The 144179-nt window shown below is 40.4% G+C and overlaps 2 protein-coding genes across 7 annotated transcripts; both read right to left on the reverse strand.

Moving 5' to 3' along the window:
* Nucleotides 1-1869: 1869 nt before the first annotated feature.
* Nucleotides 1870-35662, reverse strand: mtnr1aa (melatonin receptor 1A a). The gene is made up of 2 exons (XM_038713033.1): nt 35191-35662; nt 1870-3367 (listed from the first exon to the last, which is right to left on the reverse strand). Exons 1-2 carry the CDS (start codon nt 35372-35374, stop codon nt 2499-2501), a joined length of 1053 nt encoding a protein of 350 aa, XP_038568961.1. The 5' UTR covers nt 35375-35662; the 3' UTR covers nt 1870-2498.
* Nucleotides 35663-44807: 9145 nt separating this feature from the next.
* Nucleotides 44808-121265, reverse strand: fat1a (FAT atypical cadherin 1a). 6 transcript variants are annotated; one of them, XM_038713039.1, is made up of 30 exons: nt 119365-119518; nt 114602-117891; nt 102351-102665; nt 90723-90784; nt 84753-85082; nt 83513-83729; nt 81443-81582; nt 73867-74142; nt 73381-73591; nt 68679-72752; nt 67918-68114; nt 67644-67797; nt 66104-66337; nt 62503-62889; nt 61157-61371; nt 59176-59313; nt 58836-58979; nt 57088-57285; nt 55770-56366; nt 54469-54691; nt 54234-54365; nt 53930-54087; nt 52649-53117; nt 51772-51925; nt 51317-51427; nt 50550-51187; nt 49369-49503; nt 47966-48025; nt 47506-47541; nt 44808-46397 (listed from the first exon to the last, which is right to left on the reverse strand). In XM_038713039.1, the coding sequence occupies exons 2-30, from the start codon at nt 117861-117863 to the stop codon at nt 45727-45729; spliced, it is 13938 nt and encodes a 4645-aa protein (XP_038568967.1). In that variant the 5' UTR covers nt 117864-117891; nt 119365-119518; the 3' UTR covers nt 44808-45726. The 6 variants fall into 6 exon arrangements, with proteins under 6 accessions (XP_038568967.1, XP_038568963.1, XP_038568962.1 ...); XM_038713035.1 differs by lacking the exons at nt 47966-48025; nt 119365-119518 and adding an exon at nt 121074-121265; XM_038713034.1 differs by lacking the exon at nt 47966-48025.
* Nucleotides 121266-144179: the final 22914 nt, after the last annotated feature.

Here is a 144179-nt window from a genome sequence, read left to right on the forward strand (position 1 = left end):
AAGGTGTTTTCATTAAATGTAACAGGATAAATGACAACAAGGGAACCCGACTAAATTGTTGGTTTTTTTCAACATTTTACTCATTAAGAATAAAACCCATTCATAAGTAATGAAACAGCACTTGAGGCTTTATAATGTTTAGATTTTTATTTGGTAGTTTGACCCTTTTTTTCCTTAATAGCTAGTAAAAATAGAATAATCTAACAGGCCAGTTTTAAGATTTCTGCAAGATCGCACAAAAGTGATTAAAAGTCTTTAATAAAAATATTGAATTCTTCTACATATTATGGAAACTTTTATTCTTTATTTAGATTTATAGGCCAGTTTTATTTGAAGGACACAAAATGGCAAGTTTTCCTGTAGCAACCCAGAGATATGGGTGAAAAGTAAAGCGTTTTACCTGAACTGGCTGTTTGTTAGTTTTTTTCTCTAGATTTTCAACAACTCTGTCTCTGTACTAGTACTCATATTTCCTGCTTCGTTAAACACAAGTTTAGTGAGGCAGTGGACCGAGATCTCAATAATTGTTTTGGGGAGTACATTGTTATAATGATATGGTGATAATTCAGAATTACTGAATGACCCACAGACCCACCATCAATATCAGATTTTATTTTGCATATCAACAATTCCTGATATCCATGCACACACTATAATGAGCTCACAAGTTGGCAGAGATACAGAGCGAGAGAGAGAGAGAGAGCGAGATAGAAAAAGAGAGAGTTAAATATTATACAGTATCTCACAAAGGTGAGTACACCCCTTGCATTTTTGTAAATATTTGATTATATCTTGTCATGTAACAACACTGAAGAAATTACACTTTGCTAAAATGTAAAGTAATGAGTGTTCAGCTTGTATAACAGTGTAAATTTGTTGTCCCCTCAAAATAACACATCACACAACCATTAATGGATAAACCACTGGCAACATAGGTGAGTACACCCCTAAGTGAAAATGTCCAAACTGGGCCCAAAGTGTCAATATTTTGTGTGGCCACCATTATTTTCCAGCACTGCCTTAACCCTTTTGGGCGTGGAGTTCACTAGAGATTCACAGGTTGCCACTGGAGTCCTCTTCAACTCCTCCATAAGGACATCACAGAGCTGGTGGATGTTAGAGACCTTGCGCTCCTCCACCTTCCGTTTGAGAATGCCCCACAGACAGGGTTTAGATCTGGAGACATGCTTGGCCAGTCCATCACCTGTACCCTCAGCTTCTTTAGCAAGGCAGTGGTCGTCCCCTCAATGAACTGTAGCTCCCCAGTGCCGGCAGCACTCATGCAGCCCAAGACCATGACACTCCCAACACCATGCTTGACTGTAGGCAAGACACACTTATCTTTGTACTGCTCAACTGGTTGCTGCCAAACACACTTGACACCATCTGAACCAAATAAGTTTATCTTGGTCTCATCAGACCACAGGACATGGTTCCAGTAATTCATGTCCTAAGTCTGCTTGTCTTCAGCAAATGGTTTGCAGGCTTTCTTGTGCATCATCTTTAGAAGAGGCTTACTTCTGGGATGCCATGCAGACAATGTGATGCATTATGCAGCGCATGGTCTGAGCACTGACAGGCTGACCCCCCACCCTTTCAACCTCTGCAGCAATGGCAGCAGGGTAAGAGTGCTAACACCATATTTAACACACCTGTTCCCCATTCACATCTGAGACCTTGAAACACTAACAAGGCACATGACACTGGGGAGGAAAAAAGGCTAATTGGGCCCAACTTGGACATTTTCACTTAGGGGTGTAGTCACTTTCATTGCCAGTGGTTTAGAATGGCTGTGTGATATGTTATTTTGAGGGGACAACACATTTACACTGTTAACAAGCTGTACACTCACTACTTTACATTGTAGCAAAGTGTCATTTCTTAATTGTTGTCACATGAAAAGATATCAAATATTTACAATAATGTGAGGGGTGTACTCCCTTTTGTGAGATACAGTATACTCCACCTAATGTATTGCAGAGGATAATAAGACAGCAGCAATCCATATTGCTTGCACTGAATTAGTGTTACAGTGACAAAAAAGAGGCTATTAAAATTGGTTAACTTCATTTATAAATGTCTAGTTATATTTTCAACCAACTTTTGTAGAAATGTTTTATTGGCCTGATACAATTTTGTCTTCATTTATCTGGAACCTGATATATCTTACTATATATCTACATATTTCATACAAAATAAATACTTATATAATGCATGATACATTTAGTATATCATCACTGTAAACATGAAAACAGAACAGACATCATATATACTGTACTACAGGTACTGCAGAGTCAAACAAAAGTGCTTGATAATAGACAAAGATAATATGCACCCCTGTTGTTACTGTGATTGTTCAGAGGTCGGCTAGCACCATATGAAGCTTTTTTATATTTATTTTTGGTATTTTTCTAACTCAGCTTTTTGTCTTGTTCTTTTTAACTTGCAGTTGCAGCATATCCATTAATTTCCCCTCTGTAGTCCTCTGAAATTCTGGTTCAGACAGAGTCCACCTTGACCTGGTTATTGTTGGTCATGAGTGGTGACGGTTTACTCTTGAGCCTCTCCCCTGCATCGTTGGAGCTGTCCTGGAAGAAGATGCGTGCCGTGCACACTGACACTACAATGCGCTTGTACTCTCGGCGGAAGTTCTGGTTCAGCACACCATACACAATGGCATTAAGGCAGCTGTTGAAGTAGGCCATGAAGTAGCTGGCCACAAATAACCACTCAGGGATGAGGGGAACCACTACCTCTGGTTTGATTGCTACAGCCAGACCAATGAAGTTGAGTGGCGCCCAGCAAACAGCAAAGAGCACAAACACCACAAACATGGTGACAAAGTTTCTAACGTCGTGTGGCGTTAGTTTAGGCCGATTGTCTGGCTTGACCCGTCTCCTCACCTGTATGACCAGTATCCAAATGCGTAGGTAGCAGTAGGTGACAATCATGATGGGTAAAATAAAGTGAAAGAAAACTACAGCGATAGTGTACGCTGAGCTGGCTGACTGTTCAAAGGTGCAGGAGTAAACTCGTGGGTCATACTGAAGTGAACCCACGAACAGGTTGGGCACGATGGCCACCACAGTCAGCACCCAGATTAACATCACATAGCATACAGAGTTTTTGTCACTGTACAGTTTATCATACTTTAGGCTGTGGCAGATATAACAGTATCGATTGATGGCGATGCCTGTGATGTTAAAGATGGAGCCAATGACGCTGACGCCCATGAGGAAGCCGCTGATCTGGCAGTGGACGTAACCCAGGTTCCAGCCATTGTGGAAGATGGAGGTGAGGACCAGAGGGTATGGGTAGATGGCCACCACAAGGTCTGCCACTGCCAGGCTCACCACAAAGATGTTCCCTACAGACAAAACACACACCCACAGGAGAGACAAGGCAGGACACATGAGTCAGTGACAACAGAAGCAGAGCAGATTGGTCATACAAATGAACGAGATAAAGAGAGCGTAAGCGATTGTGCTGAGATTGTGCCAAATTATCCATTCAGAAACAATTTGTAATTTTGCTTGTTTTAGCACATTTGTTTTTCCCGATCTTTCTGCCAGAAATTTCTTTCTGTATGGAGAAAGAAATGTCAACTTACCGAGGACATAGCAGAAAAACATGATCATAGAAAAAAATGTTTTATACTGCAATGACATTTAAAAGAGAAGTAAAATCTGCCTGACAGGGAGGACAATCCATTTTAAAATCCAAATACCTATAGTATGCTTTGGAAAATAGCTGGCAGTAATTTAAGTATACATGATTTGTAAATATGCTAAAACATGCTTAAACACCAGCACAATCCTTTAGAGACATCCATTTGTTTTGTAGCTATTTCGTTACGTAAGCCACGGGGAAAGGGCCTCAAGGCTAGATGCTGAGAGGGAATGCATCTGCACATTTTGTATTGTTTGTGTGTATGTGCATTTATGCGCTTGTGTGAACACATTTGGTTTCCCCTGATGATTTGGCATGTGTAAACTTCAACTTGCATTCAATTGTCAGCTTTTAATTTTGGGGAATAATGAAAAGGAGTCCCCTGTCACAAAATAATGCATTTCTAACTGCCAGCAAGGACTCCACATTGTGCATCTCAGGCACACATGATCTACATGCCGAGTGATAATCAAGAGCACACAAGTGTATTCTTTGTCTCCAAACTGATAGGAAAGTTAGGCATGGCTTGTTGGAGAACAGGGTGTTGCATGCAGAGAGGCAACCTCTTTCAAGAGAAATACATGACATGCATTTGAGAGGGTCAAATATCCTATTACACTTTGCGTCTCCAGTTTTCCTTAATTGCGCAGACCTAGCATTATTTACTGTTTAGTGGCCTGTTACGAGGATGGTGGAAGATCCTAACATCTAGCCACACTGCATTATCACAGCTGTCACTTATTTATTAGTGGAATGTGTTGTATGTATTATGTAAGCACCATATTACGAGGCCTAATGACAGGTCCAGATCCAGTTTTGCCTATGTGACAACACCCTGTCACAGATTATAAGATGCATTTACTGCATGTCAGATGGGAACTAAGCACATTGTATAACTCCACAATCACTGCAGTGCAAGAGGCAATTTCATTTCCGACCTGACGTTTGGCCTGTCAGTATCAGACACACTCCCCCACCTGCAGGCAGACCTGTCAATCTCACCTGAGCATTAGAAGCTCACTACTGATGTGGTGGGTTATCTCCCGTAGAACATACCAACCATTCTACTGCTAGGGATCACATGGGGCTATTAATTGCATTTTTTCTTTTTAAATCTGTCATTCATCTGCCCTCTATAGGGAATTAGGTGCACCTGCTGTTGTCAAGATCCCATGGCTGCTAGAAAGCTTTACTGAGTCTGTGTGTGAGTGCGCTCAAGCATCTATCTTTGTGAGGACCTTGAGAATGAGGACACTTTTTTGAAAGAACATTTTCCAAAACGTGCAGTCCCAGGGCCTATATGAGCATACATTGTAGAGTTATCTTGAACTCATGTGCGTACATGTAGATCTGTGTGTGTGTGTTTGTGTGTGTGTTGTTGGCATTAAAGCACAAAGCTTCAATTTAGAATTAGGTTGGAGAACTGGAGGCAGTAAAACAAGTTTGTTATCACCACATAACGTTGTTTTGATTAACATGAATGTTAACAACCAGTTACCTATTTACACATCTAGCTGTTGTAAGTCCAATATTCACTTTCCTTTTAGCTATGTGTTTGGTCTCCACCAACTTGAAAGGGAAATATCTGGCAATTTGGCAACTAAATTGTCCACCGTGTTTACTAGCTAATCACTAACTCTTTAAGTGCTGGGCAGGTAGCTTAAGATATATATATATTTTTTTTTTTTTTTTTTCTGAAAACCGCTCCCTGCTGTGACTGAAAACAATGTTGCTGAGAGTAGTAGTGAGAGTGAAACAAAACAATTGGGGGTGTAGTGATTATAGTTAAGGTTAGACTAGGGCTCCAAGTGACAAAAACAATTGAATATGTGTGTATGTGTGTGTGTGTGTGTGTGTGTGTGTGCAGAAATGAGGGCTGGCTGCAGTTAGTCAAGCTCTCTGCATACTGCCAAATGAGAACATGTTTTCCATGTTCAAAGAAGGTGTTGAGATGACGTGCAAACAGACATATTTAAGGGACTACCTTTCCCCCATTGGCATATCTTTACTGTAACAATCCTGTTATAGTTTATGTTTTAAACTCAAGTCACTCAGTATTAACAACCTTGACCTTGACAAGGCCATGTCGTGGCAGGCCCACAGGCAGCTGGCTCTTTTGCCTGTTGGACTCACTCACTCACTGTCTCTGTCACTGTGACTAGTTCTGTGATTGACGCGTCACTCTGAGTTTTCATTTGGCTTCAGGAGAGATATGGCCTGCCGCTGTGTCCCTTTTCCATTTCTGCAATCCCACATTTTCAACCAATTTCTGTTAGGATTTAGGTACAAGCGAAGCCTATCTGAGCATTTTTGCCAGTGTAGCACACAATGAATTTTGACACACATTGGCAAACTGAAAAGACATATAGTGCATTTAGACAGAATCTAGCAATTATCACAACAAAATGTTTTTAGGATTGTTTTCAGACATACTGACAATAACTTTCATGTATCACATCCAAATTAGTTTTAAAAGCCCAAGTCAATAATTTCAAAAAATTATTTTGGTAGTAATGATACTGCTGAGTCTGTATCCGCCTGGAGCATCTGAATTAGGATTTGGTCCCATTTTTCAGAGCACAGTTACTCCAGTTCAGTCAAGCTGAAAGTCAAGTGTCTGTGAGCAGCTATACTGAGGTCTTCCCACAGATTTTCCAAAGGGATTTAAGGCCTGGCTTTTACTGGGTCATACCAGGACTGTCACTTTCTTGTCCTGAAGCCACTGCAGTGACATGGAAGGGATTTGATACGGAGCTCAGCGTAAGTGCAGTCATGGGAGACTATTTTATTCTTAAATATTTCACTCCTACTCATTCATTTCATCCAATCAAGCTAGGCTCCACCCTTTGCCTCTTTTTTCAAAATCAAATCAGGTAAAATTCAAGAGGCCAGTCCCTATTGGTTCAAATCATCCAATCTAATAAGCTGAATACTAACCACTCATTAAATCTACACAGAAGCCACTCACTGATCCGTGTGTATTTTATTTACGCCAATCAGCTGCTCCTGCACTTCCATCTCAAAATGCTGACCTCCTCCACAGATAAAAAATAAACAGTAACACTGGCCAAGCCACGTGACTGACCAATTAAACAGTTACCCCCCATAATTGGGCTTCAGCCCCCGAATTAAGTCTAAGCCAAGAACTGATCTGTTTAATCAGTGAGGCTTTGGATTCATAAACATAGTCTCTCCTGAGTGAATTGGCTGTATATCCCTCCTGTTGGAAGAAAAACGGTCACAATAACATATGCCTTACACATTTGGATGCATTTAGTCTTCCTCCAACCTCACAAGTTCCCTGTCCCTCTATACTGAAAAGAGTGTCCACAGCATGAGAGTGCCACCTTCATGCATTACAGCAGGGACGCTGTTAGACTGTTGGTAGGCTGTCTGTTTCCTCCAGATTGCTCTGGATTACAGTTGAAGAGTTACATTTGTCATCATATCAGACCAATGTTTTGCTCTCGGAGTCATGCTGTTTTTCCAGCAGTGATGTCTTTCACTACTCTGATGTGTCGCCTGGCAAGTGCTGCTCTGACGGTTGTCATTCAAAATGTGCTATCTCAGGAAACTCCGTAGTTCTGTCAATGGTCCTTGGATTCTTTGTCACCTCTCTGACTCAGGCCCTCACTGCACAGTTGTTCTTTTAGCAAAACTGCGTGCTGTGAACTACAGAAAATTTTAGCTGTTAGATGTTTTAACATATAAATGCTAATTTTATTGTTGAACACAGTCTGTTATCCTGAAATCTTAACACATGAGTCTCTTTTGATCTAATTTCAATAGAATTTATGCAAAAAGATTGTTAAATTAAGAACATTTAAGTAATTTTACACATTCCACTTTCCTACATAAAATAATCCAATTCAGAACCTGTATTACAACCCAGGATGAAATGAAATGAAATCTCATGCTCAACAAATCATCTCTTCGTACTGTATATGTTTGTGTTTGAGGTCCCTTTTTCCCTCCAAAGCTGTGTAAAAATTTATATTTCCCAACTAATAATTTCAAACCCCAGCAAATCACTTTGAAACTTACACTTTAAAGGTCCCAAAATATGCAAAAAACACTTTTTCATGTGTCCCCGGTGTGTCTAAAAACCCCCAAACTATCTCTTTCTCCTGCTCAGTCTTTCAGTAAATGTGTGATCAAGCACGCTGTTTGAATTTGGCTTCCTACTTGATATCATGGAGGGATCTGCGAAACATAGGACCTCCTCCAGTCCTTCAGAGATGACGGCCCCGCCCACTGAACACATACTGAATACACCACTCTCAGCCCTACCATCCAACACCAAGAGGGTCATTCCATTGCTGAGCTAGAGCTGGAAGTTGTTCAATATGTCTAGCAAAAAGTGCTTTTACGGTTATGAAGGAAACATTTTCTGGTTTTCCCTCTCATGTCTTTCGGCGGCTCTGCCTCAACTCTGCGATTTACTGTTACAGGTTGATGATGAATATTAAACATGACTTTATTAAAATGGAATAGGTATTCAGTTTGATTTCAGATTTTGAGCAGGTGGTATACAGTGTAACATATGTGCCTTCGCCATATGATGTGCATGTGCTAAAGGTTAGAAGCAGGTGGCACAAATCTGATTATGTCAGCCTAAACACACTGTGGCCTTATGTCCACACAGCACCAATGAACAACAGTCGATATTTCATTACACATGGTCAAGTCTAATTGCTGTTAGAGCGTGAATGCGCAGAAAAGCACGCAACAGGTCTTAAGTCCTCCGCTCTTGGCAGATCATACTGCAGAATGTTCATTTTAATGATATGTTAATGTGTGACAAAATAGCCCAGGAATATAAATACATTTCAATATGTCAAGTAATTTTGTGAATTCTGATTATAACGAAGCTACATGTATAGTCAAATGCATATGTCATGTTATACAGTCCATTTCAATTATAAACATCCGGCTTTATTTTCATGACAGTCCAAAGACTATGGCAGGGTGGCTATGGCTAAGGAGGCAGAGCAGGTTGCCCACTAATCAGAATATTAGTGTTTCGATCCCCAGCTCCTCCAGTCTAATATTCTAATTTTCAATATTCTTATATTTGAAATGTAGTGTAAAAGCCAGTGAGTGGTCGCAAGTCTAGAATGGCACTATACAAGTACATTGTATAATACTGTCCATTTACTATTACAGAAATAGTTTGATACCTGATTAATTTTTATCACAACCTCAGTCGCAGGTCAAAATGTATAACCTGTTATTTTCCTGGTTAATGCTCTCCTTTCTTATTCTGGTCCCATCCGCTCCCCCTTCCTCTTTTATTATGCTAATTTTCATTGTAGCCCACAGCAGAGTCAGCAATTGAGCATGATAGTTTTTATGTGGATTACTGTGTTGTAAAACAAAAATGTTCAATATTACATCCCAAAACCCTGGCACACAGATCAACCAAAGAAATATTAAAGACAATAAACTAAAATGTAAAACATACTCAACCTTTGAATCTAAAAATATGTCCCCACAAATGTTACATATTTGCTTCTTGCCACTCTGAAACACATCTTTTCTGTTTATCTCCATATGGTGAGATTTTTTCAATATGCATCACTGTGACTGACACACGCTGTTTAAATGGTATGACACAAAGAATGTGACTGACTGAGAGGATAATAATGGCTTACATTACCCATCCGACTTATATTCCACCTAGTTGGAACACCTTTGTTTTTGGAAACACATTCGGTGACCTTGCCACCATGACCCAGTACTTTGTAATAATCTTTATTTATATATTTATACAAAATATAAATTTGTGTTGGTCTTTGCTATTAAAACAGAACCCTAACGGATTTGCCTTTCTGCACATTTTCTTTGCTTCTAAGAAATCATTCTTCTTGTGAATTTCTTCATTACTGAGCTGCTTACTGCTCATACATGATTCAGCGATCAGTAACTGTGCCAACAAATTTGAAAGTCTTGAGTCCTTGATGAATAAGCCGATATGTGTTTTTTGAGAGTGTCTGTGACTGTGTGTTGTGGGCATTTAGTGAGGTCTTGTGGAATTCACTCAAAATATCTCCCAGCTACCGCTATGACAGGGAAGGGGGGAAAAAATCGGATTATCATGGCACTCCGTCCAGCAGAACTAGGGTGGCAGCTCCTGGGTGTGCACACAGAAATGTGACAAAATGCACACACAAAAAAAACTGTGATGTTGGAACTTTGCTTGAACTGCTTTAATAATAATCCAAAGAGAAAGAGAAACAGAGAAAGGGAGACAAAGGGAAGGAAGAAAAAACGGAAAGAGTGAGAGAAAGCGGCAGCCCTGTGAAGAAACAGAGTGATTGTGTCCCTGGGTTACTATTGGATTTGGGGATATGTTTTTGAATGAAGCCAGTAACAGGCGTGTAGCATGGGACTGCAGTTTTAATCTCGTCACTTCTCCTACTGAAGCTTTCAAAAACATACCAAACGTACAGTACAGTGAAAGACAAAACGTCAATAGCCTTCTCGGTTCTTGTACAGAGAATCTGTTTGCAGCTTCTGACAGAATAATGAAAAAGGACGCACTTTTGACGTGGATTTAGGTAGAAGTGTTTTATTCCTACCCTGGTGTGACAAAGGAAAGAAGGGATTTACAAACTGACCTCAAGTGCCCTCACTGCTAGGGACCAAAAACAGCAGAGTGGAGGCAGCATTATGCACTGCCAACTTGATTCTAGCTCGCATCAAGCACCATGGCTGTTTTAATAAAGCAGCCTGGCGCAAGTAGCCCGGAGATTATGTAAATGTCAGAATCAAGTTTTAATAACACACAAACAGCGGCAGTAAATAAAATGCTTATGACCAAGACAACACAATGCATTTTCTGTGGGCTCTGTTTTAATTCACGGATATTTTCTGACTCAAGAATGAGAATGTTTATCACTGTGTGCTTCCGTGTAATTCCTTTATCAGAGGGTAGGCGATTCCTTTGAGTTACTTTGACTTTTGCACACAACGTTCTCCAGCACACATTGTGAAACACTAGCGCACTCTCTTTCTCTGTGGGTGCACTGGGACGCAGCTTGAGTAACATTTTAACGTCGTCTCAGATACAGTGAAGTATACCACCTAACTGGCCCACCTCATTAAACCTAAAAAACCCTAAATAACCAGTCTCAATCTCAAATTGCTGGGCCTCTTTCTTACAGCCACCACTGCAATTTTGAGGATCATGTGTTGTGAAAATACCTGTCCGCCACACTTACTTTCTCCGGTCAGGGAGCAGAGATGACAAAACACCACGGGTGGTGTCACACTGGATGTCAGCCAGGCCCCCACAGCTGGTGGCCTGACACAGCCTGACAGGTCCAGTCACGTCTTCCAGATAAAGCCCCCTAGACACGTTGTCCAATGTCATGTTGTCAATCTGATTACACAGTCTTCATGTGTCATGAACTAGTGGCAAAACAGGATATAAAAAAATAACCTGTTTGTCAGTCCAGGAATGAAAATTAATTATATGTGCAACCCAAATATCTGTGAAACACCAGTATTGTTAGCTTTAGTCACAGAAGTACAATCATTTATCTTTCCATCACACTGATTTTGATGAACATCAGGCTACTGTGTGGGGAATACTGTACTTTTAGATCCCCTGAGGAGCTGTGGGTTGGGTGAACCATGTGGCCACAGCTCTTGTAGCTGCTGGTGCTACTAAGATTTACAGTACTCCAGCTGCTCCCCAGTGAGGCACACTCAGTGTGGCTTTGCTACAGCATCTGTTATAGAGAAAAACTAAACACCATTTGTATGAGTTCTATGCAAGGTAAGATATTCTGTCTTCTTTCTACCATCCAAGATTACAGACAAAGGACATAAAGTAGGGCAATGCCTGCAGGTGAGTAGCTGTTTGCTGTAAAATGCAGCTGCCTTTCAGTAACAGTAGCTTGTCACTCAAGTGAGGCTGCAGAAGAATAATTATAACAACATTAATTTGACAAGGCAGTTAAGGATTAGGCTAAAGGTGTTTTAATTAATTCTAACAAATTAACTGTTTTAAGGTCTAATTTGTTCAGACTTGAATTTTTTGAAAACCTATCATCCCTACTGGTGTTAGCTGACCATGCTGCAGTTGATCCTTATTTGTTTTTTTATTTTAGGCCGACTTATTATCTTTACACAAAAAAACCCAACACAATTTACAGTGTCACTTTTGTGTTTTGTGAAACCTAGCTTTGAAAGCATGTTTTCTTCACAAATCCCCAAAGAGCACTATTTCTCAAAACCAAATTCTAAAAGCATCACTGTTGCAAAATGGACCTTTAAACATAAAAACATACAAATGTGCACACACCATAACAACCACCACAAAAAAGGCTAGCAGTTGTGTGTGAATTAAGTTTGTTTCTTGTGTAAAAAATCCATTCAAACATACAAAGACCAAAATGGAAGTACAGCACGTTTTAACACAATGCAGACAAATTATCTACTCTGTTCTTACCCCACCTGCTCTACATGTACTCACAAAAAAGTACCATTTCACTCTCCCTCATTCTGTTCAACAGGTGATTCCAGTCTGAGTAGTAGAGTAGCTGTCTGAAAAGCAGAGCAGTGCAGAGCGTGCCAGGTGGCTGATGAGTTGACCCAGATAGGGGGAGATAGTCTTAAAGTTCAACCAGGACACACGGAATAGATTTGAGTACAGTGTTATGATGACCAATGCTTCTCTCTCTCTTTCTGGTCTCTCTCACGTCCACACAGCTCTGGAGACAGAGGGCTACTGTATACATGAACAGAAGTACTGTCTGCAGATGGTCACATGGAGGGTGTTGATTCTTCTCCTAGTTGGGAGTATTACATGGAGCCACATTTGATAGCCGAAATGATAAACTGAAGTCTGACACACTTTTGCTACAAACATCTGATCTGGTGCTTATGGCCATTGAGAGTGCTGTTCACAGGTTAGCACCTTTTAGAAAGGGAACAGCAATAAATGATGTAATTAATTATAATTAACAGCTTGTAACTAAAAGCTGTGACAAAGCTGAACAAATGTTATGTCAGTTAAGGTGTCAGTAACATTGTGTTACCGTAGTGGCAGTTAACAGCAAAGACGCTGACTGGGGTAGCCTTAAAGCAACATTATGTGAGGGTTTTTTATCTGTGATTTGGCACCCTTACCGTTTCAGTGGAATTCACCGCTGTCATAAATAAGGACAATTGTACATGTGCATTTGTCATGATTACATTACGATCAAAAACTAGCAGGTCGCCAACTTTGCTAATGCAGCCAAACATCAAACAAGACATAACAGTATTACTTACTAGTCCCACACAAAGGCCAGCATCTGTCCTTTAGATATGTTAGCTCAACTAGTAAAAACCAATCTGATATTTATCTCTTGTCTGGCAGCTTGCTCATCACTCTCTGTTCTTCTCTTCCTCACTTCCTCCGATGTCTTCTTCTGTCTCTTCGCAGCCTCTCCATGATATCCATATTGAGAATACCAAGCTATATGCATGTAATACCAACTGGGTGCGACCATATTTGGACGAGACGGTGGAGTTAACAGCCATGTGTGGAGCTAGCTAGCTTGCTTAGTTAGGTGCATCTGTAATTCATGTTAACTGTCATTTTAACAGGGCTGACAATTTTGTCTAGCGAACAACAGTCTTAAAACTAAATGTACTCATCAGAGAAAGTAAACAACCAACTCCTAATAAGCTTTTTCAGTGCCGCTGGTTAAATTTACACAGTGCCGTGGGTACGAGTCACTCTAGCTTGATTGACAGGTCGCCACAGGTTACAACTTTTCAATCATAGATAATCATGCCCTGAAGCATACTCTGCTTTGTTGTCTATTTTCCTCTAAATGGGACCATAATTTACTAAATAAACATGTTGTATTGAAGAAGACATGAAACTAGCAATTAAGACTATAAACTCATTAGGAAAGTGTTTACTTTAATAATAAATCAGGTGAGACATAGGGTCCAGAACCAGACTTCTTTTTGCAACCAGAAGACTCACTGGCTGTTCAATTGAATGCAGGTTTAAGGGACTTCCACCTTCGCCTCAGTTCTCTGACCAGTAGCTTCCCGCTTGGAAAATCTTACATTGTTCATTTTATACTTTTTTTATATGTTTTTCTTATAGCTTACTTACTGAAGAGTCAACTTGGTGCCATAAAACAAAAGATAAATACACAGCATAATGTTGCTTTAAGGCCCGTCGTACCAGAAAGTGATACAGCAAAATTCATCAGCATATTTTGATGAAACAGATGGTGCTAGAGTCTGCAGTAGCTGGTTAGCTAACTGCTAAGAGGCTAGCAAGGGAACATGCTAGCATGCTAGTGACCTCAGAGGTCAGCATTATTAGACCACTTGCTAAGTCAACAGCGCAAATCGGAGTGTTAAAGTGGACCAAAATTTAATTTGACGCAAAAAATGTGGGCTGATTTGGCTGATTTCTTTAAACTAATATACTGTAAAACTTGAAACTTGAACTGAATAATAGCCCGGGCTTTTATTTACTAAAATCACTGAATTGACCCTGCCTTCATTTGTGACAGGCGTCCATATGGGACAGGCCTTTAATTCTTTTTGCACAAAACTGAAACTACTATGAAACAGTTTATTTATTTCAGACAGAGTAATAGTTATGTAAAAATTATCAAATAATATCAAATACACGTCATTCTTTGATCTAGCTCCGACAGACGGCTGATGCGCTTTTATTTTGAAGGCAGGAGAATCTAACTGATCTAAGGATGTTCAGCATGTCCATACTGACACATTGATCATACGTTTAAACATTAATATTTGTATTAACAATCTAAGCAGCTTAGAAGCAGCTAAAGCGGGCGACCCTGCGGGGTTTAAGAGGTTTTATACATCCAAAGAACTTCTATAAAAAACAGACCAGGCGTTTAATTAAGGCAGGCGTTTATTTGTCAAAATGTGTTCCCACACCAGGCCTGTAAAGGAGGTAGGCGGCTATTTGGGACTCGGCTATTAATTAAAGTTTAACGGTAGTTCCCAATATATTTGGGAGTATGCTTTAACAAAGTGTTTTACTGCCACTGTAATCAACCATAGACATACATGTGTCCATCACACTGTGATAAACCAGCACTAACACAAAAGTTATTAGCCTATACAATTTTATTCCAGTACAAGGAGACTAAAATCAATATTCAAATGATCAAATTGTGACTGAAATTAATAAATGTTTTGTCAAAAGAGGAAAGTGTAAAAAATCAAGTGCCAAATTTAACAATGACAAACAAGCACTCACATTTCAAAGAGTCATCACACACACACACACACACACACACACACACACACAATTACAGGGTGGTTTGGATTCCCATTTGCAATTACCAAGCAGCCTGATCCTGTCAGAAGATTGGATTCATCCCATTTATGTCATTTAGGTCCCTGGGATGTAAGTATTTAATGAGGAGTTACTGCCACTCATTATGAAATGAGCACACTAATCATGCTTCAAGGTTACTGAGGTTATTTTACAGTACAAATCCAAGCTAAGCTACAGTGAAATCCAGAATGTTTCTGGTTAAAAAATGTAATTTTAAGAAAGAGAACATTATTTACACATACATTACATGTACTTGTAGATTTTAAATGGTTTAATCTTAATTTAAATGCAGTACATGTCTTTTAGTCTAGTGCTCACAGAAATTATGAATGAAATGAAAGTTTCAGTAGAATCCGTGTATAACCGTTCTTTGATTATTTTGTTTCAAAACTGAATCGGAAAAAAAAACGAATCAGAAAAAACACATTTTTTCCATTTTAAAACCAAAACGCAAAAAGAGATTTTGATATATGATGTGTCCAATTAGTGTAGGTTTGTGTGTTACACTTGATAAACCTGCAGCAGACTTGGAGGTGCTTGTTTAAATGTAATTTAGATGAGCTTGAACATCAACATAGGTGAGTTTTTAGTTAGAAAAACAGGAGGCTCACCGTTCAGTTTGTAACTCACTAGCAACTGGGACAGGAACAGAAACGCCTCAGAAGTTGCCTAAGAATCCTCTGATTTTTTAAGATTTCTTCAATGTCAAATTTTTTCTGTGATAGTTGTCAGTACATCCAGTGGTACAAAATGTGAACAAATATGAACTGTTATTAGTTAAATCGGTGAGCTGTATATTAACGAATCATACACAGATTCAAAGGTTTGGTTAATTTTCATTCGGCCTCTCTACACTTTTTTGACCTGACCTTTATTTTCTTCGTGAGATGGAAGAATTTAGAAAGTTGCGCGGCGCTGCAGAGCCTCCAGCTGCAGTAACTCATGGATTAGGCTATGCGTAAAATTAGGAGCATTGGACTTCATCCAGCAAGAGGGAACGACCACTGGCAACACAACCCATAGTAGGTCTACCGGTTAGGGAGCGGGGTGCTGGACTGTACAGGGCAAGGGAGAGGAGGTCACGGGAGCGATCTGGTGCACTGCAGAGGGTCTGTGATCATTCCCTCTGGTTGGATGAAGCCCGACGCAGACCACAGCTGTTGCAAACAACAGGCGTACGTGTACAGCAGCCAGTTCACTTCATGTATAAAAAGTTTGGGATACAACACCGGTCATAGATGGAACAAAAGGCAGCTGCTTTGTTTTTCCGTTTTGTTTTTAAAACAGAAAAACAAAAACAGATGTTTTTGTTTATCTGTTTTAAAACAGAAACAAACATTGTTTTTTCTGATTTGTTTTTGAAACGAAATAACCAAAGAATGAACCATTTGTGGCTTGAGTAGCTACCAAATCAATACATACCACTAGTTGGGAAATGGTTTGAGTCATTTTATCTAAGGCCAATTTTTGCACTGCATGTTGAAGTGAAAGAATGTCATCTTTCAGTTATGTTTTGCGCTTTTGAGAGGACATGAAAGGAAACATTTTGGTTAATTTGAAATAAAACGAAGATGAAACTATAAGCAGCAGGGGAGGCTCCAGTAATTGCTTTCTGAATTGGGGAAAAATGGTTGCCACGATTAAATTAACTACTGGTAAGAGACCGTAAGTGAAGCTGCAATGACATCAAAGGCCAAATGTTTGTACAGCTTATGAACACCCATCAACCTCCCTGACCTACACACCCTTATTATTCACTGTGCTGTCTGAACCTCACATTACTTCCTGAACTGACAGTGAACTTGGCCACATAATGGAAAACACTACTGCGGGGTAGCTGGCCACATACAGTGCTGGTGAATGACCTCAACATATATCTTGTATATTAGAGTAATATTATACAATATATCACCATATATCCCATGATAATTTAAATGTAATTTAAATACAGTACTAGACTTTGCAAAATACTTATGAGTTCATGTTATTTTCAGTTAACTATTAATATACATTGCAGTGATTGTGGAGGCAGTCTCATACATGGTGGAAGTTCAGAGCTTGTCACACTATACAGCTGATGCCGAGTGTGTGTGTGTGTGTGTGTGTGTGTTGCTGTGCTGTTCGCTCCACTTTCTCTCAACAGCTGCTGTACAATTTCAGGATCTTGTTTTGGGTGAAATGTTTGCAGCTTGGTATTAGAAACCATGAATCCTGTGTTTTCACCGGTACCTCAAAGCCATCTGTCACCACAGCTTGGATGGGCACCATGTTTCTATATACAGTAGTTGACGTGTGATGACCTGTCAGGGTGGCTCTACGTTTATCACCATAACCTGCATTTTCCTTTAGCTCTATGGAGTGTTTTAATGTCTTTCAGCTAATTGTTTTGGTTCCTTGAGCTAGCAACTTTTCTGTTTTGGTTCACTCTCACACTTCCCATCAATCCCATTTTCAACAGCAGTACGCTAGAGAAAGTTAGTGACTAGCTGGTAACATAGTAAAACATTTGGCAGTTAAAGAGCCAGACAGTTCCTCAAGAGCTGATGGAGATCAAAACAGAGTTTTAAGGAGAGTGAATATTAGACTACCAACCATCAGGTGGACACAAACAACACTCTATATGAATGACCACAATGAATTAATGCTAATGTTGCTTCATGTCTCCTGGGTTTTGAATTGGAGGTTCACCACAACAACCTCAAAAGGTGATAATACGTCCATAGGTGCTGACTTTTGCCGACTTGACAGTCTAACGTGAGCTGCAGGTGACTGCAGGGGCGGGGAATAAAAACGGTGCCGTCAAGTCGGACACATTCTACCTGCGTGAGCTTACTGTGAGCTGAGATGCAGCCGCCTTGCTCCCGCAAAGGTTTTAATGTCATGTGACATGGTGACGTTTTGCAGCGCCGGTGAAAGTCGGACACAATTTCTAACCAGCATGCCTTATTTTAAGTCCAGCATGCATCACGTTAAGTCAGCGCAGGGCAGCGCTGCATGAAGTCATACGCACCTAATGTTGTGATCACACAGCTTTTACTATCTGCCCCCTAGTGGCCAAAAAGACAACACAGGTAGTGACATCTGCATTTACAGTAGTAGTACTAGAGCTACTTGTGTGAGAGCCAGAGTTCATTCTCAAACATTCCTCGTGCTCGCTGACAACCTCTATAATCACCTCAAAGCGAAACATTTTAAGGTGATTAAAGAGGTTACTACAACAGCTGCCTTGCACAGCCTGTAGATACTTTTATTCTGATCAACATCCAACTTTTTATACATGAAGTGAACAATTTCTTTCAAGTTCACAGTGCAATTTAAGTGACAATAAAATATCCATGGTAAATATCTCTGCTGTCATCAGAATTATATGCATGAGACATTTTGTATGTTTTGATATATTGTTGCTTTTCCCATGGAAGATTGAGGTCAGACCACAGCTTTTGCATCTGTTGAGCTTTATTATACATGATTCATTTGTGCAGCAGTTATTTCCAACATCCTGTCTGACCTCAATTGACCTGAAAGAGCTCACTGTAATCTCCTTATACCATAGTTGGGATTCTTATTGCATTTTTTGAATGCCATCTTTTTACTGTGTTTTCAGACTTGCATATCATAAATCTGAGGGCTTTGAACAGATGAGCCGTACTTTATTGCTGTGGTTAACGGCTTATCTTACCAATTTGTTCTGAGTGTCACTCTGAGCATAAGCTTTGGACACAGTCTCTAATTTCCTATTTACTGCATGTAACAGCTCTGCTTCAGTCACATAGAGAGCCACCAGAACGTCACTAATCCACTAGGATTTTTTGCATTGCTATGTTTTCCACATTCATGTGTCCCTCAACCTCGCATCACGCTGTGCAGCCATTTCCATCTTAATTATGATGACAAGATCAAAAGTTCACTTAAACATGTGTGTGTGTGTGTGTGTGTGTGTGTAGTCACACAATCATATGCACATAGAAACTGTATCTGCGTGTGGAAAGAACCTTCATGAGCAGACAGTAAATACACAGAAAAATAAGCATAATGTCTAAACACACAGAGCAGCTGGAAGACAGACCTCAATCACCCACACTTGTCATACTCTCTCTTCCAGTCTGTGACTACTCTCAAATAGACATAATCTTCTGTAACAATGATATCACCAAGCTGGTGGTAGAAAGGAGGACACAAACACAACCAAAGCTATCAGGAGACCTCAGGCATAATACAATATTTGTATTAGATTCTTTGTTTTTCAGGCATGGAACAAATGGACCCTGGTGCATCTGACTTTTTCTCTGTGTTTGTTGTTGTCTGCAGGGGGAGCTAAAGCTAAAGGATTTGGGGAAATAAATAAGCAAACCAAATTCAGCGTTCAGCTGATATATATCATCAGTTATATAACAATTTTTTCAATAAAACAAATAATTGCTTTGTTTGTACAGCATCTGGACATATAATAAATACCCCCCAGAAGTTCCCAGAGACCAAAAGTGATATCTCCAAATGACACTTGTTTGCGCTACCCCTAAGTGGCCAAAAAATCAATTCCTGCAAGTTAAGCAATAGATGAAATACATATTTAAAAAGCCTGTCACATACAGAAATTAACACATACATTCACCACTGAGGGATATGTGTGTATGCAAGGCAACAAACACATACAAGTCCCTAAATGTCTAACCTCAACCGTTCACCAAAATTAACCTAAATCCACTTCTTATTCTTATTATATTAGTCTAACCTCGACTGGGAAGAAGTGAGGGTCGGTCAAAATGACCTCATTTTGCAAAAATGTCCTCAATCTGAATCTGAAATTGGTTCCAACAGACACACACACACACACACACACACACACACACACGCCTAAAATTGCAGCGCAGGGCAATCATTTGGACTCTTGACAGGATGATTTAGCTTATGTGGAATTAATGGACACAGATGATGAATGGATGATCAATTACTCATTTTGGATCTGATGATAGTGTATTTGAGCCTCTGCACAGAACGTTGACAGCATCTGCTGCCTCCCTTTCTGAAATCTTATTGAATTACAAAATAAGGGGTGGACATATTCTAATATTCTGCATTCACAATAATTTGATGCACAGCTCTCTTTTCACCCTCAGAAGGAAAGATGTCCACATCCTCTGGCAACATCATCACAATCTCCCTGAAAGCATTATGCCAACTATGCATCTCTCCATAACAGTTCATGGCCAAATCTGTTCTGATGTAAGCCTTTGATGTAACCGAAGTCTCCACTTACATCAAATCAAGGTTATGTTAAAAAATTGGTCATCAAATTTTTTAACATAACCTTGACCCCAAAACTGGGGATCACTTTATGTTGTTGTGAAAACACCAACTTAACAGCTTGCCTCACACTCCACTCACTATTCCAGTCATAATTATGATGATCTCGTAGTATGGTTGCCAGTTTGATTTGACCAACTTGCTTTATGAAGCTACTGGGCAGCATCTGTCTGATCAGTATTTACTGGTTCATATCTACCAATGACTTCTCAATTAATCATATAAGTCATTAATCAAGAGGAAATGCCAAACATTTGAGATGACTGACTGTCTCAAATATGTAATAATGTATATATTTCTATATATAAAAATCTCTGGGTTTGGAAGAAAATAAGATTTTTTTTTGGCCAAACAGTTAGTTGATTATTGAGAAGATAAGATACCTTCTGTATGTGGACAGTTTAATCAGGAATCATATTAATTAATAGACCTACTTGCATGCATTGAAATTTATTCACAAAAATAAGGTAAAACAGGAGGACAAATTATATTTAAATTGATGCTGTTTTCAATGTGTCAGTCGAGCAAATACGAGTGAATAGTTTCATGTATTGTTATCACATGTTCATTTCCTTATCGAGCCAAATGCTGTGCGCCAGTGTGTGGATGTGATGTGCTGCTTGTAAAAACACATTATGGAAAAATAACACTATTTTATTGTAATTTACAAGTCACAGGCTATTTCTTTTAACTCATCGCCAGCCTTGTTTAGTGAGTGGAGTGTTTGTGTAGCCTAAATACATGTTCAAACACAGGTGGAATGCATTTGGTTTACTCTCTTTTCAAACGGGGGGGATCCAAATTAGTACCTGGGTCATCCCGTCTTGCGTGTGTGTGTCCCCCTCCGGTCAGTGACGTCACTATTCAAGAGGGATGCCCCTTTCTGCAGATCGGTTATAAAGGGGTGGAGCTCCGGTGCCCCCTTTCCTCCAGTGCACAAGTGTTGCATGAAAGTGCATTTTTTACCCACCAAAAAACATGCTTCAGCTTCACTAAAAGGAACATGAGTGTCACACTGAGTTAAATCTCGTTTTGTAGCTTCTCTGTCAGAATTTGCCTCCTTTTCTTCATGCAGTCAGTATGTATTAATATTAATGAGGGGCGTTTCACTAACCATTTATAGTCAACTATGGGCGTTTGAATTGTCGGACATGGAGCTCCCTCACATGCGCCACATTTCAAGTTGATTGTGATTTATAAAGGGTACTTGCTTACAAGTGTGCGTACGCATGGTTTTATATGTCTGAGTATTTTTTGGCTTTTGGGTGGACGTACACTTTTAGTGAGGTTTCTACGCATAGTTTTATAAATGAGATCCCTGGTCTTGTTCAGTGCAGAGCTGCCAATTGCTTATACAAACTGAAGAGACAGGTGTCATCCTGAAGTTTCTTGAAGGTCTTCAGCCTAATCTTATTCACTTTGTACAACAAAAACATTAATACGTGTTAAAATAACTCCAAAAAATATTTATGCGAGCGCCCTTTTGGGGCTGAATTTCAGTCCCAGTACACTCATGCTTATAGGCCTACTACAGAGACTGGTCATGGCACCCCACCCTGGTCCATGCTTCACAATATCCATCATTATCTTCTAACGTGATACAAGAACGCGTCTCTTTCTGTGTGTTTCTCTGCAGATGTAGCCTAAATAGTGAACTCTGCTTATTCTTCACTCTGGTGAATAACTTCAACACACCTAAGACGTGTTTTAGTGTGTGTGTGTGTGTGTGTGTGTGTAGCTGTGACACAAGGTTACTGTCTGTGCTGCTGTGCACGCACGGGATACACGGTGCAGCGCAGTGTGTTTGTAACGTTCAATGTGACCAGCAGAAAATTGGATATTTGACACTGCTCGGCCTTGGTCACTGGTCATTGCTGATTAAGCTGAAAACCAACCTATTTCAGTCCCCAGTGGATCAATCAGTGCGCTCTAGCTGTAGAAGGTGACTTACTATCAAACAAGCTATTATACAAGCTACATGGTGGGCTCATTAATCTGTTATCATAATTTTTTGTCATGATTAATTTATTAATGACTCAGCATCTGTATTAAAGACTAAATAATCAGTTCATTCGATGTTTAAAGTGAATAAAACAGCCCTGCCAGCATACTTAACATTACTGCAGTTCCCCACCGGACTCCTGTTAGATAAAGAATGAAAGCAGGCCGTGGACCAAACCACTGTGAGGCAAGGGAGCGGGGACTCAAAATGTTTCTGAACTTAAAATGCACTTTTATTGCCCTGTTTGCGTGTTTGCGTTTGTATTGTTGCATTACTTACACACGCCCGTGCAATTTCCGCCTATGATAACGTGCCTTCATTGTGCACTACTATAAATAAAAACACCATTCTCTCATTAGAGCTCAGAGCATATATAGAGGGTGACACTGTGACGATAAGATGTGCCATCTGCATAGTGTTGTTGGTGGAGATTAGGTGCATATCCCTGTACATTTGTGTTATACTATTCTATGTCATCTTATTTGTGATTTATTGTCACCGACTATTTTGCTGTGACCACTTAACTTCCGTTCAACTTGCCATATCTAGTCAGTGAATAGCAACCTCAGCAAAACAAAAATAATCTGGGATTGAATCACACATAGTGCCTCTAGTTAAAATGGGATTTTATAAGATATTAGGTCGACTGTGGCAGCAGAGTCAGCAAAGAGCGGTTTAATAAATGTCACCAAGCAGCAATGATATTCTCCTCATATCAACACTTTTATCACAGTGCAATATTTTCCATTAAACACATCACATATCTTCATAATATTACATGCCACGTGAATTAATTCTCATATTCTCACATTCACTGAGCACTGAGGAGCATGAACATCTAACTTCCTACTGCATAATTCCCTATTGCTTTTGGACGGCACCCAAAGAACGCTGGAATGAACCCAAGTGAATGTGTCTGAAAGTGCGACAAAATACACTCATTTAGACAATAATCACTGGGAGCATGTTTATGGGTCATTAAACGGAAGCGTACTGTGATGAGAAAATCTCACACACTAAGCTCATGCTCATTAAAAGGGACACATAGGACTCAACTAATTACTTAACAAACATGACAGGCCACGTAGAATGTGTCATAATCTTCCTCTTGACAATTACTGCACACCTCTGCACTGCTAAGTTTGACTTGTGTTATCAGAAAAAGGCTGTTGAAACAGCATTTTAACATCACTGTTTACTTTTAAGTGCAGTAGTCACTGACACTCATGTACATCCACAATAAGGGTGCTTAAGGACACAAGTCTTTACAAAGGAGTCAGTTATATAAAGTGGATATTGAGTTAAATGATCTTAAGTGATCCAAAACAGACACAAAGAGAAGCTAGATTGCACTCTGGTTGCATAATAAAGATCTAATAATGGAATTTCATTGGTGATTAGACTGAATTAAATGGATGAGTAACTGTTTTCAACACAAGCAGTTAATGATAGAATTAGCAGTCGGCTAACAATAAATCATTACATAACCATAGGGATTGCATATGTGGAGTACTGAGCAGAGAGACATGCACTTCTTAGCACCTCTCCAGAGCATGACCAATATATCGGTATACTATTGCCCAGTTTTAGCTTGTCCCCATGTACAGTGCAATTATGCAACCGATTGCAATTTTCTTGGCCAATTCCATATTCCGATTTTCTTTCTTCATAACTATAATTGACAGCATAAACAAACATTTTTGTAACTTTCTGTAATGGAAACTTCTTTCTTTCTTTCTTTGGATCCCTATTAGCACCAGCATAAGCACTGACTATTCTTCCTGGTGTCCATAATAAAACTATTAAATAACTTTGATTTTGTCTGAAACTACATCAAGTTCACCAACTTACTCAAACATATCTGAAAATAAAAACTGGCTCCAGGTTAGGCTACTACACGGAGATTATTTTGTGCAGATAAAATCCAACTGAAAATTAGTTGCAGTATGACATGGCTCATTGTTTCCCACAGAATGACAGAATGTGGTGTAACTGTGGTGGGGCAAGTGACACCTTTCACATTACCCACAGTCATTTGATCCATTAGTAATATACAAATATTGATTAGAGCAGCTTTCACAACTCAATTAACCATACCCTCACAAAAAATAAATATATATCGGCCAAAAGGTCAAACCTCAAACCTCTATATGTGAATTAGCCTCACAAATCCAGTAACAGTCGGGTTGTACAATGTTAAGTTTACTTCATTTCAAAAGGCAAGCTTAAGCAATTACAAAATGAAAATGAGAAGAAATTCTTCAGTGATGTAATAAGTTTCTAATGTGAAAACATAGCATTATAGAATAGCATTTAAAATAGCATTTTCTTTTAAGATAAAGCAAATTTCAAAAAAAAGATTTTGCTGAAGATTGCTTAAGCCTCTACTCTTGTACATACATCTTGTACTTTCTGTGGACTGATTAATGAGTCCCATTCTGATAAGCATAAACACCGCTCCACAGTGAAATGAACAGAAAACATTTCTTGCTTCTGGTTGTTACATAACACAAAAGCTCACAGTAGGAAATTCAGGATGAATCTTGTCTTGTGCAGACTGAAGGAACAAATATGTGTCACCATGAATCTCTTAGGAAACATAGAATTTAGTGGTCAGACAAAACTTTCTCTTACAATTTAAACATCCTATTTTCTTACAGAGCTTGCACATGTTCCCCAAATCCTGACACATTTGCTCCAGAATTAGGAGTAAACATCAAACAAAAGACCTGTTTTCCTGTTTTAGACATGAATTTGTTGGAACCTTGTTACTAATTCAAGACAGCATGCACCTCTCTAACCTCAGAATTATTATTAGAATACTAGGGTCTCGCTTCTTTGCTTTGTAGTTACTAAAATTGTTTTTATAATGGTGTAGTGATCTGGAGGATGTAGGCTGAACAGTGCTGTGTCTGATAAGGCTGAATTGGGCAGTGTTCACAGGGCTAAAACAAATGGCATTTATGTGTCTGCTAGTATAATCATCATTACATGCCATTCAACTGAATCCTCCCTTTGGCACATACGAGAGTGATGAAGACTTTTGATTGAGCTGTTTGCTTGTTAGTCCACTAGGCGAACCGTGCTCTGTTTTTAGACCCATTAATGATAAAATAACAAAAAGGACAGTGATATTGAGAAGATAAGGAGGTAATTTTATGTGTTTGTCCTTTTTTCAAAATTCTATCTGAGGAGATTTGACTGACCCTGCATATTTCTCCTTTTTTTTCATCAGTGCCTTGCTTTAACAGTCATACAATCTGACGCACTCACAGCTGGAAGCGGCGGAGTCCAACCACAGTCTTCCACTGTTGGCCAATGAGTAGCAACGGTGGACTAAGTGCTTCATTCAAGGGCACCTCTAACATTTTTGCTTCCCTGTTCTGATTCTCTCAACTGGGATTGAAACTGGCACCCTTCTCATCACCAGCCAGCATCTCCGACCTCTGAGCTCCTGCCGCCTCGTATATGTGTGTGTGATCAACTAGTTGCTGCTCTACAGTAAGCACTCTACAGTATGCATGTGATATGCATAGTTCCCCTTGGATGAGCATTAGGTTTTACTTGATCTCACTGCCTTAAGCTTCCCGTGTGCGTCATCCCAAACTCCTATCAAGCAGAAAGAAATTTTCACTGTATAATATTGTAAATGATTAAAAATAGCACAGGGAAGCATGAAATGAGGAAGGGAGGGTAGCTGGAGTGGAAGGGATAGGATCTTAAATGGCTACAAATATGCTTTCTTGTATGTATAAGTATTTATAGAGTCATTATGTCTCTATTCTGAAGTTAAAACACACTCCTGTGTGTGTGTGCGTGTGTGTGTGTGTGTGAGAGAGAGACTGAGGGAGACAGAATGAGAGCAAGAGAAAGAAAACACGCACAGGGGGTTGCGACGGAGAATAGCAGATGCCAGACGCCTGTTCTTGTTAAATTCAGCCATGTCAGGCTGGTCATTGTTTAACACTTAAAAAATAAAATTCAAAATAACAAGCTTTATTCATTTTGCCCCCTTGGCCATTATATAATATGGAATCCACTGGATTCACGTGATAATCACCTTATTGCCGGACTGCCTTGATGCAAAGCGCTATTGGCAGAATTCCTCTACAGGTATGCGGTCTGACAACTTCACGTCTTTAGAGAACGGTGGGGGTGTTGGTTCAGAGTGATGCAAACAGACAGGGTGTCATGGAATATGAAACCTGGAAGGTCACATTTAAGTGAAAAGGAAAAAAAATATCGAGTGTGCGTGTGTGAGGGTGAGTAAGCTTGGGCGGAGTATAAAGAAGGTGGGAGACTGAGATGAGGCGCAAAACTTGTGAAACGCTATGCAGAATGTAAACCAGAAAAAGAAAGAATCAGAAAGGTTTGGTTTCTCAGAGGAGAAACCTGGAAAAACACAGACTACATTCTTATTATCCATTACATGCAGATCATATATACAGAATGGATTACTGCAGGCGGGCTTTGAGTGTACAGATAATCCTGCAAATATTAGAAAATCATGAAATCGTCTAGTAGCTGAGGCACCTTTAAAAGAGTAGACTAAGTCAAATGTGTTCTTGCTGGGTCAATTTTTCTTTCTCAGATGACCCTGGAAAGAGGCCTTAACACAGCAGGACAAGGTGGCACCTGTCAAGACTGAAACAGTGCAGTCAAATAGAGAATAACAGACTGCAGAGCAATTTTCCCATGATTATTTTCTACTAATGTTACAAAAACATAAACCCAGTGGTGAATGGCAGAAGAAACAAACTAACATGACTGAAATGGTGATGCATTATCTTTCTCAGAGTAAAAACATAAGCCGCTGTCTCTTTCACTGTATGTCTGCTTTGCATGACAGGCTCGCACCAATACGCTGCCTCCCTTTTCTTGTCTTTATCTCCACTATCATGTACTCTCTCTCTCTCTCTCCCTTGAGTGAAAGGCAGCAGCAAACAAGCCGGACAAGGTTGGAAACACAAACAACGATAACATCATGCCCAGCAGCGGAACCACAGCCGTGCATATATCTGCTACCTAATTAGATCTGTGTGTGATTTAATGTTTTAATCCTTAAGAGAGCCAAAAAGCCCTCTGACAGGAAATCTGTACAAAGTAGATATGCAAGCCGGGCGTAATTAATGAAAACGCATTGCATGTTTCAGTAGCACTGAAAGAAACATTTAATGCTGAAACATTTAATTTAAAGTTATCAGGTGCAAAGCAGCCACAGGAGACGCTAGCAGGCACTCCTTTTTTGTGTGTCCTGGCTGACAGGAGGGGCATTAACTAATCTATAGGTGGGGGATAAGTGCCTCATGAGTAAAAGCAGGAGATCCCTATCCACTCCCACTCAATTTTCATTTATTCAGCTTGGGCAAACTGTAAATTAATTGCAAAGCCGTGACCTTCTAGCTGTTGTAGGTCCCCAATTAGACCATGTTTTTCACCCACTGAGCCCTTTTCTTTCAGTTCTGATACTTTTAAGCTGCTCCACCCTACTGTGCCGCTCTGATGCTTATCACAGCAATCACCCAGTGAGCAGCTATGACTTCCATGCCTTCGCATATCTGTTAGAGAACAGTAGGAATGATAGGACACCATCAGCTAAATATGGGTTTAAATAAAGCTTTTTCTTTTTTACATTAATGTTTGCATTACCATGTCCTTTTCTTCAAATTATAATGAACTCTAGAATAAACGCAAAGGATGGTATCAGATTCAAAACCAATATTTCAGTCATGAGGAAAAGCATAAAAATATGTGACTGCTCTGAGATTGAGTTTATTTTATTAGGAGTATAATATGACAAAAACATACAGTAGATACAGTACAGTACAAGTTGTGTCAACTTTAGCAAGCAGACGTACTCTTTCACCTGTGGCTTTTTCAGTTACTGAGGGCCCCTTTCATAACTTAATCCTGACTTGAACTCTTGCTGTACTTTACAGAAAAGATGAATCTGTCTAACCCACAAAGAAGAAACTTTATTGAGCCACTCCACACCTCTTTTATACAGAGGAGGATTAGGGCCACATGTGAAAAATGTATTTGTATTTTGTAGTTTAAAGTTCTGAGTTTAAACCCAGAACTCAAATTTTTCACATGGCCCTATTCCTCTTCCATCTTGCTTCCGTTTTTTTATATATGACATATAAAGATATTCTGTTTTAAATAATAATTTGTTTCACATGGTTTTCCCACAAAAAAGGCCCCATTACTTGTTCAAAATAGCATCTTTTCCCTTCTCCCTGAAAAATCTATAATGAATTTATATACGAGCAAATATTTTACAGTTAAAAAATGTAACGGTTGAACACAATATGTCTCCCACGTTGCTGCAGGGGCGGCTTGTTCATTAGGGCGACCGGGCGACACACCGCACTGTTAATTAGCTGTTTTTGACAGACAGTTTGTCTCTCAATATCGCTGTCCAATCAGCGTCAAGTCGTGTTCCGTGGAGTCCCGCCTCTTTTGGTGCGATTTCAGTCTGGTTGTAAATCGCCCAGATCTCTCTCATAGACTTTCATGTAAAGGCAGTTATTTTCGAGCACTTACGTGTTTAATACATGCGCCCAGCAGCAGAGCTACGCTTCTGCCAACTGAAAACGACTCGGCAGTCCTCCAGCTTGTTGCCTCACTACGATAAGCTGCTGTTTTAAAACGTATGTTCAGGCTGAAAATTCAACCGTGGTGTCGTGAGATGCAGTGACTTTACCAGCAGTGAGTAAGACAGTTTAAATAATACATGTAATTTGTTAAGCTATGAGGAGAGGAAAAGTCCGCTAGCCACTAGGCTAAGCTAATAACTGTGACTGTAAAAAAATCTTGATAGTTAACGTTATTATTAAGCCGAATTTTATGCTTATGTTAAATGTGATTGTTATTAAGCCATGTTTTATATATGTTGGTGGAGTCAATTTAAAGTTAGCTGCACTTAACCAGTAAAAATTATTTGATGTGTTGTTTTTTTCTTTTATTGCCAGAAACCGAAGAAAGAGGAGGTAGCATGATGTGGCCACCACTGGCATCTTGTCAGAGGAGAGTAAAAAGGAGAAGTAGGAAAGCAACACAGAAAATAAACCAGAAAGAATAGAATACATGTTTTATATTTCCCCTTAAACGCCTTGATGTTTATGTGTAAATACTGCGCTTTATTCTGGATTTGTTGTTCCTAAAAAAAAGGTTTGTCACAGATAAATCAGATGATTGTGAGAGTCATGCTTTTTTCATTAATGCTAAAGAAGTTGCCTTTACATCCAAAGGTCTAAAGATCTTGACTGAGGACTGTTCATTCATTGTAGACATTGACAATGAACTTCAGTATGTAGCTGTTCACAAATACTGTACAGTATGTAGCCTAAGGAACAATCCTTGTCTCATAGCAGACTTAGACCATTGAACTGGTCACCTTAGCCATCATCGCAACAATTGCCCCCCCCCTTAGAGATTTGGCAGGAGCCGCCACTGCGTTGCTGTAAAGCCCGTTCTCAGAGTAAATGCACTGAAGTTCTCAAGTTTCCACAGCACACTTCTGTAAGTTGCATGTTTTGTGACCCCAACCTCCCTGTTTACTGTTCACTCTGGAAGTGAAGCTGTAATAATTTACTGCTAATAAAAGCAGAACATCCTACTGCCATTGCTTCACATTAAAAGCTTTCAAGTGGCACCCAATCAACCAGAACTGAAGTCTTAAGGAACACAACTTCAAGGTGAGAACAGAGAAATGACCCCCCTTCAGTAGATGAAAACCTTCAAACTCTGCACATACATGACTCTACAAAGTGAGGCTCAAACATCCAAGTGAAGAAACAATTAATAAGCAACACATTTTTCAGTGGAGGAGGACTAATAACATTTGTGATATAATATGGAGTTCAAAATTTTGCAATTTAAAAAGCTAAATAAACTTTGGAAAACAAGGTTTGATGACGTGGCAAATAATTAAATCAATTTCCATAAATCAAATAACTAAGCTCTTCCAAAATCAAAACAGTTCCCGGCCACAGATTTTATGCACGTTAACACTCCTGTTCCTCAGTCGCAGTGGGAAAGACTATAGCAGTGTGAGGCAAAGGGAGCGCAGCAGGGTTCACAAAGAGGCAGCCCTGTCATCAGAGGTGGGAACACATGATACAGCCAACCGATATTGATACTGCTGTCGGAGGATACATTATGCAGTGTAGCTTGACAATGGCTGCCAGTGTGAGCTCTCTTTGTTACTGAATTCTTCAACTAGACTTTACAATAAAAGATTTTTTGAACTGGTGCTCGGCCATGCAGGTAACACACAGTTTCACAGAGTACAATAAGTCGTAAACACAGCTATTCAAGCCTGTGGTCGCACAGATGGTTCCAGAGCTCTGTTTGAGAACTAAATATGAGGATTCCCTAAAACGTTTAGAGAAGGATGGCATAGACATGGCCAGGTGCTTCAAATGCAAGTGAAACATTAAAGAAAAGTAAAAAACAAAAGAAGCTTGTCACCCAATTTCAACTCAGCAAAGATACCTTAAAGGATAGTTTTTAAATGAATAAAAATTAACATTTAAGAACATCTTTAAGATTTCAGTCCTGGTTGATTTGGCGACACCAGTAGTTACTGATGCTAACAGCAAATGCAGTTTAATAATGTAAGTCACAGCAAAAGAACATTTTGTTGTTTTAATAAGGAAGTCAGGCAGTAATTGGCCCTTTTTCCATCATTCCGTGAGCAACCATGATCTGATCTTTAAGCTGCTCACGGTATGAGTGAAAGGAGTTGGTTACCTCGCTGAGAAGTTGGTGTGCAGCCTGTCGCCTGCAGCCCTTTATCTAACAGCTCACTGTGGCTGCTCCTTCATGTTCCATTACTCCAGGCAATTTTTCAAACTGATCCGCTGTCAAAAAATGTTTGAAAGATTGTTGTCTTGATTGTGCTACTTCATAATAAAAGTCGGCTCATGTGTTGCCTGTTAAATGCTTTTATATGTGGAGCTGCGGCAGTAGGAAATGTTCAGTTTGCATTAGCAGTAACTTAATACAGCACTTTCCTGGGATACCAACACCCAGTTTGTAATACTGCAAATATCTAAATGTTGTAATCAGTGTGCCATAGGCTCATCACCATTGGGTTACTTCATTCGGTGATAGAAAGTGACATAACAAGACATTTATTTTAATGAAAATCTTGTAGATTGTTACTTTAAGCTCCGTTCCGGCATAACAAATTTAACCCAAGAAACTTGTTGTCCCCCAAGTTTAATCAGACGTGCATTCTTGATACAGATACATGCGGCCCTGATAAAGCCTGGCCTAAAGGATTGCCGTTTCTCACAAAACAATCCTTTCAAATGGCTTCCCTCATGATGAAAATGAAACAGGATGCTGCGAAGTCAACATCTAGTGTACAACATCTACAGAAGGGGATTTGTTTTATTTTCACAGTCATCTCTTTATTAAGCTCCACAGCGCTGAGCCATTTTCCATTTAGAATCTCCCAACAAAGCCAATGGATATTTAGAAACCTAATACATTCATTTTAATAGGAGACACATTCAAATACCACTTAATTCTGCTTTAATGCCTCAAAATATTCATTACATTGAGAGCAATTATACTGTACCAGATACAAGAGGTGTAATGAACGATCGGAAATAACATTCTGCCGGCACACAGCCAAATCACACTCTATGTCACCCTCAAAAACAGACAGCTTTGGCTTATTTGGCATCAGCGCAACTCAGAGCAGAACTCAGTATTTGTCTGTCACTTCAGACTGTGAATCGTCCAGTACATAAGCCAATGTTTAAAATTCATGTGCTGTTGAACCTGTAAAGTTTTCTGCCTTGAGAGGGATCAGCACAAAGAAAACTGAGATGGCGTATCGCAAAGAAGACTTTTCAGAATTTTAACAAACATCTTGCACAAATGACACGTCTCTTTTGTTCTCAATCACTAATTCACTCTCCTATGAAGTCTGCTGCCACCCAACCTAGCAGGGTCGCCATGTTGGCCATCAAGGACTGCTCAGATTTTCCATCTGCCACTTTTTGCAGCATGTCAAATCAGCATATTGTCTTCTTTGACATACTCTCTGGTGTAAACATAGCAGTGAAGCTAAGAGAATCGTGCCAAAAAAGAAAACGACACAATCTACAGGATGAAAAGGCACTGCATGGCATTGTGTCAGAACTCAGACAGGGCTACCAGGTTTGATATTCTCTTAAAATCATAAAAAAGCTACATAAATCCATCTCACATTATATTCCATGAGCTAATGTGCCACTTCAGCCAAACAGCTAGCCAAAACGATCAGTGGTGGCTATTCCTTGTTGGCATCGTTTGTTTTTTCTTCAGCATGAAATGAAAAAATCCTTTATCTACAACAGAACAGGTACATTTAAGATGATTTATTGGCACTGAGCTGAGCTCACAGCACTAATTCTGTATCCAGCCATGCAGCTGAAACCACTCACCATGTGTTCTTGGCTTCACGCTCACTCGCTCACTGGCCATTTTGTGCACTGACGGAGGGTTTGGCTATGCAGAGACAGCAGTGCTGCTGCTGTCTGCAATATGTGACCACAACGCCTGCCAGGTTCTCCACTGAGTATATTTAATTTTTCATTATTTTATTCATCCCCTTGTTGTTCATCTGCTGTGCAATATCTAACAGCATTTAGTTCTTGCCAAGAATATCTATGTCCACTTGTTTTTCCACGGTGGAGGTCCGATCTATTCAACACCAGGTAATGTAATTATTTGTGGACACAGAATGTGGCAGTTAAAACCCACTCCTGAAAGTTTGGACTGGAGATAAATTTGTGGCTGCATTTCAGTCAATCATATGTGGCATCAAATTCCCACAGATAAGGGCCAGTAAAACAAACAGTACCAGCTCATACGCCATCAAAACATTCCAACAGTAATGAAAGCATGAATGGAAGAGTTTTTATATCAATCAATACGTCTGCCAATTTGCATAGAATTTGCCAAAGGCTTTTCTGAACAGAACATTGTAAGAGCCTTAAGTTAGGCATGCACATCTCCACAACTTGAATGGAAAGTAGCAAATACGCTTCAAAGGCATGAACTTGTGGAACAATGTCATCAGTCTAAGGGGGACTTGTTAGTATTCACAGACAGTTTTATAAAACACAATTAAGCTGAGTTTTTTTTTCATAGCTTCTTTTGATCCTCAAACATTCCTCAGGAATGTTTGGTCGGAATTCAGTATGGCAAATTTAATTGTCCAATGAGCTGATTAATTAAATGTTAATTCTAGCTGGTAATGCTCAGCGATATGCGACACAGAAGTGTTGAATATGCAGGTGATAAAAGTTATCTACATGTTTGATTAAAGTTCTACTTCTGCTGCTTTATGACCTCCTATCTTGTGATTAGCCATAATTAAGGGAACAACTTCAAATATGCAGTTTCCTTAATGTATCCCTCCTTTTGTCCCATACTGTGTTCAACAATTTAACATGCAATTCAATAACTTACAAAATCACACAGATACATTTTCAGTTTGAGAGACAGTTTCTGTCTCAAGGCAGCTTGGCTACAGCTGTGTTTTGAGCGCCTCTATCAAAATGTATGAATCCAGGACGACTTTTGGAAAATTGAATGTGTTCTCTATCAAATGCTTATTATCATAAAGCAATGGAAGCTTGCAGGAATCTCAGTAAGAGGCAATCATATCCTTGGACATCCTAGAAAACGTTTAATATTCCTCAGAGGGGCTCACTGCTCTCTCCCCACATGATGGAAATCTATTGTGACCCTAACATTTCTGAGGTGAGTGAAATGGTAATGTCAGGAGTGTATTTAGCAAATCACTCTACTACAGCCTCCAAATGATGACAGCCATGATATGTGAAGCTGCCAGTTAGTGCGTGTGCAGACCTCATCGCGACAGGAGCCTCTTGGGGTTTCTCAGCAGCGCTGTGTCCTCTGACTATTAAATTAGGAGCGTTTTACCACCTTCACTGGGCAAGACAAACACTGCTGTGTTAACGCTGTCCAAACTCGGGGACGCACAATTTAATCAACAGCCCATATCATAATTAAATTCACAGCGAGGTGGTTCGTACAGAAAAACACACACACAGCACAAGTTTTATCATCGACCTGGAAATACATTAAACATTCTGTTGTCATTATCATTATTAAATTAAATCTCCTGGCTGAAGTAACATCAATAGAGGCATAGCCAGGGAAGCATTAGTCTGAATAGTGGTGGGACAAGCGCTGGGCTTTCCCCGTGGCTTTAGACTGTGCCAATAATTGCTATAATGTTTCTCTTCGCTTTACTCTCATCTGAGCCTGCGTAGCTGTCCGCGTGCTTCGTTTCGGTCAGTGAAATTATATCTGCTTCAAAAGTAGGCTAAAGCAAGTCAAGGTCGATTTGAACTGTCCATTAAAATCAGGCGCTAGGGGAAGCACTACAAGCTAAAGAAACAATAGAAAATAAACCCAGAAAATGTATACAATTATTTATAGTGATATTAAAGTGAAAAATATTTATTAAAGCCAACAATAACCTCCTCCAAAGGGCGAATGTGTTATGGGTTGGCAAGGTCGTATTATATCCCGGGCACAGGCATCTTCATGGTAGCTCGGGTTTGTGATGACCAGCTCGCTGGCAGAGATGGACAACCGTAAAAAATGACAAAAATTAAAATGTTTTCAACCCTTACAACAATACAGCGCCGTGACAACAGAATATGTCACTCTGGAATTTAATTTATAAAACTATATTTGTCTCAACCTACAACACTTGACTGTTGTCACTTTAAAAAATATTGTGACTAGAGTTTTTGTTTTGTTTATAAGGCAGCCGAGTTCAACCACGCGCGCGCCGCTCCGTCGCCACTCAGGCACACCTTTTCTGACTTTGACTCACCTGCATTCCTGAGCTTCTTGTTCCGATACACAGAGAAAATGACCAGGAGGTTGCCCAGGATGTCGACGACGATAGTAAAGATGAGGAAGCACCCCAAAGTTGTGGTAACCCACGGCGGGCGGCTCAGGACGGTGTCACTGGGGTCTGGCGAGGAGCTGTTCAGGTGAGACTCATTTATAACCATTGTATACAGTCGCGGAACTTTCTCAACTGGCCCAAATGCAACGTGCCGTGACTCCCCGTGCGTCCTAAAGCCTGGATTTTGGAGACACTGGTGGTGGGATACTGTAGCCTCTCGCGGCTTTCATCTTCATCCTCTCCACGCGCGCTTCTCTTCCTTCTTCTCCCCCGCGTGGACTTTCCCCAGCTGCCGCGGATCTCTCTGGTCGCCTCAGTGACACTTCTGCGCCCGTGTGCCATTCACTTTGTCGGTACGCATGTGTGACATGAAGCCGCAACTTCAAACCTTCCCAGCATGTGACCAAACAGTCCGGAGAGGAGCGGCTTTATTTAGAGGGAGAAATGCTGTCGCTTGGTGGCCGAGAGCTGGAACAGCAAATGAAGGGCTCGGAAGGCGCCCTACTTCTTTTCATTTACCGGATGCGTGCTCATTCATGGCTTTGCGGTGGCCCGCGTTGCTTTATTTCAGCAGCCCATTCATTATCTTTTTTTGAAGAATCATTCATGTTTTCTCTGTTCCAGGGGAAAAGCCCACATACGGTTCTTACGGAAGCTATAAGACAATGCGGAACTGTCTTATTTTAACTTATATGAATGCTCAAGCATGCTGGTGATTGAACACTGGGTTTATTGTGTATAAGACGATATTATTGGATTCATTGAAACCACTGACCCTCCCACCATGCATAGCTTATATATAGGCCTAATCACTGAAATACTAACGAAAGAGTTTTGTTTGAACATCCCTGAGAATGGATGGAGTTTCTATACAAAGAATGGCTATTGTGCTATTGTTAGTTAATGATGTTCACCATAAATGGGTCACCCCCCCCCCCCCCCCACACACACACACACACACACACAGGCACATTTCTGCAGCCTATTGTGCTGTCTCATATAACAGTATTGATGTGAATAATAATAATAACACTAATAATAATGAATTAATGACAGTTCGACATAATAAAACCACAAGACAACTACTGATAGAGCACTAGTTCGACTAGTCCCTGATGAGTTATAGATTTGCCTACTCAGTCCTTTACACCGATTTACAATAATTAGTATATTTCACCTGCACTATAACACTGACTGCCTATAGCCTTATTGCTTTTGACAATGCCAAATCAGTTAGTCATACTCTCTGTAGTCATGACATGAAAGTAAACACATAGTAAAGTCTTGTCATTCAAGACACTCATTTTAATAATCGTGGTCATATGTGTTGCCTGTAACCTTGTCTGTCACTGAAAAAGAAAAACACTTGCTAGGGATGGGAATCGAGGCATTTTTAACTGATCGGTATTGGCTTTGGATGCAGGCTTGGATACAGGCTTTTTTCCATAATGCATTGCAGAGCTATTCAATACTCAAGCATTTATTGGATTAATTTTAATAACTTAAATGTACTTGAAGAGTGCACTGTCAAACTGTATTATCTAAATCTAAATAAATAAATAATCAATATTAAATTACTTCACTTTTTTATCGGGACATCCCTGCTTACATTATTCAACCAGATGTCTATAGCTACTAATGCTAAGCTAAACTTTTTGAGGCCATACACATAATTTCTGAAAAGCTCTGACCTCTTTGGCTTTACCAAACCAAATCTATGAATAAATAAATGGCCTAAAACCGCACATTAGTAAATGAATCTTGCTACCATCACGATTGATAGTTCATTTTGCAGACACAATGAGGATACTCCTCCAAGAAGTTATCAGTAGTGCGACTTTGGAATAAAAAAAACTTGCAGCTCTCTTTCTATCATTTGTGCATGTTTCACTGATTTGCAAGTGCAGTATAATTCAGTGATCACGCCCCGACTTGTTATCCCTTTCCGTCCCTCACAACATTATTTTGTTACCACTCAGCAACATAATCCTGAGCTCCTTTTTGAACTTGATTCCCAATCTCATTGCCTTTTCTCACGTCATTTTAAGAAAGAAACAGCTTATTATAAATTAATAGCGAATTAGATTCAAGCTAAGTGTGATCATTATCGCTCCCCGTTCGTCTCTCTATATTACATTTGAGGTCAGCATATTCTTCGCCCTGTTGGCAGACATTGATCTGGACACGCTGTAATCTTTAGGACTGATCTGGATAATTAAAGCTGTTAGTGAGGCAGCACAGTAAACATTGTAAGAAACACTAAGTGGGGACTGGGAGAGAGAAGACGAGAGGAAAGGGAAGACTGAATCTTTGTGTCACTTGATGTTCAGTCTTCTCTGTTTTGCTTGATGATAGAAGAAACTTCAGCAGCAGCTGCACTGGTAGAACATATGGAACATTTGGAGCTACTGACTCAACATCTACACATTGTGGGGAAAGTATCAATTTCCTTTAACTGGAAATGAGTATTATAAGGCTAACTAACAGCGAAATGTTAATTGCTGAAATTAAACTCTGTTTCACCCATTGCAAGTCAGGAACTGTGGGCATCTTTACCCATGGGCCCTTGGGTAATGCATCCTGTTATTTCAAATGAACATGTTACAATCTTATTAAGCAAACAGCTTACAGTAACTGCACATTCAGCCTCACACAATTATTTTATCTTCAGACTTTTTGTGTAAGGAAAATCTGAACTAAAACAATACTGCTGTTATTGTGCATCGTGTTTTCCAATCTTTCAAAAGAGGATGAGACCTTTTTGTGGAAACAGCATCTAAGCTTCAGGCCTCTGGGTGAGCAGTTCCCATGGCAGCAGTTGACTGATATTTTAGGGCCTGTAGCCTTTGCATTGAATCCCTTTCGGCACTCACAACGTAGGTTATGCACTACTGACTGGAGCACAGCATTTTTCCCCCTTCCTTTTTCAACAAGCCCACATAGTATTCATCACGTACTGTTAGCGATCTGAAACGTCTGCTCTTTTACAGCATTTGGGAGGACCATGCTGTTCATGCTCGGAAAATAAAAGCTAGCAAACTGGATTAACTAGCTTTCACTCAGTTTGCCTCTGGCTTCATTTACCTCAGTATTAACATCTACACAACAATCTCTCTCGTATCGTTGCGGTGAGGTGTGTACCATGTGTAGATTTTGTGCATGTTTGATTAGCCGTTGTGAATAATCTGTATCACTTTATCCTCTTCTGAGCTTGGCGATTCTCATAGATATCCCACCTCTGAGTACCAGGGAAACCCAGGAGCTGCTGCCTTAGTAAATCAGGGGTTGAATACACACAGATTGAGGCCGCAATCTCAACTCCATTTTCTTCAGACCCTTACTGTTGCTTTTGTCCCAAATTACAGAAAAGAGGGGGTCTAGCTAGAGTTGGCTGTCTCTCTTTCATGGGCCCAGATTTGGTGACAACAAATGATCTGTCAAAAGTCACAGCAACGAGTAGTGACCTCGTACCTGGAGGGCTTGTATGCTACTCTGTGATTCTAATCAACACACATAGTAGCATGCAGAGTCACAGAGTCACATAGGGACTTCTTAAATCACAGATGGTACAAAGCAATGGCTAACAACAACGTCGCCCCACAGACGGTTAACCGCTTGTGTGTCTACTGGGATTAAAATTCATGAACTATTCTTAGCAAATATGATTTTACTTGTGACTTTTTCAATCAGTAGTTGAGAGTTCCTATATCTACCCTCTGTTTCTTGTTGGAGCCCATGATTCACTGTTTTCCCTGCTGGGCCTTTATAACCATCCAGAGCAATGAGACTTTTATCTAATGGATAATTGAAGGCGTTTATAAATCAGTAATTTCAGCGGTAGAGGAGCAAGCACAGAACATGTAACCCAGCCCGCGACAAGTAATGAACAGGCATCTGAGAGGGAGAGAGACATATCTGCAGGGGATACTGTGTTTTGTTGTAACTCCCATGCTTTTAGGAAAGCATACTGCCACTACAAGCGTTTTACTTTTACTAAAATGGTCTTAAAGAGTGAACAGGATAATGCTCTGGCACATGCACCTATGGATGCTGGCTGCCACATTGTCATTTCCTTCTTTCATTAGATGAACATCAGAGGTAAGAGATGAGACAGAAGTACTTTTTGTATTTTATGCCAATTCAGCAACTTTGAATTTAAAGTCAGTAGAACTGACAGAGAGCAGGGTTAAGGTGAGGGGGAATAAGGTATGCTATCTTCTTAGAAAGACCTCCAAGGAAGCTTCTTCACTTCATCGGCTAAATAAAAGAGAGGAAATTGAAAAGGCAGAGAGAGAGATGGAGGGAAGATGCACTGTATGTTTTCATCACGGCAATCAGAGAAACAGGTTCAAGCGAGACATTATGAGTTTTGTGGGGGAAGGAGGGGATGAAAAGGGGAAGGGTGAAAGAGGAAAAAGGAGAGTGGGAGAGAAGTGCTGTATGTGGGGGATGGAAAGGGCAGATGCACCCGTGATGAGGACAGGAGGGTGCCGAGAGGACCCCCTCTACACACACACACACACACACACACACACACACACACACACACACACACACACACACACACACGGACGCACTTCTCTCATTTGAGAGAGCTGTCAGCAAAATGAAGGAGAGGAGACAGAAGTAATGTAATGAGTGCGGTCTCGACACAGCCCTGGCATGTCTCTGCTGCTTCACTGGTCATCACTACATCCCACAGAGAAACATGAGTGTTTGCTTTTATCTGCTGTTGTGCCCCCCCCCCACTCCCCACATCCCACATCCCACATCCCACCTCCGCCTCCTCCACTTGGCTGGTTACCATGACAACAGCGGAGCTCCACCCAGGAAAGAGATGTGTATGCTGGTAGAAAGAGGATTATTGGGGTCAGTGGTCTCTGCGTGTGTGCGTCTCTCTCTCTCTCTCACGCACATGCACACATGTTTTCTCACAGCACATGATTATGCACAGACACATAACAATACAGTAGCTGATTTACTGTAATGTGAATGCAGCCAGACAATTTTTTGTGTTGGTTGTTGTTTATTTAATGTGTGGGTTCCTTCCATTATCCATTTTACGGGTTTGTATTTATGTTGTATTTCACACCTCAGTCGTTGTCGATTAACATGCTGCTGCTCACTCCAACTCACTGAACATATCGTAAAAGTTACTATCAAATTGTTTATTTTAACCAGTAGGAATATTACATGTATAAAAGTTAAATCTTTTTTTTCTTAAAATCTTAAATTTTTCCCATAAAATTAACTACACAATTGAACTGTGGAGAATCTAACCGATCAAACGATGTGTAGCATGTCCTTATTGACAAAAGTTTAAACATATATATTGGTATGACTGATCTAAGCAGCTTAGAACTAGCTCAAGCAGGCGACCATTTAAAAGGTTTTATACATCCAGAGAACTTCTATAAAAACAAGACCAGGCCTCTAATTGAGATCTGCGTTTATTTGTCAAAGCATGTAGTCCCACCAGGCTAATTGGGAATAGGCTTTTAATTAAAGTTGTACTGTGTTTCACTAAGAAACTTTAGCGACTAGAACTCGAAAGTAGAACTAGAAGGCATTGCTCTTACGACTTGCCAAGCTGATGACCCCTCATGATCTCACTACGGCATCATCTGGGTTATTTTCTTGACTTGACCAAACTCTTCTAAAGTCACAGAACAGAAGACAACTGTTGATGATGAGTAAACTGATCTTCATGCGTAAAATTGGTCCCCCCTTTAATAAATTCAATTTTTCCTCATGTTATGCCTTTTAAATGTTTCTCCCCACTCCTCCTGATGTTTGTGTTGTTAGATTTTAGCCGTGATATAGAAATGATTCTAGCAACACTCCGTGGTTTTTCCGACAAAATGGCTCATCTGGTACATTATTGTAAACATGGCTCTGCCAAAATGGTTCCTCCGCAATGAAACATGCCATCAAGAAGTTTAATGCAGCTCAAATTGACATGGCGGCAATCTTCGCCTCATTTTTACGCCTGCTTCTTCTGTTGTAACCAGGCCACATCAACAAGTGTCTTTGTTTTCCTGCAGCAGCCCGGAGTTTCTCCCAGACTGTATTGTCTGTGGATGATAATGTTGGGCCAGACAGCTGAGGTGGGTCGATGTTAATATCAGCTCAGAGTCTCTTTGTATAGATCAGACATGTCTGGGTCTGAGGGGGGCTCTCAGCATAGTTCTGCTGAATGACTGGGTAGATTATTAGGACACTCAGTACTGTGTAGACAGGTTTAAACAACACGTTAGCCTCATGTTAATCACTTCCTTCCGCCCTCTGGGTTTCTCTCAGACACTTCTGTTTGATTTGACTTGATATTTGAGGTATTTGATATTTGAGGAACCTCAACTTGCATTTATTAACAGTCTTGTGCACACACCCTGCGCAAACAGTAAATCATTGCTTGAGGTGAGATGAATGAAAAGCGAATCTTGCCATCAAAAACTCTGGATTACTGACGTTTTAACTTTATGTAAGAATATTTTTTGGCATACATATAAGGTATATGGACCTGTTTTTTAATTTCACAAATGTGCCTGTTTGACCGAGCAGTGTGGGGGAAATAATGCATGCTTACGTCACATTATCACTGTGCAGGTTTTCATACCAACTGATCCATGAATCGACTGATTTGGCTGAGTTGTGTTCCTTCATTCAGCCAGAAGGATCCACTGAGTGAAATCATTTAATGAGAATGCACGTGTCTCTCATTGGATTGTTCCGCTGTTTTTGGCTCCCAAAACCATCCTGCCTTCCTCCAGCTTATATGAGTTGTCATATGCAGCCATCTTGTGGTTGTCATACCGTACTACATACTCACAGCCTCCCTAAGTGAACTCTAATGAACACAGCTTGTGAAGCAGAACACAGAACTGCATTCATGATTCCATAATAAGAATAATGCAGGTATGAAAATCTTAATTTATTTAATGGAAAAACACCTGGTGCCATTTCCAGAGTTAATTGGATCCACCAAGCATGAGATTAAACAGCACTTGATTGGTTGCAAAGTGGTTCAATTACCAGCCGCTGCTAGAGCAGGGGATAAACACTACATTTTCCCACATTATACCATACAGACTGCAGAGCTGTTTCACATTCAAAACCTACACATTTAGTGCTGTTTCTGAAAATGTTCTTTTACTCTGCAATCCAGCTGAGAAAGAACTGTCCATACCCACTAATCAGTTGTAGCAACAGCCTCCTTTTAGAGTGAAAATGCATAGAAGACCAACATGCAATGAGGAGCGCAGAAATGAGGAATACAATAATAGCATGACCTTTCCAACTTGGTAACACTTCCTAATGAGGCATGCTATATAAAATATTTATGTAAGTGTGTGTTTCTTTAATAAATCTTAACAGATCAGTTAGCATTATAAAAGACAAATTTAGGGTTACCAGGCTGTGAAAAATCCATTTGCCTCGTGTTTTTCCGCCTCCAGCATAAGTTGTTTTTGTACTATTAACTCTGAAATTAATTAAGAAGACCCAAATGTATTAGAAAGTGTTAGATGAGAAGATTCATACCAGTCTCACAGAATATTTAAGTTCATCTTATCATTCAGACAGGAAACCGGAGGAAACAGCTAGCCTGGCTCTACCAGCACCTCTACAGCTCACTAATTAACACATTGCATGCTCATTTGTTTATTTCTCACAAAAACTGACGTGTAAATACAAATCTTTCTTTTTCAGTTTGCAATTTTAGTATAAGCGCATAAAAGTGTACTCCTCAGTTCAGTTCCTCAAAAGTGTAATCCTCAGAGAGATCTTCCTCATGAAAAGACACAGCATGTTATGCTGGACAAGGAAATACATGTATGCATTTGTCACAACCTGGCAATCCAAAAGTTGTTCTCACAAATGTTTTTTTACCCATCACTTAATAATTAACAAATGAGTTAATATCATGTTCAAAGCCAGTAGTTACTTAGAAAGCCCTTATCAAGTATGTCTCATGAAGTGGTCCTGTATACTGTGATGAGTATATTCTGTGCACCCAAGCAGCTCTTTGATGCAAGAGGCACCACTATCATGCAGACAGCCAGACATGTTGGTGACATGATATGATGCGTTAGAGAGGGGCCGGGGAGAGATACGTCTTGACAGTAGTCAGCCTATAACAGCACATGCGGAGTGACTCCGCTGTCCTGTCTCAAAAGGTCACCTTCCACCGCAGAGCCCAGCAGGAAGAGCAGCAAGTCCCGCGTCGAGCTGTGACCAGGTAAGCACAGTGCAGAGCGCCGTGTGTGAGAAAACACAGAGCACTGGCTGATTGTCGTGGTGGACCAGGCCTGGAGGTATCTAGGGCACGTTAGTTTATCTGGCCCCATGTGAAACAACTGGTGTTTATTGATACAAGCAGCTGCAGAGAGTCTGAGGAGAGAGGTGACACGAAGCTGTCAGACTGAGATTTTATCTCCATTGGATTCAGTTTGCCCTTTTGTTTCCTCTGATTTCCAAACACTTTCTTAAACTCATCTTGGCTGCATGACATGAGATTGTAATGACCCATCAGTTGGCCGCTGCTTGTTAACAAGTTTAACCTTAGTTACTGCGCACATTATATTTTGGGTTACTTAAGAGTGGAAAGATTTATGTTTCAGTAAGAGTAATTCCAGTGTTGGTTGAACTTGCTGAACTGAGTAATTATTGCATACATTAATTGTTTCATTGTCATCTGTCGCACGTAACTATTATATTACTAATTAATTTATATGGGTAACATTCAAGTTGCTATTTCAGTTCCCCTTGGCTGTTTCTGGGGGACAGAGAAGTGTGTTACATGCAGAGAAATGCAGAATGAAGTTGTGTGTGTACTGTCATGCCATCTTGGTGTTGAATTAAAGACTATTCAAAAATAAATTGTAACTGCTTATTTCCCACAGGCCTGAAGGACAGGAGAACACTACAAACCTAGATATTAGGGTTACACAAGTTAAACAGTTTTGTTGCACTGATAAAAATAATTTGAACTTTATATACAATTTTACAAAAAGACTATACAATATGTTTAGATATCACCATGTATTGTAGTTCACTGAAAATGACCGGAAATAACATTAATTTAAGCAAGTTCTATTACATATATTATGTTTGTTTGCATGTATATTGTGCAACTAAAGATTATTTTTATTTTTCTTCCAATAATATTTCTCAAGCCAATAGCCAATTCATCATTTGGTTGATGAAAAATGCCCATCACACTAAAACCCAAGTAGCTTCTTTTTCACATCCTAGAAGCCGGTGAATTTTAGGCATTTTTGCATAAAGAGTTGCCAGAGTAATAAATATTTTCAAAATTGCTGCAGATAAAATTTTCTGTTAATTGACTAATCATTCAGCTCTACTGGATTGTTGTATGTGCATTGAAACTGATAAATAAAAAACTAAGCTAAACTAAGCAATCAATCATTTGCTTTTTGCAAAAACAATAATATAACATATTGTAACCAGATAACCAATTACTAAACCTTTGTTCAATTCATAAATATAGTTTGGAAATAATTACACACAGACAGCAGATATATTTTTTAGGAATAATTTATTGCCAGTAGGAAAGCGTGAGCTTGTGGCAGTATTCAATAAAAACCTTAACAAGACCATAGCATTGCTCACACACACACAGACACCTGAAAAAGTCATGTGTCCATGGATAACTCTGCACTATAAATATATTGGGTCCCATTTTCTTGGTGGAAAAATAAAGAGGTTCCAAAGTCAAAATTTACAAACAAACAAATAAAAAAAACAACACAAGAATATGCAGTCGTTCATTAAAGACCCTTTTTGAAATGAGCAGGAGACATTAAACTTTACGAGTACACTGTGTTTCGGAAAAGCCACGCTCTTTCCTTCTCTCTTTTTTTAATATTTCTTTTTTGTGAATGTAAGCACAGTAAGGCTGATAATGTCACACCATTTAACTCTTTTTTTTTTTGTTGAAAATAAAAGCATAGAATATCTACAAAACCTAGTAAACTTTCAAATCAAAACTGTACATTTAAATTTACATTGAAAATGAGGACTTGTATAAAAACATTTTGCTTGGTTTTATTTATAGAAAGAAAGATGAAATATTCTTCTTTTCATGATGCTATTCCTGTTGAAACATTGAAATGTTGACGTTCAGACAATCCACTTCCGGCGTATGACGACAGTTATTTGAAGCAATGGCACCAACCCAAAAGGGCAGTGCTGAGCAGATGTTAAGATGCTACAGAGTCTCACCTATAACTTCTTCAGGTCTTCTCAGCTGATTGGCTTTCCACAACCAGTCTCAACAGCCCCTGTGTTTTGACTCAATTCATCATGTGTGAATGTATGTATGTGTGTTTCTGTTGTGTTTTCTTTGTACACGTACTGTGCGTGTTTAGTGTGGTTAGTGTGTGAAGGACTAACATAAGGTGTAGCTGTGGGTTCAGGCACTTTTGTTTGGATCCAGTGTCAGACTTCAGTGTGCTGTTGGGAGTCCAGCCCCGGGATGACCAGCCGCTCAAAGTGGCCCTCATCGCCGCTCTCGTAGTCGCTTATCATCGCCTCGGACTCCTCGCAGCACGCTGACATATCCGAGCAAGAGGCTGTGGATGTGTACAGAGAAATGGACATGTTGTCTAGAGCTGAGGAGTCAAAGTCCCGACTACAACCTAGAGGGTAGCCCCCTCTGTAGCCACCGGTGCCCATGGTGGAAGCTGGGGTGGTGTTGGCTGAGGTGGAAGTAGCACCTTGGCCCTCGGTGTCGCTTGCGTAGGAGTGCTGTGGCAGGTACTGGTTAAGGCTGTAGAGCTGGGGCAGGGCCGGGCGCTGGCGGACCCCGGGGGAGCTGTCCGGGCTGGTCGCGGCGGTGTCCAAATCTCTGGCCAGTGGTCGCAGTGTGTCACAGCGGTCGCCGTACTCTGGCAAAGGTGGTGGCGGCAGGTCGTCGTGTGCAGGGAAGTCCTCTGGCGGGGGAGGGAAATCGCTCTCAATGTCCAAGCCGCCGGGATAGTAGTCGGTGTCGATGGCACTCGGGTCACTGTACAGAGGGGCGGGCGACTCCACAACCTCATACTGTGGAAACTCCTGGATTCCAGGAAGTTGAACACTTGGCATCCAATCAGATGTGTCCCAGTGATATCCTGTTTGATAAAGAAAAGCCCAAAGCAAAAACACACTCATTAGTATTCTGCAATAAAGCTCAATCACACACGGTACAATTATTAACACTTAAAAAATACCCAAATGTTAATGTTAAAAACCCACACCATGCAACAGTAACACAGTGAGTTGTTTAATTAATAAGCACTTAACTTCACACGGACACATTCAGAATTAAAGACACAGTAGAAAATAACTTTTCAAGATCTATTTCTGTCTCCCCAAGTTATTTGTTCAGTTTTGTTGTATGCAAAAAATAGTTTTAGTATTTGTATAGCAAAATCCCTCTTTTTTCTTCCTGTAAGAAGTTTATATATTTTGGATTAATCATCTCAAACTCTACGTGTACATACATCCAATCAAATGTGATTTGCGGTGACTAGCTAACGCAGACATTTAAAACTGCACTTGACCGCTTACAGCTCCACTGCCCTATCTAATAAGCCATGCCCAAATCCGAGTGATCCTATCAAATGTATAGGATTTGATTTAAATCTGTCTAGCAATTATACCTTCCCCATTCTGTTTCACATTCAATTAAATTACAAATTACAAAAGATAAAGACTCTCCAACTTCTGTTTCACTGTGACTTAAGGGCAGTGTTGCCCTTCCCTCCACCACTTCACCAAACAAATCACATTTAAAAAAATATAATGGAACCTTCAGGTTAACTAAAACACTTTTACATTTCAGGGTTTCAAGCATTTTGATAAGAGTTACTGTAAATTCTGTGACAAACTGAAACAGTAATAACACAGACACACGCACAAACAACATCCACCCAGTCAGTCAAATCTCCAGTTAGTTACTGAGCAAAACCTTTGATCGCGTAATGCTCGGATTAACATTTTGTTTAATGTCACAGCATCAAAACCATGCATGCGAATATCTTTGGGGCGATACATAACCTTAACGAGGCAGACATAACACCTTATCAGGCCGCTGATGCAGAAAGTGCTCAAAGTCACGCCAGCGTGGCCTTACAGAGGAGGTTTAACCCTCACCTCATTAAGCTTTGGGGTTAGTGGTTAAGGTGGGATCGGGGGAACACCAGTGAACATCAGGCAAACAAAGATATAAAAAGTCACCTCTTGGGTTCTTGAGATCATGAGCCAAAAAAGACTCTTTACATGAGGCAAGAAGAAGGAGAAAGAGAGAAAGAACAAGTCATATTAAAACCTGAGAGGAAAGAACAATCGGCTAAGAACATGAATGACATGAGGACAATGAAACACTGAGAGACAAAATAATGATAAAGAGTGGGATAGGTTAATTAACAGACAACAGGTCTGCCATTTTCTTAAACAGACTTCTTGAGGTGTGTAATCAAAAGTTAGCAAAGATCAATGCTGAGAACTTGAAGGCAACACTTCTGTGCCTGTTTAATTTAGCATTTGCATATCTTTTTAATTAGCAGCTGAATAAAAGCAAGATGTCAGGGTTGGATGGGGTTTGTTAGTGTAAGATAATGGCAGCTCTACAACCTACACTTCACATCCCAACACCAAGGACAAAAAGTTCTAGCAGATGGAAGCAATAAAAGAGTACCTTCTCCTTCCACCGTGTCAACAACAGAGTTGACAAGATGGATTACTGTCACTACGGAGGCTTGTGAGAGGCAGGGGGGGAGGAGAGTGGGTGGAAGAGATGTAGCATTAGTACAAATGCTTTTATAATTTAAAAGACAAAAAAACCCCAACAAAAACACATATGGAGTGCATGGTGGTGGAATTGATGCCAAAGAAAGCGACACTTCCCACAAATGTCGCTGTCCGTGTCGCTGGACACACTTTTCCCCCCTTTTCTGTGTTGACACTGAATGTCAGGAGGGTTTTCATGGCTGGGCACAAGACAATGGTGGAAGGCAACACAGTGTGGGGCGGGGTGGGAGGGGTTTTGTTTGTGCAAGATAACAACAACAACATACTGAGATGCTACTGGGTGCCACTGACAGTACAGATGGAAGAATCAGTGAAATTCCCCGGAGATATAAACACATTTCCAACCGTAACACAGAGAAAAGCCTGTGTGCGTTTAGAAAACAAACTGAGGAAATAGAAATGACCTGTTTAGGAAATATTGAATTTATAATCCAATTTGTGATTCCGTCTAAATTTTCAAGGTAAGAGATGAAGGTTTTGATGACTTGTGAGCAGCACAATCCCCATCATGATATCCCAGTAATGGCACAGGGTAATATGTATGCTATGAAGTGGAAATGGGAGAACATAAAATAAGCACGATACCCTTTTGATATGTTCCTTGATGTTTGCTTAAAACACCCATTTGTAGCTACATTTTGAAAAAAGAAAACAAAAACAGACAAACAAAAAGAAGAAAAGGCATGCTTGTGAATGAAAAAAGGAAAATGCAGACACATGTCAAAGTCAATGACCTCGTGAATGATTTTGCTTTATAAGTCATCAAACTCTTTTTTACGCAGGTAAACTGAGCGGTGGCAGAATAGAAAACAGTGTCAGAATACACATATCTATATATGGATATAATCCCGGGAGAATTACACAGTACACGTTGTTGTGATTGCTTCCGTCTGTACCAGTAGTGATTGAGGACTTACAGGCTGGACCCCCTATTTAAAACCTTGTTCTGGATCTGTGGACTGATTTAATCCATATGGGAGCTGAAGCCCCGCAGCAAAAAGAAAGAGAAAAGAACATGTGACCGCAGAGCCACCATTTGGGCCATCCATTCTGAGCATGCAAAGAAACAGCGTTAGCATAAAAATCAACACAGCTCTACAAGACAAAGGTAACTGTTGCAAAACATTGCAGGCTGATCACACAAAAGAAAAGTGCAATCAAGTGCAAAATGACATCTCATTCATGGATGTGTTAGAAAACACGGCATTTAAAAAAAAAAACAATGCTATCTAGTTAGTTTTTCTCCAATGGCTAAGAGGGTAAGATTGAACATGCTGAATGGCAGCATACCGTTATCGTCGCAGGACTCTGACTGAAAGGAACTGAGGGACTGGACCTCAGACATGCTGCCCCTGGTGTTGTAGGGGTGACAGGCACTGTCCTCCAAAGGCTTCTTGGTCAAGCAATCCAAGTCCACCACTTTAGCTTGAAGAGAATGCAGAGTTTGATTTTAGTGTATACCTATAGTACATCGATGAGGAAAAAAATCCTCCAGGGTAGGACATAGCAAAATGGTGTGGGATGTGCAACAATTAAACTTTGAATAGTCACAAATGCTGCTTTTCCATACGTATGGTACTTTTCTACATGTAAATAGTTGAGATAAGAAATTAAAAGTATCTTTTTCTAGAGGTACTATATGTCACAATATAGCAAATGTATGCAAAATCACATAAAATATAATCAAATTAAGGTCCACTGTTATGCATGAGGCCAAACTCTTCACTCATTTGTCTTGGAATTTAGTTTAGAATTGACTTTTTTAGAATTTGGTAACACTTTATTTTAAGGGTTCCTGATTTCCTAACAACTTCCTGGCAGGTTTCCTGGAAAGAGCTGCATAATTTGGTAGGAATTACAGAGGAAATAGAGATAAAGTTATTTTAAATAGACTTTAGCTAGTTATATTGGGCTTATAAGCAATTGTTGATTTCCAGGGGAATTTGAAAGCACATCTCCACTTAATATGAATTCATTATTTATTTATATTTGGACACATTAATTGTCTGCATATGCTGAATTGTATTTTTGCCTTTAGAAACATTTACAGGTTTAACAAGCAAATAACTGGAATTATATAAATTAGACAGTGCTCTATTTGCCCTATAATTAGTACCAAATTACATCCTTTCCAGGAAACTAAGAAAGAAAATAATAAGGAAATTGTGGACCCGTAAAATAGTGTTACACACAATTTCACTAAATATCATAATGATACGATTCCACTGAAAGTCCATGCTAATTTTAAATTATCCACTCCTAGTCCTGTGTAAATTCATGTCTACATCGCCTCAGCAGCCCTGCCAGGATTAGGGGCCACCCACACTAAGAATGTGTGCACCTACAATAAAAAGAACATGTGTTTAATGCCTTAAATACATTAAATGTCACATAGAGGTAATTTGGAACTCTGTGCAACTCCTGCCTAGACACAGGTAAGTAAAGCAGTTGAAACCTAGAAGCAAACTTACTATCATAGTCATAGTCCCAGTTGGGCTTCTGGATGGAGTCACTGTCTGAGACTGAGTTGGAGGGAGGGGGAGGCGGGAGATTGGGTGCTACGCTGCACACAGCAACAGTCTTGCGGTGTCCGTGCACAGAATCTGGGTTGAAGGTGCTGAACTCCGGATGCTCCGGGATGGCTGAGCCCTCAAATGAGTTCCTGTCCAGGTTGTTTCTTGAGTCGCTTGGAATGCTGGGAGTGTAGGAGATGGGCCTTACAGGGACCTGAGGCGGGATGTCGGAGTAGATGTTCTTGTTGAGTTTGGCGTCAAAGTAAGGTCTCTGGAGGAAGGAGTGGGGCACGTTTGAGCCATGATGTTTGTCGTCGTCGGTCTTCGCCTTGCTGCGACAAGCCTTCTTGCGGATGATGATAAAGAGGAGGACCAGGATGAAGATGCTTGACACAAAGACCACAATGCCAATCACCTCCTCCAGGCCGATGTTCCAGGAGGTAGAGATGAATTCGTTGCGCACTTCGGTGCGGAGTTCACACATCTGCCCGCTGAAACCCAGTGAGCAGTTACATTTGTAGGAGCCGTATGTGTTCTGGCACTGGCCTCCGTTGGCACAGGGGTTCTTGATGCACTCATCAACATCACTCAGGCACCTGGATAGTAACAATGGAATTTAGTGAGGTGTGTTTGAGGTTGAAATGCTGCATGTTACAAACTGCTGATGCAAAAGATCAGACTTATTCAATCATTTAGCGAGTTCAGTTCACTCAAAAATAACATACCTGTCTCCGTGGAAGCCTGCTTCACACTCACATACTGGACCATCCAGACTGTCAATACACTTTCCACTGTTTTTACAGGGGTTGTCTCTGCAGTACGGCCCCAACTGGCACCTGAATTCAATACAAGTTTACATATATGAAGACTGTTTTTGCAGTGTGAAAGATTTGTATTCAGCGGTGAATTAGTGAAACATGCGTTTAATCTTGCTACAGGATAAATTACGTTGTGAAGTAATGGGTAAGACATAATTTATTAATACAGATGACCAGTCTACAAATTCCCCCAGACTTGATGAATGCAGGTTCAAACTCAAACTATGAATATTACTACTCAACATTAGTCAGGCTTCATTTCAATCTTAGAAGTAACCCCATGGCTATAAAATAAAGTGATGTTTGGAAAATGTTCACGTTTTCTATTTATAATTGAGACCAAAAAGACAAAGTTGTAATACCTTTGTCCTGAGTACTGCCCTCTGCACTGGCAGTAGAAGTCGTCTGCACGAGGTACACAGGTGCCCCCGTACAGGCAGGGGTTGGAGGCACAAGGGCTTATGCCAATCTCACAGTGGGTGCCCATGAAAGAGGCAGGACACTTACAGAAGTAGCCTGTGGAATTCAGAAAAAAAAGAAAAAAGACTTGACAAAAAGACAAGACAATGACACTGAGCAAGTGGACATTTTTTAACTTACGCTACTGTAAATTCTCTATTCTTGTCTCTTTAAACAGGTAAAGGTCAGCCACACATAAAGGCCAGGGTGAAATAATCTAAATTACTGGGACTTATGATTTAATGGCTCACTTGGTAAATTCTGCATAATTTACATTAATTCCTGTTGTACAGAGCCACGTTATGCTTACCACACTTTTTTTTAATTGAGCTGTTACTGAAACTCAACGTGTCCTGCAGATGTTTTACAAAAAGCCTTCTAGGGATGGTGAGGGATTATGCCCCCTGAACCGCTGGCTGGTTTTTAATAGGAAACAGATGCACAAATGTTGAGTTTGCATTAACAAAAAACAACACTAACTGCAAATGAACACAGCCCAGGTACACATCAGAAAACAGCTCTAACAGCCGTTGACTAAAACACAGATTCACCTCTTTAGCTGCTACACCTGGTTGCAATTGGCAGAAAAGAAGCTATGTTCGATTTGCAGTTAATCAATACATGATCAGGTAGGGAATTTAGAGCACGATTAAAACTCCTTTTATTCACCCCCAGACCTAGCAAAATCTACTCAAGTAGTATATCAGACGAAAACAGACAACTTGAAATTTGACTCCAGGGAAAATCTGAGTGCAATGAGGTGAGCAAGACATTATGAACCTCCATTAGGCAGCGAAGTGCAGCTCCCTCCGTTGGTGCAGGGGTTGCTAGAACAGCTCTCAGCAGGTGCAAGTGCACAGCCCGGAGCCACGTCCACGACGTCTTCCAGCACTGCGTGGGCCCGGTGAGCTTTGGTGTTGAGAGGCAACTCCAGGCCATTTAGGGTGATGGCCTCCATGCAGCCGCGGAGCCCGTTAGTGACAGGCAGGCTGCGCCCGTGGCGAGCCGTAGCGAGCTGGCGTACGTGACCGCCAAAGTAAATGCTGTTGTCAAGGTTGAGGGTTCGCAGGGTGCCCGGTGCCGTGCCAGAGGCGGCGTGCACCCGGTCCAGCACAAGCTTAGCGTAGTTTCCATCCACCTCCAGTGAGACAGTGTGCCACTCCCCGTCGTTAACCTGGGCGCTGTGGACCGACACGAGGCCGGGGCCACTGCCGCAGTCAAACTTGTACTGCAGACGGCCGTTCACAATCTATTTTGGAGTCAGAAAAGACGGAGTTAGATCATGATAAACATTCAGCCTATATCAGACTCTTTGTTTCCCTTTTTGATTGACACTCCACAAGATTAGAGCTAGAGCGGAGAAATCGTAATCAAATCATCAAGCCACTGTTCTAAATCCCTCCTTATCAGAAAATACAATGTGCATCAATGTACTGCCATGAAATAATAAATCTTTATAAAGAGCAAACTCATTTCTCCCAATAACATCACACACTACTAGCTTTACAGGAAAACCGTGTAATTTCTGTTCATGCCTCTAAATAAAACATGTAGTAGTTTGGAGATATTAAAAGCCTGACATACGCTGATAAACAATAACTGCCTCTTTGCCAGCCAGGTTTTAGTCTAAAGTCTGGTGTGCAGACTGCTGTACCAGACAGACTCTAAAAGGAATGTGTGGAAAACTGCTCTCTGTTTCCCTCCCAGTACTAGAATAGCTCTTGCATGTGTATTTTTTTTCAACCCACCACCACATTCCCATAGTCCCATCATGTGAAAGGGGTTTTTAAAAATGGCTTTTTTGAGCCCTTCAGCGCAGTTGGTTGGTACACACGGCTTGATGGTCTCATGGGAGGGCAGGTCAGTTATGTCTTCATTAAGCCCTTCTGATATAAAAATACTGAGCAGAAATAAAGACAAGCTAAAAAATGCAGAGGAACAGTCTAGACTCAGTTATGATAGACTCAATATCCTCTCTGTTTTAAAGAAGCTGGAGGAATAAGTGTACTGTTATGGCTTAATAATGAGGCTGGACAAATACATTTATACACACACACACACCTCAAGGATGCTGTAGTCGGTTCCTTTGGCGTACATGACAGTAGCGTGGCTGGAGAAGGTCCTGAGCCTCAGAGACAGTTTCATCAACTCCTTGTTCTCATTCTCCATCAGATGGTATTTCACATAGCCGCTGCCGCTGAACGTCAGCGAGTGACCGTCTGACGTCAAGCAAAAACCATGTATTAAAGAAAGCTGCGACAAAATCTTAAGAAAGTCATTCACCAAGGTCTCGAAAAGAGGAAGTTGGAAATAGCTGAAGGGCACAAGTATCTGGGAACCCAGATTAAGATGTGGGTGGTCTTACCGGAGCATTTGCCCTTTTTGCCCTCTGGACACACACAACTGTACGCGGTGTCTCTAGGATCTGCCACACACTCCATACCCTCGGGACAGGGGTTGTTCTCGCACATGTTGTTCAACACGGGACACCTGCCACCTAAATGTAGACATGCTTCCACTCAGAATGGGAGTGTCTAACAGAATATAAATGTGTAATGGTACATCTGTCTGTGTGTATACACGAGGCGCAATCAGTCTACCTTCACACTGGCAGGTCGCGGTTCTCAGGTGTCGTGGGGTAACGAAGCTGAGGCGAGCCGTGCTGTGAGTAGACACGGCGTTCTTATCCAGGGAGATGACCTCGTCGCAGAAGCGCAATGGGCAGTCCAGACCCGCGCACAGCTTCTGCACCACCCGCACGATCCGAACCCCCGTCATCTCCTCGATCACGGCTGCGGAGGAGTTCAGCTTTCGGAAGACCACCTGAAGACAATTGAAACATGAACACCCAGAAGACTCAAAGACGGGGATAAATGCTGAAATTTGGGGGTGGTGATGGCGCATAGATAAGATGCTTGTCTTTGGTGTAGGAGACCTGGGTTCAATTCCCACTGTGAGACATCCACCATTGTGTCCCTGAGCAAGACACTTAACCCCTAGTTGCTCCAGAGGCGTGCGACCTCTGACATGTATAACAATTGTAAGTCGCTTTGGATAAAAGTGTCAGCTAAATGTAAATTTTTCCTCTGTTAATCCATGTATTGAATGACAAAAAATCTGCAACAATATGGATTACCGATTATTGACTGAAGTCAAGTTTTGATTCTGAGTTTGGACTGATGGTAAAATAAAACAAAGAATTTGAAGATGTCACTATGGGCACTGATATTTTAATGTGCATTTTTCACAATTTTCTGACATTATATAGACAAAACGATTAATCCATTCATCTGGAAAGTAATCTGCAGAATAATCGATAATAAAAATAATTGTTAGTTGCAGCCCAATTCACGGGTTCCAGATTCTCAAATGTGAGTATATGCTGTTTTATTCCATTTTTATTCCTGTAAATTGAATAGCTTTGGACTGTTGCTGGGACAAAATAAGTAATATGAAGATGCCATGTTGGTCCTTGGAAAGGTCATGTGTGATGGCCATTTGCCATTATTTCCTGAGATTTATAGACTACACTATTAATGTGTTTGCCCAAAAAAATAATTAGCAGATTTTTCAATGAACCCTAATGCGAATTATAAAATGTTTCACTTGTAACTATTCATTTGTAATTGTAAAACACTGAGCTTTTCTCTTTTTTACATTATCCCAAACCTAATATCCTTGGCTTTGGGATGTTGGTCGGACAGAATAAGTAATTAAACCACCTTGGGCTCTTGGAAATTGTGACTGACATTTTTCACAAAGACTAAAGAATTAATTGATTGATGATCTTTAGTTGCAGCTCAAAAACACAGAACCATAAAATCTGTGGCCTCAACAACAAAATAACAGTTTGGCACCACCCGCTACAAAATGAACATCTAGAAACATAAAATGCTCCTACCTCCTGAGATTGGTAGGGGCTCCCAGATCTCTCTAGAGTCAACAGCACATCCAGATCTCCTTGCTCTGAAGGCTGCAGACTCACTAACTGGACTTCACTCCTCCTAACTCCAGCGATGTTTCTCAATGCCCGCTGGAAGTTTCGCCAGTAGTCCCCGATAAACTCCTCTGGGGCGATATTAGCAAAGCGCACAGCAATAGAGTTGTCCAGAGCCTGACGAGCTGCTTGCCTAACATGAACGGTGACATCAGCAGCTGTGGTAAAGCGTCCGTCAGTCACCGTCGCATTGAGTGGGTAGTGGCCCACGTCGAGCGGCCGCAGGGCGATAACTTTACCATCAGAGGCGGAAACTGAGAACAAGGCACCACTCTCATCTGAGGATGAGGGAGAAGAGGGGGCGAGGCTGTAGGTGAGAGTGTCATAGATGTCTTGGTCGGTGGCGTGGATCTTTCCCAGGACGCCTCCGGGATATTCATCGCTGGCGGTGGTCACGAAGATGTCCAGGGGAAAAATCGCGGGAGGGTAGACGCTCTCCTCGATTACACGTATGCTGATGAAGGCGGTGGAAAACAGCTGAGGTTTGCCACTGTCTGACACCTAAACATGAGAAAGGAGAAGGAGACACATGCATGAGGAAATACTGTGCACTGTAAGTTTTATTCTCCCAACAGCAGAGGGCAATCAAGCGCTTTTGCTTATATAAGCTGATGGCATGTACATACTCTAGGTGCTTAAATAGTGGATATTTAAGCCAACAGCTACATCTACAGATCATGCATTTGAAAATTCACACTTTCACACAGATGGTCATCAGCTCTACAAGAAAAAAACCCAGCCATGACTCAAATCTGAGTTTGCATCTCGTGTGTAATCAGACATCACACTTAGATTTCATATCCCATCTGCCCACTCGTTTTTTTTCCTCTGTTCTTTCCTCTAAGGTGACACATCGACACCCAGCACCTCACGTGATCACGCCTACTCAAAGCAAATATCTCTTATTTATCATTGTCCTATGAGATGCACTCTGATGCAGCAGCTCTGTTCTGTGTTTATTTCAACTCAGCATCAAATATACAGTTGTTTGCAAGGTGAACTGCTTTATTTAGAATACATTTAAAAGGTTTAACAGATGGAGACACGGAGATGAACATCGACTAGTTGGGTTAAAAAAGGAGTAAGACAGAGCAATGAGCAAGCGTGACAGAGAAAAGGTACAGAGACGGAAAAGAGGGACGACAAATAAATCAGGTTGCTGTGGCTTGACGGTTAAATCAATACAACCTCTCAACTCTGGTTTCTCAGTGCTGTGACTCACCTGTGCTTGAAGTAGGTAGTGTTCTTTACTCTTCCTATTCAGCGCCCCCACGGCCACCAGAGCTCCCTGCTGATTGATGTGGAAAGCATCGCCCTCGTTCCCGTTCACGACGGCAAAGGTGAAAGGGGGGCCGTTGTGGGAAGCGTCCCGATCGGTTACGGTGAGCTGAAGAACACTTGTGCCTTTTGGTCGATTCTCCTGTGGGATACAAGAGAGGCGTGTTTAATGTTTGTGGTGAGAGGACGTGGGTCTCACTGATGCTCTTCAGTTCAGTGATGTTTGACAATGAGTTAAGACGTACACCCACAGAACACTGCTGATGTGGGAGAAAATGGAAAAACTGAAGCTCTCCGATTTATTTTATCTCAACAACACTGATCACTTTTAAATGGCTGTCTTTTTAAATAAAACCTGCAGTAACAGATTGCTTGGGGCAGCAGTGTCACAGTGTGAACACAACATTGACATATCACCTTTTAAGTTGATATGGTGCACTTGTAAGCAAACTGTTTCCGACATACAAATCCTGATAACTGTAAGTCCAACATTCACTTCCCCTTTTAGCTTTATTTATGGTATCTAACAACTCCTGAGAGAAGTATCTCTTTAGTACTTCCATGCTCAACTACCTAGTTGCCAACTGTTTGGTGCAGTGTACAGTACCAGCAGTGGCTCTTTAGTGTTTTCTCGCGGAAAACCAGAAAACCAAAACAATGAGCTGAAAGACGAGTAATAATTACCTGTGAGTTATCACTTCTCTTTTTCTGTTTATCGCTTTTCTTTTCTGATATTAAATTACTGATTAAAGACGCTTAAATTTTTTTTGCAAAGTTACAGATGACTTCATCTTCTGCTCCTGTTATTAAATCTGGTTCTGGTATTTGTCAGTTGTCCTTGTCCAACAGCTGGTCCACAATTTTGTTGTTACACTACTTGCGGTAAAGGAGTTTCAGAGTTATGTCTTTTCATGTCCCTGAATGGGCTTCAGAGCTGTCCCTTCTGTTGACTCTTTCAAGTTTATTCTCTAGTGTTGGTAAAAACGCCTTGTATTCCTGGTGGTGTGTACAGTATGTGCCCTGTTTTTTTTGTGTGTGATCTGTTTAAGTGTGATTTTGGGCTTCACTTTGATCTAGGCTCCACAGTGAGTAAAATAAAGCCAGTCAGGATTTTTTTCTGAGGCAAAACAATGTTTCATCCTGAAGTGCTTGAGCTGTGTGCAATGTGCCTCCTCACAGTATCTCTTAAATTGCTTTTTCAGTTTTCTAAACAGACAGGAAAATTGGAAACAAACCATCCTCACTTCTCTGGAATCATTATTTTTTGATCTCCCAAACGGGAATACAGGTGCATCTTCTTTCATTCTTCTCATTTCTTCCACGTTTTCCCTTTCCTCCAGTCAACCATCTACTATCAGCTTAGTATCATGCACATTCCACTGTTAATCATTCCTTCCTAGATTTTCCCCTCCATCCCTCATCTGCATTCTTACACTTAACATGCAGTCTCTGTCTTTCAATTCCCACATTGTCCTTCTTTCGCCCCGGTCCATACCTCTGTTCTTTTTCCATCCTCCTACTTGCTTCTTGACATTCTAGTCGCACAGCCTCCGATAATTTCTTCCTGCTAATCCCTCTCTCTGTGTCCACTGCAGTCTCCCCTGCACCTCCCCCTCTCTTTCCATCTACTTCATTCTCATCCTCTCCACCTCTAATCATCCATCTACACTGACCCCCTTTCACCCGCCTCACCTGGATGATGAGGCTGTAGTTGGCCTGGGAGAAAAGCGGCGGGTTGTCGTTGACGTCTGAGATGTCGATGTTGATCATGGCGCTGCTGGAAAGAGGCGGTACCCCGTTGTCTGAGGCTACCACCATCAGAGTGTACCCTGAAGTCTGAGAAAGAGAGCGAGAGTATTACTATACATAGGCAAAGCTGCTTTTGTAAGCAATAATGCAGCGGAGATCAGGAAACAAGCTTCCCTATTAGGCCTGACATGACAATGATTGGATTCTGTATAGAGTGCAATTAGTTCCTCAGCGGATTAACCTCTATGTGTACAGTCAGCATTGTATCTGCTTTTTCTCTTACTCTCTCTCTGTCCAGCTGGCGAGCAACTTTCAGCTCTCCTCTGATCGGATCGATGGTGAAGGGGCTGCCCTGGTTACCGTCCACGATGGAGTACCGCACTTGGTCGTAAGAAGGCCCGTCTAAATCCTCAGCCATAACCTTTGAATCAATCACACAATCAAACAGATTAGCAATCAACAATCCTTGAAGATAGCCTCTAACAAGAATTTAACATCAGTTATGTTATATATATATATATATATATGTGCTAAAGGCCCCCCAAAAATATTTTCTCAATCAGCTTCTTACTATGATCGATGTGGCCCAACACAAACAGACAATTATCTGCCAAGTTTGGAAGAAAACTGGTTATTTCACAGGAGTGATTTCTACATTTGTGCTTCTGTGTCTGCTCTTCACTAGTTTAAAGTGGGTGGGTGAGTTGGAAAAAAACCTGAGGTCATCTCATTTTATGTATCAATCAGGATTTTACAACATTTGAATTCAAATCTGATGACTGTTAGCGGATTTTTGAGAACCACACCCACAGTCCATGAATATTTATTGTTAGAGAGAAAAACGTTTGATTTGAAATCAAGTTTTCTTGTTTCAGTTTCTCCAGAGATTTTTTCCAGTTTTTCTGTGTTTTATCTGTATTTCAATCTGCCGGATGTTTTATGAGTCTGTTGCATGCTGGGGCAGCTGGTTGAGGGTAGCAGACGCTAACAGACTCAACAAACTGATCCCTCCCTCTAAGTGTCAAGTGTCTAGTTAGTTATTAAACTGGACCTTATCATCTGTTTTTTGCGCAATATTATCTGTCTAGAAATGAATGTGCAATATTTTCTGCTGCTATTCTGCTGCTATTTATTCACAAGTACTGCTCACAATAACAATTCTTTAATAATGTATATATTGTACATACCCACACCTTTATATTTTTCTTTATATTTTATATTTATACACTTATATTTATATATTTCTTTATCTACCTACTTTCTATTATTATTTCAATTCCTTATGCCTTGATAAGTGTGCAACTGCGACAAAAGAATTTCCCCTCGGGGATCAATAAAGTATTTCTGATTTCTGATTTTACATCACATTCTGAATATCCTTGGGTTTTGGACTGGACCTTTGAATCTGACAACCACTGGCCGACTTTTTTCATTTTGTTCTTTTCTGAGATTTTATTGAAACAAATGAATTCATCAAGAAAATTATCACTGATTAATTGATTAAGGAAAATAATTAGTTGCCGCACAACTACAGCAATATCATATATATGCATATGACCTTTCCTTTCTCCTGTGCACCCTCCTCCACACACACACACACACACACACACACACACACACACACACATACACACACACATACACACACTTAAAACCCACCAACCATTACATTTTGAAAGGGATCCCCAGGGAAATCAGCAGACTGTGAAAATTTACAAGTAGGAGACTGGCAGGTATTAAAACAAAATTTTCTGATGTATAATTTATATTCGGTTACATTAGACACCGATAAATGGCCATAATCAGAGGTCTTTTATGAGGGGTGGCAAGAGGTTGACAGGAATAGGTGGAGTGAATATTTAACATGCAAAAGGTAGAAAATTCCTTATTTTGGATTGGGCCTTAATGAGTCAAATGCCTTTATTCTAAACAGTTTGAGAATGCGGGTTAGATTATGCACAAGAACAGCGGTGCAGTGAGCATGAAAAGCATCAGTCCTAATTTAGCTGTGCCACCAGATGGTGATTTACCACAGGTGCAGATATGTGATAGTGTATGCAGTGAGTAATGGGCAAGAGAGGAGAGAGGCAGGGAGGGAGTTAATGAGCGATTGAGTGAGAAGGTGAACGAGCTGACAGATTTATCTGAAGTTAAGAGAGAGACCGAGAGAGATGAAAAATATCTTTCACCCTGCATGCACTTTTATAGTAATTATGAGCCATTGGCCCACAACAAGCACCTACTGTGTGTCTGCATATTCTTACCACTATCACTGTCTTTCCCAGCTCAGTGTCCTCGCTGACGACAGCCGTGTAGACGTCCTGGCTGAAGGCAGGCCTGTTGTCATTGACATCAGTTAGGTTGATGTTCACAGTGGCCATGTCGCTGAGTGGTGGGGAGCCACCATCTGTAGCCTCTATGGTGATGTAGTATTCATGGGAGACCTCGTAGTCCAACGGCTCAATCACAAAGATGTCGCCTGAGGACAAAGACACAGCATAAAGGCACAGAGGTAAGGAGAGCCAGTGTCATGTTACAAGACTTCACACTTAAAGTACCTCAATATAAAAAAAACACTGTACACCACAAAAAAAGCACAAATCAATGTGATGAACTATTGTGCTTGTATTTGCAGCATTTTTTGTGGTAACCTACTGTAACTTGTTCTTTTTTTTGCTCTTGTCATAACTTTTGGCAACTGGTTTATAACTCTTCATGCAAACATTTTCTGCTGAAATGCACAGCAAACCAGGAGTCAAATAGTCATCAGTCACTGACTCTCATTTGAAATTCAAAAGTTATGCTTGGCTCAGCTGCTTTGGCTTGCAGTTAGACAACAGAGCAATTTACAATGTGTTGTTCTTCGTGTTGCAGCGATGCAGCTAGCCAATCACAGTTCAGCTGGAAACAAAGCAGTTTGTTGTTTTTGAAATTCAAGTGAAATTCACTGATGAGTTTCATTTACAAATATTTTTTTCATTTGTACAATTCATTATACATTTTTGGGTTGTTTGTCCCTATATGGCAATATGGCATGATACCAGGATAAAGTAAGACAGGAATGCAGACTGTGTCGACTCAACAACAACTGAATGGTATGGGTGAAGAAGAAATTGTTGGGTCTCTATAAATAATATTAATAAGAGTATGGTCTAGACCTGCTCTATATGAAAAGTGCAATGATATTACTTTTGTTATAAATTGGTGCTATATAAATAGAATTGAATTGAAAACAGGGACGTAAAACATTGCTACACAGCGTTACTAGTGGTCAAAAACTCAACAGTTTTTATATTCAGTGATGCAATGCCTAAGACACATGCCTTTGGTGTGAGAGACCCAGGTTTGATTCCCACTGTGACATCCGCCAATCTGTCCCTGAGCAAAAAACTTAACCCCTAGTTGCTCCAGAGGCATGCCATCTCTGACATATATAGAAATTTTGTTGCTTTGGGTAAAAGCGTCAGCTAAAATAAATAAATTCACTTTCAAATATAACTGGATTAGTTACTAGTACCATTTTTATTACACCAGCAGTACACAACAGTGAGAAAGCTGAGAGCACAGTAAAATCTAAGCTCTTTTGCATTTATTGAATGCTTCTACATACCAGTGCGAGGGTCCACGCTGAACATGCCATGCTCATTGCCACTGATGATGCTGTAAGAGATCTCTCCATTAGCGTCTGTGTCTCGGCTGGCTGCCTGTACTCTGAGCACCTGTGTGCCCACCACCACATTCTCAAACACGGTCGCCGTGTATTCGCGGTGCTCAAACACCGGCGGATTGTCGTTGATGTCCAGGACAGATATCACCACCTGGCACAGCGAGGAGAGACGCGGGGATCCCTGGTCACTTGCACGGGCCTTCAGCTCATATGCCGACTGCACCTCACGGTCCAGGGGACGCTCCAGGCTTACTACACCGGTGTGCTCGTCAATGGAGAAAAATCCATCAACAGAATCGACCAATGAGTAGAGGATGTCGCTGTTAAGACCTGGAATGACAGACAAAGGATAATTCAGGGGGTTTTTGCAAGATGAATGTTACTTTTGTAGTTCTGACAATCATTCCTGTTCGTTATTATGTGATACTTCTCAGTTTACAACCTCCCAGACTGTCTGTCTGCTCATGATGCCTGCCCTACTACCCACGTCTCAACAATTAAGCTGGAGAGTAAAATGTTATCCTCATCAATAATATTGATAGCTACATCAACAGAAATACTACTTTAAGTACTGGGCGTAAACAAGCATGTTGATTTTTATACAGACGCATTGATTCTTGAACGACTAAAATCGTCCCCTTGTTATTCTCGTTCCAGAACATCCATCTTTCACACAGCCTCCGATAAACCGGAGCTGTAAACGTCTAATCCATGCCATCCTCATAACTCATGTCCTCCCACTAGCAAGATGCTCTCAGCAACAAGACAGAGACGGATCACAATAATAATCATAATGCCTTTCTGCAGGTGGCCCCCATTTGGAATACATTATTATATTCCCATTTATCAGGTAAGTGCCCCCATCTCCCGTGGTATCATTATCCAGCTGGAGAGACTACCACAGGGAGGCCTGCTTATATGGTTTCTCATCACTTTTATCTGGTCTGATCATCCTTGAGACAATTGCTTAATGTTGGTTAAGTGAATTGCGCTGAATCTCAACTGGCTATATTGCCTCATAAACATATGTTTATGATCATACGCTCATCACAGTCCCATGGAACGTTTTATATCAAATGATTAGCAATTGCTAGAAGATTTATCTGCAGCTTCTTTGTCATATATGATAGTTAACTGAATATATTTGGGTAAAACAAGAAAGTTGGATACATTACCTGTAGAAAATTATTATTATTAATGAGAATTTTTGTTATTTTCCAATATTTTATAGACAAAACAACAAGTGATTAATTAAGAAAACGATCAGCAGATCCAAATCAATCCAAATAATCCTCAGTTGCAAACCCAAATTAGACAATATGGTAGCGCACCTTTATTCATGTAAATCTTTGTAATATTCCTTCTTCGAAGCAACACAGAGAGACTTCATTTTGAGGACAGCTGGCATTTTAAGAAATCTTTCTCTATTGGAGGCAAGATTGTCAAGAATTTGGCGCAATAATTAAATTCCTCCACCATGGAGAAACATGAGAAATTGAAGGATGAAAATTACAAGGACAAAGCAGAATCGGAGAAGGAATGTGTACTAGCATGACTTTAGTTTATCAATGATCAAGCGCACCAGTTTGTGTGTGTTTGTCTGGTTCATAACCATTCCACACTGAAGTGCTGCCTTTCAGATACTGAAACAGCAGGCTGCACTGAGGAGCAGCAATGTGGGTAAGTATCAAACATCTTCAAGCCAAATGGGCAGGCAGATCACAGAAGCTGGGGCACACAGCAGACAGTGCCAAGAATGATCCCTCGCAGAGATACGCAGAGTCAAATATCGATGGAGGATAAAGCAACTATTTTCTCTTAGGAGGAGGGTTTCACTAAGCTTCACATTTTGATGATTGGCTACAAAGACCGTTGACTGAAGCCTGAGTGAACTGGGTCAAAACTATGCCTATTTTTCTTGTACATGCGACGTGTTACTTGGGACTTGCCAGTTGTGCTTCAAGCTTGCACCCAAATCAAAACATTCTAGACTGACAGAAAAAATATCCCTCAATGTGTGCAATATCCACAAGTGTGAGAGAAATACTAACCAAATGTCCCTCTGCTTTTACTCGGTGTAACTCTAAATAATTATTGCCCTTGGCTAAACTGCAGGGAGCATCTTTTTTTCTTCTCCACCCCTCCTTCAAGTGTCCTTATCCTTGATATTCAAGATTTGAAGCAAATTTTGTCCCAGCAAAGCCTCAGGGAAGAAATGTGTTAATACCAACGCCTTCTTTCACCATTTAACATTTCTCTCAGAGGGACCCAATTCTAGCATCGTTTTCATTCTGTCAAGCTGTCAGTCCCCACCAAAACAAGGGACTGGAACAGGGAAATAGATAGAGAAGGCGTCTATTCTCTGACAGTGAACAGGCTGAAATGGTCCTTCAAGCTACAACGTCCAGCTCCGCTAAACTAAAGGTATAATCTGGAATGGCAGGGTCCAATAGCTTCCTGGATAAAGTCTCAAGGAGCTTACGCCAATGACTGTTTAACTGCATGGTTTAAGTTCTCAGTCTTATCCACTTGTGAGCCTCTCAGTGGGTTGGCAATGCTTGCTGAAAGGTGAAGACGCCTCAGATAAATATGTGGCCCTGTGGCTTTGCATCAGGCAAATGGAAAATTGCAATCAGCACTTTTGAGAATTCAGCTTGAAGAGAGAAGAATTTCATTAGAGTGTAATGGAGCTTTTAATTTGAGGGGTTGATCATTCATGAAATTCCACATTTGTTATCCCTCCCTCTTGCCATTTAGTGTAGTGTGCAGTTGCATAAAGGAAAGATAATACCCTTTTCATTGTGAGTCAGCATTTAGTCAAGATGCAAAAGCATACTGTATACAATAATGCTGAATCACAAATGTGTTTTTATTGTGACCTTGAGTAATGGCTTTGCCATTAATTTAATATTTAGCGTAATGTACAGTGATTTGTGAGCTTATTGCCTCACAATTAACTTTCTATGGCATCAGCAAGAGCTCTCAAAATGTTATCTAAAACATAGTTTTAATATTTCATTATTCACTCACTGCACTGTGGCAATGATGTTAGAGCACCTAGTACTGAAAGGTATTTAAAAAGGCATATTTTGTTTAATTGACTCCCATCCCTTCCAAACTGCAACTGTGACAGCAGTGTGCATGTGGCTTTAGTAAAGTGATATTTTTAAAGAGTTTGAAGGGCTTCAAATGTGAGCATGTCCTCTGTCCACAGGTAATTAACTTTGTTAAAATATATGGATAAAGGTGTTTGCCAAAATAACTGAAACAGAAAGCAAAACAAAGACAGTACAACTGTCTGATTCTTCTATAAATTCTTTGCTGATGGTTTTGATAGTGTGATTCACAGTTTCTTTCTAAGCTTTAATAACTATAAATGGAAAACATAGATTTCCCATTTAGAACAAACTTTGGAATGAAGGAAAAGGAATCCATTATAATAAGTAATGGATTCACACTGCTTACTATACATGACATTTTTTAGACAATGGACTGATTGTTTCTTGAGTAAACTATCATGGAAAAACTTTGCCTGAGAACTCACCTGCATCGATATCGTTTGCCAGCAGTTTTGCCACATATGTGCCCATCTCTGTATTCTCAAAGACTGTAATGGTGTAGGGATCGGAGGAGAACTGTGGCGGGTTGTCGTTGACATCTTCCACGGTTATGTGGATGTCAGCCTCACAGTATCGCCCTCCTCCGTCCACCGCCCGCATTTTGAACCTGTGCTCGTCTCGCTCCTCTCGGTCCAGGGGCTGTAAGGTCTTCAACTCCCCTGAGGGTGAGACAGTACTATTTTAAGCAAAATACGCAAAGACATACACTCTTTGGGGAGTAGAATGACGGCATTAGATTATTAAAGAACAACAATTTACAGAGAGACATAAAATCACTGTATAAGACGACAAACCAAGTACTCTGGAGTACTGTCAGCCCCTTGTCTACTGTCTACTAACCAAATAAAAAGCGTCCAAAAAACTAATGACTTTCAAGAGAGAAAAGAGGGGAATAAATAAGTAATTGAAGACCAAGAGGAGGGAGAAAATGGCAAACGGAGTGGGGCTGATGAAGGAACCCATCAGAGTTGGCAGCTAAAAGCAGCTTGGAAATGTCCTGGGATGTGAGGCAGCCAACATTACCACAACCTCTCAGGAAAACTCCAGAGCCTCTTGGCGGCCCTCATCTGCAATAATCCTACTTCTCTGTACTGAAAAAGAAACATACCCTCTCCATAACAGTAGCACTGCTGCTGGAAACTCAATATCAAGGGTTGCCAAAAGACAGCTGGGTGGCATTGTTACTTTATTGTCTGCCTTGGTGTGAGTCTCTCAGCATATTTAGCCCGATTTTTGCCATTAATTAGGAATTCTATGTAGCAGTAAATGTATTGTATAGCCCTTTAAATCCACCAGCTTAGGTAGTTTTGTTCTATCATGCTTTTACTTTGCATTTATTTTTGAATCAGGTTGGTGGTAACTAACTGGATCTAACATCCGGATGGAATGTCTGATTTAGAGGGTCTCCCAAAAGAAATTATTTGCAGGCAAGAAGTACAACAGTCATAATATAAATTCAATTGAAGTGTTCAACTCAGTATTTTAGTGTCACATAGGTCTTTCAGTTGCCCTGCAGGGAAATGTTCGTGAAATAAATAAGTAAATAAGAACTCAGCACAAGAAAACATGCTTGTCACCTCCTTTGCTGATAATGGTTTACATGCATACAGAAACGCACATAAAGAAACACAACATTTTGCAGAGGGATCACAATTCTCAAATGTTAAGAGTGTAGAATGTAAGACTACTGGCATGCTGAGCTGCCTTTTTGATTTTGTGGCTAAAAGCAGAGGGCCAAGAGTGTTTCAATAGAAATTTTAACATGAGTGTCCCACATACTGCTTCCCACTATTCAGAATAAACTGTAACACTGCAATTACTGTGGACAAAAAAGGTTTGAGAAGGAAAAGACAAATGTATTAATTATATAAAATGTTTTTAGAACAGACCACAAAACATCACACCATCAATACTCTTCTTCACATACACATTTGTATCCTTTCCTGTTAACACACAGATACACACCTGTATCAGAGTCAATTATGAACAATTCAGATCCAACTCCCAGGAGCTCATAAGAGATTTGGGCATTGGAACGGATGTCAGCATCTGTGGCAGAGACCTGCAAGATGAGCCTGCCTGCAGGGGAGTCTTCTGGGACGCTCTCACTGTATAGGGACTGGGAGACAGATGGAGTAAAATGAAGATGGAACAGAGGAAGAAATTAAAGTGAATACCAGGAAGAAAAAAGGGCACAACTTGAAATTAAGTGCTGAAATAAAAAAAAAACTGACTTTACCTTTTCGCATACAGGGCTGTTGTCATTGGCATCTAGAACCTTGACCTCCACAACGGCTTTGGCAGTAAAGATGCCATCACTGGCAGTAATGTTAAGTAGATAATTGTCCTTCTCTTCACGGTCCAAGGGTTTTCTGACAGAGACCTTCCATTCATTCTGAATGTGTTCAATGGCAAATTGGCCAAGTGGGTCCCCTCCTATTTGGTTTTAAAAAGAAATATACCACTTCAGAATGATCAACAACTCAGAAGCAGGAAAGCAGAAAGCACCCTGAGACATTAAAAGTAAGTATTCATCACTACTTCGAAAAGCAAATCCTTACTTCTAAATCAAATATGTTTGGTACACAAGCAATACTGAAAACCAAGAAACAACAGAACATGTACATGAAATGATGATACAAGTACTAGTTTGTGATTCCTCTTGATATTTCCAGACTTGGCATTGTTATTCACACTTGCTAATTAGCACCAGAGGATGTTTCCCCCCAATTTATTTTTATTTCAAAGCGTTATTCACATAATTATACATTTCTGTATTCTGATGACCTAAATATTTGCCTTGAGCTTCAGCAGATTAGGCGATAACTAAGACTCCAAACAGATAATAGGACTGTGTAATGTTTCAAAGATGAGATATTATCATCATATTAAGTGGCATAAATGGATAATCCCCCCCTAAGCTCTGTTTATGAAAAACTGTTACACAAAGGAGCAAGGAGTAAACTCTCTGGGCTTACCAATTATCAGATTCGCACCCACCTGTGATGAAGTAGTTCACTTGTTTATTGATGTCCTCAGAATCATCATCTGTGGTGCTGAGGATAGCAATCACTCCGCTGGGAGGAGGGTCATCTTCACTGACTGTGCCTTTGTAGATCTCTGCAGTGAAGCGGGGTGGGCTGTCATTCACATCAGCGACTGTTACCTCCACTCTGGTACCAGTAACATGCTGGACTTTGTCGCCTTGGTCTGCAGCTAGGACAGCGATTGAGTATTTGTTCATCTTTTCGCGGTCTAGCTCTTTTAAGGTGGTCACCCATCCAGTTTCACTGTTAACAGCAAACAGCTCAGAGATCTCTTGCAAGTTCTGCTTGTGGTCGAGGCTATAAACAACATGGCCGTTGGTTCCAGAGTCTTGGTCGGTGGCTTTGACTTGGATCACTTTGGTCCCACTTGGAAGGTTTTCCACAATGACAGCCTTGTAAGGGTCTGACTCAAAGACAGGTTTGTTGTCATTAATATCTTTCACTTGGATGTTTACATTTACAGATGCCACTACGTCATAGTTCTCATGTTTGGTTTCGGAAAGCAACGTGAGTTGGTACCATTTGGTCGTCTCATGGTCGAGGTTTTTCTGAAGCTTCAAGGCTCCACTATCTCTGTCTACAACAAACACCTCATCTTCATTGCTCTCGGGAGTGTTGCCATTCACAAGATTGTAAACAACTGGTTGCTCACTCTCAGCCTGAATTACATCAATCTCAGTGCCAATGGGAAGGTCTTCAGCAATTGTATAGCGGTAATGTGGTTCAGTGAATTTGGGAATTGGTGTCTCTGGTGCAACAATCCTAATGTAAACCTGTACAACAGAATGTTTGGGTGGAGTCCCAGTATCCTTTGCCCTCACAAAGAATGCATAGAGCTCATTTTCAAGTCCAATGAGACTCTCTTTGGTTACAATGACCCCAGAGGTTGGGTGGATTTCAAAGTTCTCCTCCACATTTTCAACATCTGCTTCAATTGAGTACTCAATGTCAGCATTGCTTCCCTCATCCATGTCTGAAGCAGCAATTTTCACCACAGAGGTTCCCCTTGGGACATCTGATGCAATAGTGGCTTTGTACTTTGCTGCCCTGAATTGTGGGGCATTGTCATTTACATCTGTGAGTATGACATTGACTACACAAAAGCCTACTTTTCCACCACCATCTTTAGCTATGAGAGAAATAGGTATGACTTTCTCAACAGTGTTCTCACGATCAAGGCTCTCTAGAGTGAAAATATCTCCGTTTTCATTTACAGAGAACTTGTCTTTTGCAAAGTCGTTGACAATCTGGTATGTTATTTGCCCGTAGATGCCTTCGTCGTCATCTGTCGCTTTTGCTTCTGCTACCAAGGTACCAACAGGTGAGTTTTCAACTAATTCAACTACATAGTCCACCTGAGAGAAGGTGGGGTTGTGGAAGTTCGCGCCAATAACTGCTACCATGACGAGGGCTGAGCTTCTGAATACACCGTCTGATACGGAAACATTGAGGTTGTAAAAGGGCTGCATATGTGGCTTACGGTGGTTAGAAATGGCAATGGCGCCTGTGTGTTTGTCAATGGAAAAGTTCAGATCCTCATTGTTGGATACAATGGAGAATTCCAAGTTATCGGAGTCTGAGCTATCAGCATCAGATGCCTGGACTTGGGTGATAAAGTGTCCACGTGGGGCCAACTCGTTAACAGTAGTTTTGTAAGTGTGCTCTGTGAATATTGGAGCGTTGTCATTCAGGTCGGTAACATCTATCGTAACAATGACATCACTAGAGAGGGCTGGGACTCCTCCGTCGACAACACGGATTCTCAACTTGTGCTGCTGGATCTCCTCATGATCAAGAACTTGAGCTGTATAGATGATTCCTGTGTCACGGTCAACGGTGAAATAATCTGAACTCTTTCCCTTTTCCTCAACCAACTGAAAGAATACTTCTTGGTTTTTACCAGTATCAGAGTCTTTGGCATCAACTTGCAAAATCGATGTACCAATAACAGAGGCCTCTGAAATATTGGCATTGTAGTCCTTTGACAGGAACACAGGGGCGTTGTCATTTACATCTTCCAGTATGATATCAACAAACACGTCAGAGTGTGCTCCAGTCAGAGAATCTGTGGCTCTTACGTTTAACTTATAGGCAGGATGTGTCTCAAAGTCCAGAGGCTGAATCACATGAATTACCCCTGTGTTGAAATCAATTGAGAACTGTTTGAAAGGATCTCCCTCAGAGATGGTGTACACAATACGAGGGCCTTCAGAATCATTGGCCTGTACATGAAGTACAGGTGTGTGTAACTGAATGTTTTCAGGGATTTCAATACTGTAAAATGGCTTCTCAAAAACAGGCATTGCTTTGTTCACCACTGTTATTGGCACTTCTATTTCTGCTGAGAGTGCTGGCTCTCCATTATCCTTTGCCACAACAACAATGACAAAGTCTGTGTTAAGTGACTCCTTCTCAAATTTCTTTTTGAGAGAGATTTCACCAGATTGGCTAATTTGAAAGTGATCCTGGTGTTCCTTCAAGAAATAATGTATATCTGCATTCAGGCCCTTGTCTTTGTCCACTGCTGTGACTTGTCGGATGACCTGGCCTTCTTCTGCATCCATCTGGACTAGAGCGTGATAGGGAAGGTTCACAAACATAGGTTTGTTGTCATTCACATCTTCCACTGTCACAGTCACTAGAACATGAGCCCCATCTTCAGATTTGTCCTCTCTGGTGACCTCAACAACTATATCAAATGTGTCCTGTAACTCGCGATCAAATGGAATCCCAGTGGTTGAGAGAACTCCAGATGTGCGGCTGATTTCAAACCTGCTGTTAGGGTTCAAAATTTTGTAAAACAAAGGCTCGTTCACCTGGTTCCCAACAGCAGCAATGACTGCTAGTGTTTTTTTCTCAGAATAGTTTTCTTGGACGTAGGCTTTGTAGGACTCCCTGGTGAACTTCAGCTTACTCTCCTTGTTTTCTTTCACATTTATCTTTACCGTAGCAACAGTGGCAAATCTACCATCAGAAACCCTCACCTTTAATTCATATCTGCTCCTGAGTTGTGTCACATTCTGAACAGAGATTATGCCTGTGATTGGATCCATTTTAAATTTATCGCCAATATTTCCCTCAGAGATGGAGAAGAGAAGTTTGGAGTTAGGCCCAGAGTCTGAGTCTGTAGCGTTGACTTTAATGACTTCCACGCCTTTGTATGTTGGCACTATGATGGTTGTCTCATACACTTCTTGGCTAAAAACTGGAGAACAGTCATTAACATCAATTACTTCAATGGTCACATTGGCCGCCATCTCTGCAAACAGGCGTGGCATTCCTAGATCATGGACCTGGACTGTGAAGCGGAAAACACTTCTCTGTTCATAATCCAAAGCAGTTGTGATTCTGATGGCTCCGGTGCTTGAGTCAATGGCGAAATAGTTATGCGCAAAAGGTTCAACAATTTGATAGATGAGCATGGCATTCTGGTCGCAATCAGCATCAGAGGCACGGATGACAAAAGGAGTGTTTTCATGGGTCAGAACAACACTGTTGATGGGGGCTGACTCGCTGATTACTCCTTTGAATTCCCTCTGGAGAAAGATTGGAGCATTGTCATTTTCATCCTTTAGATGAATGAGAAGTGTCGCGTTGCTGGCAAGTCCAGCCATGTTGGAGCCCTGTATGATGAGCGTGTAATGAGAGATGGTCTCGTAATCTAAAGCTTTCTGGGTCACAACCACTCCTGAGTTTGGGTTTATATCAAATGCATTGTTGATGTTGCCACCTTTAATTTGATAGAAAACAGACGACTGGCTGACTGTTGTGACCAAGCTCACGAAAGTTCCCGGATGGGCTGATTCACTGACTTCTGCAGAGAACTCCTTTTCAGTAAATCTGGGGGCTGCATTGTCAGAAACTGTTACCACAATGTGTACAGTGGCTGTAGCTGACAGTGGAGATTTTCCATTATCAGATGCTTTAACAGTGAGTTCAAACATGTTCTTGCTGCTACGATCAAGTTCTTTGGCTACTGTAATTGTCCCAAGTACAGGGTCGATGGCAAATGAGTTCGCAACATTTCCTGTAAGAAAGAGAAAACAAGAGGATAAGTTATTGCTGTGGCTGTAATAGAAATGTTTTTCATTCTGAGCTGACAACTGCCTGCCAGTTAACACAAAACATATATTGAAAAAAAAAAAAAACTTAAACTTAATTTTGCTACTTGTACCAGGAAGATGTGGTTGTACATTTGTAAAGTCTATGTTTTCCCTTCAACATTAGATAGTCAGAAATGCTAACATTCTTTCCAAGCCAGTCATCTAAGTCCTTAGTTTGCTCAAAACAAACCAAGCTACAATTCAATTAAATTACGTCATCCCAACTGTTTCAAATATGCATGTATTCTTACAAATGCTAATAGCTGCATGCTTCTTCTCATTTAACAGTTCATTGTATCCATCATGGGAAATTCTGAGGGGGGATCTGCCCATCTCCCACGTATTTGGAGATCCTTTAGACAAAGTCTTCAATATTCTCCTACTCTTTGTAAAGTATTCCATTCATGATAAAAATTAAGTGGGCAGCAGGACTGAAGATGACTCATGCATTTTTACGAGCTGATTTCATTTGCATTATTTTACAATGAAAGCTTTTCTGCAGTGAAGTGAAAAAAATCGAGTGAAATTGTAGTTTAAAAGAGTGACATTTACCTGATTCAATGCTGTAGACAACCTCTGCGTTATCGCCCTTGTCTTTGTCAAGAGCTGTGACTTGGAGCACAGCCGAGCCAATGGCGGCAGATTCAAACACACGGCCAGAGTAAGGTGTGCCTATAAACCAGGGTGCATTGTCATTGGTGTCACCTACATTGACAATAACACGTACAAGGTTCCTTTTTACTGGGATGTCCTGGTCTCGAACCTAGAGAAGAGACAGTTATAAAGAGACAGACAGAGGAGGGAGGAGGAAAAACAGAGACAGACAAGAGTGTGAGACCCCTCAAGGGAAAATTTATTCCTGAATAATAACATACTAAAACTGCAAACTATTCATATTTTAAAAAGCAAACGAGCTTATCTTAATTTCATTTTCCAATGAAGTAAACAATTCCAAAATAAACTCCATTAAACCACATGTAGGAACTTCTCATAATTTATCAAACTATGGTTAAAATGTCACTGTTCAATGATTCATACCATGACGGTGAGGATGTGGCGATGCATAGTCTCATGATCAAGTCGCTCTGCAGTGTACAGAGTGCCTGTGCCTGGGTCTAGTCGGAACTTCCTCAGGCTGAAGGGATCAGTACTGCTCAGGAGTGTAAAGGTCAGTTTGTTCTTCTCGTCTCTGTCCACAGCGCTAATCTGCAGGACCTCAGTCCCTGCTGGTTTGTCTTCTGGGACATCCACCTCATACCACTTCTCTGAGAATTGTGGCCGGTGGTTGTTGGTGTCAATGACACGGATAAGCACCTATAAGGGAAAAATTTGTTGCAGAGAATATTAGTTCATTTTAAAAATATTTTCTAGGGTTTTATCTGAGAACTAAGGAATTAATCGAAAAGAAAATTCAAGTGTTACAAGTTACTGTTTGTGCATTTATTAGATAACAATCATAAAGAGGGTCATTCCAAAGCAGTGGTCCCCAAACTGAGTTAGGTGTCTGTAAGGGTTAGGGAGTGTGAATAAACGTAATGATTTTAAACAGCACATCGATTAACAAACAATACAAGTTCTAGTAAATTACTAAAAATTTGAAAATTACACTCAAATAGTCAAAAGACGTGTTAATGATCCTCTTTATTTTTATTTTCTGTCTCTCCTCTGCATCCACACACACACACTAAACTTTTCATATCCTTCTCCCACACTCTTCACTTATAAACAATGTAGTGTAGCTATAGACCAGATCAATACTTATGATGGCAAAAGCAATAATTTAACGGAATGGCCACTTGATGCAGCTAACAATGAAAAACAAGAAATCAATGCTGAATAAACACAATGCATCTAAATGAACTCTGAGCTACAAACAAAAGCAGGTGATTCAATTGAGAGTACATGTGTGATAAACTATATAACAGTGTCTTTGGAAAGTGAAAAGGAATATTAATAATATAAAACATGTGTAAAAGTAATATAACTTTTAGGATGGTTCAACATGTTTCAGTGTTACTGTTTTGCAGATTAAATATTCTTCTAATGTATTCGCACATGACTGTTCAGACTCAAATGCATGACATGAATTTCTACACGTGTGCTTCTTGCTTTGGACAGCAAAAAGTCACTGCCCCCCCCCCCCCCCCCAACAAAGACAACATCCCCAAACTGTAAAATTCCACTGGGAGCATGTTTTATCAACACCAGCCACTCGTCTACTGGACTTCCGACAGAGGATTATGGAGAGCTGCTGGAATGCCATCTCTGCTTCCCAGACCAGCAAGGGGCTTCTACCGTTGCCAAACATGGGGAACAAAGGGATCAGCCCAGATTAGACACCTGCATACCAAACACAAGGGGGTGATGTCCTGTAAGGGAACAGGCGAAGCCGAGCTGTTTGGTGAGGGGGACTATAGACACAAAAGCTCTGACCAGTTGACAACTCACTATCTGACCAGGATTTGTCAGATCTCTGGTCAACTCAACTGGCCACTGTTGTTTTTTTTGTCATGATACTGTTTGTTGAGCACTATGAGCCTATATCAGAGACAAATATAGACTCAACCTGACAGCACTGATAACATTTACAATCTGCTGTGTGCTGTGATGTTGGCAATGCTGCTGAGGCTCACAGATGTCATCTTGGAGGGGAAGCGTTGGGCTGCATGCTGTCCGTCAGTGCTGGAAGCTGGCTGTTTGCCACAAGTCATGTGTCATGTGCGAACCATCACACACTGCTAATCAGGATGGGTAATATTAAATAAATAAACTGTTCTAAACAGACATTAACCCTGAAAAAAGCCTATGAAACTGGGCCTCTAGTGCATGTTGCACTCTCAGCAGGCGGACAATCTTTCTCATTCCAAGCATGTCTTCTCATGTCATGCCAGACATCATATAGCTCTAGATCCTTGATTTCTCACAATCCACCATTTACACATGCAGATGCACACAGAATGCACCCACACACACAGGCTCATAAAATAAGCACTTCCACACATACATCCGCACAAAGAGGCTGTCCAATGTGCCTCAATCTGGCAGGCGTCAGATAACACGTCTTGTGAATAGTCAGTAAGGTGTCGAGAGCTGATAGTGCTGTCAAGATGCAGAAAGGAACGGAACCTGGTCAGTAGTATCCACACCTATCCACAATGTCCTATTTCGTATGGTTTCAAAAGCACACAGAAGGCTATTCAGCTCCCCCACCCTCCCACCCTCACCCCCCATATGCACACAAACTTGCCTTTCCCTTTGCAAGGAGGCTTTACAACACTTCAAAGGAACTTTGCCCCCAAACATCACAAAGCAGCATGATACAGCCTGACTGCAGCAGAAATGCTGGTGTAGAAGAACTGTAGTCTTTGTATATGGCTTCCTCTGGGAATGCTGGAGACGAACAAGATTGGGAATGAGACACAGACGTGACAGATGGAGATACTAAAGGAAAAAAGTGCCGTGGGGGTGAGATGAGAGTAAGAAAGAGAAGTGACAGTGAAAATCCAAATAAATCTAAGGGAAATGGTCAAATTTAGAAAACACAGGTTGTGGGTTAGAATGAAAGAAAGACACAAACAAAAGATGTGGCGGAGAATATGCAAAAAAAAAAATAAAAATTCAGGAGAAAAAAGGAGTCCTAGATACAACAGTCAGCTTTGATACTGAAGGCAAGAAAATATATAAGGTGAACCTTCGAGTCAGACATAAAGAGAGTCTTTGTAATGTGAACTGAGATAACAGGAGAAACAGGAGACCAGGAACAGATTGTGAGCAGAACAGCTTGAGGTACTTCTGCACGGCCAAGGGAGGATGTCATATAGCTTCAGATGGGGGAAGGGAAGTTGGGCTGCATGCCGAGGCTGCCTTGCTGGCGCAGCTCCTGGCTATGAGGTGCTGGAGCTAGAATGTGGCACCCCATGTCTACATCAGCTGATCCTTCAGAGACACCTTCAGAGAACTACAATGACCAAATGGAAAGCATAAAACAGGAAGGCAGACTGTTTCACATAGACCTCCCATGAACCATGAGATTCATACTGATATCCTCAGTGGAGTCACAGGAAGGTTGGATTTTAAATGATTTCTAATTTTCAGCTAATAGTTTGTCACTGTCATTTAATTAAAAAAACTAAAGAGTGCTTAAGAGACCATAAAGAAAACAGAGCCTTCTGAATAACGTAACACCTTTTGTGTTGTATCCAGAACAGGACAAGCGGGAACTTTCATTGTGCTCATTGTCCTTCTGTGCAATGCGTAGGAGAGGAAGACCCCCTGCCAGGTGGCAGGTTCTGGGCAAAGGCAGGGCACTGGCACCAAGCACTCAAACGTGTTCCTAAAACAGGATTAACACAGCCCACTACCCACAGAGATCCAGCTCTCTTGTTTGCGCTTTATTCTATCCAAAGAGAATAATCATCATCTCTGCATGCCTGGCCAATAAATGTGGAGCTTTTTGAAAAAACGAAGAGGAAGAAAATCAGAAAGAAATACAAAGAGGGCTAGAGGGAGAGAGAGAACAAAAAGGAGAGAAAAAAAAAACATTCCAAGGAGAGAGAAAATAGAGCAGCCCGTCTGGCAGCACAGCTTCCACATGACTTTGATTTGAGGAATAGATAAGTCCAACGTTAAGCTTTCACGAGGTGCACCGCATGGATGTGATCAGGTAGATCTAATTTTAAGTGAAATTCTTTAAGACTTAATACTGTCCCCAAAGAAAGCAAATTCATACTCAATAAACTCTTTTGTATATGATTTCCTATTGAAATTCTCTTTTCTTGGACTAATTTTCTGTTCCAAGCACAGGAGGAAAAAAAAACATTGGTCTTTTATGTAGTAATCTACAGATTATAATGTTTCTTCAAGTGTTCAATGGTAAATCCCAGTACTGTACAATCAGGTGGATAAACTAAGGGGTTAATATTACTGCCCTGCTTTGAAAAGGCAATGAGTAAGCCTACCTCAAGAAGTAAATTAATACATTTCAGTGTGGTTTGGAACAACCTTTTCAAAAGCTTAGCCCTATTGGTTATTCACTGTTGCAAAACACAGGCAGTTCCCAGCAAGAGGTGCATTTACAGTTTCTGTTAAAACCAAGACTAACAGAGCAAATTCAGTCAGTGCTGAACAATGTTATTGGATAAACAATTTAGTAGCCAAAACACTCGGATGGCTTTCCTGAAATATGAAGCACTCAGTATGCTGTATCCTCAGGACATTTAAGGCTTTCCCAAACATATGTGCAAGTCAACCTACTGGTACTATATGTGTTGGTGATGTATCAAATATGCCGGCCAACACAAATTAGAACACCTTTTTTATGAAAAATTATCAATAATAACAATGCATTTCTATTTTCGGGGAGTATTTATTACTACCCCACACCACTTGGGTAATTATTACTGTCTCACCTAATACCGTATGTTTCTTTCAGTCACCTATTTGGCTCTCAGCATATCTCAGGCAGCTGGCCTAAATGACAAAGTGTGGTTTATGGAGCACACAAATTGAGTAAATCGTACTCTCTACAGAAAACAGCTGACCCACTGTGGTCAGCTGGGTATACAGCACTGTATTTTACGCACTAGCACTCACGGCTCTCATAATATAGACAAAAATATGCACATTCAAAATCTGCAGGCAGTGAGAAAGAGTTCTCTGTTGCTGGCAACACGCTTCATCTGATATACTATGCAAGTGATTATACTTTGACTCAGTATGCTATGACACTGAGGGTTCAGTTGAACTGAGATGGCTTGTAGAGATGGAGTTCATAAAGATGATCATCAAGCAGTACTTAAGAGTAAAACTTGCCATCACACTATCAGATCTCACTAGAAAAACTTGAGGTAGTGTGTTAAAGTGCAATGCTGTAAATTTTAAAGATAGATAATGATCAGGGAATCCACTTCAGGATATCAACATACACTGCCAAAGTTACTAACTTGAAATGCTACAACGTTTTCTATAACGTTCTACACACACACTCCAAACTGTGTCTCTCAAGCATTGAAAAAAATATGTTCCCATGTCAAGCATTGATGTTTTGGTGTACATACAATTTCATGACAGCATCACCACTGCATCTGATTTCATACAATTTTTGCTGTGTGCAGTAAACAAAATAAAAGCAAGATCTGAAGTCCATTAAGTGACCCAGTATTTTTATATGACACTGATAAAGGGCTGCTACCACAGCCGGCCCCACTGAGAATCAAGCCCATTGAAAATGAGAATTCTGAATATGTTAACCTTTCAATGTGATTAATTTGACTTAAAATGTCACAGCATGCAGTATTGCTCAGAGGCTTTTAAATAAGTGTTTCAAGCCTTTTGAGAAAGTGCTTTATGAGGAGAGAAAATCATGGCTGCGAAAATAGGCACTGTGGCTGTTTTAAGGTTCGGCACTAAACTAAAGGACGTGCTGCTTCCTCGCATGTGCTGCAAAATGCCAGTGAAGGAGGCGCTTCATTCGAGGCTCAGCGGAGCACAGCAGCCAGATGATGAAAGGCTTTATTCATACAGAGTGACAACAAATAGATTCTTTTCCAGCTACTGTTCTCTGAAGCTTCACTTTGAGGACAAAGGACAAAACATTTTGAATGCCACCATCCCATATGACCCAAACTATCATGTAAAAACATTCAAAATCTCACGGACAAGGCATGACCATCTGAACAAAAACCAAAGATAACTTGCATGTTTAAAAGCTTTTATCATGGTGCTTCAGCTTTTGTATCAGCTGGGGAGCAAGATACATGCAAGTAGGAATAAATCAGCATATTAATATATTAAAATGCAAGTACGCCACTGCTTTGGAGGTTTTATGGAAGAAAGTTTTAGTTTCCTCTTTCATCAGGATGGCTTGCATAGGATCATGTAGTTACAATATCTAATCCTTTTATCATTTTTCTTCTGCATAAAAGTATCTTTTTAGTTGATTTTGCAGTTTCCAGACTGTGGCATGAGCCAACTTGTATATGTAGTGTAATATATTTAGTTATTTAAAGACCATTCAGAAAATACTGAAGCAATCTGTTCTTCTCAGAAAAGTAGTAAGAAAAGGTTCACAGGTTCAGAGAGACACAGCAGAGAGGAGTGGAGGGGGCTAAAGAATGTACACTTTGCAAAAAAACTTCTGGCTAGACACCACCATCATCACAGCCGCCCCTCGTCAGGAATGAGACAATGGAAGATTCCTGGAGTTCAACGCTCAACTGAGATGGCAGAGAGCAGTGGAGGAGTAACAATGACTACCTATTCCATGGTTTGAATGAGTCTTCATTAAAGCTGATGATACACGGGGCAACTTTTTGAGCAATGTTGCTGGGCAATCTCGCTAGTGGCAAGTCTGACCATGCTTTGAACGGATAGCGGCGGTGTGGTCCGGGTGGCGGAGTGGTGTTGCAAGGGGATTACGGTAGCAATCTTTACTCATTACCATTGACAGCAACGTTGCCCTGCACGATTGCTCTAAAAGTTGCTCTGTGTATCATCAGCTTAAGTCTGCTATAGTATATGATTCTTTCTTTGTTTGTTTTTGTGTTTAATAGTAAGTTAAAGTAAGTTAGTTTAGTGGCCATAGTGTGGTACATTCCCCACCCCCCAAAAAATATGGCAGTTACATCACACTTGATAACAACGAGACTATATTTTTAAAGAAGAATTCGCATCAAATGATCTGTTTATCTTTACAAATCAAAACTTGAGAGTCTAACAAAACAATAGTCAGGGAGCCGGACAAATCTGCAAGCTCATGTTTTATTTGCTCTGGCAGATGCTATAAAAAATAGAATTGTGACTTTAAAATAGAAAGTAAAATTGAATTTAGCAAATATGTTTTTACAGCCAGGATATAGATTAGTTTAGCATAACGTGCCCAAAAAGCCCAAACAGCCTGCCTGACAAGCAAGTCACTGCGTCCGACCAAGAAATAATCCCGCACATAACAACGTAAAACATGTCATTTTTATACCACATCTATCCACAATCCTTGTAAAGATTAATAAAACTAAATAGAACACCTTAATTAGTGATTACCCTTGGACAGAGCAAGGCTTTCCCCTCTTTCCAGTCTGTATGCTAAGCTAATCTTAACAGCTGTTGGTTGTACACTATGCTGACACTGAATACATATGAGAGTCACCCTTCTAATCTAAATCATGCCAAGAAAGCAAATAAACATAGTTCCCAAAATGTCAAAGAATTTTTTTTATCAAAAGATCTATCCCTATCTGAGCTCATAACAGAACATGCAAATGCAAATCTAGTAGTAAAACACAATTTAACCACACCCAACAGGCAGCACTGGCCACTATAAGAAGATCTTAATACAGCACAGCCTTACTATATCATATCCCATATTTGTTTGTATTATCTGTTAGAAGTTCGGTCATAGAGAGACGTAATGAGCCTCAAACCTATAAACTGTCATTTTACCAAGCCAGTTGAGAGCAATGATGCATTCCCAATGTATCACATCCCAAAAAACAGGATAGTTTGGCCACTGCTTCATTCGTTCCCCGTCCCTTTCCTCTTGCTATTTCTCACATGAGGAAAACAGAACCATGACAACTGCCTCATCAGCTTCCAACCGTTTCATTAGTGTTTCAATTACCTGGGTGCTGACAGTTCGTGTCCCATCTGTGGCTTCCACCGTCAGGTTGTAATTTGATTTCTGCTCGGTGTCCAGGGGCCGTGCTACAATCAAGGTTCCACTGGCCTTGCCCACGTCAAAGCGGCTATCATAATTACCACCTGTGGAATAATGTTTTTGTGCAAACAACAAGGAAGGACAAAAGATTAGTGACAAATCATCGCTTAAATTGTCTGCATGTAGCAAGGTTACGCAAACACTAAAATGGGGGCACGGAGATGGACATACAAACATCAATTTGCGCTGATGTTGAAGATAATTATGATAGATACACTAATATTGATGTCATTAACTATCAGTTTAGATTTGTTGTTTATCTAAACATTATACACATAATAGCTAGTTCATGCAGTTAAATGATACATAAGTGATGAATGTATAACAAATCCCTTTAGAATCCCTTTATAGTATATAAAAGGATGCTAAACTAGATAGCTATACAACAGTGGATTTAAAATGGAGCTCTAATTCACACGAGGTAAGGAGAGGAGGTTTTCTGGTTCTCTTGAGACTCCTAATCAGGTCACAGGTTTAAGGGGAAAATGTGGCATAACATCAATCCAGTGGCACAACACAATTTAACCACAGCCAAAAGGCAGCACCAGCACAGTGTAGAATGATCTCTTAATACAGCACAGCCTATTAGGAGATCCCAGCAGCTACCTTCTGCTGTACAGTTGTTGTCACAAGCCATCTGCAGGATGTAAAACATCTCAGTATCCTCTATGCCGTCTTGCAAAAATCCAACCAAACAGAACATTCCAGAGAAAAGAGGAAAGCAGTAACAGAGCACAGAAAGAGAGAAGAGAAGAAATGTGTCAGTCAGATATTGATTAGAGGGAGGACAGGCTGGGAGGAAGCAGAAGAGGCGAGCATTTTTGAAAGCGGTCAGTTATCTCATGCAATACCTATCATACTACTAAAGACTGCTTATGTTTTAATACTTTAAAACAGAGTTGCCACTTAAAATTGTAAGGAAATATGTGGCATCTCTAAGAAAAGTATCTCTACTTATTGTTTCTGACCTATTAAGTCATGATACAATTCTGTTATCTAAATTGTTCTACAAAAGCAGAGAGCAGCGGTAATACGGAAACAGTGAAACTGAGAAATAAATGTTCAAAGGCTGGCAAACTGCTAACAATTTGAATTTATGCATGTTTAGGTTGATTAAGAACATACAGTATCTCACAAAAGTGAGTACACCCCTTTATGTCAAAACAGCTGGCAACAAAAAGTGAGTACACCCTTAAGTCATCAGCAGTTTAGACATTAATGGCTGTGTGATGTGTTATTTTGAGGGGACAGCAAATTTACACTGTAATACAAGCTGTCCACTCACTACTTTACATTGTAGCAAAGTGTCATTTCCTCAGTGTTGTCACATGAAAAGATATAATCAAATATTTACAATAATGTAAGTTGTGTACTCACTTCTGTGAGATACTGTACATACAGTAACTGTCATAAAACCTACATAAGACCTAAAAATGCAGATACTGCACTCAGCCTTTGGACAATCGATAGGGGAAAATGCAATACAAATAGAAGATGGCGAATGGCTAATGTTAGCCGTGGCTATTTTCACTGCTGGCGTACACTTGATATATCTCTCCTGTTTAGCTGTCAGTTTTATTTTATTTATGCTGTTTTCACTAAAAATATGCATTTAAATAGCATAATATTTTTTATGGTAAAACAAATGCCCAAAAGTACATTTTGACCAAATATTTAGTTACTGATTTTTGGCTTTGTAAGGCAGTTACCATAGCTCTCAGAAAACTTCCAGCTGAAATAGCTGTTCAAATTTGACTTCTCACTGCCATGCAGTCCAATATGATAAAACTTAAACTCCTCATATACTAGCATTACTGTCTTAAGAATATTGATTTAATATAACATTTTCCCAGCCATAGCACACACAAACACTATGTAAGTCCTGAGGTGTCAAAGGTTTTCTACCAAAGTATTTCTACTGTATGCATGCATGCGTACACGCAACGACAGAGGTGCATGGGAAGGAGACAATACCTGTGATTTCAAACCACACAGGAACATCAGAGGATTCAGTGGCGACAACGCCCACCATGTGCGCCACAGGGTCACTTTCCATTACAGAAAAGGTGAAGGGGGACTCCTCAAAGAGCAGGGGCGCTGCATCAGCCGGCAATTCTGGTTTTGGAATCCACTCGATATGTAGACGACAAGTGGAGGATTTCTGAGGACGTCCATTGTCGACGGCTTTAATCTGAGAGAGAGGCAGAGAATGAAAGACTTTGTTGCAAATGAGTTTCTGTACAGCTCTCTGGTGGATCCTCTGCCCGAAACGCTTCAGAAGTTTGGTTATGTAGCTTGTTAGTTAATGCTTACAGATAAAATATTTTAAAACAAACCCTATTACATTTTATACACAGGGCATACATACTGTAAAAGCCAATCCACTGATTTATGTCACAAATTCATAGAATGGGTTGTGTTTCAGTCGTAATCCCAATTCTACTCTGAGCCGTCCAGAGAACCTCATATTCTAAATAACAAAACACCTTTTGTGATGTATTCTTTTGTGATTCAACCTTTTGTAGGGACTCCGATTACTGTAAAATGTGGTGAGCAGTGTCTTCTTGTAGCCGAAAACACAACTTTGGATGTGTGGCGACATAAAATCTGGGTGAAAATCGGTTTACATAAAAAAAGCGAGAGAGTGTTAGGTATCACCACAGCATTTTTCCTCAGCCAACTGTGATGACTAAACTAGAGGTCAATAATTGCTTTTTGTCACACAGGTGGAAGATTGACAGATAACATTCATTTTCACACATACAACACATTTATTTGTCATTCAGCGATACTCTTCAAAAAGCTGCCATGATGAGTCGAAAATCATTTTGTTGAGTGCTGTGCTATAACACATGTCACATCGATGATCGATGACAAGTTTGGTTCTTGATGACCAAAGCACCACAGTTATAGGACCATGGCAATAAATAATCATACTCTACATCCTTTTAACAATCAGATCCTAATTGATATTGTGGGTAAGTATAAGTTTTGGTGATTTGCTTTTGATGGTAATTTTCTTCAACACCAACATGATGTGTGTGGACCACTTATTTGGTCTTAATTACAGAGACTTTGTTTTTCTACTGGATTTTTAAACATAAAAAGTGAAAAGGGTAGGGTAGAGAAACACAGATTGTTAGAGAGAAGAGGAAAACAAAAAACAAGGAAATACACTGACGACAGGATGAAGTCCTGGGATTAGATTACTCACTGTAAGAATGTCATATTCTCCAGCAGAAGAGAACTTCTTGGAAGACACCAGGCCAGTCTTAGGCTCGATAAAGAATTTTCCATTTTCATCTCCCTCCTCGATGCTGTAAGAGATCTCGGCATTGGGACCCTCATCACGATCTGATGCAATGACCCGATACACCGGGTCTCTCTTCATAGCTCTCTCCTTCTCTGGCCTCTCCCGCTCCGGGAGCTTGATCTTGTAGATCTTCTCCAGGAACAACGGCCTGTTGTCATTCTCGTCGAGGACTCGGACGATGACGCGGACAGTTGTGGATTTGGCAGGAACGCCATGGTCAGTGACTGTGATCTGAGGAGAAGGAACAAAAACTTCAGACCAAGAAGTACACAGACTCAAAAGGTTTGAGACTGAACACACTTTTCTAATCTTACATAGATACAGTAAAAAGTGGGAACCCTTCAATAGTTACAGTGTTAGTTTTGGAACAGGTAGCAGTGAATTATTAAAAATAGGTTTATAATTGCAGCCATATCATTTGACATTATGCACAACTATCGTGGGAATTTGTAGAGATCAAGAGAGCTATGTTCCATCATTCCAAGGCCTACAATTAATCAAAGATCAGATGAAAAAGGGAAGTGTGCTTTTTCCCTTCATCATGCTTTGATTCCACTTCTTTCTCAGCAGCTTAACTAGCAGCTAAAATTAAAGGCAATTCCCTCTGAGATTTGCTGTCAGGGTTTTCTTTTCTAACACACTCTTAAACTTAAAAAAACAAAAAAACAAATACACATCAGTTACAGACTGTTATACATAATCTGTTGCTGGAGAAGAGATGTTTTCCTTCTTTTCTTTTAACCGAATAATCTAATCTCTACACTACAATGAATGAATCCAAGTCAAACACTTCGTCATAAAGTACTCCGTCGAGCATGCCTCTTTCTGACAGGAAATGTCTTGATGTTGTAAAATTGGGACTTTTTCAGAACTACAAATACAAATCTTGTAAGGCAAAATTCTCCACCAGAAAAATAAAAGACTAAACTGGATTTATATATTTTCATCCCTGCTAGACAGAGTGCAGGACTTTAAAAGCTGCAATTTTGGTCCCTTGGTTATGTGACTGTTCGGTTCTAACCACTTTTGTCTGGTTGGCTGTAAGAAGCACCACGACAGGCTTTCAGACTTTCGCGCCCCTCTTCTAGCCTAATTCAAATTATTTAATAATCAAATTTTACGCATAAAGGTACACTGCCACAATCATCCAAATCTGGTGATGTGGAGGCATTTGGGACACAATAACAAATGTAGGGAGGAAGTATATCTTTCAGTATCAGCTCTTATCCACATGGTAAAGCAATTAATACTGGATCCACTGTTACTCCTGAGGAGTAACTAGCTAGGGTTGGTGTATTCAGGTAAACATGATTTGTTTCATCTTGAGGCTGGTGTGGTGAACTAAAAATGTTCCTAATCTGAAGTAACATTTAATATGTTTGCGTGTGATTACGATAACAGTAGCTTGAATGGCTGGTACACGAACAGAGCAAATTATTTTTAATTAGCTGCACCTCTTCATTCTGATAGCACCAGCTACACTGACTACTGCTGTGTCAAACTTGCAAACAAAGACTTTGCACTGCTAATAAACATTTAGAATAACTGTCCTCCACTGAACGCTGGAGGCTTTTTAAACCCCTGAATTACACAGTATAAAAGACAGTTTCACACAATGGAATCATTAATGGGGCCTTAATTTAAGTAATGACATCAAGCGTTACTGGTGGCATGCAAACGCTTTGTAATTATTTAACACTCTGATGTCCTTTTGGACATGTGAGTGCACAGTTTAAGGAGTTTAATCAAAAGCAAAGAGCCACAGGCTGACCTAAGCAAACACAATTTTCATCAAGTCACAGAGAAATGGGCTCAAGGGTTGTGCATCTAAACACTGGCAGAGATGTGAGCATTTTTGAATTTAAGCTGTAAAATACTGTAGAAGGGCAGAACAAATGTCACAGTCATTTAAAACCATCTGCTAAGTGTTTCAATAAAAGGAGTCCAGGGCCAGGCGCACACCATTTGGTGCTATAGTTTCAATTACTAAAGTAATGTGTTTTTGTTTTTCTCGCAGTGTCTGCAGCTGTCCGTGCTACTCACATGAGCAGAATTAATTAAATGGAATGACAAGAAATCTGAGCCTGAATGTCTCTCCAAGGGATGATATACTGGTGCACATCATGTGCTGTGTAATAAACATTTTCATTATGGTCACAGGAGCTTTTTGGCCACATATATGCACAGCAGATATAGGTATCCCTGATTATATAAAATACTTCAAAATTAAGTCTATGGTTATGGAAAGAGACAAAAAGTATCAAAATGAAATGTTCCAGCACAGTTCCTCAACAAAACAGCTATGTGTATTTACGCAGCTACACATCCCCACATGTCTCTCTTGAGGAAATTTTCACCAAAAGTCTTTGTTTGAAATTGGACAAACAATAGAAAAGAGAGAGAAGTCACACCAGAGGGAGTATGTCTCATGCATCAGCGCAGCACTTCTATGAAGTGACTGACCCAATGCATTATGTTCTGATTATCTACTGCTAAACTTTTAGTTTTATCTGACCATATGTAAGTAATTTTCTTTTAATGCATGCAATGGTAATTAAAATAATCTGGGATAAACGGTGAAGGATTTTGTAAGTTGGAAGCTTTTTAAACCCCATAACAATGAAAATGTATGTTGTGCTTGGCTAAAACACCATGGAAAATGAACTGAAGCTGAAGTTTCCAAAGAGCAACTCACTCTTTTTACAGTTATTACCAAATGTGCATTGCAGGGGAGACACTAATGCTTGCTGTGATAACTGCTGAATTACATAGAAAGAAAAAATACATATCTCATTGTTACAAGATTGCTACTCCTAGGGTGGTTTCAGTACAGGAACTTTCCCAGGGGACCAAGAACCGTTTGAGGATTCATGTTGGCGAGGAGACTACATTTTGTTTCTGCAAAAAGGTACCTATTCCAGAGGTAGCACTTCTCAATGAACAGGAACCTAGGGCAGAGTTTCTATGGTAACACACAATCCATCATTGGTTTAATTTGCTTACAGTTCTTCAGATGCAGTGGAAACCACAACAGGAATGCTCAAAGGGGAATTTTAGATCCAACTGTAATCTATTTCCTGAGTGTAAAACCTTTGGCTTCGTAGTGTCTGGAAATATGCAGTCAAAAGGGTTATACATTCACTTTCAAAGCCTAATCAAAAGCTTAAAGGCCAATTTATACTTGTGCATTGAGTTGTGCTAAGTGCTGTCGTGAGCATTTATATCTGTGCACTGGTGTCTGAGTTGCTCTGCCATTACACGGTCAAAATGCTAGTTACCGGTGGGTTTTCTATGTTCCGCTATGATGAGTTTCTTTTTCTTTGTTACTGTAGGCCACTGAAACTGAGCAGATAATGTTGGAGGTGGAGCTGACCGATGTTGTACAGCAATTACTTTTAGTGAAATAAGTAAAAGGCACAAACTAGAGAAGGTGTCAGAGGAGACGGTATGTACAACCCTTGAACCAGTTGAAGGTGGGTGCACTGCGCAGTCAGGCTACAGCGTAGGGTAGACAGCTTCAATGGTGTGTGTGCATTGGTCATATATGAGGATTTGCTGATTTTCTCTGTTTTATATCAAAATAAACCTGTCTAAACACGGGACACTAAGCAACTTATGACGCATCTATTTTTACTGTTTTTGACATTTTATAGATTTAATGGTTAATCAGAAACAAATACAGTGAGTTGGATTTATTATCCCAGGCAAATGGGCCACACTAACAGGCTGTACAGGGCGTACTCTGCATCCTGCCAACTGCATGCTGGGATAGGCTCCAGACAACAGATGTGACCAGCCCATTCACCTCTGCTTTTCCATTATAATGTTCTCTCTACAGTCCCAGGCTTGAATCCTAAGCATGTCCTGGCATGTCCCACTTTTGCTATTTACCCACCCCCCTCCTTCCTGGGACTGAGGCCTCTCATCCTGCCGCTAGAGCCTACACTCAAACCATCAGGAGCAGCTTTGCCTTTTCTCAAATTCCCCCACTGCCTTTCTGCCTTTAGCTCTCTCTCCCTCTCTTTCACACACAGGCACACGACTACCACCTACCAACCCCCATCCATCTCATCATAAAAGCTGAAGGCCCCCTGTGCTCCCTCCACCTCCTCTTGGCATTTGGTGCAAACAATGCTGACACAGCCTCCACACTAATTGCTCCACATGTTCCACATGGCCCCACATGTTTCGTTTCTTCTCCTACAACAAGCTCCTACAAAAACTTCCAACACTAGCTAGAACTTCAGTTTGATTTCTTCTGCCAGCACCCAGTTTGCATACGAAGGCATGTATGTACACTACACACTTATTCTTCTTAGTCATGATTAACTCTCGATTAGCTTCCCTGAGGATACAGTGAGAGGTGTGTGTGTGTGTGTGTGTGTGTGTGTGTGTGTGTGTGTGGTGGTCGTGGGGTCTGTACAGATCCATGAATGTTTAGCCCAATAAATTGCTTCCTTGTGGATTCCCAATAGTCAGTGACCAACACACAAGTTGCCAAGGTTACTTCTCAGGCTGTGTTCACTCAGCCACTTTCTACCTATTAGGTCAAAAGTTTCTTGCTTTAAATTATCCCTCCAATTCATATTCAGAATAAATAGGTGCAGGAGAAACTTTTAATTAGTTATTTTCCTGCAAAATGTTGTTTCTTTGTGCTCTGGGATTACAGTATGTGGTATCATTGCAAGCTTTAGTAATAAATATTACAAAGAAAAGCAAGAATATTAGCGTGAAGACAATGGGCGTGTTGAATTTGGCGTAACATTAAAGTCCACCCGAGTTTGAGCCAAGTGTTTAATGTGGTTATTAAATGTCTGTCTGGAGGCATTTTGTCAAATGAGACAAATGAACAACATTCATTTACTCAACTTAATTTGCTTCTTATTTTGTTTTTTATAGACACAAAGAATTTGAAATAGACACCAAGTCAAACCTAGCAATTCTACAGCTTTCAACCACATGTTGGAAGTAGCAATTCTATGTCTACAGCCAGCCACTAGATGGAGGAGCTTTGGGTTTGCATTGGAACCTTGTTCTGACCTTGATACCCAATAGTCTTCCCAAATTCAAACATGTATAGTTACTAACATGTATCATTATACAAGTATCAGTATCATTCAGCAGCTAGTCTAAATATTTTCCTAAAGGAGTACAGTTTCTCTTATTCCCCACTTTAATCCCTCTTAGTCATGTAATGAAATTAGTGCTAAGCAATGTACAATCAGAGTATGAAATACAACACTGCTCTGGCACCAGATGCACCAGCATTAACTGTTACCCAGTGTTCGCTGAATTGTGTAACTTCTAACAATAATTAAAAGCCATTCAATCTGCTCCCTGTCAGCACCGGAAACACAATTAAAACAGCTATTATCAACTTCGGTTCTGTGGCAAGAAAGAGGGAGGGAACCATCAGGAGAGAACAGAGCCCAGCTCAATTAAAGCCCACAAGTTTAAACATTGGCCTGTTGGTTTGACAACTGTTTCCTGTCCCAACTTGCTCCATCCATGAGACGGAACAGTGGGAAAGAACAAAGGAACAGTCACCAGGATCTCCCACACGCCTCCCACTTCTCTCTCCTACCCCATCCGGAAATCAGTACAAGGAGAAAATTATTCTAAAAGGACCCTTCTTGCATATTCAAGAAGACTTGTTCTTGCTGGCAACATGTGGCGCTCAGCCAGAGTTGGCTGGAAATGCCAGACCTCAGAGACAGAAATCACTTTTTGTTTTGACTGGGGAACTGAACACGTTGACCTTAAAGGTTTCTGATTATCGTGTCACTAATTAATTTCCCCATAAATAAGAGAGGCTGACACTGACCAGTCTCCAGTTTTGTCTAGAGCTGAATATTAAAATAAAGTGCTTACCTCAAGAATGTGCTCATCTTGTTGTTCTCTGTCCAGTTTTCTTGAAGTTGTTGTAACCAGACCTGTTAGAGACAATCAGTGATAATATTAATAACACAGATATCAATTATATAGCGCAACAAACATGTATGCTCTATTTTATATTATTTTTCATAATAATAATAATAAATAATACAATCGCAAACTAATCTCTCTCTGAAAATGGACTGGAGAACCACAGGTAAATGGACAAGACTAATATATCTGCCAATATTAGCTTATTGCCGATAAAGCCTATATCTGTATCTGTGTATAATACGGCCAATAAGAAAAAAGAAATACCAGAACATAAATTTCAAAGATGTGTTTGAGGTAGGTATAAAACAGTGTCTCCATGTCACAGATAGTCTGTCAGCAAGCGATGAAAAGTTTATTTTTATTTGTAAAATGTCCCAATCAGCACAAATATTGGTCACAATTCTTTTAAAACCAAACTTTAGGGATTCTTGTTAGAAATGTTTGTTAATGTTTATGGGGAGAAAAATCGTTAAATTAAAAACAGAGAGTCAAGTGAAAAGGAAATAAACAATATAATGTATGATTAATTAAACTCTCAAAAACCAATCCTCACAGTCATTGTTGGGTGACTTAATCTGAACCCTGCTGGTTGTCACCCATGAGTTACGAGTTTGCATCTAGGTCTTCCCTGTTTTTGGTCAAACCAGTTGCCAGACAGCCCACCACACTGCCTTACATATGTGAAATTTCACAAAGGTCTGCAAATATTGCCCAAACAGCAGCACAGCCCTGACACCTTGCTTTTAATTCTTTCACAAGCTGAATAAACAGACACCCAGTTGGATATCTCCTGCAGTCCTGAGCACTTTTTCAAACAGGGAAAAAGAAACTTCAGAAAAGATCCTACTGCCATTTGAAGTGTTTCAAGGGTCTTTTTGACATCAATCGCACAGAGGAGACTTTGTTAAGCCAGGCTTTGACAAAAGTAAAAATAAAACAAGCTTGGGTCTCGGGTTTCTTGTCTAATCCAATTCTGAATCAAATTCACAAACAAGAGAAGAAAAGAGAAGAAAAGGAGGGAAGGATAGTGCTTCATGGCTACGGTATAAGCAGAGTTCTGTTCTCACTACCAGTGTAATTGCAACTTTGCAGAGACACTGAGTGTAGAGTAGACATGCCAACTTCAACCGCTCCAGAGTTGTCTGCTTGCCATACTGCGCCTGATTAGCATAAAGCAAAGGATTTCCGAAACCCAAACCCATCAATGGCACATATGCCTGCAACGAGAATAGCAGGCCACAACTTACAGGTCCTGAAATAGCCCTCCCTCAGCACTGCAATTGAGGCATAAGAGCGAGGCTCTTTTGCTCCCCCTTTTATATCCTCTCCTTCTTAGGCTTTATTTAATCTTCACAGTGAGCTGCAAAGATTTAGATCTACTGATATTCGGCTAGAAAATACTGGGAACACCAAACATTTCCTCTCAGTGCAACCCATGTTTTTGCACTGCTTACCTAACATGGGTACAACATATTGACAAGCAACACATTTAAATAGTAATTTAACATTAAGTTAAAATAGCACCCACTGCAGGTGCAAGTATGAAAGACAAACCTAAATTAACACAAAGAGAAAGCCTGGCTCTACCCCCCCATATCTCAACCCTGTTACATACACCCCTTCTTGCATGAGGATCAGCGTGGGTTACATGAGCTAGCAAGCTGCGGATTGTTACCATCAAAGCTAATAGTTCTGCTGTGCTGCACACACCATGCTGACTAATTATTCATGTGCTTTAGCAAGGCTAGAGCTGATGGATGATAATGTTTTTAAGCTCCCCTGCGTGCTGTGTTAGGTAACTCTTTTCTCTGTACATGTATTATAGAGCAGAATACAGATGACAACATTAGCCACACAGAGTCTAGATGTCTGATATATTATTCCTCTCCAAATCAGCTGCCTAATCAAAGCTTAGCTAGGTAGCATAACAGACAGCGCATGTAATGTAAACAGCATACTCTCAGTACAGAAGCACAGCACTGCAACAAACCAATGAAATCACAAAAGGGCTGGCTTTTATACAAAGCACAACTTGGAGAATAGACATTTGGTTTTAGTTCTGCCTTGTAAAGACTGCAGTGATGTCTCATTTCACAAACATAATTTACACCTTAATTCTGCAACAGCGGGCACACCAGAAGATAAGTTAATGACACAGGGAAGAACATTACTGAATGCCTTATGTTTTTGAGCATGCATGCCAGTTTATAAAGCGTGTATATTTTGGTTCAGGTGAAATCTCAAAGCTAAACAGGAAGGGAAAGGTTATTTGGTTCTTGTGTCATTGTGGTAACTTGCCGAAGTAAAAATAGCGACAGCAAACCTCAGGTAGTAAGCATGCTCGGATTTCATGTGCTATAATAAATACCCTGCTGAAATGTTTTTGTCCTAAGAGTTAATACAATTGGCAAGGTGTCATTAATATCAAGCGTGTTTCCAGATACCATTGTGCCTTTGGCAACAGCGGGGTGCTGATCTTCACACAGCAGGTCACCAAACTCAAACTACAGTGAGCATCTGCCTTTGGTGCTATGGTCTGTTCCAGGTTCCTCTTTCCCAAAGATATTCAGTTTACAATCATATTAGACAAAGACAAGCAGTTCATCTTCAAAAGGTAAAATGGCTCAACTGTTCAAATACATGCTGATTATTTTTCAGTCAAAAATCAGACCAATAATAATATTAATGTCAACTGTTTCAGCTCTACAACAGTCAGCTAAGCGGTTTTGGGGCATGGCCTCTCGGTGAAATAGTTTGAAATACAAGCTCAATTTTACTGCTCGCTCACATTTTTAAAGTCAAAGTATTTAAGAATTTTGATGGGGCATGAAACCAGCATCCACTTCAAGATGCAGAGATGTCAAACATCTGAAATGCAAGAAAATATGTTGCATCTACTGTGAATGAGTAAAGCTATTTCAATGCATGTTGTGTTGTGTTGTGGCTTAAACTGCTTTTGTTTGCTTCTGTTCCATGCTGCCAGTTCCCCACAAGATCTCTGACCACGGGACTCGCCGCCCACTCTAATATCCAAGCACCGATATCACTTTCAGAAAATAATTCATGACAACTTGTCTCCAAAAAATCTAAACAAAAAATATAATATTCCAAATCCATTTAAACTCTCACTGACAAAGTTACATGCTCACCAGGAATGTTCCTTTTACGTAAGACTTTGCTGGCACTAGTGTCCCAGCCAATAAAGGTGCATAGTACCTCTCTATCGCTACCTAAATGTTAAGGAACTGTAAAATGATTGCTTGGTAAGCCAAAGCTCACCAGAGAAGTCTGCATTTCAAACCCGCAGCTTTTGTCACAACACACACATACATACACACACACACACACACACACACACACACACACACACACACACACACACATGCACACACAAAAGCCATCCTCAGGCGTGGGCTGAGCTGGGCCGACAGTAATTATAGCCATGCTGTTTTGAGAGGGGGAGAAAAACAACAGCAAGGCAGCAGTGGCACTCTCAACTATGTCCTTGAGTGCTACAACCGCTGCTCCAAAATGGAGGCCTTGAGGGAGTTAAGAAGGCCAGGACATTGTTGGGCCAGTTCATACCCGGGCACTGCTGCTGTGATTAGCAGTCTTGAGAGTGACACACATATTTATGTGACACATATTTAGCTGTAACTCCAGACAATCGGGAATGTGCTGGGTGTCTGCAGCGGCTGGCCAATTTTAAAGTCCTTGAGATATTTACTATTGTTGTTGATGAACTGGCACTGTGCTTCTAAAATTCTTTATTTTAAACCCTTGCTTTCTCTCTCTTGTGTGAGGAAAATAATGAACACAGACTGCAACATTTCTTATCCCGACACCCAATGTTCAACCCCAGACAACTACATCAATATTCTCAGCTTCATTATGAGTTAAGTGTCTACCACTCAAGCCTAAAACAACACAATGAAAGTATCTGTTTTCACTGCTCATGATGCCATCTATACTCACAAATGAAAGCTGTGGGAAACCAAAATCCAAAGGACTGTGGGAGGTTAAGAAGGGACTGGTACATCAAGGAGCTGTTTGTCAATTTCTTTATAAACAAGTCTCTAAAATGCTACTAACTGTTTTCTATTATTGAGAATTAGAGCATTGCTTGGCATGCCATTTAAAACACAGTGTAGCCCAACTGAAGTCACACACAATTTGCCAAAAGCAACAGAGAAGAGAAGCCACATCAGCTAATGAATAAGAATGAGTACATACATATTGTCTTTGTAAAGATGAGTAAAAGGCATTCAGTGGGGAAGCACTGCTTACATTAGGATTGAGATATCTCAGCACCTCACAGCTGCAAGGCTTATTTGTAATCTGAAAAGACAACCGCATCATGGAAGACTTAGGCCTATTGGGGATTCAGGTTCCCAAGTGCTTGTGAAAGTGAATGTTATGAGGAGTTGTGTAAATGGATGCTTGGAAGCAATGGAGCAGCTGAGGTACCACAGTGCTTACTGGTAGTTTTGACCTACGTAACGTCTGATGTATACACATAAAATCTCAGTGGTATTACAGATCGTGACGGGTACAAGACTGTGTGGGCACTTTGGCTATGAAAGTGAGAAATGTATGCATGTTGAGGTCGCACACCATCTACCATAGCGTAGCACGATATATCGTTTCAGCATTGACATCGCATTGTACATTTTTGGGTGAATTTTCTTCAATTAAATTTTCAGTTCTGTGTTGGAAAACGTTGGACAGCCACGGTGCCAAAATGTGACATTCTTTACTCTTTGAAACAAGAGAAGACAAGATCTTTTTTAAACGATATCATGCCACAAAGGCCCAAGTTGGATTTCCTTCAGAAATACTGCGGTTAAGCTGAATCGTAGCCAAATGAGCCACCATGACCACTCTTTGAAGTTTTAAAAGGGAAAATCAGCAACTTCTCATTTCAGGATTTTCTTCTCGCAATCTCTTATGAGAGCTGGGACAATTGTTTGGCCCCCAAATCACCGGAAACATCAGGAAGTTGTTGGAGGTATCTATTTCCTATCTCACTTCCCCTGAGTAGTTGGGGCTTTGGTAAACCACTGATCACACCAGTGTGTGTTTTCTCTCTCAAACAGAGAAGGCATCTCTGAAAGTTGATATGGGCACCTTGAAAAGTGGATCATTCGCAGCTGCAGCCCCAGTGGCTGCTTTGCCTTACCTTTTCATTCAACCCTGGGGATGACAAATGCACATAAAACCTGTCTAAGGTATCCAAGCTTGCCAAAGCATTACCCACAGCATTCCTTTAAATTCATCACAGTGAGCTGCAAAATTGTTTAATACGACTGTAAGAATTCACCTAGGTGTATCTTTCTTCATTAGGGTTTAACCACTGGAATGAAAGCTGCCATGAAAGGGCAAACATAATCAGGTATAGACAGCCATATCCTATTAAAGGCGTGCTCTTGTCAGCTATTACTACACTATTGTCTAGTGATAAATGCAGATAGGCGCCATCATTATAGGGTGGAGTTTTCAACAGTCTTTAGGTGCTCTGAGTACAAATCTCATGTCAGGTCACCACAGACTAATGATAATATGTTTTTAAAAGACAATGGACAACACTGGGGCAATTACAGAAGATTTATAAGTACTAACACTACACATAGAACGGTACAATAGGTACAACATGAAGTAGAGTAATGAGCATTCAGCAAGATAAGATAGCTATTGCAGTGATCTTTGCTCCAGCTCTCTCTCTCTCTCCTTAGCTTAGATATGAAAAACGTCATGTTTGTGTGTGTGTTGTGACCACATGCTCTAATTTGTTGCCATTTCCTAACACATGCATGTTCATGGAACACGCTCTATTCCAAATCCAGCAAGTCACAGCACAGTATTTAAGAGAAGAGAGGGAGTGATTCACCAGGTAATGAACACTGCTCACTCTCCCACAGAAAAGGTGGGCAACTTGTGTCAACAACCTCAGATGAACTAGCTCTGAGCTCGTGAAAACTCTTTTATAAAGAGAACTAAAACTAGACAGCTGGTGTGCTGACTGTCTCAGGTGCTGTATATGCCGACAAACCAGCCTATATTCTTAATCTACGCCCAAGCAATAAACAACCTTTGATTACTCTACATTGCAACCAAGTGACATTTCACACAGGGCACATACAATCAGTATCTGTCTGTCTCGCACAGCCCATATCCTGTTGTGATCTGTTGACAACAAGCCTATGAGTCTTTATCCAGGAAATACAATTCTGCTCAGCTGCCAAATCAGGGCTTAGGAGACTAGAACAACCGTGTTCATGTCTGTGGGTGGGATGAGATCTGTGCCACTAGACAACTGTGCACTGGTTCATCTTTTAAAATTTCAGACCCAAACAGCATTATTGAAATTTACTGATCTCATACTGATTTAGAACGCATAACTTGCATCCAGCTAGCACAATTTTCACCCCACATGGCTCTGCCTGCTTTTTTTCTCTCCCTGTTCCAATCCCTTCAAAAGCAAGGCTATATCAAACCGTTAAGTTCTTAGCTCTCAGACATTGGGATTGCAATAGTGTCTGCTAGAGAGAAGAGCTGGCCTTGCACTTTAATGACAAACTAAAGTCAGAGAACAGCCAAAACAGCAGGACTTGTTTACTTGGCAGAAATAAAGTAGGCCTAAGCCTTTCATCTTGGGCTTTACTGAGCCAATGTGGGTCTGTGCGGAAAAAGGGCAACCAACGCCACCCAAGGCGTCAAGCGAAGCCTTCAAATGTGTTTGAAGCTTGACAGGCTGCTTGGAAAGCTGCACAAGGCTGTAGCCAGTGAGAGAAGGCTAGCTAGTTAGCTTGGAACACATGCCTACCAAGTTCCAAAACCCACAAACAAAACATAGGCCTTAACGTCTTTTCCTTTTTCCCACCCCTTTGTGGAGCTTTGTAGATATGCCAAGACAGGGCCTATGCTTCCAATGCAATTTTAGAACATGTAATTACAGAGACTTACATGTTGTAAATTTAAACATTTTCAAAAACCTGTAATATGCGGTGAGAATGCCATATTGAGTTGATAATGTGGAGAGATATCAAGCCTATTTCAATCTCATTTAATACCACAGATATAGAAAATAAAATATAATTTGTAATTATTCCTCAAGACATTCAGTCCAATTCTGAACATAAAAACTGGCTATTTAAACATGTTGCTGTCATTTTAATGGGCACGCTGAATAAATCACTGTCTTCTCTGGTAGTCAGCTACACTTGGCTCCCTGTTTCGTCTGTTTCGTTTTCTTTCCACACCTACCTTCCTACCTCCACTCTCTGCTGCAATCTTAAAAAACAAATAAGAAAGAAAATCAAAGCAACAGAGCAGTGATTTAAAGTTTTCTTTGTCCAAACCACTCTTTGTTGAACCTGACACGAGGGGCTCTGGTGTCCCACTGATAAAAGTTTTAACACGCTTTGAAATGCATGAATGGGTCTTATCCTTATGCTTCAGTGTGCTCCATATAACCATCCCCCCCCCCCCCAGAGAGCTCTTCTGACGCTTATAAAAAAACACGTAAGATAGAGCCAATTCTACTTTAAAGAGGTTCTGCCCACAGTGGACTTGACCATAAGCTTCATAAAAACTCCATAATCCTAGGAGTGGGAAATAATTACTTCAGATATGTGGGCTTAGAAGACTTTCTTCAACTGCTTAATAAGTTATGTACTGTAAGTTTACCGCAGGCATTTATTCAAATCTAGAAACAATGTACAGTAGCATCTAGGCCGGGATGAAGAAAGCAATGTAAACAACAGAATCGAAGAAAAGTATACGAGGAATTTATGATCTTCGGTAGGAAAAGAGACAAATATAGAGTATTGTGGCAAAATGAAAAACCGAAATGCAATGTCATTCAGTTCAAGATCAGCAGCTTCAGTGTAAATATTCCTTTCCAGCTATGGTACCATATTATCATAGGTTAGTCCACAAAAAAGACAGAATATATCTTGCAAACACAAATGATTGCAAAGATATTTACTTCACAGCATAAGCTCTGCATGTATGACTGCTTTGTAGGAAGATAAATATTCGACAGACTTCTTATCAGCATATGTAAGCTGATCTTGTCATGCATGCAGACAAAACACCAACCTTATGTGTCCGCATACCTACGGTTTCCCCCTTTATTCATCATTTATTTTTACTTTCCCCTGTCCACTGGGGAGTGCCCAGCATTACTGGAAGGCTTGTTTGGGAGGCATGCTACATGGTGAATCCTTATTTGGTCAGATTGCCACTTCCAACAGAAATAACTCCAGTTTGTTGATATGATAACCTTGGGAAACAGGACCACACACACCAGTGAGGACAAACTGGAGCAACTGTTTCAAGTCCCATTCCTCATTTCAGTTTAATGCTCACTTGCATTCAAAGCAAATAGACACCTGTGTGTAAGCTGGGTAGGAAATAACCAATTCAGTAATTGGCACCTTCTGAGAGAAATACAGAATATAAAGCTCTGACTGGGTTTATATACATGTAGAACAAAATCTTCAATGGACTCACACCTCCAGCATCCAGCATAACAAGAGTAAATCTGTACATTTACAGAGAGGCTATGAATGTACACGGAGCTTCACTTTGCACCTATTACAAGTATTTTCTCTTCTAGCCAACTAAACATAGCCTTCTCCTGCAACTTTAAAAGAAGAAAAAAGAATCCAATGAAATATTAATCATCACACCATTTCCAGAGTACCATATGAGACCACACTTTAGAGTGTTAAGAGTGGAACAACCCCTGTAGGCTCAACCCACTCCTGTCCTGGGTTAAAATATTGTGTTCACACTGCTCTTCCTTTTCACAAGAAAGGGAACAGGAAGATCACAGAAGCTCACCAGCTTGTCAGCCGTGCACTTCAAGCCCTGGCCCCAATCTCAAAGGAACATTTAAAATGTACTACAATTATTTATATATGTTTCAGATGAGGCAAATGCATGAGGTATTTCCAAAATGTACCATTCAGTCAGGATATCCCAATTGATCCCTGCAAACATGAAAAGACTAAGATGTGACCAGTGACCGAGTTGACGTAATCGACGACGTCGATTATAAAAATTTGTCAACGTGAAATTTCATTGTTGAGGTGTCGTTACAAAGATGCTGTTTAAGGGAGAGATAGCAATATTCTTATTAAGATCATTTCTGTTTGTTCATTTCTAACTGGAATGCACTACATGGAAAGCTAGGGCCAGTATTGCTTCCATTGTTTGCCATGACTGCTTGACTGTCATGCGGCATTCAGACCAATCACGAATTTTCGCCTCGCACACAACGCGAGATGGCGATTTTAACACGATAACGTGAATAAACAACTCGCCATAACTACAACTGTATGAACCCAAAGTAAACATTTTGCTGTGATTAAATAGCAATAAACTGATTAAACTGATTCTGAAATAACTACAATATGATGCAGATTTGTTAAACATGAATTTGTGCTTTGTCAGGTCTGCCAGCAAGACAGCAGGACAACAACTTCTAAAATGTTTGTTTTCTGAATGGACTTTGGATCGATCAGGGCTATGCTATGCTAACTTGGTTCCAGTAAAGTACAATGATAGCTGGAATAAAGTTACAGACACATGTTTTCTGAACTCACCAGGTAGTTCAACCTCCTCGCTTTCTTTTCTCCCAGTAATGTCCAGTTTTGTCCGGTTTTTATATAAATATGAAGTCGTAGTCCGACAGAGCTAGCAATGCTAGCAACAACACTGGAACCGGATGTGCATTAAAGTAAAAAGCTAATTTAATAAAAGCAGTTAACTTCGAGCTCCAGAATTCGCAGAATCCGACCGACTACAGGTATTTATTTGTCCAATGGTTGCAGTGGTGCTCCTCTCCCCCAAGTTTAGCAGCTCTCAGCCGGCCAGCAGATTTTCAGTCCCCCGCTCTGCCTGGCCCTCTCCACACAAAGCTCTGAAGCCGTCGGTGACGTACAGACAATCTCAACACTGATAGGCTATACTCAGCGTCATGCGACTGTCTCGCTTGAGTTGAATATTTTCCTTCGTGTTGCCTTCGCATCCCCGGCCCTGCCCCCTCCACGTAGCTTTGCGCCACCCGACAGGAATTCGCATCTCTATGCGTCTTTGCATTGACTTTGTATATAAACTCATCGCCCTCAACGCTCACTTCACAAGAAGCAGCATTCCTGCGAGAAGCGGAAAGCAACGGAGAAAGAGCGTAACAAAAGAACGGTTTTGTTTTCACAAGTTTGTATGGTGTTTCATCACTAATACATTTTTGAGAAGTTTTAGGGCGGGAAAGCAACTGGGTAGAAATCGAATATTAGCAGTTTTACGAAAGTTGATGGCGAATCGAAAATGTGTTCAAACATTTTTGGGGTTGAGAAGCTCCACAAGTGTCCGCGATGTTAGCATTGCCAGCTGGCCGGCCAGTCACACCCACAGAGCCCTCTGGTTCCAGTTACACAGACCACTGCAGCAGCAACAACAGAGCAGCAACGACAGAGGAAAGGCCACAACTGTATGATAGTTTAAATGTTCGCACCTCTGTTATTCTGTCGTTACGATCTAACATTTAAAAGTAAATCAAGAAACATCTGGCTAGGGATGTAGCCTACAGAACATTCTTTGCTCATAAAACTTAAAGCACTTTGGAAAAAATAAACTACAGAAGTATTTTGAAAAGGGACTGTTGCTTTACTATTCTAACTAAACATTACATTGTTAGTGTACAGTTGTGGTTATAGTACTTGCTTTTAATTTCCTTATTTTCATAACAAAGCAAAAATCTTCTCTATAAAGTAAAAAATAAAGTTAAAACCTACTTGGTAGTAAATCAGATTTTGAGCTTATTGTTTTGGGTGATAAAGCCTGGCTGTTCTATCTGTATCTTGGAGCAGCCTCTCCATAGTTTATTGCATTCATGGTTTTGAGGTCTCATGGATCGTGCTTGCTAAGAGAACGCTCTTTTAGTTGTGTTAGCAAACACGTTAAGTGTAATAGTAAATCAGTGAATTATAGGAGAAACCTACCCTGTCTAGTCTTCTTCCCTCTTTTTCCCTTGGTGTTGATAATAGTGTTCATTCTGAATAGTAAACCTTGTTAACTAAATGGTAATGTTAGCTAGTTGTTGGAGATCAATTATTCACTTGAAAGGTATTTAATTAGGTAAATGGTTTAATTAGGGTTAGGGTTACGGGTTGACAAAAATAATTGTGACAAGTCGACTAATCCAATAATTGATTAACAGATTAGTCGACTTCGAAAATAATAATTTGTTGCAGTCCTAGTGACCATAGTGAGGTAAGACTTCACAACCAGCTATTGTTTTTAAAATTGTATCATTTAGACAGTGGTTAGATAAAAGAGGGAAAAAAGAGGGAAAAAAGTACATTTCAAGGCTATGAGTTTTTTTTTTATTTGATGAAAAATGAATTTTTTTTAGTAGTTCAATGTTTCCTTCTTTAGCTAGCAGCCATATTCAAGGCTGCCATTTGTCCTGGAATACAATATAAGCTCGTGGGCAGGAAATCCCTGCTCTGAGGATGCACTTTATGGTGACATTAATTACCATCACAGTAAAAGCAGTCTTACCTGTCTTGGCATTAATGGCAAAGAAACCCTGGGGATTGCCGCTGGTGATCCTGTAGGTGAGTTTATCACTGGCCTTGGCGTCTGGATCAACTGCATTTATCTGGATGATTGACACATCTTTAGGGGAGTTCTCCACAACAGAAGGGTAGTACACAGGTTCTGAGGTTTGTGGTGCGTTGTCATTGACATCCTGCACTGCGATGTAGACCTCAACAAACGCAGAGAGTGGCACCACACCACGATCCATCGCATAGACTGTGAGCCAGTAGTGAGGTGTTGTCTCATGATCCAGCAGCTCTTGAGTTCGGATAATACCTAAGAGATGAGAAAGACATAAACAAACTCCTTAGCCTGCATGATGTCAGGGAACATTTGTATGTGTAACACATGCCCTGAGTCTTACAACACTACCTGCACTATCAGTGATCTCTGAAATCAATTTTTGGCAATGAGGAGAACCGACGCATGAACACCAGCTGCCCCTGAACAGGCAGATGTAGAGTTGGTTGAAGGCACCTTGACTGAAACATGCCAAGGTGGTATATTAACAACAACCAGTCAGTGCTTTCCTATTTACATTAAATGGCAGGGCCATTTTTTTAACTGCCATGTGGGGGCTGTAGCCTTCAGCTGAGCAAACAAAAGAGCTTTCAGAGGCCTGTGAGTGGTATAAGTTGACAAAGGTTAAATGGAAGGGAAGAGTGGAGGATGGGTAGGTTTGGCACTCTGAAAGAACTAAAAGGGTATATAGATATATAGGACTGGCTGAGAGTATTAAAACTTCTAAATGCAATATGGAACACATTTAAATAGCACAAAGGTGGTTTGTGTAAATATTCATTTAGGCTAAATCAGTTTGCAGTGTGAAACGAAAATCAGATGTGTATCAAAAAGGTACATTTTAATGTTATAAAAATGACATGCCATTGTTTTTGCTGTGAAAACAATGCAGTTCTGTTGGACACGGAAACTACATGCTTGAACTGTAACTATAACATCTGCCAACTCTAGTTGAAATGGCTGAAACTGGCAGGCAGTGTCAATGTTCTTGCTGATCTTTCTGAGGAAAAGCTAACAGCAAAGTTCACAGGAATGAATTTACTTTAGAGCTTTTCATCTCCACCCGACCCCACTTACAAGCACTCACCAGGTGCTCAATAGGTACATTTGGACTACAGAAAAGGGGATAAGCGTGTATATGAGTGTGTGTACATTTCCGTGTGTGTTTAAATAGGTGTAGGGGAGTTTCAGTTTGAGGGAGAGGTTGTGTGCACATGCCTGTGTTTTAGTTTGCTTATGAAAAGTGTTACTTAATGTGCTTACATGAACACTAATAATTCAATTATAAACCGACTAAGATGACATCTTAATTACTGCTGCCGTCATATAACATTTGACCAGATTACCTTAAATTGGAGTAAGCATTACCTAGTTAATGACTCTAAAGGGGCCTAAATCTTTGTGTTTTTATTCTATACAAGCACAAAAAACATCACAAAGTGAACCTGATGCAAAGCAGTGTTTCCATAAACAAACAGTGGTTCTGCTGTCATTTTTCAGGTGATAATAGAAAGGCTCTAATGTTATAACGTATGAATGAGTGGAAACAAAGTTCCCCCATTGATTTTTATCTCATGTTTATTAAATTTCAGAAGGCAGCAACATCTTAGACAATATAGCAAGTTAGCTTGATTGATTATTCACTATAATCCTGTTATAGTGTGAATATAAACAAACTAATTGGTGGCAAATGGGTAACAGTTTGATATGCTTTCCTTTTGATGCCTTAAAAAAAGAATGGAGGCAGAAACAAAAAGCAAGGTCCTCACAGGGCTGTTGATAACGAAACAACACTGTATTATTTAGATAACTTGCACATGCGAGGGCCCATTATTTCAACAAGCACAAAATACAAGGCAGTGAAGGGCAACATAAACACAAAATTATCTTCCAGACCATGGAATCAATGACAGCCTTTATAATAACAATTTCCATGTCTGTGTTATTTACAATACGTGTATAACCTTGATAAGCGCAATGGAAATTTATAGCTATATTTGATTGTATTATTATCTGAAACTAAAAAGAGTGACTCATATTATAGGCACACCCATACCATTACATGTTATGGGTGTTGTCCATTCTCTGCAATGGGCCTGAATGTATAACACACTTACATAGTTACTGGTGGCCCAGATAAGCAAGCCTCCACGAAACCATACACATTAGGATACAATTCAAAGGTTCAAATAGTTTACATAGACTCTTTGCTGCTGCTGCCTTTGTTCACTCAGTGTAACTTGATGAACTGCTATGAAGGAGTGTAACTGAGAGCAGCCTTGCCTTGGGTAACGATTTCTCAGAAAAGAGATAACACAATTCACAAATTTAACACGTCAGGGGAGTTAGGGGGTACAGCTCATTTATTCTCTCAGCCTACTTTACTTTAGCGTCCCTGCATTTTTGGTCTGGGATCCTCTCTTGTCATTAGTCATCATTATAGCTCTCTCAACTTAGCTTGAGGCATGTAATAAGAAGGGTAGTCAGGCAAAGGAAAATAGGTAGGCTCCCCAAATGTTTCCTAAAGCCAGGAGTCCCATGGCAAAAACAACACAGACCAGTATATCAAGAATGCAAATTAGATGGCTTTCAGCTAACAATACCCTGAGAGAAACACAACCAAACGCTACTCGCAATAATTTTGAAAAAAAAGCATGGTAATGACTAATTTATGACCTCACTGAAGCTGACAACTTGCATTGGATAATATAACGTGCAGGAAATTGCAAATGTTAGACATAAATAAGAAATGCAGGTTCTTCTGTGAGCTATCCTGAGCAGATACAAAAGAGTAGGATAAATGTTTTAGACACACTGCAGAGAGGGAATTAGTGGATAAAGCCACACTACATGATTTTAAGCCCGATTTGCTGGTCGGCAAGCGCAACGACCGTCAGGCTATGATCGGGGGTAAATCAGTGATCGATGGGCGGTCGCCAATCGTTAAATCCACATCCAACCAATGAGAGCAGGCAGCTGGCTGACAGGCAGCTACTTTTTCACTACAACAGTGTACATTGTATGACCCCGTCACTGATCAGCCAGATGCAAGATGGCAAGTCATGTAATCTGAATAGCACGGTGATCTGCCGATACTGAAAGTCATGTAGTCTGCACATGCCTTAAGGGGACATTAGATAGAGAATGTTTAAGATGAGGATGAATGAGAAGGTGAAAATGGTTAAGGTTATTGGTGTGAGGAGAGGAGGTACAGTAGAGGTGAGGTGGTCATGTGTGCACATGCACACGTGTTAAAAAGACAAAGTACAAGAGAAAAGACAAACGGAAAAGTATGAGACATTTTTTGTGCCTCTGCCAAGGAGAAGTCCATGCTTGAGTGCTCGTCATTTTGACTGGCAGACACCAGCATAGCAGAACAATTCCACTTTCACCAGGGTCATGCTTTTTGCTCACAGTTCTTCGCCTCGTATCTATCAGCATACGGGAGATAACTTCATATTTTGGAAAACTTGCAACATGAATACAACTGCAGCTGCAAGTGGAATGTTACTGTCCACACACTGGCCCTTTCAAACTTCATGTCAATGCTTGCACGCTTAAGAGAGTTTTTTGTTCATTTATCCCTTAAGATACTCAAAAAGAGACAAACTTTACCTTAAATGTGTTAAACAACACAGAATATGAAAAACTATCTGCCATGGCCTTTGGCTGAACAGTTACTAACAAAGCACATGAAAGGTGAATCTGAAGAATTTTGTTGCCACACCTATCCCATATACCTAGCCTACCGAATAAGGCAGGAGCAAAACCTGCCCTTAGGCCACAAGAAAAAAAAAACACCAGCCTCTGCCAGATTTGCTTTCCGCTTTTTTCCCCCCCTTTGCTCTTTTCTTTTCCCTCTGGCTTTGTTCTTCAAAGTTACTTGAGCACAGTGGCCGTGCGAGGGAGACTTTAGAGAGCCGAAAGGTTTTGAATTATCAAGGCCAGCAAGTATGAGTGTACTTATAATGTCCTGTACAGATACACAGTGAGTTCATTCTATAACAACTTAAACTCATAGTGAAGGCACAGTTTGAAGAGGGTAAATTTGCCTTTCAAAAACTGCTTGAAACTGTTCACTGCATGTCACAAGTTGTCTAGTGAAGCAAAGTAGAGTAGTAACTATAGTACATGCTGTCAATACAAGTTCTCCACATTGTCTCTTGTGCTGATTTTCTGCCCTGACTCAGGAAACTTCCATTTGATCGTTAATCATTCACCCAAAAGTTGCGATCATGTGCTCCATTTTTACATATACCAGAACTTCCTTGTTCATTCTGCAGTTGAAAAGTTGGGGTTTGCTCTGAACTACCTCAGTTAATTCCGCTCACCCCTACCCCACATTCCTCAGCCTTCTCAGGCCTCTAGCTCACATGCTTACATAAACTTTCTCAGTGCTTTCTCCCCCCTCTCTTTCCACAGCCTTGGCAAAATGCTTCAAATTCCACTACCACTTTGTAGGGCCTAGTGTAATAGAAAGAGTCCTATACTGAGCTTTCTGTTACCCAGCAACTTAATATCACATCATCCCAGAGTTCCCAGACATCTGTAGCCAAAATCTGTGCTTTAAAGATAGCCTGTTGGTATTAATGACTGAAACCTGAAATTTAGAGATCTAAAGTACGCTCCAAGGTAAAAGTATTTTTGGTTGTTGTATGTTAAATGCACTGCCTAAAGCACTGTTTTCATAATTTCAGTGCAATGTGATGTGGCGGCACCTACCAGCTAGTTTCAATCAAGTGATTTACTAAATAATCACTTAAATTAATGTGTTACTTTGAAACAATTATTTCTCCATCTTTGCCCATATAAATCAAACACAGCCTGTAGCATTCATGAAGTTTAGCCTGAGTGGGAAATATTTGATTATGTTAACCTATCTAACATTAGATGGCAGTTGGCAAAATGTTATTGGCATAAAGTTTTGTTATTTTAAGTATGTTGTATCATCTGTGTGACATGTAAAACAAAAAAAAAACTTTTTACAATTTTAATTGAAAATGTTCCCCGTTTACATCAGTCCATATTCCAAATTTGTCTCCGTCACTCTTCACTCTAAACAAGTTATATATTAGCAAGCTAACGTTAGTTTTGTCAATTAATTCAGTTAGTTATGCAACAGTTACACCTGGCAGTTACTGGGTGTAAATACCTAGTAAAAACTAACCTCTGGATTACAACTAGTTTGTGTAGTAATTTAGTGATGTGTAGGTCTCCACTTAGTGAACACTTTACATTATAATTAAACTAAGCTTGAACTTACATTAGATATTAAATTATCTGAGTGGTCAGAGTTCTACATTAAGCTGATCTTTTCATCTGTTTTATGTTACACTTGCATGCATAAACTACTGTAGGCAACATGTATTGCTATGAACAGGCTTAAAGTAAGTGCCATGGCTCTCTCCTCCGTTTTGTGTGAAGGGCACACAGGGGGTCATAATATATTAGGATATGTCTTGGAGATAATCATAATGATGATACAGTATCACACAAAAACCATGTCTATCTTATCTCCTTCAATATCCCGGCCTATTGAGTCAGTGAGCCTTTTCCACTTAATGCATCACTGTGCACACTGTATACTGTCAGAGCTGGCAGAAAAATGGCTGTCAACAGCTAGCTTAAGGGAAAATAGTACTTAAGACAGGCTCCATCATTTCACCAGCCTAACAATGCAGAACACTGATACTCTGTACATCAGCGTAATCCTACTGTTTTGTCTTTTTGTTTGTTTGTGGTTTAGTAGGATATAAAACAGTTTGACAGCCTGTACTGATACTGAGTTCAGAATTTCTTTAACAATAATGTAAAAATGTCTAAAGAAAACATGAAAACTATTTATTTATGTTATAACTGCGAGTGAGCATCAGAAAGAGACCTTTTGATACAGTTGTTACATGTCTGTGATGTATGACTGAATGGGTCCCCCCCCCCCACGTTTTAAAAAACAAATTGCCTATTAATTCCAGTTGAGGTAGCTTTTTGGACTTAGCTGACGATACAAAGATTCCATTGTTACTGGGAACAGTCTTATTTCAAAGGCCTTTGAACAGCCCTCAGAGCAGTACGCCTTGATTCAATATCACCATATTATTCAGGAGCATTTACAATACATCATAGCCCCGAAGAGCTCTCTGCATCCGATAACAATGAGAAACACAGGGTCCGTCTACATTATTTTTTATACCCGCACTCTTAAGATTTTTCTATCTTCCTATACTATAGTTGTCTCTATATTCCCATTGCATATGGTAACCCCAGCTGGCTTAAGCTGACAGCAAAAAATTTCCAGAGGAGAGTGTTATACGTGGCACAGTCCCACCAAATGCATTAACGACAGTGCATATGACACAGTAAATATGCAGATACAGCCAGTGGCCAGGGAGGTTAGCTTAGTATAAAGAGTGGGAGCAAGGGGAAACAGCTAAGAAAAAGCCATCTATCAGTACCTCTATAGCTCCCTAATTAACAAGTTCACAGGATTATATTATATTGTGAAGGCTAGTATCTACCTTGGAATGAAGCCAAAAATGCCCCAAAACATACTGTTAAAATAGCACAGTATTATGGTCAGTATCATTTTTAAATAAATCAAAAAAATAAATGTGACAACTTAAATTAACAGATGAAAAGTTCTGGTACATATGATTGGTTGAGAGACATGCAAATGCAATTCAGTAGCACTTCAGTAGCACTCAATTCACTGCACCTAAGTGTGTTTATGGTCAGAGCTGTCAGTTGTCAAGTATCAGAGACCATAAAATCAGCTTTAAATGCCTGAAGTAGTTGTTGAAATTTGAATAAAAGTATAAAAGCATGTCACTATCTCTTATATCTCCCCCCTGGTGAAGATGCTCAGATGTGTCCGTGGGGAAGATGCTAATGTTTTCAAAATATCACTGCTGTTTGTACTACTTAATGCTATAAACTGATGTGTTTTGAACAGTGGGTCTGTTTAAAGCCCCCCGACATACTTGCTTTTTAACAATGCGTAGGCGTAGACAGGCGTAGACAGGCGTAGACAGGCGTCAGCGACGCAAACGGCATTGTTCACATACCTGCCTGCGTACTTTGCGTGTACCTGGAGGATTAAACGTGAATCCATTAGGGGGCAGACTAGGGCCAGATCATCCCTTTCCAACATCGGATTATCTTCCTTGACAACCTCCGAATTACACAACATAAACAAACCAAACATAGCGCACCTTGAGGAGGTTATGATTTTAATGAGACATGATAACGATCTCAGTAATTGCAGGCTAGCTCCAGGAGTTTTATTGTAAACATCCCGCCATAAATCTCCTTTTGTTAAGATTGCTGCTGACCTTTTTCTTCTTTTGCGTTTAATAGCGACTGGCAAACCAACTGCATACCACCACCACCTGGGCTGTGGAACAGGAGTTTGCTGCTGACCTGCCTGTCAGATCAACATACTGCCCCCACATTCACGTGATGAACTGCATCTTGCGGATGTGTAGCGTTAATTTCTGGAGACGTGCACAACCTACGCTTCGGAGGAACGCAGGATACGTGTGACAACCATCTTGCGTACGTGAACGCGAAGTTAAAAGCAAGTATATTCAGGATTTATATATCAGTGGCTTATAGTGTTAAACAAACTAAAACTGTACAATGAAACTGGGGTGAGCATTGTATTTTATTAAAATTAAATAATTATCACCATAACATCATTATGGACTTCTGAATGTTCTTTTGGACCAAATCTGCAATACTATCCACAGTACATTTAGAACGTATAGATCTAATAATTGAGTGTTAGCCAGACAACAATTAACACACAATAAAGCACATCCTCCGCACAAGGCAGCCTTAAGTTGCTTTAAAAAGATTTAATGGACTGAGAGAACAACATACTTTTAACTGGGGAAAGTGTGTTTTTCATTTAGGAACCTACAATCAACTTTGTCCCGCTGCACATTCCTGGACCCGTCTCCACAGTAACAGCACTCAAGCAAAGACTATTTGGAATTGTGCACCACTTAGTCCCACTTTTATCTCACACATATAGGCACTGAAAAGTAAGCACAGAGGGCAACCATGCTCACTTTTAGCAAACTATACTTCCAAAAATCCAACCACAAATAAATACAAGCATACGTTTTTTCATTATTGTCAAGAGTCTTTACTTGAAAAAGAGGACAGTGGATGAAGAAGTGAAAGACTGGCAATTTTTTTGGGTGGAAATGGAAAACACACTTAGTAGGACTTTGTCATTATGCATCAAACTGTTTCATTTGCCTTCACAAAAGACGCATTTACAGCACAGGCTGCAAACAGCTTCAAGTGAAAGGGCAATGCATATATTATCCAACAAGAAAGGGCAATGCATACATTATGCAATCAGCATCTGCGTCTCATCCAGACTGAGCACATTCTGCTCTGGTCACTTTGTATAGGCTACTGGATATTTTCACTTCAAGCTAAGATACAACTTGCTTTGAACACATTTTCAAAGTAAGTTCTGTCAAGCTCCATACCACAGCTTTATAGCCTTGAATTACTCTTTACTTTCAAGTGGAGATGCACAAATTGATTGTCCTGTGATCTACATTAGTTGATATTCAGGGGCGGTTTAACGGTGTAGAACGTATTTGTCTTTCCACCTTATTTTAGTGTTTATTCACAACTTAAATCTGCACATGTTTTGTATTCATCATGTTTCAGGTAGCCTTTTGCGATGTGTTTATTGCGCATGTTCATATTGCGACGAAGATGAAAACACAAGTCATTCTTCAGCACTAGTATATAGGTAACAATACTCTAAAGAAGAGAGACAGTTAGCTTGGCTTAACAACTATGTTGCTTTACTCTTTATTCTCAATCAAGCATAGCCCTCATCTGTCTCTACCCCTTGAACTATGCAACAAATTTGCTATTGAATTACTAGGTCTAATTTAGGTCTAAGGACATTCTTAACTAAAGTTAAAAGCAAAGACAAGGACATCACTGTCTCAAATCTTGCAGTTCAAACCTATAAGATCCATCCTTCAGTCTGGGATGAAGTTGTGCAATGTTTATTTAAAAGGGCTGCACCTGAGCTTTTGATCAACTTTGTGATTTGCAAAATCTCCCTTAGTCATCCCGGATGATAGGAAATTAAAAGACGGTCACTCATTGGCAATAAAAAAACCCTCTGTGTTATATCTTTTGATAATTGCCTAATCTAAGGTGTGTCCGGTTGATTGTGAGTCGGGCGTGTTTTGAGGAGTGGTTAGGTTTTAGGTTTTATTGCTATACACAGTATGTCATGCTCTTTTGGATTACTCTACAGCCACACATCAGTCCATCCAGAGAGTGCTAGCATCTTTTAAAAAACTGTTTTCCATGGTTTTAGAGAGCCATCTACAAAGCCCTTCTGAAGATGAAAATGGTTAAAATGTCATTTGCCTCACTTGCCTGTTCACAATTGGCATGAGTCTGTGAAAATCCATATCGGTTTACCTTTAGTACCTCAACATGTAAAGCTGTAGCCAGCCATTTTTTGGCATACAAGACCTCACAAGTGTTTGCTCACTCCCCAGCACAAAATGGTGGATAAACAAAGTATACTGGTGATTGAACTCAAACCTCTTGCAAACTATAAAATGCAGACATCTCAAACAACCAGTATCTGGTTGGCTGGCATCTGTTTCTGCTGAGTCTCCTAGTTGGTTAATATGTTAAATATAAGCACTTGGAAAGCTTTTAAGTTTCGGGTCCCTATCAGTCAAAAATCGCCTAACTATTAGCAAATTTTCAGATTAAATCGAGGAATGATAAATTTGGTCCACAGCATGGGAAGGGGCCCAGAAAAAGAGTCTTGATAACAGTAAGTTTAAATTAAGATGGCACTGAGCCAGTGACCACAGCGCTTTTAATAACACAGAGAATGTCTGGCCAAACAGTTGCCATGGACTCCCTGAGCAGTCTAACAGAAAATGAACCATATCTGGAGAAAAAGGCTTGCATACAAGGGTTTTACTTTAAATTGATGTAGGCTAAATGACGAAATGATGGCCTTCACAAAACACCAATCATGGACACCACACTCACAAACAAATAACTTGTTTGTTCCTTGTGTGATTTGGTAACGTCAGTCAAGTGGGTAGCCAGCATGGCCTGTTCTAAAAAACAACCTTCACTCAGATTTGTTAGATTCACCTACTCTGAGAACACTCACTGTCTTCATGCACCACGACAAAGTGCAATGCTTTCCACAGCAACAGTTCTTTACCCACAAAGCTGTCTTGTTGTTACTGTGTTATTTTGGACGCCAGACTGGTGATGATAGCTAGATAGTTTGTGGTGATACAACAAACAACACAGAAAATAAAATGATGCAATAGATTGATAGCCTACGCTTACTCTTATCAAACACAACTGCCTTGGGTTTAGAATTACAAGCGTCAAGTAAAACAGCGAAAGACGTGAACGGGCTTCCCTCACTCCTTCACGCAAATTCCATAAATGAAGGTGTGTGGCTCTTGGCATTTTTCCTCACACCACTTTTTCATCTGTTTTCTTATTTTAAACCATTTTAAAACATTCTGGTTAAGATTCATAACATGCAGCTGCAGCACTGAGTATATAGCGGGGTGTGCACCAGTGCTTATATTTTCTTTTTTAGAAGCAAAATTATCTAAATGCATATGGTAGCCTTAAAAACCGCACCCTTCGTATAGTGAAATCATAGGAGGTACATTACCACCTTGGCTGTATTTAGTTGTCTACTGACCTCAGATGTAATCCATAATAACAGGACCCAACCCAGGACAATCCTATCATTGCACCTCCTGATAATCACTTAATATAGGCCTCTGGGATTAAGAAGAAGATCAGACCTAGCTCCCTGAATCTGTACCCTACATAGGATTTAGAGTTAGACATGGACAAGCCGCTGGCCTGCGTGTGGCTATCAAAACTAATACTGTAGTACTGCAATCCATTTTAAATCTACACTATTCCTTGCAATATTAAACTTCCATAACAGTACATTAGTCTATTTAGTGCATAAATAGGAAGGAGCCTAACTAAAACAACATAGAACAACACTTGTAATTCTGGCATGAAAGCATAAACAGTCACAAGTTCATGCTTTAAATATCGCAGCCTATCTGTTCATAAAACAAAATCTTATTACAAATCAGCCATCCAACCACAGAAAGAATCACAGACACACCACAGCTGACACACAGTCCTGAAGGACAGATCCTTCATAAAGGCTCATCTCCTCATGCTAAATTTGCCAGGCACAACAAAGTTTCCCAGCAGTTTCACTGAGGAGACGTTTGTCAATGTACTGAATAACTGCCATAAATCTGATTCATGAGGAGCATTAAACTGAAGATATAAACCACTTTTAGAACAGTAAAAGTCAGCATCAGACTAATAAATTGCATTTCTAGCTTTCTCATGTAGATATGAACCTTTGAGGTAACATGTGCCGAAAGAAATCAATGTATTATGCATTAAGTTTCACTGCCTCATTTAGACATTAAATATGTATAATGCAGAGAGAACTTTCATTTCAAATAGGGAAAAGAGTCACATTAAGCTGCCTGAGAATGTGGCTACAAAGTTGAAAAAGGAGGGCAGTGAGCCAAGTCCAAAACATCAAAATCAGGTGATTGTTAAGTTTTGGGTAGGAAGTCCTGGAATTTCAGACTGCTTATTTTGAGCTAATTTGAGTCAGCTGTTAAAATCATTCTGGGCAGCTGAGCAAGAATTAACATATTTTCTGCAACATAATAAGAAACCCGCAAGCAAACCCTGCCTCCAGTACAATATTGAATACATTCTTTTTAAATGCTATTTGAATATTTTAACCTTGGGTTCAACAGACCATTTTCCAAATTGAAAGTATTTTAAAAAGGAGTATGTATTTATACAGTGAGAGCATGACTGCGGAAAGAGGAGGTGAAATCACTCTTAGTAGCACAGCAACTACTCAGGAATGTCCACACAGGTCTGAGAGACAGCTGGTCCATCTGTTCCTGCCGTCAATTCCCCCAAAGAAGAAATATGACTGGAATCAGGAACCTTACCCATCTCCTGCAAGTCTTCCTTTACCTCACTGCTCCACACAGTGACATGACTGAATAACTTATGTCAAGCTGGTGCATACCTATTTCAGATTTTATAAAAAAGCTTCACATAGCTTCATAGTGACACTGAGTAAAGAGACTCACCAGTTTCCTCATCAATGGTGAAAATCCCCAGGCCAGACCCATCTCGTATGGAGTATCGAATCTCTCCGTCTTGTCCTTTGTCTTCATCTTCAGCTGTTAAAGTCATCACCGAAGTCCCAACAAGTGCATCTTCTTTTATAAATCCCTTTTCCACAAACGATCGGAACAAAGGTCTGTACAGATTCTCGTTCACATCCACCACGTCCACCTCAATGAAACAGGTTGATGACAAGGATATGGGCTTCCCTTTGTCTTTTGCTTTTGCCGTCAAATTGTACACTTGTTTTGTCTCATAATCGAGATTTTGCACAATCCGCACAGCACCGCTGAGTTTGTCTACTTCAAAATTCCCGTCTCCGTTATCCATAAGACTGTATCGTACCTGGCTGGAAGGCCCAATGTCGGGATCGTGAGCCTCCAGCCACATAATTACAGTACCGATAGGAAGGTCTTCCCGCACCTTCACGCGATAGTTTGGGGGGACAAATTTAGGTGGATTGTCATTCACATCTTCCAAGGTGATTTTAAGCTGCACTGTGGACACTAACTGAGGCTCATTCGCTGCCTGGTCACGTGCCGCGATCTTCAAGATATAAACTGGATGGAGCTCACGATCCAACGGCTTTGTCACAATAAGCACACCGTTCTCCTCATTGATTGCGAAATGATCCGTGCCTCCCAAAATTGAATACTTCACAACTCCATTATCTCCTTGATCCTTGTCTGTCGAATCCACCTGGATAATTTCCGTCCCAACAGGTGTGCTCTCACTTATTTCAACTGAATAGGAGGACTGCAGAAATTGAGGGCTATTATCATTGGCATCTAGGACCTTAACACCCAACAGGCGGGATGAGGATTTCTGTGGTATGCCAAGATCATAAACTGTGATGTTGAGGGTGTAATAGTCTGTCGTTTCCCTGTCAAGAGGAGAATAAACCAAAAGCCACCCAGTTTCCATATCTACTATGAAGCGGCTTTCTGTGTCTCCTCCTGAAATAACGTACACCAGTTTCCCATTGAAGCCACTATCTAAGTCCGTGGCACTTAAATGGACAATCCGGGCCCCAATAGGGAGGTCTTCTTTAACTTCAATAACACTGGGGAAAGGCTCCGCAAACTGAGGAGCGTAACGGTTGACAGAGTGAATGTCCATTAAGTTGTCATCTGGCTCAGTTTGCGTGTGGATTTTGCTGCCCTGAAGTAGCTTCTCAGCCAACATGGTGGCAACACCAGTTTCAACACATTTTAACTGGACAGGCTTGCGTGCTGTGATGACAGTTATGTTCATGATCATTGGCTGGGTCTCGTGTTCACCGTCCGTCGCAATGATTTGTAAACTATGAAAGGACACTTTAGCTGCCTCTCCCTCACTCAGCGTGTGCTTCAGCGAAAGCACGCCAGAGTTTGGGTTCAGCTCAAACAGATCAAGATCATTCCCGGCTTTAATACTGTACCGCACTAGCTGCAGTTCATCAGCATCTATGGCAGACACTGTTGTTACCTGCTCTCCCACGCCGTGATCTCTCGGCACAGTCACTTCACAGTCTACATTTTCAAACAAGGGCTTATTGTCATTCAGGTTATTTAACATTATGGTGACTGATGCCTCCACCTCTCTCCGGAAAGGGGACCCCCAATCTGATGCCCTGACTCTGAGATTGTAAATCCTTGGCATGAGCTCATAATCTAGGACCTCTGAGGTGCTGATGACACCAGAGAAGTAGTCGATGACAAACGGTTGAGGGCTGAGATTGGTAATGCTGTAGGTCACATAGCCATTCTCGCCTCTGTCTAGATCAGTGGCTTTAACCGTTACCACACTGGTCCCTATCGGTACATTCTCATCAACACTGGCCTTGTAAGATGTCTGCTGGAACTCAGGTGCATTGTTGTTCACATCCATCACATCAACAATCACTTTTGTCGCCGCTTTTTTATCACTGGTGATCACGTCTAGCTCAAATTGGGGGGAATAATCAGCATTGATTGGTCCTGCAGTGCTGATTAAGCCAGTATCTGGATTGATAGTAAAGCGGTTCTTGTCAGATTTTTCTCTAAAGAAGTATTTTAGCTGTGGATACTTCGGCACGGCTGTTACCATAGTGACAGGTGTATGAAGAGGGGCAAATTCACTCAGATTGACTCTGTAAACTGCCTTTTCAAATACAGGAGGGCCCACTTTGAACTGTGCAGAAGTGACATGTACCAATTTAGCAGATGAAAATTGAGGGGGGCTGCCTTTGTCCTTCGCCTGTAAAGTGAGGTTGTATCCAAAAGGCTGGCTGTCCCAGTCTACATCTCTGACTGCTTTTATTTTATACTCTTTGCTTCCGGGACTGCTTCTCACAGCCTTGAACTGCTGAAGAGGGTCACCGGCCACAATGCTCAACGATGCTATCTCCCCATTTGGTCCCTGGTCACTGTCCTCTACTGTCACAATAGCGTAGGTGGGGTCATGGTCTGCATCTGAGGGGGCCAAGGTTACAGCTGTGATTACAGGTGCGTGCTCATTGGCCTGCTCCACCCTCACTGTGAGTTTGGCCATGCTACTGAAACCACTGCTGCCGTACAGCTTCATGCCCCTGTCAACTGCAAGGATCTCCAACTCGTACAGCTTTGTCTCAGAGTAGTCGAGTTTGCCGGTCAGTGTCACCACGCCGCTTGTTGGATGAACCGCAAACATGTCCGTCCACTCTCTGAAACTATAGTAGTATTCTCCATTCGTACCGATATCTGCATCCGTTGCCGTGACCTTGGCCACACTTGTGCGTATGGCCGTGTTCTCTGGCAGAGAGATACTATAGGATGTTGGCGAAAAGAGAGGCCTCAGATCATTGGTGTCCAGTACCTGCACCTTTACTCTGGTGCGACACTCCAGATTAGTGCTCCTCTCTGAAGCTTTAACAGTCAGCACGTAGTGGTCTTTAACCTCCCGGTTCAGAATGGCAGTGCTGCCTCCTTTGGTCCTTATTCGCAAAAAACTGAAATCTCCCAGCAGGTAGTCCTCTGCTTTGAATAAGTTCTCATTGTCTCCAGAGATGATTTTGTACCGTATCTCCCAGGCTGGGTCTGTGATATACATCCCCATCTTGGTGTGACTCTCTAAGTAAGTCTTAGCAGCAGAGTTCTCAAATATGGTGGCATTGTAAACAGAGTGGGTGAACTGCATGGATGTGGCCCTCGCCATCCTTTGGTTCCCTGTGCAGCCACAGAGGAGCGGCAGTAGCAGCACAAGCAGTGAAACCAAGTGCTTCCCCATTATCGTACCGTGATCTTCACGCAACCACCTGAAAACAAACAAAATGTGATTGTTATTGTTATAACACTTCATCATGCAAATACATTTAGTACATAAGACTAACTGTATTTCAAATTTAAAAAAAAAAAAATCAAATAACCACATGCTATCACCCCCCTGAAAACCTTATTATTTTCTTCACTGTGCAATATCCTAGTCTCCTTTAAATGTCATGACAAGTGATGGCTAAATAGATTTCGGGTGGAAATAAGATAAAGCAAAGAAGTTAGGTGACTAGAATGCACAATGCCAGATGCCAAATGTGCGCTTCATAACAGAGGAGTCTAATTTATCCAAACATCAGCTTAATGAGCTCAGAGAAAAGACTGGCAATAAGGAAACATGTGAATCTTTAAAATTCCTTGTTGGTGTCAAAATGTTTTCATTGTAAGACTGCACAATTAATACTGCCTTTTTTCAAGAATGGAAATGCAATAAAATTGATGGTCACCCACTAAAGTAAACTAAAATTTTAAATATCACAAGCAGCAACAACTATGTAATACAGTTAACTTACAATCAAAACGGACTTGTTACTGGAACACAGCAAAACCAACAAGAGTGCTCCTTTCTATATAATAAAGCTCCAATCACTGTTTAAACCTCAGAAGAGATTACTGACCAACTGCATTCAAATTGCAGACTCACTGGTATACAGCCGCTTTACAACGTCTCTGGCTGCGTGGGAGTCCGTACAAAGAGAAATAAAAGCAAGACGTTGCTGTCTTCGCAGGAGTGCTGTGTCTAAAACCAACATTATTTACTTTTGGCGTGTCAAAACGACCAGTGCAAAGGTTTAACGTTAGTTATTAATACTTTATGTGCTGTTAATAAGTGACGGAGTCTAGCTAAATTCACCTTAAATCCGAAACTATCGCCTGCAGGTACAAAAGAACCATCTGCTTGTGAGCCACCATTGTAAAAAGAAAATCCAAGAAAAACTAAAAACTTCTAGATCATTTTTAAGCGTATGACAAAAAAATTAAAGATTTAGCTTTTGCGGAATTCGTTTTTCTCTGCAACCCCCTAACCTGATTTCATTAAGAAGAAAATATACAATGTTTCAACAAAATAAGTTAGGTGACGGTTGACTATTTCATTTTAACCCCATCCCCCAACTAAAGCCATTCACCTCATGAAGCGATGGCAGCCGTGCGCTGGGCAGAAATTTGCTCCCAAAAAAAAAAACACCGGACACAAAATGAAGCATAAACTACTGTCAGCGTGAATAATGAACCCCCCTGTGTGTTAACTAAAACGACACTAGAGCAATAGTTTTGTTGAGGCTAAACTTCCTCGAAGAGGCAGAGAAAGCAGCGGCGGCTGGTTTCTTTCACAGCCCCGCAGCTCACAATAGCCGAGTTAACCTATCTCAACTTTTTTCCACGTTGCACAGATGTAGAAGTTAAACCGCCGCTGCTTAAAAAATGAGCACCGGGCACAAAGACAACGATACACATACCTCTTCTCTGATTAATCTCGTATTTTGGGGGGTTTTGCATGTAGTTTATGTGGTCCAAATCTCGGCATGGTAATGTGTAGTGTAGTCTCCTCTCCGTTACTCCATCTACCACCACCAGGCAGCCTCTCTCTTTCCCCACACCGCTTCCCTTTCTTTCCCACACTGAATCTGCCCGGTATCTCTCCGCGCTGCGCACGTCCGGATCTACTTCCCGACTGGCAGCAGGAGAAGACCTCTCCTCTCTGAACCCAGGACCTGGGGCGCCGACTTTATTATATTTATCAAAAATATTCGGAAAAAAGGGGCCAAAAGGCTGTGCTCCAGTAAATCTGATTAATCTTAAATATAATAACAACCACTTCACCTATAACCCCAATGTAGCCCTTTCTTTATTATGGGCGTCTTTTTACTGACATATATATATTTTTTATCCTATTAAAACTTTCAAAGCCCGTACATCCATTTGTGAGGGCATGTTGAGTAGTATGGCTATTATACCTGCAGAACGTTAACTGTTATTATTTTCTGCTCAAATTGCTCTGTGTGGCCATGTAAGCTGCTGTAATTGACTCCCTGATGTGACTTTCCCCCCATCCATTATATATATCTTTGCTCATCTTTGCTTGCCATTACAATGCTACATTAAAATAACCTACAAGCAAGACCTCTTGAGGTTATGGCACGGCACGTGGGATATCTTTACAAAGGGCACAACCTTGTATTGCCCAAACGAGACTAACCTAATCCAACATATCCACCTCTTCAGCGGCACCCCAACCACTTACGTGCCGTGACGGTTATTTTGTGAAAAAATAACAAAGGTGAGTTAAGTGTGACCTCAAGCTGGCGGTGAGCAAACAAACACTATAAAGATAGTTTCAATTAGACAATAATTTATGTTCACTGTGCTGAAAAATTACCCGTGAATTCACATTATCATTTTGTTTGTCCGCATGAAAAAGGTGGATAAACTCTATTTGGCGAATGGAATCGCAGTTGAGGGTATCCCTGATGATGATAAATCGGCTAATAATACTTGCAAATTCAAAGTTCCTCGCTGGGGTTGTTGCATTCTATGTGTTTAACATCAATTCTGGAGATTATTCTTCTCATTATTCTTAGCAATGTAATTGTTTTTTAATAGTCTTGGTTAGGCTTAAAATATAGTGCCCAGCAGTGCGTCCCGGGGTTAGTATTTTGGCATTAGAGCAAGGTGACTGATGGTGGAGGTACACTCGCCATGAAGGCGCTGATCCCATCAACCCCCCTCCTCACACGGCAATGCTGACTGCTTCTCAGACCAAAGCTGCACCACATTCCCTCTATAGGAACTCAGGAGTGTGGCTGCTATGCGATTGATGGCGCTGTCTCACTGCTCTTGCCCGGACTGCAGTAATACAGCTGGTGTGCCTGCAGAAAGCCTGTGCTGCATGCAGCTTGACAACTTGTCAACTTGTTCCACTCCTGTGTGTGTGTGTGTGTGTGTGTGTGTGTGCGCACGTGCGTGTTTAAGTGCGCGTGGGTGCGCTAAGCGTGCGTATTTGTGCATTAGGTTTGTTTGGCACAAGTCAAACAGAAATGCTCAGTTTTCCTAGGTGCCGTCTTAAAGATGCTTCGAGTTGAGCACAAAGTTTTAAGACTAATTTTTAACCTCCTTTAGAGACAAAACCATGAACCCGTGTCTTCTAATTTCACTCAGAGCTACTCACCAGACCGGCTGGGTGATCTCCCGCTGCCGCTCCAAACTTCACTTCACATAAATCCTGGCAGGTCTTGATAAATATTCTTTTGCGAGCATCGCTCAGATGAGAGAGGTTTCTGTTTGTGAGAATCCGTCACCTTGTTCCTCCTCAGTCCCTCACAGTTGCCAGAGCCTTCTGTTCCGATCCGTTCAGAGTCATCACACTTGGTGGCTTGATACAGAAGAGCTGTAGGCTACGGTTTGCCTCGCTCCTCTCCTCCACAATGGTTCAGGTGGAGTTGCATACTGTTGCCTTCAGGTGATATCGGAAATATGCAACCCCGATAGGAGGGTACAAGAAGACAAAAAATAGTAAATAAATGGCAAAGTCGTGATTTTCATGCCTACATTATTAGGCTACTCTCGTTGGGGAAAAGAGATAGAGCTAATGAGGGGGGCGGAGTGAAAGGAAGGCAACAACAGATGGAGAAAGTGATGCCTTTGATTATTAGCCAGCCTGTATGTTTTTGTTTAGGCTTTCTGCTTATCTAATTATTTGTCAAGCATACACCCAATCTAGTCTAATTCATTAATTAAAACATGAATTGTATGTCTGATGCATAATTTGTCATTCAACATAGATTTATTTCTTATGGAAAAATCAGCCTTTAAAAACATATTTAGTTACAGGGTACTTTTTTTTTTATATACCAAAGGCACTTGAGAGTCATTTGACCACAAAGTTTGAAAGTGGGAGCATATCAGATCTCCTTCAAGGCATCCAGGATTTGACACCTTCAGTTTGAGAAAGGCTCTGACGTCACGGATTCCTCTCTCATTCCATGCATGCACAGCTCAGCTTGTCGCCTGCAGTTTAGCTGTGTTTATTCTGTCCAAAATCTAAGAAACCATCCTCAAAGCAGTTTTTCATAATTGCTTTCTCAATTCATTCTGTTCAGTGGATTGTGTTCTCATGAGCTTTCATGAAACCCCCATGCAGTTTTAATAGTGATCAGTGAATGCACTTGAGCATCCAGAGAAGCAAATGTAGCTCCTGGAACATGTGGGTATAACGACTAAACTTGACACCGTGCTGTGAAGTGCCTGCCAAAAAATGCCAGAGCAGAAAGGGCTGTTTTGAGCCGGCAGTCCAGTGTGAGAATCTCTGCCTAATGCCCATCCAGCACTGGCTCATTAAAGTCACATTTGCCCACAGGCTGAGTAAACGAAGGAGACCTATGGGCTTGTAGTGCATATGTGTGTGCATATGTGTATGTGTGTGTGTGTGTGTGTGTGTGTGTAAAAGAGAGTGAGAGAGAAGGAGAGGAAGACTGAGCTTGAGTGTCAGTGAGCGTGTAATGTTTTAGCTCTCTCTCTCTCTCTCTTTATAAACTTTCTCTAGGTCTGCCCTCTATCTCGCTCCCAGTTTTGTCCTAGACAATGTAAGCTTTCTGAGACAGGTTTTTTGTCTCCCTCTCTCTTAGCCTCCTCTCTGATCTGCCTGTAAATTCAGGTCAGGTGATGCCCAGGGCCAGTTCCCCTACTTTGATCTCACCAATGTGTTTGCAGTTCTGGCTGCTGGGGGTCAGGTCCTAGCGCCTTATAGACCTTATGGATTTATAGTGTTTGCACCGTGTGTGTTTGAACACCTCCAACCCCTTAATAATGAGTTAAATCAACTGCATAGAGAGAATTTTATATAAACTTTAAATCAGGAGTCACTGATGGCTAACATTTTGTATCCAGGAGATTTATTTTTTTGTGTGTCTGCCTGACACAGCGTGATAGCTTGATGACACTACAAGTCAGTCTTTAGTCTAAATGTGTCGTTCTGACAGTTTACAGTATCCATATTTCCTCTCATGTAACACACAGCAGGCTCAATTTCCTCTTAAAATCATCCTAATCCGCTACAGATTGTCCTCGTGTCATTGAGAGGTGTTAGGAACAGGCACGGATGGCGTGCTGAGTGAGTTACTTCTCCTTTCCCTGTGACTAATGTCTTAAGCTGAAGGTTCCCTCTGCAACTCGAAACAGGATAGAGATCAGGAAAAGATACAGATGATTTGTAGTGCGCCTGCAGCAATGGAGCACCCAGGTATATGTTTCTCCAACCACCCAATCTGTGTAGAATCTGAATCCTGAGGCAGAGCTTAACTGTAAAAGAGATTAGAATAATTCAATATCCATCCTGCTGTTGTATCCTCAAGTAAAGACACTGACCCTCCCAGAGCTGGTGCTCCTGCTTCTCAAGATGACCCTTTGTGCGAAAAGACAATGCGTTATGAGAGAGATATGCTCAAAGAGGCTAAATGTACCTGACGCTATGTTAAATGAAAATAACTTTGGGGAAATGATATCGGGAAATAAATAAAAAATAATAAACTGACATTTTTCCTGCAGCTGGAGACAAACTGCTGTGCTCTGAAAATAAAGTCTTCTGCTGCCTCAAGCAAAGCAGGAGATTATCTTAGCAAAGCCCCTTGGTTGTAGAAGCTTCCGTAATTACCTAAAGAAATGACACAAGAATACACTGTGCTATATATGGAACAACCTGCTTGGAGAACTAAAATTACTGCATTATTTATTTGATGTTGTTACTTTGAGATGAGATGCAAGTATAAAATAAAATGTGTGAGATAGAATAGTGCACTTCTCTCTGCATGTATGGCTATCATGAAAACCTGTGCCATACCCTCTGGGAAATCAAAAGCCCCCACTTATTCCTGCTTCTAAACTCTACATTTGACTGGGTTGCATTCTGAACATCTTTAATATTCACTGGTCCATAATCCAAATAAGATGGCCGTCTCTGAAGACGTCCCCAGGTGGATCACAGTAGTACATTCAAAATGTATTCTAAACAGCCTTATTAACCCAGAGAACAAAGTCCATTTAGTCACCCAAGAAAAGACATGGCACTCACGATGATTTTATCGTTTTTAATATTTCATTGCAATGTATACTTTCTGTATTTTCACCACACAGAAAAGTGTGACACAATTTTGCCATCTAACTAAATATAAAACTACTGATACTACTAAATTGTAAATTTTGTCGCTCAACACTTAAAAGAATATTTAGACATTTTGTTAAATATGCTTATTCACTTCTGTTAAATATGGAGCTATAACCAATTAGCTTAGCTCAGCATTAAAACTGGAAACAGGGAAACAGCTTACCTAGTTCTGTCCAAAGGTAACAAAACACCTTATACCCTGCTTGTTACATCCCCCCAAAAAAGCATAAAAATGTCAAGTTGTGGTTTTACTGGGGGTTACGAGCTTTAGAGGTGCTGGCAGGAGGATTTGTCTTCTTATCTCTCAAATAAGAAACTAAATAAGAGTATTACCCAACATGTCAAACTATTCTGGGAGTGCGCAAATTAAAACTAAGAACTCTTGTACAAATGTACCACGAATTATAGCTGGTTAGCTTAGCTCAGCATATTAAATGGAAACAGCTAACCTGACACTGTCCAGAAGAAACAAAACCTGCCTACCAGCACCTGTAAAGCTTATCATTTGACACATTATATCTTTTAATACAAGAACGTAACTGTGAAAACGACAGTTTGTGTTAATTTGTGAGTTTTAGAGGTGGTGGTAGGCAGATTTTGTTTGCTAGCTGTTGAACCCTGATTCCGGTCTTTACGCTAAATTAAGGCTGCTGTAGCTTATTATTTAAAAGACAAACATAAGAGTGGTATCGATCTTCACATCAAACTCCCCACAACAACGGGATTACCGTGGTTTCCAAAATGACAAAACTATTCCGTTAAGCTTATCAGAGTATTGTAATTGGTCTTGTTTAATCATGTAGCTCAGATGCATTGAAACATATTTTTTGTTGTCAAATCAAATTTACTCCTTTCTTCTAGAGACTCTGGACTCTAGAGTAGTAGAGTTGGTGTCTTTGCTAAACATATCATGACTGCTTACAAGTGCTCGTCTATCTGTGCAGTGTCAGTGCAATCCAAAAAGCTAGACTGGAGTAGAATAAATTGTTATGATTTAGGATAAAGTAATTTAATCTGCTTTTTACATGCAGACTAACTCTCTGGGTCTACAGTATATGTTATTGTCACACATAAGCAGCACGGCGACATACAGAAGGTGGTTAAATTTTTTCAGAAGCTCACCATCTTCAGCTTTCTCCCTTGAGAGGCCAGCTCTTTGATGAGATGTAATATATGAAGGCAGTAGGGGATACACAACAAATTGAACACAAGACCGACTGATATTTTTGATGTACTGTATTCCTCCAGCCATTTTTTCCCTTGCTAAATCCTAATCCCACAGAAATTGTGTGGGGAGATTATGCACAAAAGGCACATTTTCTACATGGATTTGCATGGATGGATTAGTAAAGACTTGTAATGGAGGCTTGTATTTGTAGAGAAACCTCCATCTTCCTGTTGTTGCACATTAAAATGATGCGGCGGTGCTTCACTTCATGTTAAAACACATTACTCATCTCCCACCCTGGGAGCACGGATAATTTCTCATTGCTATAAAAGTTGTGAATTTGTATATATCAGCAAGAAACAGATGCCCAAGTCAGAAACATTCTGCATTACAAGGACAGTTTCACATGTCAACAAGCCACTCAAAACAACAGACACCCAATGTTGTATTTTCATTTATAGCTTAGAGCTTTAAGACAGTGATACAGAGGATTGGGAGTGCTTTGAACCCCTGAGGATGATGTTGCCTTTCACTGTCACCCAGCCCACATGCTCCCTTGAACAAATTGGTGCTCAGAAAACAGAAATTAAAAACATTAACTACATCACAGTGTATTCATTCGGCCACACATTCTTTGTACAAAAACAAGCCAATCATAGTTCTCTGGCAGTCATGTATTATGTATTTACAGACACATTTTGCTTATCTAATAGGAGCCATATCGCGTCTCAGATTTAGACAGCTTAGGGAATGCCCTGAGGCCCTCTCACTGCTTCTTAATCCTCAGATCTGGAGGATGTTTTTTCACTCCACAGAGTGAATAAAAGGACCTTAAAGGGCCAAAGTTTCCCTCGTTCTCTTTTTCTCTCCATCTTGTGTACAAAACAGAGAACATTTGTGTGACTAAGTGCTGGAATAATTTGTGTACGTCCTTGGCACAGTCACAGCTGAGGATGGCTGCTTGGTCCTTGCCTGCAGACAATATTTTTGTAATCACATCTGTGGCAAACAGACAGGCTGCCATGTTCAGACCATATCCTTTTTCACAGCAGGTACAAATTAAACTTGTGTAATTGTAGGTGTCTTATTGCTGAAATCGGCAAATCACCAGTCCTTTGTGACAGGTAACCCAAAACTATGGCTCAACGACTATCCAATCATTGCATAGCAAATGTAACTCAGCACGGCAGGCCTACCACAGTCAGTTTGGAGCGTGGTGTCTTTATTTAAGCCTTTCAACACCAAAAACATGAGCAGAAGGATAGGAAACGCTTTAAAGTAAGCAAATGTTAGCATGTCTGGTTAACTAGGTTAGTACAGCATTACTTCCAAAGACCAAGAAGGATATTTTGAGCTTACTGCATTATTTTGTAGGGTTACTTTACAAAAAGTCTCCTTTAGGATTGGCACATCCACTTAATATTTACCCATTATGTATCACATTGCCGACAACGTTATTTTAGATAATGTTCTCATTCGCAAAGGTTTTTAATTATTTGTTTGCTAAATGAAACATGCAATTTAAAAAATACAAACAATAAAGCAAAACTCTCATCACCATAATCTATGTTTCTTGTCTGAGTATGTTTTTGTGTAAAGTAAGCATCCAAACATGTTTATGTCATAATGAGATAGCTGAGCTGCTTGTGGGGGGGCGTTTGTTGAGGTGAAAGTTTTAAGGCAGCTCCGTGCTACTTTCATGGGAACGGGAAGTCAGAGTAGCCTATCATCTGTAAAATTTCAGCCACATGCTCTCTTTCTTGATATTACTGTGGAAAAAATGTCTTTCTATTAAAAGCGTTAATTTCTCTGAGGAATACACTGTAAACACCTTTCTATCTGCGTTTTTACACATTTACAATGGGGATATTCCGCTGTCGGTTACATCCCCAAACAACAGACACAAAGAGGAGGGAAGACTAAATCATGTGTGTTGACTCAGCAGGATGATATAAAATAAGTTGATCTACAGGAGAAACCTGAGAGCCTTACTGAATTATATTCTGATATGTTTTTATATTTTGAATTTTCACCTTCCACCTGAATTTTTTTGTTTCCCTTTATATAAATAAAAACATTTACACCATAAATTTGTGCAGAAATATTAACCAGAATGCAGGAAAGCATTCTGGTAAAAACCCAGACCCCCAGACCCCCCGCTTATTAAGTGTACATCTAAGAAAACATAATCTGGATCTGGATCTCTGTTTAGAAAAAGAGAGGAACATTCACTTATTAATTAAATATAATTAATATTGACATGGATTTTTTGTTCCCTGGGAAAGTCATAAAATTGTTGTTTGTTATTCACTTACGTGGTTTTTTCATGTTTTTATAACAATAGTAACAACAACAACAATAATAATCAACAATATTCAGGGCAAATAGCCAACATCTTTTTGATGGGGGGCCCTGGATAATGGATTGGGGGGCACTGGCCCAAAAAAGGTTGAGAACCACTGTCTTACACGGATCATTAGCCAGGGTTTGGGTGAGGATGCTGACTTTTGCCTTGGACTTGGTCAGTTTTTTAGAACAAAGTATGTAGCCATCAAGTGCATATTTAAGACTCTTTTCCAGTATTCTCTTCTCAAAACAAGCTAGCCTGACGTAAAGTTTTCAAAAAAGTTATTGAGCTAACCATATGGTGCTAACTAGCTGACTATCAAATCTGCCACTAACAGTTGACATTTGTCGCCAGTCAGAATTGACAAGACTGCTTTTGTCGGCCTCTAAAATCAGACCCAAAAAATTACTAATAATTTCGACTGATGAATCTGCCCCCGTTATCAGTGTAAACTGCATATATGTGCACAAACCGAAAGCTTGACAGGCATAGCAACAGTAACTAAGTGGGAACAACTTAGCGTATGGTCCATTGATGTTTTGTTGTCCCTAGATCAGCATGGTTGGCCTGTTTATTTGGTTGTCACATTGCCAGCCAGAAATATTGTTTTATGCTTGCCTCTAGAGTTGCTTCATTCATAGGACCTGAAAGATGCATTCTCATGAGTGCATTATCTGCAAGAAACTGACATGTGAAATGGACATCAGCTCTGTCTCTTTTCCCTACTGAATTGTAACAGGAAGAAAGCAAAGTGTTTCAGTGGCAAATGATCTGCCCTCAAGACATCTTCAGAGATGTCTGCGCTGGTGACCCCAACAGCATTGTCATTGTAATAAGGCATAATGTGCTGCAGCTGAAAACTATGCTGTAAGAGAAGTGAGAGTAAGAAAAGTTGTGGATGGACAGCTTAACAACAAGCTGAAACTCAATATAAATGTCCATAAAGTTGAGTGGAGTTGCAGATTCATGTGATAATTCTCTTTAGGTTCATTAATACCAGCAACATCTTTCACATTGTCATTTGATACATTGTTATTATAAAGAAACATTGATTGTAGCTGCTTTAACACAATTTACACAGTAACGCAAGAATGATGCAGGATTTGATGGAATGGAATGGACTTTTTTACATTGCTGTATTTCTCCTTCACTAAAAGATGAGTATTTCTTCAGCCACTGCATTTTACACACATTTGCTTCCCTGGTTTTACCCTGAGCGTGTGTGCACGTTCCTGTGTCTTGTTTGGAAATGTGTTACACTTTATATAAATTAAAGATACTGACTTTAATTTACATGCATTTGTGTGTTAACATCCTCTCTGCAAGACCCAGAGCTGGAAATCAGTGCCAGGACAGAGATGCAAATCAGTGGAACAGAAGGCGGAGGGTGGCATTCATCATTGTTTGATTCTTTCTTTCTTAGCGGCAGTCTGGCAAACACAGGTCAGCATGGAGGGATGAGAAAGCAGCAAACACACACAGCCGAACCGCAGCGTAGAGGGCCGTTAGCACGTCACGTTTTGTCTAAATCAATATTCCATACGTAAACATCTTAAAAGAATAAAAAGACCCTGAAAGAATAACTCATTCCATTTTCATCAACTTACTCTCTGCGGGAGCTTGTCAGTTGCTCTATGAGTGAAAACCCTTTCTTCGCTGTCTGTCATTCAATTAAATATAATAGGGTAAAATGTGTCTGCTTGCAAAGCTCAGGGTTATTTTTAATACATCCGTTTCCACCCTCTGCCCCCTCAAAGAATGACATCACAGACAATACTTGCTGACATTTTGGTAGAAATAGACTTTGGAGCAGGTTTACCTAGTAATCCAATTATAAAGTTGTTGATTTGTTGGTGCAGAAAAAACTTGGAACTGGTAATGCTTCCATAATACTGAGCTAATTTGGATTTAGAAGTTCAGGTATAGCCAAGTCAGTCAACTGATTAACAACACAAACCCTCATCAGTATAACAGAAAGTCATAGCAGAAGTGGTGCTCTTGATCTACATATTAGCCTTCTACATGGAGGTTATTTTTGAACAGAAAAATGCCTTTTGGTAATATATCTGGTGTAATGCATGATCATAAATGATGGTGCCGTCAAGCAGGATGCAGGAGTCCTGGGTTTAAGATGAAGGTTTCTGAGGCCCTGTGTTACGTTTTGCATCCAGATTATGTTTAAATCCAGTTGAGTGGAACAGCTGTTCACATCTGGCATCAGAATACGTTTCATGTCGTACATATTAAGAAAAAAAGGGGTTTTGCATCTGCAATGTCACATGTGACATTCTGAACAGATGTTTTGAATTCTGGAGTTGGGTTTGATTTGCTTGCTGTCATCTTGGCAGTTGGAGCCTGACAATTTAAATTCGGAAAGGGTAACAAGCAAGCGACAATCGGCTGAGATTTAAATTCTGAGACACCTGTCAATCATTGCAAACACACCCCAGTACATATTCTTTAACATGCTCTTACTGGAACAATAATTGTCATAATCACCATGTTAGGAGTTAAATTAATTGGATTCAAACTGAATTAAATCCAAATGTGTTCTTGGTCTTTCTTCAGGATCACAACAGGTTTTGTTAATTTTATGTATGTTCCATATTGAAGACTTGATTGAAATTTTCAATGAAAACCAAACTTAGATTGATGGCCTGATCACGGAAGGGACTTCAAGGCATTTTAGACAGTAAATGCACCACATGGAGACTGCTGAAAGTACATTCATCCCATTTCTGGCTGCCTTTTCTCAGCCTGCAGTTATTAGCCATTTAGCAGACATTACACTGGCCCTCGTTAGCTAATGACCTGCCACACACAACTCTACTGCTGATTCAGCACAGATGTCTGGCCAAAGCTAAGCTAAAGCACTCTACTGTACATAACACAACAATGTACATTTAATGAAAATAATAACAATGAAATAATACCGAGCTAATACAATTAAATGGCATTGTCTGCCTTTGTGCTTGCAAAACTGAAAAGTTCACAGTCTGTTTTTTTATCTAATAACAATCACCTCTCAAGTGCATGACCTTTTCTGAGAACAGGGATCAATACAGCTTGCCATGATGCTGCAAACAAACCACTGTTTACTTTACCTTAGCGTATCTTTCACTCATTTAAAAAGGTCAACAGACTCTGTTATACTGATAGGTTGAGAACCCTGCCCTTTCCTTTTTGGATTGATCTGAAGGTTGCGGAGAAATGGACTGTACTCGCTCCTGCTATCCATCTTTTCACTGTCATTTTGTATGTATGCCCATGTGTGGGTGAGTGGATGAGAGCTTAGGCTTTTGGAACAGTTCATGTATTGTAACGCTCTTCAAAGGGATGGGTCAAAACAGTGTTTTATCATCAAGCAAGTTCGGCTCCCCTTTGAAGGTCTAACGAATGTTTCTTGCAGCCTGGGCCCTCTTTGGGTTTGTGTGCAAAACATTACAGAGGCAGTTGTTGTGGGGGAAGTGGCAACAGCGGCGGCTATTGAAGTTTAGGAAGAATGAAGGCTGAGGATTAGGGTGTTCAAACATTGCTGTCCTGTGCAAGCCTTGATATGACTGCACCTGGGAACAGACTGTTCTGTACAGTGGCAGTTTCCCAGAGTCCAAGAGGAGTACTGTCAGTACAACACACCTGCCTCAAAAGAGCTAAAGAAATGAGCACGAACCTTGAAATGTAAAAATGACAAATATGCAAAGGTGACTCTCCTTTACCACAAAATCTGTTACGTACCAATCATGAAATAGATGGAATATTGTATCTGTATTAAAAGTTTGAGTAGCTTAATATGTAAAAGTTTGCTGTTTTGTAAAAAGAGAGAAAAACTTAATTGCGAGCTCATATAAACCATCCATCACCCTGACCTCTGTAGCTTTACTTCCTATTGCTCTATTACTGTGTCAAACTATTGCCATTTTCGAGGTGCACTGCTGCCATGTAATCCTGTTAGGATTGAAAAAAGTAATTCTCTCATTTTTCTTGCACAGGGAAGGTTTGCATTTTCCAACTGTGCTCATTTCATGAAATTGCCAGAGACCAAGCTGGTGATTTCAAGATGCTGATATACAAATACAGATGCCAGAAAGACGTTGAAATTGGGTTTGTTACACATTATTATAGTAACTATTTAACATAGATGTGGTAATAGTAAGCATTGGTTGAGAATGTGACAATAAATGTCTGCCTTGATTACTCTTGGGCATGTCACTTGAAAAAATACAATCAATTACATTTGATTTATTTCAAAAAGTCGAAAAGTCCATCTTCTGACGGTATACCTGCTATTTTACTTTTGTTACTCAGCAGAACTCTGTCAAAAGGGCCTTTAAAGAATTCTAAAGCTTTCACACTCACACGTCACATCTTCTTTATTCACTGTAACATGTGTAGAAACAGAAACTAGAGATTGTGGTTTAAGCAGCCAGTTTACGGTGAGGAGGTGTTTACCATCAACAGCTAATGTTAGCTTGGTTCTGGTGTCTGCCTACATGCAGCACTCCAGAAAAGTCCCTCTTCTGATGATTTATGCTGCCTTGACAAAAATTGCTACCATAGTGCAAATCAATGTCAGAATGTATCAAAAAGATAACGTTTTTTGCTTTAAATATTGCAATATGAATTAGCCTACACTAGTAAATGTACTATTTGCTAGCTTGTTATAAACCCAACACACAGTACACACAACAAGCTAGCTAATTTACATTTCTTTAAAGATAACACAAGCTACATGATAGAAGCCAATGTGTAAATACAAACCGTGCTGGTCTTGTTGAAAAATGCTTCCTTAATGCAAATCGATAGTGTCTAATTCTAACCGTAACTAGGGCTGGGCGATATGGCCAAAAAAGTCATATCCTGGTACTGTTAGGCAGAATTCCGGTATAAAAAATTTATTGGTATTTTCTGCTAAGCGGGCTGGGGAGATTGGGGCAGTTTTAGCGGCCATGTTTTTACTATTTTTAGTAACTTAGCTTGTTTCATATTTCACCGTTATAATTATACTTCATTCTACATCTTAAGTATCACTCACTTATTGAGTTTGCCTCCTTCAGTTCTCTTCACACTCACAGACCTAACGTGCCTCTGCTGCAAACACGCCAGCGTTCCGCGCCTCTGTTTTTCCATTACCAGTACCAGCTCAACTCGCCTCGACTCGAATCGGTTTGGCCGTCCTCCGTTTTCCATTGCAGATAGTACCCAGAGATAGTACCCCTCAATGTAACTGGTCGTCATAGCTACGCCACACACAACTGCCGCGACCAAATCAGAAAAACAAAAAAAACAAGTTGCTTTTTGTTTTTTTCTATTTTAAAACCAAAGCGGAAAAATGGAAAAAGAGAAAATAAATAAACAGACATCTGTTTTGTTTTTCTGTTTTAAACTCATAAGAGAAAACAAAGGAGCTGCATTTTGTTCTATCTTTGACCGGTGTTGTATCCCTACAACCCGTTCTCACTCCCTGACTCGTCACATATGGCCTATCGGCGTTTGTAACACACTGGGGATCCCTATAGCATCATAGTTTGTGGCGGTATCGGCAGGTAGGCAATATGATATTTAACAGAAAAGACTGAGTGAGAACATAGTTGGGGTGAAAGGAGGGCCAGGACCTTGGAATCAGGAGACTTGTGTTCGTATATGCTGTGAAGCAAAAAGTCAACATTTGGCAAAATATTTTTATACGCTATTTAATTTTATATAAGGCTATTTCTTTTCAGGTCACATCTCATCTCATATCAACTGTGGCGAATATGATTTTAGAAGTGAGCACTATATTACAGAGCCTCAAACGTCAGCATCCAGGAAGCATTTTGTTTAGGGCGGATCTGAAGCAGCTGGTTACCTGATTGATCTAAAACATACCCGAATATGTTTATCAAGGTTTTTTTTCTCAATGCTACGGCCAAGGTGCGACCTCCTCTCCCTTGCCTTGTATGCTCCAGCGCCCTCCTCCCCCTCCATTCATCCCACTATGGGGTGTTGTTGCCAGTGGAACCGGCACACTGGATGATCAGTGGTCATTCCCTCTGGCTGGATGAAGTCTGATGCTCCTGATTTTACATAATCCATGTGCCTACTGCAGCTGGAGGCTCTCCGCAACTTTCTAAATTCTTCCATCTCACAAAGAAAATAAAGGTCAGGTCGAAACAGTGTAGAGACGCTGAATGAAAATTCAACAATATACAGCTTGCAGAATTAACTAATAAAAATTACCCACTTGATGTTCAATCTCATCTTAATTACATTTAATCAGGCACCGCCCTCGCCCAAGTGTATCTGCAGGTTTATTAAGTGTAACACAAAAAGCTACACTAATTGGACACATTTAATGTCAAAATCAATATTTTTCAGGCACTGCCATCACCCACGTGTATCTGCTGCAGGTTTATTAAGTGTAAAAGCTACATTGGACACATAAAAAATCAAAATCAATATTTTTCCGTTTTGTTTTTAAAACAGAAAAACAAAAACCAAGGTCTGTTTTTCGAACCATACACGGAAGAAGGCAAGTAGAGTCGAGGTGAGTCAAGCCGGTACCGTGCAGTGGAAAATGGGCTTTACCGTCTCTCTCTCCCTGTTTGTCCGCTTCGGTGACTTTCTCCATCAGTAGTAGGCTAGGCTGCATAAAGTCACTCCCGTGATTCCGTTCACAGCAGCAGCTGAACGTGGCAGCTAAAGAATAACATCTGACTGGTGTGTTCACTGTCGCTTTACCTGGTCCGCTCTTGTAAAATATCCACAGTGTTGGAACTTTAACGTAATCACCGTGTTTCTATGATAAATGCTACAAATGTGTCGCCTAACCTGGGCGGCCGCCGAAGTAAGGTGTGTGTGTGGGAAACACTGAATGAACCGTGTTTTTCTTTTAACAAGCCAGGTCTTTAACAGTGTCAACCAGCACTATGTCTCTCTCCATCTTGTTGAAAGTATGTGAGTAGAAGGCTGCGTGCAGGTGCAGAGGGAGGGGCAGGGCTGCACGGTGAGGGAGAGAGAGAGGAGCAAACAATGGCAGGACTTTAAGGAAACATTAATTAACTCATACAGTATATTATCATATATATATCATATGTATACATTATATACCGATATACCGCCCAGCCGTAACCCTAACCTAAACCAATGCGCATGCAAAGAACTGCAAAGTAGCACATCTCGGTAGGTAGCATAAATCGTCAGTTCTATTTCGTACAGGCTTTGCCCTCTAAGGTATTGGGTTTACGCCTGGGCTACATCATGCCAGGGGATCTCCATCCCCGCTGCGAGGCTTGCCTCGGACCAGAGCACGCCGGCCGAGCACACACTCACGAACAGTGCCCTAAAGAGCATGTTCTTCAGCCTGCTGCTGCCTCAGCTGAGTCAGAGGCCGCCATTAAACACATTTCCCCCACACTGTACGGACCAGGCTCCAATGTCACAAGTAGTTCACTTTCCCTGTTGCTTCCTGCTTTGCCTCTAACCTAATAGCAATAGCTTTAGAGGGCGAAGCCGATACGAAATAGAATGATAGTTATGTATTTTAACTCCAGATTCTATGAGGTGATTCTAGATGCAGCCCTCTAAGCTGTGGGCCTCACTCGACCTTGGTTCTCAGTGCTGAATAAAAGACACTATGGGAGCCGAAGGCAAGGTCTCGCCGTTGTATATATACAAGGTGTGGACGTAGGATGCTCACAGGGAAATGTAAAATAATTTGTACTTCCTCAAAAAAGTCATATCAGACTAGAAGAAGAACACCTGAGAGAAAAACAAAAGTGAGAATAGAGAGAATAACAGCGTTAGATTTTGTCTTGGAGCTACATAAATGAAATTTTGCTCTCTGAGATTCAATTCAATATTTTCATAAGGGATCAGATATTCATATATTATGATCAGGGAGAATTCCAACGGAGAGGGAAAATGATAAGGTAACATAAGTACAATTGACAGACTGCTGTGACTAATCTTCAGGAAAGCTTTCATCTACTATTTTAAGCCTGCAGCATATTTCAGGTGAATAAATGCAAGAGGGAAAAAATTTACTATTATTATACCATCTATGTTTTGGAGTCAAAAAAGGACCATTTTCTACATAAGTTCCACAAGTTCCCTTATAGAGTGGGCTTGTCAAAATTTCCTTTAGAGATTTTATGATTTATATTCTCACATAAGCAAACACAACACATACAGTATGCTATACTCAAACACACAAGCTAACTGAACTGACTGTGTGTTCCCATGAGAGTCAGTGTTTAGCTTCTGAGCATAATTGATGAGGTGCTGTTGTGCTTGTGGATCTAACAGTTTCATATGGTGCTCTGTAATGCCACCTGTATCAGAAATGCTGTTATAGTCGACCCCCTGCAGAGAAAGGCTGCTTCGTATTTCTTTCAATGTAACAAAACCCTCCCTTTGTTGCTGGCTGGAAATAACAAGGGGAATATTCCCTCACTTGTCTCGTTTTCTTGGTATACCCCCTGCTCCTCACAGCCTCACAGACAGGAAAATGCCAATAGGAGAATATTGAACCAGATAACCGACTATGACAGTGTTGCTTTAGTGAGGTGTCAGTGACATTACAGAGGATTGCTCCTGAAAGTGGAAAATCCAATCAGGCTGTGACTCTCCCTGGAGCTAGCTAAGGCCCACAGACTACAGAATGATTCATTCAAATGCTTTGATCAGACCGAGTTATCTCACAACTCCTCTGGGATTGAAGGCAAACTGAGGAGATCCGGACCTTAAGGAGGGAGACAAGAAGTCATCTTTATACAGGGAAATGCAGCGCAGCACTTAATCATTACAGTCATATGTTATGAAAATGGCAGAATTAACAATTGGGTCTTATTTCATCCACATGGTCATTAGTACATAATATGGTAGTGTCTATGTGCTCAGCCTAAAAGAATACTATTATAATAATGTGTACAGCATGTGAATCTGTATCTTTTAGTGAGAAGCATGAAAATCATCAGCTTAAATCATTGATAAAGAATAATATGACTATTTTATCATAAGCAGTAAAGACATCGTGAAAATTGCAGTGCCTTTGCGAAGTTAGTGAAACTTAGTTAATATTTCATTTTTTCATTTCATCACAGGGTGAATATACAGCAAACTGGGCACCAGTGACTTGAGAGCCTTTGGACATGGCTGATACTGGGGAATCAAAAATGCATTAGATAGGCCAGAAATATTTCACAGAAGTGCTGGGGTGACCCGGGAAGTTATTATCATCATCATTCATTTAGGTCCACCTTGAAATTGCCCTTGGCTACTGAAACATGCAGTCCAGTCTTTTGAAAATCTCTGGCATGTTTATGCCTTTAGTCTTTTTTTCAATGTGTGAATGACCAGGGCTCAGGCATGAAGGCTAGTCATTAAAGGATCATGAGCACATGACCAAGGCTTGTTGGTTCATGGTAAGACACACAATGCATATACATTAATTCACTTCACAGATGCTGATGTTGTGACCCACAAGTCAAGGGGAGGGCAACGCTTCTGCGGTGACATCTGGGCATTATGCTTGGCCATATGTTATTCTGTTCCTTTATTCAGGTTCCGTCTATAAATAACACATTTAAATTCTAGGCATAGAGTGCTTTTGGGACTATTTTGATGGTTACTTAATAAAATGTAAACATAAAATTACCAAACTGCAAAACATAACAATAAACCAGATACAGATCCCAGCTATTAGTATTTCTTCTACTCCGCGGTGTCTAATATGAACCTTAGCAATAGCTACAGCTCAGCACAGCTCGACACATATACAGTATTACTCCCTAAGACCTGTAAACAGAAGGCAAGCAGTGAGGCTGATATAGATTACATAAAACTACAAATGCAGGATTACGTGCATGCATAGTCTCCTGTGAATTCCTTGAAACCAGCACAGGAATGGTGGATTCTGCTACTAACAATAAAAACGACTATAAAGAGGGGTAATCATAGAATATAAATACAGTTAATTGCTATTGCAGAAAAAATGCAGAACATAAATAATAAAAAAAAGAGATTTAATTTAATGAAGATCTTATGGATAACTTACACAACACATTTTGGAGACGTGTGTCACAGAAATCCCTGGGAAAGCATTCCTTTATTAGTATTTATGTGCAACAAATGTGAAAATGTCTTGAAACCATTTTTCTATTGGTCTCTATCCATTTATCTGCCAAGTGGTCTCTGTTATGAGAAATAATAGGAACCTATAAAAGGTGAGAGCATCTGCTGTTCCACTGGCCGCTAAACCAGTAGTAGACCTAAATCTTGATATAATTTACACCAGTAATGTGCTTTTTACACAAACTGCTTCACACTGGATTTCCTTCTCAAGGTTGATCAAGATTACATCAGCTTAATGGTGTCTCAGCTTTATGCACAGAGTAAAAAAATCAAACAATTAGAGTCTCCAATTCGACCGTATCAGCAATAAGAACCTGAAATTACAACTTTCTATTTCAACTGAGACAAGAAAGATTGGTGCTGTTTGCTTGCAGTAGAAAATTGCCACAATACAATTATAGTGTCACCAACAACTTATATATTTCCCATCTATTGAAGGCAACAAAAGGTGCACACTTCCCATTTTCCTCCAACTCATTTATTCTTAAGACGGTATTTCCACCATAAATCTTTGTCAGGCATTTATTTTATATTGATCGCTGAAGTTGCTAAGTAGCACATTAGTGCTGGAAGGAGACAAATAAACTGAATTTATTTTGTGAATTAGAATTAGGCCATAGAGCAATATCTGGAATTTTCAGTGCCTTACTGTGTTGTCACCTTTTTCAGCTTTGATGGTACCACCAACCCATAAACAACCTATGCTTTCTTCTGCAGATGCAGATGTTGTAATGTATGTGAACTTACAATGCAGAAATAATAAAAAAAAAAGGAACAGTGACAATATGTCTTTTCTTCGGGAAACCAAAAAAGAGGGTGAGCTGAAAGAGTGAAAATTAGTACCTGGTTCCATAACTGTATATCTATGGAAGTTTCTTAAGCCCATTTTCACCCACTAACATCTGGCTTTTGTCTTCAGGAGGAAAAGGGTTAAATCGGTATTCAATCCCGGGTCAAATGACTCTGCAGTAGCCACGGTATTTATCACTCCAGCTCCAATCAGCAGTGAAGTAAACATGACACCCGGGTGGACACGCTAATTTTTGCCCCATTTCCGGTACTTTTTCATCTCTTTCTATTTGTTTTAAACACCTGTCACCTCCCCTGCATGGTGCCATTAACCAGAAACACACCTTATTTTTATACAGTCTATGGGCTACACACACATCAACCACCGTGACATTGCCACTGGTCTCCATGCTGCTTTCTACTTTTTATTAAACCTGTTTTCCAGCATAGTCGTGATGTTGAATGTGAAAAGCCTAGATTCACAGCCAACAGTAGAAATTGTTAGCTATGTACATTGTTGTGGTGACAGCTTAAAGAAGTACAAAAAACATTAATAATTTAAGTATATATAACCTTTAGTGGAACATTACATAAATCATCTAGGATATTTGTTTGTAAGTGCTCTATGAATTAATAAAATAAAGTTAATATTTGATTTGATTTATTAGGATCCCCATTAGCTGATGCAAAAAATGCATCCGCTACTCTTCCTGGGATCCACACAAAACACATAACAAGAATATAGACACACTACACAATCAATACACAGATTACCATATTACAAGAGCATACACAACCAATGTAAAGAACAATAGATTACAAGAAAAACAAAAAGAGTTTGTCTAGCATTTTGTTAACATTAGCCCTTATTGTACAATGAAGGGCTAAACGAGCAGCTCTATTCTGAACCCTCTGTAGTTTCCCTAAATTCATCTTTGTAGTTCCTGACCAAACCACAGAGCAATACTCTAAATGTGATAGCACTAGGGTCTGCAAAACATGTTTAGTTAGATATGGAGTTAAAAATTAAGAACACCTTTTAACTACAGATATATTTCTTCCCATCTTTTTCACCACTTCATCTATATGTCTTGACCATGAAAAATTACAGTCTAAGGTAAGATTTGTTTCCTGTACCTGCTCAACAGCAACTTTGTTTAGTACTAAATCCAACATGGGCCTTGTTTTTAATGAACATTTAGTTCCAAATAAGATGCTTTTGGTCTTGGCTATATTCAGGACATGTTTATTATCAGTAATCCAGTTAAATACCATCTGCAACTTGTTGTTGAGAGCTGCAGTAATTTTTTCTAAAGCTGGTGCAGGCATATAAAGTGTTACATCGTCCTCATACATAGACACAGAAGCTCTTTCGTAAAGATAGAGAAAAGCAATGGTCCTAGTGATGACCCTTGTGGGATCCCACATGCTACAAACCTTACCTTTGAGAAGCTTCCATTGAAATACACCTTCTGTGTTCTATCTGTTAATATTCAGTTTCTCCAGGCGTTTTCAGGGGAATTCACCCTGAAAACCCCCTGTAGGGTTGGGTCACAGAAGGTGTATGGTCCCCCCCAAGTATTAAATAGGCCATTAGGCCCTGATGAGAACACTGTGACCTGACCATACAGCAAAAGCTAAACAAGCAAAACTTAAACGGCAAAAGATCCATAAAACTACACAGCTGAGTGATATTAATCAGTGGATTCACAAGTGACCCCTCTCATCTTTTATATTATACAGTCATTTGAATTAATGTTAATATAAAATATATTGATTCATTAAGTGCATTTAGTTCATTAAGCTTCCACTACAGCTAAATGGAAATGTCCTTCAGTTGAGGCAGCAGACCACCCAATCTGGTCCCTGGTGAATTTATGACAGCCCCCCCCCAAACTTCTGAGCAGTTGTACCCTGAGGTGACAGGCACGTCACCATTATTTACCCTCATACCACCACCCGCAGAATCAGCAACTGGCTCAAAGGTCAGCAGGCCCTGTCTGTCTGTGCCTCAGCCACCAGACACTCGCTCTTTTCTCAGCGCCTCACAGATACTCTGGGGAAATCTGAACCCCCACAGCTGCAGCTACCAAAATCAACAAGTACAGATTATGTGCAGTCCCATGGCACATTTGTGGCAATGACAAATAGACCTAATTAATAAACAGTTTATTCTAATGTGATCTCTGCTCTCTGGATCCCTTGATCAGCTACTTTAATCTATCCAATGGAGAATAACAGTGACATCAACTCACTTTGCTTGTTAGTTAACAACTCAACCATCAGCAAACATACTAATAGTATACAGTGCACCGGGTTAAAAATACCAGATGATGAATTGTCCAATCACATCTTAGCAACCATGACCAGGCACAGCAGTCCTGTCATTCATTGGGTTTCTGCACTGTCCTGATGGTAGTATGATCTTCTCATTCTTTTCCAAATCAAAAACACATGAGCAAAAGTAAGGAATGGATCAAACATTAGGACCCTCTTGAAAATGAGATGATGCATCTCAAGAGGCTATCCTTTAATAAATTCAAATTTAAACACTAAGTTTGTTCTGCTTCAACTTAATCTGCAACTTAGTTAGCTAGTATAGTACTTTAGTAGTAACCTTGCAACACTTACAATGCCAAGAGTTAGCCTATTATTAGGTAATCATAATGATGTTGTTTTGTGGGGTTAAATGTTACATTAGAAACATCCGCATCCCCAGCACAACACATACTCCAACACAAACTCCAGTTAAGGATAAAAAAGAACAAAAAAGTTTTATATGCTGAAGCCCGTCTGCCCCAAACGAGAATTAGTTTGACGTCAGGCGAAAAGCTGGTCAATATTACTACTTTGTTTTAGGCATTTAGTTTTTCAGAACCGACCCAGAGCTGGCTTTCTTCCTATTGGAGAGGTAAGCTAACATTACTGCAAATCATGTGAAATATATTGTGATTTTGTGTTTTAGTGGGCTCCAGTTAGATAATGTTAGCTTGCTGGCTAATGTCGACCAGTTATCTAGTTGTATCACTTTACTGCCAAATTACTTCACCAGCTAATGCGATCCACCAATAGCGACAGCTCTTAGAGGGCTACGCCTATACTCATAGAATCTGGGGTTACAATACGTAACCAACGTTACTATCCTATGTACCGGTATTATGTCAAAGTGTTGATTTTAGCCTGCACTAAATGGTGCTGCTACTGGCTGCCTTAAAGTAATTGTGTTCCTGAGTGCTTCTGGCTGTCATGCAAATCCCAGCTGTGTGAGTCCCTGTCGAGGATTGGTTCCTCTGGAGCTGGGACCGCCTACTACCTGGTTGCTGTTCTCTGGCATCTGTGATTGGTGTGGCTGTGACTCGACTGACCCTGCCAACCAGGACTCTCCAATCAACGCCAGCTGGACTACAAATAGTTTGTGTGTCCACAGTTAGGGGTGACTGAGCCAGTGATCAGTTCACCTTGCTGTTGGTTGCATACCTCTGTTAGGTTGTGAATATCTAGAGTGTTTGTATTTCCTGTTTCTGTCTGTTGCCTGTCTAAGTGGCTTCAGTCAGTTTGACCCTTTGTAAATCACATAGTGTGATGTATGACATAGTGCACCCAGTGTTGGGCGCTCTTTTGTTTGAGCATTGCTTGTTTATTTGCTTTGCATTATTGTAAAGCATATAGGTGCTGACCTCCTTTTGTTCTTTAGTGTTTTTTGAGCAGAGTAACTGTCTTTGGACAAGACCCTCTTTTGTTTCTCCTTTTTGTTATCAGCACCTATATAGCCTCTTTTTGTTGTGTTTTCTTGAGTCAACTCATTTAATTAAACCTTTGACTTTAACCAGAATTCAGTCCTTTTGCCACCTTCATTTCAATCTCAAATCACTTGTTACTGCCTTACCTTGACGAGCTGGGTTGTAACAAAAGGTACAAAGCAAATGTGGGACGATTTTTTCCACTAGCCATTATTGATATAAGGCAGGGGTAGCCAGCTTAGCATGGATCTGGCGTTGTTTTCTTTGTAACGTTCAATTTAGATTTATTGTTATTTTACCAATACTCAGGTACACAGTTTCTTTGCCGTCGCAGTCGCCGTAGCTTACGTGTCTCACATGCTCACATGCGCATGCTCAAACTAATGAGCGAGCACTTGCCGTTGGCCAAAACAGAGACCAACACACTGAAGATGGCATCACACAAAATGCTGGAAACTCAGGTAAAGTTTGTAGTCATGAAGTGCACATTTAAGACCCTTTATTAGGTTTCTTGTTTTAAAACAAGAAACCTAATGATTTTTTAATGAAATATTTGGGGTCTCTTTTGTCAACCTCCTTGCGCCATCATATTTTCCTCTGACCAGTGTGTTTGCATTTAATTGATATGATGTCTTAATTTTATTGTCCTTGGTTATGGAAATCCCCATGACCCTGTACGCAGGATAAGCGGTTGATGATGGATGGATGGGTATGGAAATGAGAACTCAGAGTGAAATTGTGTTCAAGCGATAGTTGATAGTAGATTACAGGCAGATAGTGTTAAGCATTACACAAAATATGTAAAACCACACAGATTTTGTTTAGACAGTACATGTGTCTTCAAAGCGAAGCTGACATCACATTAATAAACATTAACAGATTTGAGTTAAGATAGTGGAAATGCCAGCTTTTCTCATCAAGAGAATGTTATTTGCTTTTCTGAATAGGGTTACATTCTGCTCATATCCATCTACAAGCCTGGAGGGAGTGCAAACTGTAAGACAGCTGTTCAGTATGTAGGTGTGATGTCTTCATTTGTGTGTGTGCGTGGACCAGTCACAGGATGGTCAGTGATATGACACAGACGCTGGGAGCTATATGAGAGAAAATGAAGAATTGGCCATTAGTAATTCCCACAGAAAAACTGTATTACACTATGATATGGTAAGGGCAGGAATGTTACACCCCATTGCATTTGATCACAGCTGTAATAGTGCTGCTCATGGCCACCTACATGTGTACGTGATCACTGTAATCTTGTATATTCCACAGTTGTACTATTATCAACACAGGCGTTTCAACGTCCAGAATTGAAATTTGGCCCATTATTTTACAATGTAGCCTGATAGGCTTCATCTTAATGTGGCGTGCAGACAGAAAATCCCTGGTGTGTGTGATGACTGGTTACCTGTGCTGCAGAGTAAAAGTTTGTGATGGCGGTGGCAGAGGATAATGGGCTATATGGGGTGAAATATTGAATCCAAATTTGAGCACTCCATTTGTAGTTACTAACAACATCCAGCTTCGCTCTGAATGCCTATGTTATTTTTTCAACTCCGTATATGGTTCAGATTTTTGCATACAAAACTTAGTTCAATCATTGGATACCTGTGAAAAGACCAAAACTAACATTATAGTCGGAAGCAGTGTCTGACCTCCATACATATACTATAACCCTGTCTGTGGCAATCAGCCCCAAGCCCATTGGTTGGCAGTGAAAACAAAACTTTAAATATGTAGTTTCACTGTTAAAAAAGGCCCTGTAATTTCCTAAAACAAATGGGCACTGTATTTAACAAATGTTGCTCAAACAGGAAGAAATATTAAGTTTAATTATTTAGGACATCAGGATGTTGTATAGGGCACCAAGTCAAAATAAACTGTTCCCATTTTCTTTGTAATTTAGGAACATGTCACCCAGCCAGCGCTTTAGTTTACTGATATGTTTTAAAATTTTTAGA

This window comes from Micropterus salmoides, unplaced genomic scaffold (genome assembly GCF_014851395.1).
Source record: "Micropterus salmoides isolate LMB-PRFRI ecotype aquatic unplaced genomic scaffold, ASM1485139v1 Ms_hic_scaffold_12, whole genome shotgun sequence".
In the NCBI taxonomy this organism is placed as follows: domain Eukaryota; kingdom Metazoa; phylum Chordata; class Actinopteri; order Centrarchiformes; family Centrarchidae; genus Micropterus; species Micropterus salmoides.

Coding starts and splice junctions, on each gene's coding strand:
- mtnr1aa (XM_038713033.1), bottom strand. CDS start 35,374: ATGGTTATAAATGAGTCTCACCTGAACAGCTCCTCGCCAGACCCCAGT. Junction 3,368..35,190: donor CAAGAAGCTCAGGAATGCAG/GTGAGTCAAAGT, acceptor TTTTGTCTGTAG/GGAACATCTTTGTGGTGAGC.
- fat1a (XM_038713039.1), bottom strand. CDS start 117,863: ATGGGGAAGCACTTGGTTTCACTGCTTGTGCTGCTACTGCCGCTCCTC. Junction 67,798..67,917: donor ACAGCCCTGTATGCGAAAAG/GTAAAGTCAGTT, acceptor TCTGTCTCCCAG/TCCCTATACAGTGAGAGCGT. Junction 62,890..66,103: donor GGCAAACGATATCGATGCAG/GTGAGTTCTCAG, acceptor CTGTCATTCCAG/GTCTTAACAGCGACATCCTC.